The 144,179-nt window shown below is 32.8% G+C and overlaps 12 protein-coding genes, 2 long non-coding RNA genes and 2 pseudogenes across 24 annotated transcripts; 8 read left to right on the top strand and 8 right to left on the bottom strand.

Annotated features, from left to right (window-relative positions):
* Positions 1-10,993: 10,993 nt before the first annotated feature.
* On the bottom strand, positions 10,994-19,259 carry LOC129289458 (uncharacterized). 4 transcript variants are annotated; one of them, XR_008588121.1, is made up of 6 exons: positions 18,467-18,849; positions 18,003-18,191; positions 14,078-17,191; positions 13,815-13,978; positions 11,651-13,578; positions 10,994-11,313 (listed from the first exon to the last, which is right to left on the bottom strand). It is a non-coding gene; the product is annotated as an uncharacterized LOC129289458 (long non-coding RNA). The 4 variants fall into 4 exon arrangements; XR_008588122.1 differs by lacking the exon at positions 10,994-11,313 and adding an exon at positions 19,236-19,259 and having other exon boundaries at positions 11,827-13,578; positions 18,784-18,889; XR_008588124.1 differs by lacking the exon at positions 10,994-11,313 and having other exon boundaries at positions 11,827-13,578; positions 14,078-15,200; positions 17,119-17,191.
* A 278-nt stretch (positions 19,260-19,537) lies between these two features.
* Positions 19,538-21,310, bottom strand: LOC129289457 (uncharacterized). The gene is made up of 3 exons (XR_008588120.1): positions 20,963-21,310; positions 20,242-20,454; positions 19,538-19,721 (listed from the first exon to the last, which is right to left on the bottom strand). It is a non-coding gene; the product is annotated as an uncharacterized LOC129289457 (long non-coding RNA).
* Positions 21,311-29,038: 7,728 nt separating this feature from the next.
* LOC129288093 (disease resistance protein RPV1-like) lies at positions 29,039-34,789 on the bottom strand (annotated as a pseudogene).
* Positions 34,790-34,971: 182 nt separating this feature from the next.
* Positions 34,972-39,884, top strand: LOC129288094 (protein FAR1-RELATED SEQUENCE 4-like). Its single transcript, XM_054924460.1, is given in 7 exon segments — positions 34,972-35,102; positions 35,318-35,566; positions 35,791-35,949; positions 36,971-37,517; positions 37,520-39,138; positions 39,226-39,273; positions 39,629-39,884. Coding segments are annotated over 4 exon segments (2,229 nt in total). The 5' UTR covers positions 34,972-35,102; positions 35,318-35,566; positions 35,791-35,949; positions 36,971-37,090; the 3' UTR covers positions 39,764-39,884.
* A 2,073-nt stretch (positions 39,885-41,957) lies between these two features.
* LOC129288344 (glyoxylate/succinic semialdehyde reductase 2, chloroplastic) lies at positions 41,958-47,040 on the top strand. Its single transcript, XM_054924863.1, has 12 exons — positions 41,958-42,248; positions 43,034-43,112; positions 43,431-43,496; positions 43,965-44,040; positions 44,118-44,173; positions 44,534-44,618; positions 44,747-44,807; positions 45,128-45,180; positions 45,267-45,337; positions 45,436-45,508; positions 45,914-46,018; positions 46,684-47,040. The coding sequence occupies exons 1-12, from the start codon at positions 42,110-42,112 to the stop codon at positions 46,852-46,854; spliced, it is 1,035 nt and encodes a 344-aa protein (XP_054780838.1). The 5' UTR covers positions 41,958-42,109; the 3' UTR covers positions 46,855-47,040.
* Positions 47,041-52,621: 5,581 nt separating this feature from the next.
* On the top strand, positions 52,622-56,831 carry LOC129288343 (nucleosome assembly protein 1;4-like). The gene is made up of 11 exons (XM_054924862.1): positions 52,622-52,780; positions 53,073-53,116; positions 53,448-53,543; positions 54,256-54,348; positions 54,481-54,562; positions 54,641-54,702; positions 54,794-54,981; positions 55,060-55,234; positions 55,318-55,361; positions 55,806-56,010; positions 56,348-56,831. The coding sequence occupies exons 1-11, from the start codon at positions 52,705-52,707 to the stop codon at positions 56,414-56,416; spliced, it is 1,134 nt and encodes a 377-aa protein (XP_054780837.1). The 5' UTR covers positions 52,622-52,704; the 3' UTR covers positions 56,417-56,831.
* A 770-nt stretch (positions 56,832-57,601) lies between these two features.
* LOC129288896 (beta-fructofuranosidase, cell wall isozyme-like) lies at positions 57,602-60,881 on the bottom strand (annotated as a pseudogene).
* An 8,675-nt stretch (positions 60,882-69,556) lies between these two features.
* LOC129287666 (uncharacterized) lies at positions 69,557-72,632 on the top strand. The gene is made up of 11 exons (XM_054923887.1): positions 69,557-69,673; positions 69,753-69,962; positions 70,051-70,260; positions 70,334-70,672; positions 70,746-71,051; positions 71,129-71,418; positions 71,509-71,700; positions 71,777-71,887; positions 71,979-72,069; positions 72,153-72,251; positions 72,350-72,632. The coding sequence occupies exons 4-11, from the start codon at positions 70,538-70,540 to the stop codon at positions 72,467-72,469; spliced, it is 1,344 nt and encodes a 447-aa protein (XP_054779862.1). The 5' UTR covers positions 69,557-69,673; positions 69,753-69,962; positions 70,051-70,260; positions 70,334-70,537; the 3' UTR covers positions 72,470-72,632.
* Positions 72,633-76,826: 4,194 nt separating this feature from the next.
* LOC129289338 (uncharacterized) lies at positions 76,827-77,174 on the bottom strand. The gene has a single exon (XM_054926098.1). It carries the CDS (start codon positions 77,172-77,174, stop codon positions 76,827-76,829), a length of 348 nt encoding a protein of 115 aa, XP_054782073.1.
* An 11,078-nt stretch (positions 77,175-88,252) lies between these two features.
* On the top strand, positions 88,253-91,308 carry LOC129287948 (protein indeterminate-domain 7-like). Of its 2 annotated transcripts, XM_054924238.1 has the most exons (4): positions 88,253-88,593; positions 88,698-88,941; positions 89,068-89,470; positions 90,201-91,308. In XM_054924238.1, exons 2-4 carry the CDS (start codon positions 88,749-88,751, stop codon positions 90,817-90,819), a joined length of 1,215 nt encoding a protein of 404 aa, XP_054780213.1. In that variant the 5' UTR covers positions 88,253-88,593; positions 88,698-88,748; the 3' UTR covers positions 90,820-91,308. The 2 variants fall into 2 exon arrangements, with proteins under 2 accessions (XP_054780213.1, XP_054780212.1); XM_054924237.1 differs by having other exon boundaries at positions 88,254-88,941.
* A 10,995-nt stretch (positions 91,309-102,303) lies between these two features.
* LOC129288419 (beta-galactosidase 17) lies at positions 102,304-112,919 on the top strand. Of its 2 annotated transcripts, none has more exons than XM_054924973.1 (19): positions 102,304-102,521; positions 103,044-103,145; positions 103,796-103,991; positions 104,468-104,556; positions 106,045-106,125; positions 106,519-106,613; positions 107,667-107,737; positions 107,960-108,050; positions 109,217-109,334; positions 109,414-109,509; positions 109,596-109,644; positions 110,356-110,543; positions 110,616-110,687; positions 110,889-111,038; positions 111,668-111,718; positions 111,793-111,964; positions 112,063-112,208; positions 112,335-112,400; positions 112,571-112,919. In XM_054924973.1, exons 1-19 carry the CDS (start codon positions 102,378-102,380, stop codon positions 112,658-112,660), a joined length of 2,067 nt encoding a protein of 688 aa, XP_054780948.1. In that variant the 5' UTR covers positions 102,304-102,377; the 3' UTR covers positions 112,661-112,919. The 2 variants fall into 2 exon arrangements, with proteins under 2 accessions (XP_054780948.1, XP_054780947.1); XM_054924972.1 differs by having other exon boundaries at positions 110,871-111,038.
* Positions 112,920-113,273: 354 nt separating this feature from the next.
* On the bottom strand, positions 113,274-115,769 carry LOC129288420 (uncharacterized). 2 transcript variants are annotated; one of them, XM_054924974.1, is made up of 2 exons: positions 115,531-115,769; positions 113,274-113,827 (listed from the first exon to the last, which is right to left on the bottom strand). In XM_054924974.1, the coding sequence occupies exon 2, from the start codon at positions 113,811-113,813 to the stop codon at positions 113,613-113,615; it is 201 nt and encodes a 66-aa protein (XP_054780949.1). In that variant the 5' UTR covers positions 113,814-113,827; positions 115,531-115,769; the 3' UTR covers positions 113,274-113,612. The 2 variants fall into 2 exon arrangements, with proteins under 2 accessions (XP_054780949.1, XP_054780950.1); XM_054924975.1 differs by having other exon boundaries at positions 115,582-115,769.
* A 4,562-nt stretch (positions 115,770-120,331) lies between these two features.
* LOC129288697 (mediator of RNA polymerase II transcription subunit 9) lies at positions 120,332-123,834 on the top strand. Of its 5 annotated transcripts, none has more exons than XR_008588051.1 (7): positions 120,332-120,721; positions 120,958-121,020; positions 121,168-121,248; positions 121,734-121,792; positions 121,878-121,931; positions 122,706-122,839; positions 123,062-123,834. XR_008588051.1 is itself a non-coding variant. In XM_054925418.1 (6 exons), exons 1-6 carry the CDS (start codon positions 120,440-120,442, stop codon positions 122,716-122,718), a joined length of 552 nt encoding a protein of 183 aa, XP_054781393.1. In that variant the 5' UTR covers positions 120,332-120,439; the 3' UTR covers positions 122,719-123,834. The 5 variants fall into 5 exon arrangements, 1 of the variants encoding a protein (XP_054781393.1); XR_008588050.1 differs by having other exon boundaries at positions 122,706-122,943; XR_008588049.1 differs by having other exon boundaries at positions 122,706-122,960.
* Positions 122,367-125,841, bottom strand: LOC129288696 (putative UPF0481 protein At3g02645). Its single transcript, XM_054925417.1, has 2 exons — positions 125,749-125,841; positions 122,367-123,918 (listed from the first exon to the last, which is right to left on the bottom strand). Exon 2 carries the CDS (start codon positions 123,867-123,869, stop codon positions 122,532-122,534), a length of 1,338 nt encoding a protein of 445 aa, XP_054781392.1. The 5' UTR covers positions 123,870-123,918; positions 125,749-125,841; the 3' UTR covers positions 122,367-122,531.
* Positions 125,842-132,239: 6,398 nt separating this feature from the next.
* Positions 132,240-137,685, top strand: LOC129289337 (LOB domain-containing protein 22-like). Its single transcript, XM_054926097.1, has 4 exons — positions 132,240-133,012; positions 136,256-136,344; positions 136,827-136,921; positions 137,572-137,685. The coding sequence occupies exons 1-3, from the start codon at positions 132,240-132,242 to the stop codon at positions 136,898-136,900; spliced, it is 936 nt and encodes a 311-aa protein (XP_054782072.1). The 3' UTR covers positions 136,901-136,921; positions 137,572-137,685.
* LOC129288530 (putative pentatricopeptide repeat-containing protein At1g17630) lies at positions 137,645-141,207 on the bottom strand. Its single transcript, XM_054925155.1, has 2 exons — positions 141,095-141,207; positions 137,645-140,245 (listed from the first exon to the last, which is right to left on the bottom strand). The coding sequence occupies exon 2, from the start codon at positions 140,054-140,056 to the stop codon at positions 137,846-137,848; it is 2,211 nt and encodes a 736-aa protein (XP_054781130.1). The 5' UTR covers positions 140,057-140,245; positions 141,095-141,207; the 3' UTR covers positions 137,645-137,845.
* Positions 141,208-144,179: the final 2,972 nt, after the last annotated feature.

Genomic DNA, 144,179 nt, shown 5'->3' with positions numbered 1-144,179 from the left:
CAACAAAAGCAGAGCAATGTGATTAATATTTTTCCTTTATTTTTTCTTTCTTCCTAATACATGAAAACCTTCTTTGATAATTATGTTGGAATTTCACCGAAATTTGAAGTGACCATATATAATTCATAATTGTTGATCCAGGCCTAGGAGCACAGAATGAGGAATTAAAGACAGAGGAAGTAACCCCATATATCAAGTCTATTTCTTGAATCCCACAGCAGTGAAAAGATTTCATCTTTATACCGTAAGCCTAACTACTGAATTACATTTCAATCAATCCTAACTCAAGTTTTGCTTTGCTTCTAACATCTTTTAGATTCAAACAATGCTATAAGTTTAATAGCTTGCACTACATTTGATGGTCCTCAGCAAAAGACAGGATAGATAATGAAGCAAGCTTTGAAGAAAATAATAACGTCCTTGCACCCGTATATATATATATATATATCTTTTTCATTTTCGTAAATTGAGAATAGAATAGACGATGTCATGAAGCTGAAGAAATGAAATATGAAGTGAAAAAAAGTCACAGTATTTACCTTCAATTTAAATTTAAATATAAAATTCGACCATCGATAGTTGAGTGATTTTCATCTAAGAAACTGCAGGCAAGTACTCCTTCTGCAACAATTTGAATTGATAGCCTCCACGTATATCTTGCACCAATTAAAATATTATCAACTAGGTTTATATTATACTTTGGTATATAAGTTATAAAAATATGGAGTAAAATCATATTTAATCGGTTATAGATTCTTTATATGAATAAGGTCAAATGTTAGAATTAGGAATTAAGATGAGCCTAACTCATATGAGTTCAGGTCCTCAAGCCTTTTTATCTTAAAATATTTGATCTTTTTTTTTAAGCTGGATTTATTGATCGGCCTTATGGTCAAGCTTGGAATCTCTTTTTATTTTTTAAAATAATTTAAAATTAAGTTTGGCATTATAATATTTTTTATATAAAATGATCAATATATAAATAAGAAAATAAAAGTTACGAGGATAAAGTATTAAAAAAGACATCAAATGGACATTATAATAATCACATGTCCATCATGTAAAATATAAATTATAATACTCTAAATTTCAAAATAAATACTATAAATTCTAATTTTAATATACAAATACACATTTCAAATTCTAGTTTTAATATAAAAAAATTGACTCAAATGGGTAGCTTGATGGGCCCAGTCTCGATCTGTGATGAAAGCATGTCAAAGACCAATTTGTGTTAAAAAAAAAAAAGCTTTTCACACGAGTACATGTTCATGGTTGGATTGGCTTATAATCTAAGTCAACATTGTATAATATGCAAGCTATATAAATTATAAACAAGTAAAATATACATATTATATGAACATTGTATAATATGCATGCTATATAAACAAGTGAAATATACATATTATATGACATCTAAATTTCTTTTCCTTGCAAATTTTGTCTCATGCTATGTGTCAATAATTCTAGAATACGCATGAACTACACAATTCAGATTCATTTAAATTCATTAACACTAGCAAGGAGCACAACAAAAGTTCACATGGAGGGCAGAAAATGACTGGCTATAAAGATAATCAAAATACTTATTATAGCTTTGGGAGTGACTTCAAATTTCAAGGTTCAAGAATTTTCAATCATAAAATGTGGTTATAATTTTTAATTATACATATTAGAAAGGTAGGAAGTTGAGTGCATAATCAAAGAAGCAAAGGGGTACCTGAAAAATGTGAAAGAAACTGAAAGATTTCAATGTGGTCTTTTTGGTTCCTCATACGGATAAGTTTTCTATCAAGTCTTCTTTCTTTTTCTACTGATGATCAACTCTAACTCCATCTCAAACCCTGAGTAATGTAGTGGCCGCACTCCACATACTTTTATTCCAACATCATCCAAATCCAAACACCTCCAATCAGCAATATTAATCCCATATCCAACATGGAATTCACATGTGATCTTACCATGATAACATTCGAAAGACGCAAGATCATAAGACTATAATTTGAATTCAATTCCTTCAAACTAACAAAACCAAAATAAAAGCTGCGGTATACATCATTACCGTCGTCATCAAATAAGTAACAGTGAAGGAGTAATGATTCCTTTGAGGTTGTTGAAACAAAAAGTGAACAACCTTCTAAGCCTAATAGATATTGGGCTCACTCTAGTATTACGAAGCCTAACAGATAGTTGCACATTACAACTGGTCCAGAGTGATATTATTTAGGTTATAGCTCATTATAATATTATATGAATAGCGTGCACAGCCTTTGTAATTTACTGTCTACTTTATTCTTAGGGTTCTGTACATACCCGATATATACATCAATAAAGTATTACAAAAGGCACCAAGCCACCATTATAAAATGTTCTACTCTTTATCTTGGTATCGGAGCGTGAAGGTTTACTGTCATGGCTGAAGCATCACCACACACTCCAAATGCCTTATCTGGATCTACAGGCATTGGGTCTCTATCTCTTGCTTTCGAACAATTTACCTAAGGGATTAGGAGGTTCTAATGGCATGAATCAGCCTTGTGCTATCAAGCTAGATGGCACAAACTTCCTCACTTGGTAGATGTATGTGTTGCCCATTATCAAAGGGCACAAACTTGAAGGGTTCCTCAATAGAACAACCAAGTGTCCACATCAATTTATTGTGGATAAAGATGCTGCAACAATCAACCCAGATTTTGAAGACTGGGTAGCTGCCGACCAACTTCTATTTAGTTGGCTATTAAATATCATGACCTTAGAGATTTCTTCACAAATGACTAGTGTATCAACCTTTGTTAGACTGTGGGAAGCTACATGACAACAAGCTAGAGCACAAACTAAAGCCAGAGTGCTCATGTTGAAAGCTGAATTGTAACGCATAAGAAAAGGAACAATGAAAATGGTTGAATATTTAGCTAAAATGAAAAATCTATTTGAGCAACTATCTATAGTTGGTACTCCTTTATCTCTTCCAGATCTCATTATTCAAATTTTAGCTAGTCTTGATGCTGATTATAACCCTATAGTAGTTCAATTAAGTTGTGAAGCTGAAGAAATTAATTGGATAGAGTTTCAAGCTGAATTACTTACTTATGCAAGTAGACAAGAACAATTACAACAATTCTCTCAACTGTCTGTTTCTACTAATCTGGTTAACTATACTAGTTCAGAAGCCTTTCCTTCAAGAAATTGGCGAGGAGGGTATAGTTCTCGTGGTTTTAGAGGCTGTGGCAGATATGGAAGAGGTTTTAATAGTAGAAATTCTAAGAGTATTGATCGACCACAGTGTCAGCTCTGTGAAAAATTTGGGCATCAAGTAGACACTTGTTTCTATCGTTATGATAGGACTTTCACTAAACTAAGTCAAAGGAAACAGCAAGGTTCAAATCCTTTAGGGTCAAAATCTAGCTCTAGCAATAACTTTAATTCAGCCTTTTAGGCTTCACCTGAAACAGTAAATGATGATGCTCGGTATTTAGATAGTAGAGCAACCAGCCACGTCGCCAATGACATCAACCATCTTGACAATCCTATAGATCCTAATGGTAAGATGAATATTATTGTGGGTAATGGTGAAAGGGTAGGTGTTAAAAAGATTGGTTTAGCTAGTATTCAATCAAAGTTTGAGACACATATCAAACTGAGCAGTATTCTAATTCCCCAAAAATCAAAAAGAATTTATTGAGTGTCTATAAAATTACTAATGACAATGATGTTGATGTTATATTTAATAAATATGGTGTTTCTGTGAAGGATCAAGAAACAAGAGTGACAATGTTACAAGGGAAACCTAGTAATAGTGGCATGTTTTAAATTTTTGAAGAAGGCAAGAGGAAGAATGATGCAGATATGAAGCTTGTATTTACTACGGTTAAAGAAGTTGATTATTCAACACTTAATCATTTACTTTTTAGTAAAGTTTGATGGTATTTTAGGCTTAGGCATCCTAATACTAGGGTGCTAAACAGAATCATTAGTGATTGTAATCTTAAAGTTTCAAACAATGAAGATGTGTTTTATCAGTCATGCAAATATGAAAAATCTCATGCCTTACCCTTTAAAATCTTTATTTTGCATGCCACCACACCACTAGAATTAATTCACACAAATCTATGGGGACTATTTCCTATTGTTTCTATAAATGGATTTCATTTTTATATCTTGTTTGTTGATGACTATAGTCATTATTCTTGGGCCTTTCCCTTAAAATCAAGGATGAGGCCTTGAGTACATTTATTCACTTTAAAAAATTGGTTGAAAACCAGTTTGATTGCAAAATCAAAATGATTCAAAGTGATTGGGGAGGAGAATACATAAGTTTTATTAAGGAGTTGCAGGATTCAGGTATTTAATTTTGACATTCATGTCCACATACATCTTCTCAAAATGGAAGAGCTGAAAGAAAGCATAGACGTGTTATTGAAATAGGTTTAACACTACTTGCTCAAGCAAAAATACCTTTATTCTATTGGTGAAAAGCTTTCAGCACTGTTAAAGATCTAATTAATATTCTGCCATCTACTGCTTTAGGAGGAATCTCTCCTCACTTTTGTCTCTTTGGCTCACATCCTAACTATGACAGGCTCAAGGTGTTTGGTTCAGCTTGTTATCCCTATTTACGACCTTATAATCAACATAAATTGTAGTTTCGATCAACCAAATGTGTGTTTATTGGGTATAGTAGTGCTCACAAAGGCTATAAGTGCCTTAGTCCTACTAGAAGAATTTATATTTCTAGACATGTGGTATTTAATGAAGCTGAATTCCCTTTTGCAATAGGTTTTATTAATAAGAAGAACATACCTGAAGAGCAAATCATTCATTTAGGAGCCTTTTTCAAACAAAGTCTAGCTTCTGTTCAAAGGAAGTGCGTTAATGACATTCTTTGTCTTCTTATTCTAATGACACAAATCCAAGTTTAACTACTACTGCAATTCCTCTTGATTCACAACTATCAACTACATCCTCTTCCAAGTCAATGCAAGGTGTTCTCATACTTGCTTCATCTGAAATAAGTCAAGATGCACAAGATATTAGTCCTGAACAAAGATTAGAATTCTCAACTATCCTACCATAATCACAAATTGACCAAGACAATAATTCAACTAGCTCACAAGATCTACAAATCACCCCAGCCAATAGACATTCTATGATGACTCATAGTAAAGTAGGCATTCATAAGCCTAAAGCACCTTATGTTGGTGTTATCACCATTACTACTTATTTTAATCATTGGGAACCCAGATCAGTTACAAAAGCATTTCAATTATAAAAACTTGATGCACATAAAATGTTTCACCACAAGTGTACAGGTCAAAGTGCAATATAGTAGTGCGTCAAGGTCAATCCCATAAGGAATCAAGCAAAATAGCAATTAGACAATAAAGTTTCCATTTTTGTTCACGTTAAGCGAAACCAATTAGAATCGATTGATTAAGCAAAAATTAGAAAGTGAAATGAATAAAATGAAATTAGATTCCCAATCCAACAACCGCAAATGTCCAATGCAACCTAGAGTCACTAATTCCTTGCTAGCATCATAAATCTTGCTTTTTACCCAATTAAGTAATTTTAATGCTAATTATGTTAATCTAGAGCATTAATGGCTATAAGAGTCTTTCGAACCTCAAATAACCCTCTCTCAAATTAATTATGTTATTTCTAACAAAATTATTTAAGAGGCAACTTTAATTCTAACTTACTCTAATTTGATTATATGAGGCAATTAAGTATATTTCTATCCTAATTACAAATTAGATTAAAGTCTAATCTCATATTACTCAATCTAAAGGTCCAAATGAGATTTTCCTTTGTCAAGGAAAAACCCCAACACCCAAATTCATATTTAATGATGGCTAAACATTAAATAGACAAATTAATGCAAGATTGAGCAACCAAAATTAACATTAAGCATAACCAATGGGTAAAAACAAGCTCTAATCCACTAACAAGTTCATAGTTACTTTAGGTTAAACGTGTTTAGCCACTAACAGCCATTGAAACAGCATGAAACGATAATATTTAGCAAAAGATACATCAAAATGTAGAGAAAAGGGAGAAGAAAGCTTATGAAGGATGATTTCTGTTACAAATAACAAGACCCAAGCGTTCCCCAAGCTTCTCCAACTGTTTTTCCACCTTAAAATGCTCCCTGGACATGCAGCTACTGGTTGAAGATGAACTGGAACTGCTATGAGGTCCCTCAAGCTTTAAAAATTCACTGAGAGTCAAAACTATGCGTTTCATTAAAATCGTGCTTTGCTGTAGCAAAACACGTTTTTGTTGCAGCGAACATGACCTGTTCAGATTTTCTTTTCAGCTTTAATTTCTTTGACTTGGGCTCCAAAATTCTCTTCTTTGGGTCCCTAAATTGGGCCTCCCTACATGCATAAAATTCAGAATAAATGATAGAATTGGTCCACTAACTTCCAACATATTTTCAAGCACATTTTCACCCACATTCATCTATTTAATCATATTTTTGCTAACAAAATTTTAATAAATGACTTCCAATTATATTAAAAATACTAATAAATTTAATAAAATATTGGAAGTCATTATTGGAGAAAAGTAATGCAAGATAAGTATAATGCTTTGCTCCTCAACAAGACATGGGAGTTAGTACCTTACACTGGTCAAGGGAATTTAGTGGATTGTAAATGGGTTTTTAAAACCAAGTTTAATGCAGATGGTTCTTTTTAGAAGAACAAGGTTAGATTAGTGACTAAAGGTTTTCAACAAAGTCCTGGTGTTGACTTTGATGAGACCTTTAGTCCAGTTCTAAAGGCCTCTACGCTTATATTCATTCTCACTGTTGCTGTAACTTTCAACTGGTAGATTAAACAACTGGACATCAATAATGCCTTTTTGAATAGAGATTTTCAAGAATAAGTTCTAATGAGAAAACCTAAAGGTTTCATTAATTCTAAATTTTCATATCATGTGTGTCTACTCAGAAAGGCACTTTATGGTTTAAAACAGGCACCAAGAGCCTAGTTTGATAAGCTTAAGAAGACTCTAATTAACTAGGGCTTCATTCACTTGAGAAGTGATTCATCTCTATTCTTCTTGAGGTATGACAAAGTAATCATGTTTGTCTTAATTTATGTAAATGACATCATTGTTACTGGAAATGTCTCTATAATGCTAAATCTTTTCATAAAGAAACTAAATACCTATTTTGCCCTAAAAGATTTGGGACAACTTCATCATTTTTTGGGCATTGAAGCTTACAGGGATGAAATAGGATTATATCTAAAGCAAGAAGATATATCCTACATATTCTAAAGAAATGCGAAATGTTGAATGCTTCCTCTATTCCAACCCCTATGGTTCTAAATCAGTATTTTTCCAAAGAAAAGGGTACTCTCCTTAAAGATCCGATACTCTACAAATAGATTATTGGTTCATTACAGTACTTGGTTCATACTCAGCTAAATATTATGTTTTCTATGAACAAGTTGAGTCAGTTCCTAAGTGCACTAAGAGATACTCACTGGCAAGGCTTAAAACGGATCTTGAGATACCTTAAAGGAACTACAGATCTCAGTCTATGTATCAAGCCAAGTAATCATCTTACCTTGCAGGGTTTTTCTGATGCTGATTGGGCCGTATGTCTTGATGATCGTAGATTAGTAGGCGGATATTGTGTCTTCTTTAGCGACACCCTCATTTCCTGGTCAGCTAAGAAACAACGTGTAGTCTCTCGATCGAGCGTTGAGTCTGAGTACAAAGAACTTGCAGATCTAGCTTCTAAACTATCGTGGATTCAATTGTTCACTTAAGAACTCCAGCTTCATCTTCGTCAACCACCGATCACGTGGTGTGGTAACCTTAGTGCTGCTACACTTGCTTCTAACCAGGTTTATCATGCACGGTCAAAGCACATAGAATTGGATGTGCATTTTGTTCGAGACAGAGTACTTGAAAGACAGCTTTTTGTGTGCTATGTACCCTCTCCTGAGCAAATCACAGACCTATTCACTAAAGCACTTTCTCATTCTAGACACTGGGCCTTCCTCTCCAAACTCGAGCTGCTGAAAGCTCTGATCCCTCGTTTGCGGGGGCATGTTGAAATAGAAAGTAAACAACCTTCTAAGCCCAATAGATATTAGGCTCACTTTAGTATTATGAAGCCCAACAGATAGCTGCACATTACAACTGTTCCAGAGTGATATTATTTAGGTTATAGCTCATTGTAATATTACGTGAATAGCGTGCACAACCTCTGTAATTTACTGTCTACTTTATTCCTAGGGTTCTGTACATACCCTACACATACATCAATAAAGTATTACAAAAAGCACCAAGCCATAATTACAAAATACTTTACTCTTTGTCTAAGGTGAAAGGAGGTCGAATGCAGTAAAAGAAGAAGCTTTGTAATTCGCAAAGATCACAAGGAAATTCAACAACATTGGAAGCCTCTGTTGTTTGTTTATATCTAATCCACTCTAGAACTCTACTTCCTTGGTAACAATAACTATCATAAGAAGGATCTCTTCCACAAGTTGCTAAATCTATTAAGAAATGAGTTAATTTCTCAATTAAGTGAAGTGAAGTATTATCTTATCCAACTTCACACAATCGCTGAAGTTGAATTTATAACGTTCTACAGAACTCTACTAGAATAGAGTCCAAGGATACAGTCTCTAATGAAGTACATCCCCCGGCATTTAGTTCTTCAAGTAAGGGAGGAAGTCCAGGTATAGACCTAAGCCTCTTGCACTCTCTTAAGGAAAGTAGTTTCAGGTTTGCAAGATGATTTATGGAAGCTGGCAAGCTCTCTACATTAGTTTTATCCATTGACAAATATTCTAACCTTGTTAAGGCATTAATGTTGCCAGGGATTTCTGTTAATTTACCATCCAGTGAAGACTGACATGTATGATTGAGAATCCTTACCAGACAAATTGGTAGTCTTAAAATAAGAGCTTTTCTCCAGTCATTCACCTTTTGGAGGTTGTGGGTGAAATCTTGCTCATGCTTTTGAAATGCCCGCTTGAAAGTCCTATTCTGCTTGTGAACATCCAAGGGGTCAACTTTACAGAAGATAGCGATCACGACCTGTCCCTCATGATTTTTGCATCCAAGTATGTGGACCAATTCATCTAAACACCACTTGGAGGAAGCGTAGTTTTCAAATAAAACCACCACAGAGATCCTTGAGTCTTGGATTGCTTGGAGAAGTGATGGTGCAATCTCGTTGCCTCTGTTGAGCTCAAATCGATGAAGGTTGTATCAGAGAGAGCTTTGTACAGATGGCTGGTGAAGTTAGAGCGAGTGTCCTCACCTCTAAAACTGATGAAGACGTCATATTTTTTAGGAACATGAATGAGTAGCAGACTTATAAAATCTAAAATATAGAGTAAAGTTAGCATTGAAATTGTTTCTATTTTTTCATCATTATATAATATTCCTTTAATCATGTTCTTAAGTTATTTCCGACATATTTTAATGAACCATTGAAAATATTAAAACTTACTAACTATTTAAAAATTTAATAATCTTTTAATTTTTCCCCTATTTAATATATATATATATATATATATATAATTTAATAATATACTTTTTCTTATCAACATTTTTTTTAGTTGCTCACAGGTATCCTCTGATTGGAAGTAATTCTATTCAAGTCACATGCGAGTACTAAATGTAGGCACTTCTCCCAATAAGAATTCAAACTTTAATTTATTATATTGTAAAGGATTAACTACTTTCGCTAAACTCAACCTCTGTTGGTTAGTTAGATTTTATCAATGGCATATAATGGAAAGACTAATACTTTTTTTTTGAATGAACAAAGGGCTATATAATTACAATAAAAATAATACAGTACACCAGAGATTTACATCAAGAAAATAAAAAGAAACAAGAAACCTTTTGACATCCACCCCTTCCTATTCAGCAAATAGGTTGATGTTGAAAGATTGCCAAAAACTTAAAAAGAGTGCCACTGTTTTTGACAAAATTTCTAAAATAGTCACTCATACTATCAAGAGAACAGACTAATACCTTTGGTTGGTATCAACTACGAGGATTTACTGAAAAGAAAAAAAAAAAAAACAGAGGGGCTTGATTCCAAAGTTGGTAAAACAAGTATCTAAATTATTGATAAATCACTTACCTTTTAATTTTAAATAAATGAGTCCTAAAACATATCAATAGAATTGGAAATAATTAGAGTTAGCATTTGAGTTGTTTCTGCAATGCTTTGAGATGTCTTTATCATTATATAATATATAATTATAATAATAATCTATTTATTCAAAAATAAATTGTTGTAAAATGTAATTATTTCATTTATATTTTGTATATATCCATTAATTCAAATTCAAATTTAAATTATTCAAAGATAATAAACTGATGGCTCAAATTTTAGTGTGCGCGCATTAACTGTCATACTTACTCATGTTGATACTTATTTTGTTTGGATTTTAATTTACATTCCATTTAATTGATAATTCAAATTCAAAATTCTTTCCAATATAAGCTTGAATATTGCTTATAAATAGAGGTATGTGGTTACAAGTTCATTTGTCAATTTTAGGTTTCTTTTTTCATTTTTTTGTGAATGCAATTATGGACTTTTATCTTATATTACATATGTGAGTCTATTGTATATTTAAATGTCTTACTATTATTGCTCTTATTATTTGGTTCCCCATATTTTTGTATGACTATTAATTTTTTTTTTCATTTTATTAGTTTAATTAGTTTCTTTCATATTTTTTTATTCTAATTTTATTCGAATTTTGATACAATAAAATCTAAGTTTTAGAGAGAATTATAAAATCTAATTGTTTTTCATGTTAAATTTTAAATTTATCTATATTTTGGCAGCTACTTTCTCATGGTTCTCAATCTTGAGCAAACTCAAAGCCAACGAACGATGCCCATCAGGCTAATAGAAATTCAAAATTCCTAACGCAAACAATGATGCCACTCGACTAAATCACAGGCAAACAATAATCCGACTAAATCTTGAAACAAGGAATAAGAAACTTCAAATCAAAGTGAGGCAGACAGCAAATCTTGAAGTCCCAAGAAACCATGAACAAAAACAATCAAGTGGAAAACCAAGAAATTGAGTGAAGAAACCGCATGGGGAAAACACCCCTAAGGGTGATTTCAGGGAAGAATTAAGCAAGACTATCTTGACTCAGTGAAATCCTTTGCCACTGCACTACTTCTTGGGTTTCAAAGGTGCTGATGTAGCTGGGAGAATATTGGCTTGTTGGGAAACCACTGAAATGAGAACGTCGAATCAAGTGTACTAGGCCCCCAAAGAAACAATTAGACTGAAAGCATTATGACCTGAAATCGACACGCTCGTGATACCATGTGAATTGATCTAAAATGAAGAAAAATATGAATTCTTCACAAGATGATATCAAGTTATCCATGACGGCATTACAACAAGACGACAACAAATCAATAATCTTTAAGGGTGAAACCAATAATCCCAAAAGTTTTGGAGATTCGAGAAGAAGACCAATGTTAACCTCTGTTTATGCACAAACATGATGATTGACTCTATATAGACTAGAATCTCACGTTACATTGAGCCAGTGAAATAACTAACCACTAACTCTGCTCGCTAACTAATATTCCAACGGAAACTATAAGGTGAAACTAATTTTAAAATAGGTACCTGTACAGCTACATGATTGGAGTTTGCTAGGGGAGAAATAACATTGAAGTCCTCTGAATAGAAACCTGCTCATATCAACAGAATTGAAAAGGAATCTGTCTCTAATTTTGAGTAACAGAAATATAAAAGGTGTATCAATAGGATTAGATATAGTAAGCATTCACTCTATTCAAAAGTAGTACAGAATGAATATTATTTATAGGAGAATGACAATATTTATTCATTCTTCCCATCAAATCAAAGCACCAATTCATTATGCTGACAACATTTTGTCATACTTGAAAAAGGGAAAGAAGGATACCCGTAACTAACAGATTTTATCAGGGGAGCTTTTCTTTTATCCTGTGTACTGTATGTATAATAAAAAGATATATACACAGTACTTATAAGCAGAGCTTTTCTTTCGTCCTGTGTGCAAAATTCCAGCTGCTCTATCTTCTCATAAGCAGGGCACCAATTCAAGTTCTAATATTGTTTAGTCAATCATTGCAATTATAAGGCTTTTCCTTTTTGTACCCTCCTTCCACTACAATTCCATTTTCTGAACTATGTTGTGACGTTCTGAGGCATATGTGGGGCAAATTCCACACCGATCTGTGATGTTACTTCTATCAGTCTCAGTCGTCACTCTAGAATCAAAATCGTAGTATTTTAAAACAATATAGAATTTAAACTCAAACTTAGAAGTGGTGCCCTCATCATCTTCTCATCTCTGAGTACCCTTTGATGTGCTTACCAAAGGTTCGTACCACAGAAAAACATGATCTTGCATCAATTCATAGCTTAGATCAGACACTAATTTTGTCCTATCTTTGATCTCTTGATGTTTATAGTCGAACATCCTGTACAATGAGAAGCTGTCCTCAATGTCCAAGGTATACCGAGGAAGAATGCAGCAACATAGAAAACCCAATAAATGGTTTGGAGAAGTAGGAACAAGTTCAATTTTAATTGAAGATTCTGTCATCTGAGTGTATCTGAACCACGCTGGAATTGTCCTTCCTGGGTAACAAACTTTAGCACAACAGAAATTGTTATGTATTGCTCGCATTAGTGAGAAATGAACAAATGCTGTGATATCACGATTATCCAATCCCAGGACACAACAATTTTCAAAAGAAAACAATAATCTCGCTTCATAACAGGGTTCTAACATCCAACTTGTTGGGCTGAACTCGATAGTCTCTAAATATATGCACTTGCTGACATCCAACTCAGTAATGAAAGACGGAAGTGCTGGTAAGGACCTGACCCTCCTGCAATTTCTCAAAGCAATTTTTTTTTCAGCTTCGAAAGATGCTTGATGCTAGTAGGCAAACTCTCCACACTGCTTCCTTTTAGTGATAGAGACTTCAACATTGACATGGCACTGATATTGTCTGGGATCTCAGAAACCTGCAGAGACATCAAATCCAATTCTTCTAAAGAACATAAGCCATCAAACAGCATGCATAGTTTCCTTTCATTATTTCCTCTTTCATACCATGAAAAGAAAGTATTTTAAGTGATGTCAAGCAACACTCATTTATTTGAAAGCTCCTGAGCAAGGTACTACCAAGATACAGCTCTTCAAGTTTATTGAACCCTCCATTGGGCAATATCAACATTTTGATACTCGTAGTTCTTAAATTTAAAACTCTCATTTCTGCTGATGACAACCAAAGTTCCTTGAGACCATTGCAGCCTAGCAGCTCGAGATGCTTGAGAGATTGTGAGCGGTGATTCTCACTTTGAAGACTCCTTAGTCGGCAGCACCAACTTAGGTCCAAAGAAACAAGTTTCGGGAGAGATAATATAGATGAATGAACACTACGCAAATTACGACAACCATTTAGGCTCACTATTTCGAGATTAGATGCCATCGATAAATCAGGTAACTCCTCCAACTCAGTGGATCTGACATTTAAGATCCTCAAATTCATAAGATCCTGAAATGATTAAAAGAGAAAAATTACTGGAGAATCCCCTCATGAATCAATTGGATTGAAAGACTGAAACATAACGACGACGTTGACAAGACTGAAACATAAATTACGATATAATTACTTGTACACCATCTCATAGTATTTTAACTCTGCCATACTGCATATGGATTTCAATGAGTTCCTTCGGACAAAATCCCAAAGGCAAGGACTCCAAAGGATAGTACTCCCAATTAAAGTACCTTAGTTTCTTAGAAGGTAGCTTCAAATCCATAGGAAGGTAAATTTCACAATTGATATGCAGTAATCTTAGATTTGCCATCCTTTTCAAAGCATCTGCATCCAAGGACAATGGGTTTTTAATTTTGCCTCCAGCCCATTTAATGCCTTCAACTCTATAAGTTCCCTAAACAAAAAAAAAAAAAATCACATAATATTGAAACAATGGAGTTTAAAAAATTCAATAAAATAATGAATACAAAAAAAGTGAATTCACCTTTCTTACCATGCTATTTTCTAGTACATCATGAATTTCCCCAGCATCATTTAATCAGCTTCGATTTCTAGGATGTTTTCTAGACTCTTCACGAACTATTTCTTCAGCCATTTCTTGTAGCAAATCATGAATTTCTATTTTGTTATCTCTTGAAATTGTTATGAGAGATTTATTTACAAGGTTATCTATCCCACAATCCGTGTAGGAACCACAAGCATCTAACACCCTTGTAATATCATCTCTTTTCTGTCCTCCAAAAAAGAATGCAATGTCTAAAAATATGTTCTTATCATCATCATCTAGGTCATCATAACTCACTCTCAATACAGTTTGAATTTCTTTACAGGGGTACTTTTGGATTTTTTTCAGAACATCTCCCCATATATTTATATCTTTAGAATTTAAATATGAACCCAAATCTTTCAATGCTAAGCGAAGGCCCCTAGCATATTCAACTGCCTATGCTGATAACTTTTCATATCCCATTTTGGGATGACCTTCCTTAAAAGCATGAAAGCAGAAAAATTTAAGTGATTCGCCATTGTTCAATTCTTTGACCTCATGCAATTCATGAACTCCTCCACTTATAAGAACATGTCTATCTCCACTTGTTACAATGACTTTGCTGCCTGGTCCCATATAATGAAGTTTTGATATTGTAATTGGTTGGAGGTGTCTACATTGTCACACCCCAAACTTTTGAAGTGTGATTAGATGGAATATAAGAAAACTCATATTCCATAAGCCTAATTCCTTAATACATCTATCAAATTAATTATAATTTTTCGTACAATTCTCATTTGTCTTAAATAATTATTAATAAATATAAAATATTTGGACTAGCTGTAGAAATTTCGACAGAGTCTCTACTGTAAGTGGAACTTCCTGAAATTTCTACAACTTGCCAAAAACACATCCAAGCAACATTCGGAGTTCTACTCCGATACTATATGTACAACCCAAAATAATTTAACTGAAGATCCTACCTATATGATTCGTGGAGCGATTCTAGAACAAAAAGATAGAATATTTAGATATTTACACTCGTCCACTATGTAATTGAAGCAACAAAATATCCCTCGTCTCAAGAAGTCCCACAAGATCTACTAAAGAACAGGTCCACTCCCACTATCTGAATACCAAAATTTTTTCAGTGAATAACGTTTCCAGATAATAAACAAGTAAATAAGTAATGATAATTAAGTAATAAAAGAGAAAGGAGGAAAGATAATCATGATCAATAAATTAAAATTTTATCTTTTATATAAAACAAATCATAGCGATACAGTTCTTAAAGGTAAACAACAACAACAACAACAAGCCTTTATCCCACTAGGTGGGGTCGACTACATGGATTGCAAGACGCTATTGTGCTCTATCATTTATCAAGCTTTTAGGAATATTATTAATTAAGAGATCGTGTTTAACAACTTCTAAGAGTGTTCTCTTAGGCTTTCCTCTACCCCTCTTAATCAGACTCAAAGTTATATGTTCCACTCTTCTCACTGGTGCCTCCCTTGGTCTTCTTTGTACATGCTCAAACCATCTCAACCGATTTTCTACCATTTTTTCCTCAATAGGTGCTACCCTCACTTTTTCGCGTATGTGCTCATTTCGAATTTTATCTTTACGTGTATGTCCACACATCCATCGTAACATTCTCATCTCTGCTACTCCAACTTTATACTCTTATTGTCCTGTTAGAGCCCAACATTCACTACTATATAACATTGCCGGTCTGATAGCAGTGCGATAAAACTTTCCTTTAAGTTTATTAGGCACCTTACGGTCACAAATAACTCCTTTAGCTTTTCTCCAATTAAACCACCCAGCTTGAATCCTATGTGAAATATCTCCACTGATTTCACCATCATTTTGAATAATGGCTCCCAAATATCTAAACTTTTCCACTTGAGGTATAATTTGATCTCCCAATTTTACTTCCAAATTATTGTCAAATAGTCTCTTACCAAATTTATAATATAAATATTCCGTCTTACTCCTACTCAGACGGAAACCTTTCGACTTTAATGTCCTCCTCCATAACTCAAGTTTGCAATTAACCTCTTCTCTTGTCTCTGCTATAAGAACTATATCATCCTCAAAGAACATACATTTGAAAATTTCTCCTTGAATATGTTCCATCAAAACATGTAGGATCAAGTTGAACAGATAAGGACTCAGAGATGATCCTTGATGAAGTCCAATCTTTATAGGAAAATCCTTTGTTTGACCACTAGGCGTTCTTATACTAGTTTTTACCCCTTCATACATATCTTGTATGGCTTTAATATAAGCAATCCGTACTCCCTTTTTTTCCAACGCTTTCCAAAGCACTTCTCTTGGTATACGATCATAAGTTTTTTCCAAATCAATAAAAACCATGTGTAAATCTTTATTTTTACAACGATACTAGTTCTTAAAGGTAAACAATTTGGAAAATTGGTTTTCTGTTAGGACTTAAATAGAACGAATAACAGGTGTGGACACACAGTCCACAAGGGCAAGTAACATCCGGCGTAGTTAGAAACTACAAAAAACAGGCGCAAGCATAAAGCTCATGAATAACAGGCGTGGATTATATCTATGAAATTATATCCTCCATTCCACGTGTGTTGGCCGACACACGGGGCTAGCATCTCCCATATACCCTGCTAGCTAGGTGTGCCATAGCGCGCCAAGGGCTAATGAAACTGTCGTTAGCAACCAGCATTCTGTATTCAGTCCTATAAAACATTTCTGGCATACATGGAAGGAAAATATATTTGTAGCTCAATTTGTTCACAAATTATTAATGCCTACTAGATCTTCCCATTGGTAGATTGTTCAATCCATGCATGAATAATGTGTTTTGGAAAACAAATAACCAAATGAAAATATAAGCTAATAAATTTAAATCCTATGAAACCAGGTACATTCTTCAATGCAAACATTTCAAGGCTCCATAATATATATGTATAAACATAAAATTTCCTCGAGAAAAGTTCTATTTATTTATTCAGACAAAAATCATCCTCATTTTTGACTTACAGGGAACGTTATTTACTTACCTGATATACCACCTAATTCCAAAAATCTCCTTCTTTTTACAGCTACAATCAAGTTTCCCCTTCTTCTAGTGACCTTATTAAACATGATAGAATTTTAATAAATTTGCTACCAGATGAACAAACTCTCTTACTCTAATAGCAAAATCACAATCAACTTAAATAAATCAAAGTTTGTCCTTTATTATTATTTAAATCTCTTTACTTTCTTAAATCATTTTCCCTGATAGTTATCAACACAATTATAATACTTCACAACTCCAATTCCCATTAGATGTCAATTTGAATTTAGGAAATAAATTTCCAAAAATTCAGATATTCACATATTACTTCCAAAATCAGACCTTCTTTGCAACTTTTTCTAATAAACCTTTCAACAATCATCTTATAAGTGCCGATATTCAAGATTTATATTCAAAATATTCTCTTTCAATTTCATTTAAACAAATACTTCTACATTAACCAATCTAACAAGTCTAATTTAACTCAAAATTTATAACCTATGAGTATACCTTTATCAAACTTTAAGTTAAATTCTCAACCATTTTTTTTCACAGCACAGCAATGACAACAGCAGATTTTGAGAGAAAACAAATTGCAAACTTCACCCCTTCACTTCTTCCATTTACATGCACCACAGTTGTCTAAGGAAAGAAGAAGAGATCAAAGCTTATCACCTAGATGAATTAACAACATCCAAACAGGGAGGAGGAAGCAAACATCAGGTCTGTATAGGGGAGATAATGAAAACCAGAATTAAGCATAGAAAAGAGATGAGCAGCTCGGCGGTGACCAAAGAAGCAAAAAGGAAGAAAGAATTCTAGCTTGCTTAAGCAATTATACACACGAAACAACAAGAAAAAAAAAAGAAGAAGAACTGGGCATACTTGGGACGATGATAGAGGTGGAGGAGTGGTGAGATAGGAAGAGAAATCTCACAGCTACAGCGGACGAAATAGCAGCAGGCACCGGTGATAGAGACTTACACAGACGACGGTGACCGACGATCGAGAGGGGAGGAAGCAGAAACGCGACGGGAGACAAGCAAGGACCCAGATATCTAGCTCTCTCGATCTCTGCTTCTCAAATGTTTGAAAAAAAAAAAGAATTAAAAGGAGAAGGGAAAAATCTGATGCAAAGAAGGACATATTGGTAATTTCATGAAATAATAAAATTAAATAAATCTCCTTTAGGCCAAAGTCAGGTTCAAACTTGGGACCTAAAGGGCATATTATTTGCATAGTTTCCACTACACTAACATTCCTTCTTGTCCTAATTGTCTCAAAATTAATATAACTAACATATGTTTAATTAATTTATTATCATTTTAAACATCTAGGTTATTACATACATCATCAAACACAAGAAGAGCTCTTATTCCACGTCGCCTTTTTGCAGGTACCGTGTCATGTCCTCCTCCCATTTCAAGATTTTCTTTATTCAGTTGTACAGAAAGAATTTTATTAAGCAAATTACACAATCCAGTGCTTTTTGATTCTGCTCTCACATTTCCCACAAAGCAATAGCTATCAAATTGGGGAAAAAATTTGCGAAACACAGCACGAGCCAGCGTTGTTTTCCCTGCCCCTCCCATGCCCCAAATTCCAAGAAGCTGAACTTCTTGTGAGTCAACTCTCATAAATGGTTCAACGCTGGCCAAATTCTCACCAAATCCAACCAGGTGCTCTAGTTCTTCATCTGGTTCTCTATCGTCCAATATTTTCCATAAATCTTTTATCACTTCGATAATGAGATCCAATTCATTTCTGGCATGCTGTTAAAGAAAGAAGAAAAGGCATGAAAAACATAGTAATAATAATAATAATAATAGCTATACATGATACAAATAATTATAATATTAAAAACCAGGTCAACTCATCCAATTAAATCAGTAAACCATTGAATCAGTACTTTGAACAATTCAATAAAATGTTTTGCTTATAACCAGTTCGAGCACAATTCGACTACAATTTTGACCATTAACTCTTAAACCATTGCCTTAAATGGTATAATGATCTGTCTGGTTTTCAATACCTTAAAAATAATACAGGAATATATACAAGATAATAATTGATGAGCTATGAAATGAGCTAATTAAATAAAAAAAAAACTAAACTTACTGAAATTTTGATGGATAGTGATAGCCTGACAAGTTAGCTGCTTTAGTCAAAGTAGATCTCCATATTTGTAGCATGTCCATGTAACACTTGAACTTCTCTTCATGATTGGTGAACGCATCTGCATAAGTACCTTTTTGATTCCTGACATCAGATGAATCCATCTTGTGTAAATAACTGGTATCACAATCTGTCCATTGTCTTCCTTACATTCCATGATTTTGACAAGCTCTTCCAGGCACCACTTTGAAGATGCATAGTCTTTGGAAAATATCACCAATGATATCACTGATTCTTCTATTGCTTTCTTAAGTGCTGGTGATATTTCATCTCCTCTCTCCAGCCTCTCATCTACATAGACATTTATACCCTTTTTACTCAACTCCCTTTTCAAATGGCTTAGAAACCCATCTGTGATGTCTGAACCTCTAAAGCTGATAAACACATCATATTTTTTCTAAGCAACTTTGGTGGAAGAAGAAGCCATTGCTGGAAAGAAATAAGATCTAATTATTGAATAGCAATCATAAGATCATGATAATTATTGCAAAACTTTCTATGATTTAGGGGCTTCTATAAATGAAGGCAAAGCTTCTACTTGGGTAACATGAAAATAAATTGTTGGAGGGAAGCTGTATTCAATTCCAACTCTTAACGAGCATTGCTATAAATTTTGCTTAAATTTAAATTGATACATCAACATGAAATTGAAATGATAGATGGTGAAGCAGAATGAGAACACAATAATCAATGTATCAATATACCGTTATCGATGCCTCAATATATAAAATAACTTTTACAACAAACCATATCATTTGTAAGTTATCAACATTGCATCTCATTGATCAACCTTGTCGATACAAGAAAGACATGAATTCAGTAGGAATATGGCATCTCTTGACGAAAGGAATAGTGCAAATATATACATTATAAAATTTATATGCATACGTGTGTGTGTGTGTGTGTGTGCGCGTGTTATTATAAGGAGTAAGGAAGATGATCATCATACCTGGCTTCACTTGTCGATCAAACCTTTTTGGGAAACTAAGAGCCATGATGAAGTCTGTGTATCACCCAATATAGTTTTCAAGCAAAGAAGAAGATTTCTGGGTAACTTTCTTATCATTACCTATGCGAAGAATCTTCGTTGGAAAGAAAGTTGGCTAATTTAAAATGGCAATTTGACTTCTGCGTGATTTCCACGTTCCCTCTCCATTGTCTACTGTTTGAATTTGGTCATGTGCAGAGTACAGACATCAGTCATGTTTCAAATTAAAAAAACTTTGGTTTGTTGAATTGAAAAGTTTTATATTTGTCTTTATTCTCGAGACATCATATTAAGCTTTTATTAGTAACTAGAAAAATAAGGCACTTATACAATTTATATTGGTTATATTTAGTTTCAGGGATGATAATTAAATGTCTAAAAAAGAATACAAATTTTTTTAGTTCAAATAAAATTGATATGGATGAGAAGAATAAGAATTATATACGAGTCACAAATATAAGCTTGAATAAAAAGGATCAAACTCACTCCTAGTCATTTAACAAAAACTTCTTTTGACGATTTGGGTGCATAAAGATGCTTTCATACCAAGATTCAGATCTCCAAGAAGTATTTTAGGATTTTTTTAATTGATCTTGAATAATATAATGACACCCGTGCAGATCCATTTTTGAAAAGAAAAGTAAAGGATCAGCACCTCTTTATTCAAATCCAGAAATCGTACCTGTTTAGGGTTCAAATTTGTCTCAACAATGTAGTCTTGCACGAATTCCTCTGTCAAAGGTCGACAAACTGGGATCCCGTTTAGTTCCCAGTAGCCGTACTGCGTGCATGCCTATACTGGATTGTTGAAACCAGGATTCGCCAGCTTCCTGAATTTTCGATTCACCGTGATCTTCAAATCGGTTGCTTCCGGCGAAATTCCTCCACATATACGCGACATAGAGGTCTTCAGCACAGCACTATCGAGCTGGACATCTTCCACCTACTTGCCTCCTTTGCAACGGTTACTGTGTCCACCTCCAATCTTCCCATTTTATTTTTCCAGACGATTATTGTATAATGCGACTTTTTCTTGTTTTTTTTTTTTTCATTGATCTTTAATCAAAAAGAAAGTAAAGGACTATTAGGCCTGGCATATGAATTATTTTAAAAACTTAAAATTAATTAGCTCATTTTTGTTTGGGACAATCGATGCGAAAAGCAAGGGAGTAAGTAATAATTTCCACTCCAGGCAGGGATAAGATATGGTCTTCAAATATGGATTTAATAGAAACACAATGACAATTTGTTTATTCATGCAATAATTAGGATATGGATAAAATTTAAAATTATAAAAAATTTATTATAAAACATGAATTTAATTTAAATTTAAATTAAATCTAAATTCATAGACTTTTATTTATTCAAATGAAAGATTTGATCTAAATTTAAATTCAAACTGAGTTTATTAAACATTTTAAAAACAAACTTTTGCTACTTTCAAGACAAAACTATTCTTACATTGTTTTGGCCAAAGTCAATGTAGGTTTCTAAACACACTAAATAAGCATTATCAAACAAATAAATTTAGGCACACAAAGTAATTGTAGCAAAAAAAAAAAACTGTATCTTTATTAAATATACACTTACCTATAGAGATAAAAAATCAAGGGAGAATCACATTTAAAAATCTCTCAAAAAAATTATTTACAAGCAAAAACTAACAAGTCACCATTTGAAAAAAAATATATCACTATTATTATTTTAATAATCAATTCTGCATTGGTCTTTGTTTTAAATAATTTTTTTAGGAGGATGTTGGACAGTATTCTCCCAAAAATAAATGTCTGCTCAAGATTGAACCTGATTAAAGGCGTGAACTATGCATCCCCTTACGCGTTGGATAACTTGGATACTGGGGGAGATGGTAATCAAGAGTTTCTCACATATGATAGTGACAGATAACTTGAGTGATTTTGCATGGTAATCCATTCCATTTTCTGGAAGAGGCAATGTAAGGTTCATAGGTTCTACAAAATCAGAGAGATAACTTTATATGAATCTGAGATTGAACTACACAATTGGGGAGGGTCAAAGATACATATTGAATGGTGCAGAATGAGTCCTTCTGTATGTTTTGACCATCCCTGCTAATCTATGACTGACAAAGCAATGCATTTGACCGTCCTGATTGTTAACTACGTCCAACCAGATACTTAATTGAGAGAATTTATAAAATGGTAGAGTGTCTTGAAGAGGAAGGTGTGAAGTCGATGCCAAATTGAGGTGTTTGCTGCAGCTGCATTCCACCTTCTGAAACAAAACCAAGATGATGATGTGATTTTAACAACTAATACAGCAAAATATCAGAAAAAGTTATAATGACATGAACTCATTCTACTGAACTACACTTCTATGATTCTCTCACTAATTTTTGTTCAGAGAAATTGATTCTACCCTCCATTTAACTTTTCCATGTGATACTATATTTATAAAAGCTGACTCCTATTGGTAGCAGAAGAAAATAGAGAATTTTTTTCCCACCAACAAAGAATAAAAAGGAAAATGAAGAATTTGAACAGCATCAGCTCTTAGTTTTTCACCGCTGGAAATAAACTATTAATGCTCAACAACTAGGGCTATTTGAATATATTTTCACAAAATCAAAGTTTTAACTTTCAAAATTAATTTTAAAGGGAAACCAAACAGACACTATATAGTCACTTCAAAATTTGAGGTAGACCATCAACAATAAACAGATGGTCTATAAACAATTGACATGCTTACATGTCTACATATTTTTGGTTCAGTATATTTAAGAATTTTGTTTTATACCTGAAAGGTTTTTACTAAACAAGTTAACACTTTACACATAATAATTTTTTTATGGTTGATCTTTCAAAAGGAAAAAAAAAAAGGGTGAAACCGAGTTTGAAAACACATTTGACATCCACAAAATCAATATATATATATATATTATCTTGAACTATTTATAACCTAGTTAAGTGGTATAGAAACTAGAAGAATAGGAAAAACTCTGCAAGTTTATTCCTCTCAATTGGTTCGTGTCTTCCGTACAGTGTAAAGCATCCTATTTATACTATTTGGATAGGGAGGGGATTACAACTGAAATTAAAAAGGGATTAATGTTTATTACTGAGATGAACGTTTATGGAAAACGGATGGGCTGTGTGGCTGCATTAATGGAGATGAATGGCGTAACAACAGTGCTGCTATGTTGTGTCTAGCTTTATTCTGTTTCATCCTCCTTGGGTTGGACAAAACTCGCCCTCGAGGTAAGTTCAACATCATCAACAAGATAGGGTGACGAGTCAGCAACATTGGAAGTTGTAGAAACTCCATATGTACTAGGTAATTCAACCTTATAAGAATTATTGTTGATTTTTTGTACAATCTTCAGTGGACCACTAGCTCTAGGCACTAACTTGGTATTGGTTTGTTTAGGGAAACATTCTTTCCTTTTATGTATCCAAACCAAGTCTCTCCCATTAAAGATTTGCTACTTGTAATGCTTGTCCTACTATGTCATGAGTTTGAAATTCTGTTTCTAGATTCTTTCATGGACTTGTTTGTACAACTTCTTGATTCCTCAGCCCTTTGATATATCTGCATTAGAACTATATTACTGCTTATCAAGTGAAGGAGTCAAATCTAGAGGACTAAGCAGACGAATGCCATAAGCAACTTTAAATGGACATTTTTCAGATGCCTAGTTGACAGAATTATTGTAGGCAAATTCAACTTGAGCAAGAATGAGATCTCACAGTTTCAATTTCTTCCCCGCATAACTTCAAAGAAGACTGCCAAGAACTTTGTTTATAGCTTCAGTTTAACTGTCCGTTTGGGGATGACTAGCACTATTAAATTGAAGCTTAGTTCCCATCTTCTTCCATAGCATCCACCAAAAGTGGCTGAGAAACTTAACATCATGATTAGAGGTGAAAGTCTTAAAAATACCATGGAGATGAACAATCTCTTTGAAATATAAATCTGCTATAGGAGCCACATTATTGGTTTTTTGGCATGCAATGAAATGGGCTTTCTTTGAAAATCAATCCATGACTACAACGACAGAATCTTTCTGCCTCTGAGTCCATGGTAAACCAAGAATAAAATTCATACTCACATCTTCCTATGGTGCTTCTGGAACTAGCAGTTGCATATACAATCTTGTATTTTGACCCTTAGCCTTAGCTAAATGACATATCCTGCATCTTGGTATGCTCTTATTGACATCTCGTTCAAGTCTTGGCCAATAAAAATTCTCCTTAATTAGATCAACTATTTTGTCTCTACCAAAATGACCAACTAGTCCTCCTTCGTGAGATTCCCAAATTATAGCCTCTCTCAAGGAACTCTGTGGAATACATAAAGTTTTGCCACAGAACAAGAATCCATCATGTTTATAAAATTGGTGGAATGATTGATTTACAGTTGCTTCCCATACTCCTTGAAAATCAAGATCATTCCGATACAGCTCTTTGACAACAACTTTGGTCTACATTGTTGTGAGTAACAAAGGTTAACGGCTAAGAGTATCAGCCATAGAGTTCAAAGTTTTAGCCTTATACTTAATAACAAATAGATAAGATTGTAAGATTTCACTCTAACGGGCATGCTTACAGCTAATCTTCTGCTGAGAATTCAAATACTTGAGGGCCTTATGATCGGAAAAGAGTATGAACTCCTTGTTCAAGAGATAGTGACTCTAATATTGGAGAGTTTAGACAACGGCATAGAATTCTTTATCATAGATAGAATACCTAAGCTTAGCATTATTAAGCTTCTCATTGAAAAAAGCGATGGGATGGCCCTTTTGGCTTAAGACGGCACCAATTTTGGTGTTGGAGGCATCATTATTAACCTCAAACACTTGGTCAAATTTGGGAAAAGCTAGGATAAGAGCTTTAGTTAACCTTTTATTTAGCTCCTCAAAAATGTTTTGAGCTTGTTCTGTCCACTAAAATTTATCTCCCTTGGTACAATATGTAAATGGTATAGCAATAGAGCTAAAATTACGAATGAACCTCCTATAAAAAGAAACTAATCTATGGAAGCTTCAAACTTTTGCAAATCTTAAAGTTGGCCAGTTGTTAATAGCCTTAACTTTGCTTGGATCAATTCGAACACTCTCTGCAGTTACGATGTAACCTAAGAACACAACTGCATTAGTAAGGAAGGTGTACTTCTTTAGAATGGCATAAAGTTTCTATTCTCACAGAGCTTGCAAAACTTGTCATACTTAATCTAAGTGTTCTTCTTAACTCTTGCTATAAATAAGAATGTCATCAAAATAAACAACAAAATTTTTTTTAATGAAGGGTCTCAATACTTGATTCATCAGACACATGAATGTGCTAAGGGAATTTGTTAACCTAAAAGGAATTACATTCCACTCATACAAGCTATCTCTTGTCTTGAAAACAGTCTTCCACTCATCTCCTGGCTGAATTCTAATTTAATAGTATCCATTATGAAGGTCAATTTTGAAAAAGGTAGTGGCACCATACAGTTGATCTAACATATCCTTGAGCTAGGTTATCAAGAACCAATACTTGACAGTGATTTGGTTGACAGCTCAGCAATCAATGCACATTCTCCAACTCCCATCCTTCTTAAGTACTAGAAGAATAGGTACAATGCAAAGGCTAACACTTTCTTGAACCAACCCTTTCTTCAACAGCTTTTCAACTTGTCATTGAACTTCAGCATGTTCCTTGAAACTCATCCTGTAAGCATACTTATTAGGAATGGCTGCTCTTAAAATAAAGTCAATAGCATGTTGTATGTCTTACATGGGAGGCAACCCTAGTGGTATCTCATCATGTATCACATTTGAAAATTCAGACAATAATGGCATGACTCCAAACAGATTGGTCAATTTATTGTTCGCCTTAAGCACTAGAATGAAACTCATCGTTTGGGTTTCAAACTTTGTCACCTTAAACTCTTCCTTGGTCATCAAAGTCACTAATGGCTTAGACTCCCTCACGGCTTGACTAATCTCACTAGGTGGTAGAGGTGCTAATATAAATTTGACACCATCTTTTATGAAAGAACAAGTATTGCACGTCCATCATGCATAGCATGTCGATCATATTGTCATAGTCTCCCTAAAAGAAGGTGGCATGCATTCATGGAAACAACATCACACAAAACTTCATCACAATAGATGTTCCTAATAAAAAAAAGTAACAAGGTATTGTTTAAAAAATTTTACCTCACTTCCCTTATTAAGCTAGTGAAGCTTGTAAGGATACAGATGGTCAGGCATTGATAACTTCAATTTCCCCATCATGTAGTCAGACACTACATTTTCATACCTTTTCATTATCGATGATGACATTACAAACTTTTCCTTAAGCTGTGCAACAAGTATGAAAAATATTACATTGTAGCCAAGGTTCTTTTGTAATTACAGTTGTCACCAATACTTCTCCCTGATCTATAGGCGTAACTTCTTCATCATATACTGGCTCGATCTCATAAGAAGTAATCTCCTCCTCATCTTCTTCAGGAACTTTATAAACTTGCCCTTCCCTGATCATGACAGCCCTTCAGGTAGGATAGTTTGTGACAATATGGCTGAATCCTTGGCATGTAAAGCATTTGGGTGCTTTAAAATTCGATTCCTTGGCAACATTTGGTGGAGGCTTGCGTGTAGCACTAGATTGCGGCTTGCCTGAGACGTTAGGCTATTGAAACTCTACCTTGCGGCTATCTGAATAACCCTAGGAAGAAGAAGACTGGAAAGATGACCTCTTGGGCTTTTGCTTCTCAACACAGAAGGTTAGACGGATTACACCATCCAAGGTCTAATGCTGCTAAGCTAGACTAGATAGCTGATATCAATGTTTAAGCCTACAAAGTATTGAGCTATTTTTTGCTCCTCCTTCTCATATATGTCACACTTCATCATGAGTTTCTCAAACTTTTTGGTATACTCTTCCACAGACAAGGACCTCTGTCGAAGATTTTTGCAGCTGGATAAAGTTGTCCTTGTGGTAATGTCCTGATAGGAACCTCCTGGTAAGCTAGTATCTCATTTTTCCCAAGCTCAATCTTGCACTTTCCTTCACATTCTTGCTTTCGTTTAAGGTTTTCCTGCCATATAGAGGAATGTTTCTTAAGTTTGAGAGAAACAATCTTGACTTTTTTGTGCATCTGAAATCTCCTTATATTTAAATACACCTTCAACAGTTTAAAGGCAATCTACAAACTCTTCTGGCTGGAGTCTTCCCTTAAATTCAGGAATGTCTACCTTGATACCACTAGGACAAAATAGTTATTGTTGAGGACAATGATGGTTGTCAATGGATGACGAATTGCTGCTTCCTGAATCTCCTTTTGGGTTTTCTCTGTGAGTATCTAATAAAGCTTGTTGCTTTTCTATGGTAGCCTCTAGCTCTCGTATTCGACGTCTCATCTTGTCCATCTCAATCTCATGCACATTCCTGTATCTTGGAGGCATTTTAGGACTTTTTTGCAAGGTTAAGACTTAGGCAAAAAAAAAATATAGAGGTGTAACTATAATTTTCTAGGAGTGTAGGGGCAAAAAGGGAAATTTCAGGGATTTTAGGGCAGAAATGTAATTTTGAAAAAAATATAGGGTCAACATGGAATTTCTATAAATATTAGGGGTCAAAGTGTAATTTTGGAAAAATATGGGCCAAAAAGAAATTTCAAAAAGATTAGGGGTCAAAACAAAAATTCTAAAAAGTTTAGGGTTAAAATGAATTTTCAAAAAAAATGGCTCACGAGGCAGGATGACGTGGCAAATGTGACATTTGGCAGATTCTGGGTAGCTGACCTGTCTCTAACTAGGCAAATCAGGTGATGTGGTTGATGATGTCAGCGTCTTCAACCTTCAGTAAGCGCGTGTGCGGAACAATGACAACAGTGTGTAGTGGCTACCAGCGATGGGACGACTCCTATTTCACGTTTTTGAACCTCTTAAACACGATGGTGAGGTCAAATGTTGGAAAAAATGATGGGAAATGGGACCTCTGAGAGTGACAGTGACCTCTTTCACCGGTGTCATTTCAAACTCTATTCCACAAGGGTTTTCCTACAGTTTCCTAGCTTTAGAACCTTGCTTTAACACCAAAAATGGTATAGAAACCAGAAGAATAGGAAAAACTTTACAAGTTTATTTCTCTCAATTGGTTCGTGTCTTCCATACAGTGTGAAGCATCCTATTTATACTATTGGGATAGGGAGAGGATTACAACTGAAACTAAAAGGGGATTAATGCTTTTTATTGAGATGAACGTTTATGGAAAACGGATTGGCTGCGTGGCTGTGTTAATGGAGTTGAATGGCGTAACGGCAGTGCTGCTGTGTTCTGTATGGCTTTATTCTGTTTCATTAAGTGATCAACTTCTATATTTTTCATATTTGAAGCATAATGAAACAGAGTTCATTTTCATTGTTGATTGTGTTTTTATTTCTCTGTTTTTATTCCTGACTACATGTGATATCCGTGTAGTCTATCTGCTTTTCTTAGTTAATTATTTTCTGCTTGTATCAAGGAATTTGGCATGTTATAATTATTAGCCTCTCTCCCTATTTAAGTTGGTTTATCAGCCTCGCTTTCAAAATGAGGCAAATTACCAGATTCAGAATTGTAATAGAATTCTGAAATTCCCAGAATTCTGCCACAAGAATTCACGATCTTCAGAGGTAGCTTTCAAAAGCGAAGCCAGGTCCACTCTAACAAGTTTGGAATTTGCATGAAGTAGTAGAAGATGCAGAAGATGAAAGCTAGTTTCCACAATTTACCTACATACAAGACAGATTCATCGAAGAGAATGGATATGATAATTATGATTAAGGGCATGACATGATGCATAACAAAATCAGAAATATAACAAAAATCAGCATAAAATATTAAAATTCTAACTAAGATCTCAACACTTGCTGCAATCGTTGAAGATAGAATATGTCCTGAAGCACTTTAATGAAGGGAGTTGTTTTGGGCTATCAATATGCCCAACGCCTCTTTGTTTTCACCTTGAATTCAATCTGTTGGAGAACTTGTTTATATTCTGTGGCATATATTGGGCAGACTCCACATGCCTTGAGCAAGCTGGCACTGATTTCCTTTCCCCTTTCACATGAAATAGGAATTTCATAAAGCAGAGAGAATTGAAATGAAACCTTTGGATTACAAGCGGCGCCATGAATGTTGCCCCTACTCTTAACTGCCTCTGATATGTATTCACCACGTTGAAACCACAGAAAAACATGATCTGAATTCAGTTCCATAGGATCTATTTGCATAGTCCAGCCAGTTGCATATTCACAATTTTCCAAGTCAACATGGCATTCTAAGTAGCCTGGGACATCCATTACCCTTTGAATCAAGTGAGAAAGAACAACACAGCAAAAAAAAACCCTTCAAATCATCGAAACATGGAGTCAATTCAATAGGGTTGGAAGTCTCTGTTGTCTGTGCTTTGACAAACCACTCGGGAACTGTGCTTCCAGGGTAACATATAAATGGATCATAATTGTTATATGCTCCTCGCTTCAAGGAGACGTGAGAAAACTCCATCATGAATGAATGATCATACAATTTCAGGCAATTTTGGAAGGTAAAGGAATAATCTTCTTCCTCATTGTCATCTTCTTTTCTCTTAAAAGTTGTTAAAGTTGGGACAGTCTCCAATGATACACAGTCATCGACGTTTAAACATGTGATGGATGAGGGAAGTTCTGGTATAGACAAAAGCCTCCTACAATTTCTCAAGTAAACTTTTTTCAGATTTGAAAGATGCTTGATGCTAGCAGGCAAGTTCTCAATATTGCTTCCTTCTAGTACTAATTTATTCAACGATGTTAAAGCACTGATATTGGCTGGCAACACAGACAAGTAAGTACATCCTTTCAAATATAGTTTTTCTAGAGAATGTAAACCACCAAATATGATGCGTAGCTTGTCTCCGTGAACAACGTTTTTGTAATCAAAAAGACGAAAATCCTTCAAAGATCTTAAGCAACTTAACTCATTTGCTGCAAGATTCCTCAGTTTTGAACCATTCAAATGAAGTACAGTAAGCTTACAAAGACGCCCAATTGCTGAGTGAAATCTTTCTATTCCCGTTTTTGCCAAGTATAAGAATGTTATTTCCTCTGAAGATAATGAAAACTCCTTGAGTCTAAAACACTCATCAACATGAAGCAATTTAAGAGATTTTAAATGAACCTCACTTTGTAGACTTCTCAAACTTTTGCATCCATCTAGAGACAAATAAACAAGTGAGTGGAGAGACAAGATAGATGGATGAAGATTGTGCAAACTTTCACGATTCACAAGATCCACTTCTTCAAGATTCTGAGCCATGGAGAAATCAGGTAGTTCCTCCAATAGTCGTGATCCCTGAAGGTTTAATCTCTTCAAGTTCACAAAATCCTATAAGAATCAAAAAAAATCATTATTCGGAAAAGCCCAAATACATTATAATTAAATACAAAACATAAGATACACCTGTATATAAATACCTGCACACCCTCCCACAGTTTTCTAACATGGCTATTTTCCATTGTAAGTTCTACAAGCTTCTCAGCACAAGAAATTGATGGTAATGATTTCCATGGATATCCATCCCAACGGAAGTACCTTAATTTATCAGGAATGCATGAAGGCTAGCAGGAAGGTTCACATAATTACATGATCTACCATACACGCTGCAGTATAATTTGAGATATCTTAGATTGGTCATTTTTGTGAAGGTGTCTGCATTCAAGTGTAAATCTCTACTACTCCAAGACATATCCAACACAATGCCTTCAATTGCGTCAGTTCCCTGACACAAAAGATCATCACATTATTAAACAATTAGTGTTTTCAAATTCTTCAGATAAGGAAAAAAAATATGTAAACTAATTAGTTACAGCATCTTTCCCTTACCTTGTTATTTTTCAATACATCATAAATTTCTTCATCATCCCTCAACCGGCTACGTCTCTCTGGATGCTTGGCAGATTCTTCACGAACAATTTGTTCACACATTTCTTCAATTAAGTCGTGCATTTGTATATTATCATATGAAACAGTTATAAGAGCTTTGTTCAAAAGGTTGTCGATTCCAACCATAGTATAAAGACCAAAAGCATCAAGTACCCTTATAACATCATCTTTACTTTCTCCTTTGAAAAAGAATGCAATGTCTAGCAATATTTCTTTTTCAGCATCATCCAACCCCTCATAACTCACTTTCAGTGCGTTTTGAATCTGCACATTAGGATACTTCTGGAGCTTCTTGAGTGCACTTTCCCATGTTTCCATATTTCTAGAATGAAAATCAGAACCCAGAACTTTCAAAGCTAGTGGGATACCCCTGGCATAATCAACTGCCCTTCTTGATAGCTCTTCATATCCTGTTTTGGGACGGCATTGATTGAAGGCATTCAAGCTTAAAAGTTTCATGGATTCTTCAAAATTCAACACCTTCATCTCATGTATTATCAGAATTCCTCTACTAATAAGAACATGCTTATCTCTTGTTGTTACAATGATTCTACTACCTGGTCCCAAGCAAAGTTGTTCTCCAAGTAGATATTCTAATTGCTCAGATGTGTCAACATCATCCAGAACAATAAGAACCTTTCTCCAACGCAGCCTTCTGTTACTTGCTATTCTGGATTTTGCTTTCGCTCCACCATTCACATGGTGATTTTCTTGGTCTAATAATTCAGAAAGAAGTTTCTGAAGTAAACAGCTTAATCCATTAATCTGCTTTGATTCTTCTCGCACGTTTTCTAGGAAGCAGCAGCTTTGAAATTTGGAAGAGAATTTGTCATATATAGCACGAGCAAGGGTTGTTTTGCCGATACCCCCCATCCCCAAATTCCAAGACTTTGAATCTCGTCTGAGTCAACATTCAATAATGATTCAATACAAGCCAAGTTTTGATTAGCTCCAACTCGGCACTTTGGTTCGACAGGGTAAATATCATCCAATTTTGTCAAGACATCTTTCAAGATTTCATCAATGAGTTCAGATTCATTCCTGGCAGACAACAAGAGAAAGGAAATACAAATGAAAAAAATTTGATTAAGTTACAAATGCAAAACAGCAAAGCAAAATTGACAAACAACATAGAAATATTAAATTCATAGGTAAAAATAAAAAAAATAAATACATATAATCCATGAGAATATCATTTCCATGTTAGTTTGATTGAGAAACAAGAAGTTAAACTTTTGGGATCTAGTTTGAAATTTCTAGGTATCTTGTGAGGAAATAACAAATATTTTGATGCAAGACAATCTAAAATTAAGGTTAAATTCTTTGTAACCTAATCAACCAGCTAGATAGGCATTATTATATTTATATATTGTTAAAATATGTAAATATATTATTTAGCCTTATAGTAGATATTGGTTGGTAGTTAGGAGTTATAATAGCATTAATTATTCTGTTTTAATTTGTGGTACTCTTATAAATACTACAGCAACTTCTTATAAATACTTGAGAAGTAACAAAGAAATATTTTTTTCTCCCATTATTCTACATGAGGAATGAAAAATTCGGGTGGAACGTAACGATGCTTAGTTGGTAGCGAAATTGGAGAAAGTGGTCAAATGAGTGACGAAGAATATCTGCACATGAGGGTGGGATATTCTTTGGCATCAACTATCATACACAGTCGAAACTTGAAATTAACTAGGATCGACCATAGACTGGACGTAGGTCTCCTTGGATGAGCCAAAAGAATCATAAAATTAAAATGTCGGTTTTGGTCAAAAAAGACATCCGGCCCCCTGCCCCATGATTGATTGTAATTTGTTAATTTGGCTTCTACACCTATCATTGACCCGTAATTAAACTAAACTCTATCGATCAGCTATCATAAACATCTCCAGTACTTGAAAATAGTGACCGTATACGCATACATGTCATATTGTCTAATGCCATAGGACAAAAAGCCTGGCCACCGTAAAGAATTATCAATACAGATGATCGATACAACATTAAATTGTACGAGCTGTGGTATTACGTTGTTTTCATACTCAAGCAGCCTCAGCAGAGCTTTTCTAGAAATGTAAGAATGGTGCCGCGAGAACAAACTTTAATACGAAGGAAGAAAGTTAAACTTGTGTCTGCAAATTTAGAAATTGTAGAATTATTGAAGGACGCCAGCACGTATGGCTCAGAATATATTATTTGTTAATAGAATATAACAAGCGGGTTTGGAGTTAGTTTGATTGACAAACAGGTTAGAAATATTAAATTCATAGACATTAATACAGTAAAAAAAAAAAAAAAGACTTATAATCTATAAAATAATATCACTTCCATGTTAGTTTGATTGAGAAACACCAAGTTAAACTTTTGGAATCTAGCCTGAAATTCCTAGGTATTTTATGAGGAAATAAATATTGCGATGCAAGACAATCTATAAATAAAGGTAAATTCTTTGTAATCTAAACAACCAGCCAGATGGCATTATTATATTTATATATTTTAAAAAAGAAAAAAAACATCAGAAAAAGAAACTTACTGAGAATTCAATGAATAGTGATAACCAGACAAGTTAGCCGCTTTGGTCAAGGCAGATCTCCAAACTTGTAGCACGCAGCCTATATTATCCTTGAATCTTTGTTCATGTTGGGCAAAAGCATCTGCAAAAGTGCCTTTTTGATGCCTAACATCTGATGGATCTACATGGTAGAAAACTGGAATTACAATCTGTTGATTGGCTTCCTTGCATTCCATGATTTTGACAAGCTCTTCCAAGCACCACTTTGAAGAAGCATAGTCTTTCGAGAATATCACCAGTGACATCAGTGAACCTTCAATTATTTTCTCAAGTGTTGATGATACTTCGTTTCCTCTCTCAAGTCTCTCATCTACATAGAAATCTATCTGCTCCTGACGTAACTCCTTTGTCAAATGGCTAAGAAAACCATGTCTGATGTCTGAACCTCTAAAGCAGATGAACACATCATACTTTTTCTGAGGAACTTGTGAGGAGGAGGAGGAAGAAGCCATTTTATTGGACAGATACAAGAGTATTTCAAACTACGGGGAGCCTAAAAAATGAGAAAGATGAGGAGGAAGATGATAGCATTTATGCATTTTGAAGTGTAGTCCAGATATTTTTCAAAAAACAAAGTTTTATTTTTTGTATCAAATAATTGTATCTCGTGGATTTATACTGTGGTAAGTAACTCGTTATATACTGAGTGGATTCCAAGTGTGTAATAATTTTATAACAAAAACAAACAAACAGCCTTGGAGTATATAACTTTGACGAAGAGATAACTTCTAAAAATCTGAGATCTATTGCAAGCAACGATTTTTCCAAGAATAATTGAAGGAAAAAATGAAATATTTTAGGAATATGCAACTGTAAGAACATCCTACCAGACAAATACTCGATAAGATATACATTTCACTCGAATCTTTGTATCTAGACTGTTCCGTGATGGTCAAAATGGTGATTGCAAAGCAAAGTTGATGTTAGAGACTCCAAGAGCTTCCAGAAATGAAAACTTTGTTGCTTGCCATCTTTTTGAAAGACATGCATGTCCTTGAAACAAAATGTTCCCGCTGGTTTAGTTCTAACGGAAGGGGCTAAACCTTTGACAAACCAATATTTGAATTTTCGCTGGAGAAGTGTACACGTTTGGTGTCCAACTATGGCTCCAAAAGGATTCTCTCTAATAGGAATATAATACATTCGCGCACAACAGAAAAACCTTTTCATTTAGTAGATCATTTCCCCAATTCGACCTTATCGATCTCTCATATCTCACCGGCAGGAGAAGGAACCTCGATCTCCGGTATCTCAATCATTGTTAGAAAAGGGCCTGGCTCTGGCGAGATGCTAAGGGGGATCACTCCGTCCCTGGTAAGAAGGATACATGGTGTTTATTTCAAGCAATCAATTCCTCAAATCAACTAATACAAAATCATATTTTGTGATTTAAAGAGGAGGTTGGATGCACTTGCATCTCCAACTCTTGCTTCTTCCATGTAAAACTCATTTCCTGCCATCACTTGAGTGTGCTGTTTTCTTCTTCAGATCGGTCTCAAAATGACGTGTGTGATCTGTTTGCTTATCAGGTCATATTGCTTCGCCTCGTTCTGTTTTCCCGCGCAGGAAGAAGCAGATCGTGTCGTACAAACGTCGCTCCAGATCCAGTGACAGTGAGGGAGTACATGCGATTTTAATTTACGAAACCGATCTTGACCATCTGCTGACCGACGGTTGAGATCTGCGTTCAAATTTAATACGACATCGTTCCTTGACTTGTATCGGACAAGACATTCATGACGCCAGTTTCTCCCAATTCTGCCCAGTCAAACCCAATTGTAATTCCTTCTAACCCTCTCCTGCACGCTTTATCGTTTCAATCTCTTTCTTTTCTTCTGCTAGACGCACCGATTTTCTGTTTCATCCTCTTTCTGATGCCAAACTCTCTAGTCTCCTCGAATATTTGGTTGTTCTTCTTTCTGAAATGCTAGGGTTCTAATAATTTGATTCCGTCTTTCTTTGCTGCTGCTGCTGCTTATTGTCTCGGTCCGACGGTTTCAAGATTGATTGGTGATCCAATGCACTATTCTCGAAGCTCTGTTTAAAAGCGTTGTGTGGAGAAGGCATTTGGGGTCGGTCCTTTTCCTGCCAGCTGTGAGATCGTGGAGCTGACTATTGACGCATCTGCTTAAAAGTGGCACCGCTTTGACTGCGAAATTCGGTAATGACTCGTTTATATTGGAGACTTCGTTAACTTCATATTCGAAATTGGCTTTGAATTATACAGTTCAGAGTGCTAGTTTGGTACTTGGGAACTGTTTGAATTTCGGGTGCTTTAGATTGGTGCGTATTATTTGAAATCGAATTCAGTATTCTCTGTTATGGTATAGAGTATTGGAACAGGGAAGCCTGGCCAAGATAGCTTTTGAGAAAAGCATAGGTTCTGTTCGGAGCATTATTTTGATTAGGGATGAGTCTTGAGTTATCGAGATGCATATGAATAGTTTCTTGGATGCTATTAGATATTTTAGAGCAATCATGGAATCTTCACGGAATTATATTTGTAATGTCACAGTTGAAACAGCCTCAAACTTAAAATGATGCAATAAAAGAAAAATTGAGCTTAAGTTAGCTAACAGCAGACGCTGAAATCTTGCCTGTATTGCGATGATGTTGCGATAAGGAGAGGAGCTAGAGATTTGACTGAGTTACGAATATAAACTAGATTTTTTTTTTCCCTGTGCGATTTGCAAGATAGATAATAATTTTAGGGAATATGACTTATTTGAAAGAAAAAATTGAAAAATGTTAGAAAGAAAAAAAAAATAAAAAATGTGATTGTTGCACTGTGTAAAAAATAAGAGATAACTGTTAAAAAGAAGTAAAAGATAAGGAGGCGGAAAAAAAAAATTCATTGGCTTTCTGGTTTAGGGTACTTTTATTCGTCTTAAGTAAGGTTCAATTATAGTAGATTGATGATGACAATCGCAGATATAGTTTAATGGTGTTATGAATAAGCTTCTTCTTTTTCTTTTTATTCTGTTTGTTTTTTGTTTAATGTAATGTTTTTAGTCTCTATTGATGTTTTCTTGACTCTTTGGCCGGTGGTTTTATATACCGAACTATATACATACATACATACATACATATATATATATATATATATCAGAGAGATTGAAAATTTCACTTCTATTGCCATTTGTATTTTGTATATCTTAGTGAAGTTTTCTATATCCATTCAGGTACTGTGGTAGTTAGATTATTGAAAACAAGCTATATGCCTTTCATCTGGGGCAGTATATGCGGACATGTGACACAATAGTTTTGTGAGCGAAGAGGATCTGACTTTTGTCACCATAATTATGGATTCTTCTTTTCTCATGGGTAGCATAATTTCAGAGCCTCGTGATGATATGGAATTTGAATCGCATGAAGCTGCCTATGCATTTTATAAGGAATATGCTAGGTCTGTGGGGTTTGGCACTGCCAAATTGAGTAGTCGTCGGTCTAGAGCATCAAAAGAATTTATTGATGCCAAGTTTTCATGTATAAGATATGGTAATAAACAGCAATCTGATGATGCAATCAATCCACGCCCGTCTCCAAAAATTGGTTGTAAAGCAAGCATGCATGTGAAAAGAAGGCAAGATGGCAAGTGGTATGTCTATAGCTTTGTGAAAGAGCACAATCATGAGCTTTTACCTGCTCAGGCTCATTTTTTCAGGAGTCATAGGAGTAATGATCCACTTGGTAATGATGTCCGCATGCGAAGGCGGAAGAATTTGACTGCAGTTTCCAATTGTTTAGTGCATATCAAAATGTTGATTGTCTAGAGAACTTTTTGAGAAATCTACATGATAAGGGACGGAGTTTGGTTCTAGAAACTGGGCATGCCCAATTGCTTCTTGAACTCTTTATGCACATGCAGGAAGAAAATCCAAAATTCTTCTATGCTGTTGATTTGAATGAAGAGCATCGACTGAGAAATGTGTTCTGGGTTGATGCCAAAGGTGTGGAAGATTATACTTACTTTGGTGATGTTGTTTCTTTTGACACAACATATTTCACCAGCAAGTATAAAATACCATTGGTACTTTTTATTGGAGTAAACCATCATATTCAACCCACATTGCTTGGTTGTGCGTTGATTGCTGATGAGACCAATTACACTTTTGCTTGGTTACTGCAAACATGGTTAATTGCAATGGGGGGCCGAGCTCCACAAGTGATTCTTACTGATCAAAATGAGGCCATGAAAATAGCTGTTGCTGCTGTTCTTCCAGGTACACGACATTGTTTTTGTTTGTGGCATATTTTGGAAAAGATACCAAGACAGCTTGAATTTTTAAGTGCATGGCATGATAATTTCATGGAAAAATTCAACAAATGTATATATAAATCATGGACAGAGGAACAGTTTGAAAAGAGATGGTGGAAGTTGGTTGATAAGTTTAATTTGAGAGATGTTGGATGGATCCAATCTTTATACAATGATCGGACACGTTGGGTGCCAACTTTTATGAGGGAGATCTCTTTTGTTGGATTGTCCACTAGCTCTCGTGCAGAAAGTTTAAGTGCTTTGTTTGACAACTATGTTCAGTGTGATACTTCGTTGAGAGAATTTTTAGAGCGTTACAGAATGATTCTTGAAGAAAGGTACGAAGAAGAAGCCAAAGCAAATTTTGATGCCTGGCATGAAACACCTGAATTAAAATCTCCTTCCCCTTTTGAGAAACAAATGTTATTCGTTTACACGCATGAAATTTTTAAGAAGTTCCAAGTTGAAGTTATGGGTGCGGCTGCATGCCATCTTAAAATGGAAAATGATGGTGTGGCTGCAACATATACTGTGAAAGACTTCGAAGATGATCAAAGTTATGTGGTAGAGTGGAACAAATCTAACTCAGATATATGCTGCTCCTGTCGCTCATTTGAATATAAGGGTTATATTTGTAGGCATGCTATTGTTGTTCTACAAATGTCTGGGTTTTTCAGCTTACCACCCAAGTATGTGTTGCAACGATTGACAAATGCTGCTATGAGCAAGCATCCTATCAGTGAAAGATTAGATGAGGTGCAATCCAAGGTCCGACGGCTCAATGATTTATGTAGACGAGCCATAATATTGGGTGAAGAGGGTTCTTTGTCTCAAGAAAGTTATTATATTGCTTTAGGTGCCATAAGAGAAGCCTTAAAGCAATGCACAAGCATGAACTCTGTTGAGAACGATGCAAGACTTGATGCTTTAGTTACTCAAGTATGCAATGTGGAAGAAGAGCATCAATCTGGTAATGCTTTTAACAAGAAAGTTCCTGATCCAAGGATGACTAGTGGGAACAAGGCTGCGAGGAATGGTGTGGCTGCTAGGGAAGTAGGAATTGCAGAAAATACTGAAGGAAATAAGGGGAAGGTCAGTGAGTTTATGGATATGTGATTGATCTTTGTTCTTATTTTATTTTAAATTATTTACGAGTTTTCCTTCTTTATTATGTAATAGGCATCTCAACTAGAAGCAGTGAGCGGCCAAGATGGTTTTCACCAAATGGTATGCCATGTCCTTACGTCCTTCTATTTTTAAAAATAGAAACGTGCCCTTTGCTTTACTTTTGGCTTCAATGGCTTATAGATTTTTGGATGCAAAAATACTATTGCATCAAATTTCAAGAGGTGTGTGTGTGTGTGTGTGTCACGTGCTTGCTTATGGTGATGGTTGTAAAGCTTTTGGATTGACTGTGATATGTTATTAGGTAACCGCGCAATCATGCAATGTCCATTCATCTTCCGACTGCATTCAACATATCTCTATTCTTGATGATGTTTAGTTTATTATCTCGACGCTTTGTTGAATACCATGAAGCACGAATTTGGAATGACTTTAATGTCTGTATATGTTGTTACAGGAACTGACAGATATGAGGCAACATAATGTCCTGCCTATGCAGTTTCATAGTATGGTGCCTTCTCTGTTCCATACGTCAACACAGTATCATAACGCATCTGCAACTCACTTGCATGAGAATTGCCTTCCTCGTTAGCCGAATGATGATGATAGTTTACTTTGTAAAGAATCCAAGATTTTGTATAGAAGTTTACGGAACAGAATGTTCGAAATGTATTCTGTAGAGGATCGGTGTGATAAATAGAGGCATCTTTCAATCTTGGTTCTCATTTAAGTAAGTTTTTATGTCGAGTATGTATGTAAATGGACATACATATGATTATAATCAGTGGTGCTAGGTAGGAAAGAAATTCTGAATATAGAAAACAAAGGAATGAACATGAAAATGGAATAAGTCAATATTATCGTGTTTATTATTACTTATCTTTTTCTTTTTGGGTAAAAGAGATGGCAAAACCCGGGAGAGTCAGAGAGATTGAAAAATAACCCAAGACCTATGCGACAAGGCATTCAGATGGGACGTGATAACCTTTATTTACGCTGGTAATTTTCTTGTAGATACACCAGTGAGTTGATGTGCATGCCAATTTTTTAAACAAGATTTATTTTTTAAGCTGTTTTAATACAAAGTTGAGTTCCAAATCTTTTTTATATTTAAAATTAAAATGCGGAAAAATGAATATATACATTGAAGTAAAAAGTAATGTTTACACTATGGAATCTTAAAATCGGTAACTACGGAATTACTATAGCTGTATTCTCAATTCTGTGTGAGATGCAAGGATACTACAATCTTTCGGAATGAGATTAAAGATGAAAAGATTAAATTAAACTTAAATAAGGACACTTTTTTTTTTAAGTCTAAAGTAAGGATAAAAAGCTTTTGAGTAAATTGGTTTAAAAGTTTAATGCTTTCATTCTATGATTTGCACCCTTGAAAGTAAGAATTTGCAAGTGAGATTTACTAATTTATGAAGAAAAAACTTATTAAATATATCATTACTTGAGAATAAGTCACTAAAAATTTGACTAATTGTTAAAGCATTAGTTTAAAAGTTAATGATTAAAATCGTAATAGATCGATGGTTAGATTAGTCATTAATAAAGCATTTTATTAAACTGATAAAGCATGAGTTTAATGGTTTATCAATTCAATTAATTAGGTTGGCTTGCTTTTTAATACCATGCTTGATAAGTTTTTTTTTAATAATAAATTAACAAATCTTATTTGCAAGTTTTTTTTGTCATAAATTAATAAATCTAACTTGTAAATTCTGGTTTGTGTTTAAACTAAACATGTCTTGAAGTGGCAATAACCACCTCTACTAGGATGAGCTCTGGTTAAGAAAAATACTTTTATTCTTCTAGAGATCCTAAAATTATTTTTAGCCTTCACTAGTACTGGAGTTTGGTATAATATAGCATTTTTTCGGGGGGAAGGGGGGGGTTGTCTGGTATAAGTGTTGCATCTTGCATGGAAAATGAATTATATAAAGATGGATTGTGAACGGTATGAATATTAAAATAGAAAAAATATAATAAAATCTTTAAATTATATAAATGATAATTTAATATTTTAAAATGTCATAATTTTATTAAAGCTCCTACGGACTTTTGTATCAATAAATTTTAAAGTGAAAAGATCATTTTACCCTTATTGAAAATAACAAACCTCAATAATAAATTTTACTTAAAAAATAAAAACTTTTTTTTGTAAATTACAAGAATTAAACAAAAAATTATAATTTGCTAAGTATAATTTCTGTTATTAAAAAAAGTTATTAAGATAACAAGTCTCAATTATAACTTTTACTTAAAGAATAACAACCTTTATTTTATAAATCATAAGAGTTGAAAAAGTTATCAATTTATCAAGTGTAATTTATGTTATTAAAAAAAGTTATCGAAATAACAAGCTTCAATTACAATTTTTATTTAAAGAATAACAAATTTTATTTCAAAAATCGTAAGAGTTGAATAAAAATCTACAACTTGTCAATAAAAATAAAATAAAATTTTTAATTTAAAATTTATTAACATTGAATCAATATAATTATAATATTTCAATGGATTAAATTATCATTTGTACAATTTAAAAAGATTTTATTATCCTTTTTTCATTAAAATATTTATATTATAGTTTATCAAAAAAATATTTATATTATATATAGAAGACATAAATATATAAAGCCGTGCAATAACGATTTGTGCGTGTCTGATTTATAAATATTTTTAATTTTAATTTTAATTTTAATTTTATTATATAGATTGATATTGATAATTTGATATACTAAAAGTCTGAGATAAATAATGGTGATATTGATTTTTTCTTTTGTCCCTGACGTTTTATCCGAACTGAGTCTCAGACGCATGTTGCCTAGACATGCGATCCTGCTGATTTTCGTTGAACTCAAGGCTAACAAGCCCAACAGGGAATAATTCGTTGGTCGAGTCAAATTGGTTTCCCAGCGTCTCAAACGCCATGGCATTGTGCTCGAGCTTGTGTCCTCAGATTTCACATTACTTCAGAGGAAGAATCATCTACCCTTTCTCCATCACATCACCCAATTCTGTATCTTTTAGAACCTTTTCTTCTCAGATATCCAATGCCTCAGCTCAAGGTATTCAATTCAGACTACCCCCTTGTTGCGAATTTGAGCTGCAATTTCGTGATAGGGCATGCCTTCTGGTTTCTTTATCAAGTTTAAAATGATAAAATTAATTAACGTTTATATTTTGCCGTGCTTGTAAACGTTATGCTCAGTTGTGCGTAGAACAGGTTTTTAATAACAGTTATGACAAATTAAAAATTGCAGTTACTTTGTGCGTAGAACAGGTTTTTAATAACAGATATGACAAAATTAAAAATTGCAGTCAGCAAGGCACTTATGGTGTGGTCAATGTAATTGTCTGAACTCTGAGGCTGTGGAACCCAATGTGCTTTGAGCCTTTGACTGCTAGCTTAATTTTACTTTATTGAGTGCCACTTGTAAGTTAATTTTGACTCTTATTCGATGTCATCATGTAATTTTTGAACTTCAATGCTGAAATTTTCAGTACGATCTCTCCCTTTCACGGAAGAGTAACTCGCATTTTTTGGTATATACATAAATGAAATTTTTGTATTTGATAAATGTATAATTCCAGGAGATGAGTGAATCACAAGGCATTGAGGTTGAGCGTAGCATTTGCTGTAGCATGATATAAATTCAGATAAACTTCTAAAGATTTGTTTAAAATGAGATGTCTAATTCGCTAATTGTGACACAAGAAACTGAAAAGGGTGTATAAGATCCACATCCTATTCTAGCAACGCTGAAGCAGATACAAGGCTAAAATACCAGTATGTACTCTGCCAATATGTTTTTCTATCCCACTGAACCAAACTATTATTTTGTGCTTTCAGTAAATGAGGCACCACGTGTTGGCTTTTTAGGCATCGGAATTATGGGCTCTCCAATGGCACAAAATCTGTTAAAAGCTGGGTATGGATCAACATAACTTCTTCATTGTATTTTTAGGAATAGCTACAATGTAACAAAGGATAAAATTTAATTACTACCCAAAGAGTAAAATTAGTCTGCATATGCATTTTTTTTTAATTTTCCTGTTACTGTAGAAGTGCGTGTTTACATGGTTGAATTAATAGTGGGTTACTTATCAAAATTCTTGTTTGGCTTATTTCATTGTTCTGGCCAATTGTTTGAGTTGACAATAATTTCTAGTTAAAACTATATAGATTGAATAGAGTTGACAATGACAAGTCTATCACAAACTTAAGCAATTCTATGTTTGATCTGCAGATGTGACCTGACTGTTTGGAATAGGACCAAGAGCAAATGTGATCCATTAATTAGCTTGGGAGCAAAGTAAGTTTTTGAAATACATATTTCCATATAAATGCATCTTTTCTATGTAACATAATGATAAAATTTCCACGCCATTACTATTAGCAAATGTGCATTATGGATTGGATGAGGTACTGAGGTTCTTTTTTTAAGTCTCTGGTATTAACCTTTAATGCAGACATGGTTTATATATTAGGGTGTGCAGACACACATTTTTTGTATGCTGGACAATAAATGTACGTCTGCTGTTAATATAGAGCACAGAAAGTTAGTATTCATTCCATCTTCACTTTCTAGTCACCAGAAGTTCTGGAAGTATCCTCATTTAATTGACATTCTAGTAGTACTAGTAGTAGATAAACTTGTTCAGCTTTTTGAACTTATCTAGCGGCAAGGGTGTGTCTTTACTGCTCATAGAACCTATATATGAAAGTTAATATGATTCCACTGGAGATCTTAAATATGTTTCACATGAATTTGTTTCTGCAGATATAACTCATCTCCTGAGGAAGTAGCTGCTTCTTGCGATTTCACATTTGCCATGCTTGCTGACCCTCGGAGTGCTGTACGTATACTTCAGCTTTGTTTACTTGATGTCCAATTGTATGTCAGCACTCAATTGTTATCTTTTCCCCATTCCAGGTGGATGTTGCCTGTGGAAAGCATGGGGCTGCAAATGGATTGGGTCCAGGAAAAGGGTGCAATGTGCAAACTCAAACTCTTTTCAGTATTTTTCTACAATTTGACACATAATGTCATTTGAAATGGTTGTTGACTCTTTTGCACATCAAACACAGCATTATTTCTTCCCCATCTCCTCATGCCTTATAGTCTCACTTCCTAGAAACTTTACCTCCAGCCTGATTTAGCATATCCATGGCTGTCAAGAGTTAAAACATTGTTATTTTTGTGGATTGCATACTAATATATGCAATCCATAACACTTAATTGCTTGTTTATTTTTCAAAAGAAGTGTTGAAGATGTATCATGTAACAACTAATGGTGTTTTTTGCAATTTCCTCCATAGTCTGACAAGCGGCGTGATACCTATATTCAGATATGTAGATGTTTCAACAGTCGATGGGATCACATCTAAATTGATTAGCGGGCATGTCAAATCTACTGGAGCATTATTTTTGGAGGTGCAGTGCATTATAGCTTCATTTTAGATTCTCCTTGATTCTTCATTGGTGCAATTAGGATATGCATCATTTAACCCTTCTGTGCGGCAAATGTCGTAATTCCTACCAAGTCATTTTGGTGCCCACAGGCTCCAGTTTCAGGTTCCAAGAAGCCTGCAGAAGATGGACAGCTGATATTTCTAACAGCAGGTAAAGTTCTGTATTGTTGTCTATCAGTTCCATAATTTTGCAGGGAAGGAAATTTTTAAGAAACTTTTTCAACTTTATTTACCAGAATGAAAGTCAACTGGGATGCACAATATAAAATTGAACCAGTGCCGGCAACTGCAGATGCTTGAAATTTCCTTTAAACGAGTTATAATGTCATCCGCTAGCTGAATTTTCTTTTCATGTCATCATCCTTATTTGTAAGGAAAACAATATCATCCTGATGGCGATGGCAATCAGACTGTGCATTTCTACCCAGCAAATGGGACCTTACCAGCTCCAAAATATTTGCGATGTTTCAGGTGATAAAGATCTTTATGACACAATTTCTCCTTTTCTGGACATAATGGGGAAGGTATGTAGTCCTTTTTTCATTATTCTTGGTCCTTCATGCCAAGTAAAATAGTTAATTGATTCACAGCTAATTATGTTTCTATGCAGTCAAGATTTTACCTAGGAAATGTTGGAAATGGAGCTGCAATGAAACTTGTTGTCAATATGATTATGGGCAGGTTTTGTACAGTTGGTTGCTCACTATTTGATGTGATTTATCCTTACATTAATGACTGAGGTAACAATATTTATATCCATATTTTTCCATCGATCACAGTATGATGGCATCCTTTTCTGAAGGATTACTTCTCACAGAGAAAGTGGGGCTGGATCCTAAAGTACTAGTGGAGGTATTTCCTACTCCGCAAAATCTTGCTACCATAATTATAAAAAACTTATCCTCAAAAAAATTGTTTTGGTTATTATGACTGAAATTTGCTATCGTTGCCCATGCTTTCAAAGGGCCAAGTAGAAGTTATGTCCCTTAAAATCATGTTGATAGGGATAGTAAAGAGACTGAGTTTTTTTTTTCTTCTGGAATGCTTGAAATAAGTGTTTCTTCCTGTATATGTGTTGAGTCTGTCTATTCATGTTCTAGGGTTGCTTGCTCATAGCTTGATCTGTCTTTCTTCCTTGTATTATATTTATTTTTATCTTGTGATTCCTCTTTGTTGGTCATTGATAAAGAAGTATTTATTTTGTAAGCACTAGAAAATAAATATTCTTTAGGAGCTTTACGAATCGTGATATTGCAGGTTGTTTCACAGGGTGCCATTAGTGCGCCAATGTACTCAACCAAGGGCCCATCCATGATTCAGTCACTCTATCCAACTGCATTTCCCCTTAAGCATCAGCAGAAGGTATCTACATGCTATAATTTTGAAAATTAAACCAGACCAGCCAATTCAAGTGATAAACCAATAAGCTTATAGACTCGGTCTCCAGGCTTAACTGACTTGCTTAAGGGTTACTTAAAGGCCATTGATCCTCTACATCGTGGATGGAATAATGCGTGCACTGCTTCAATTGATGTTCTTGATAATAGCTGCGCATTGTATGTGTGTGTACTTACAGACAAAGGACAAAATAAATTAACAAAATTGATTATCAAATACCTCCTCCTGTCCTCTTTATAAAATGTATGGGACATCTTTCGCGTGCTGTAAGTTATCATGTTTTTCGTCATCTGTGCAATGTCTCTAGTAGGGGTAAAATGAGAAGATTATTCCAACTTTATGTTCACCACCTTGTAGTAAGGAATACCTTTTGTGTTTGCAAAACACTTTATAAATAGGATTGGAGGAAATACTAAAATAAATAAATCTGGTCTGTACTATGTGGATATGATCTGAATGGTCCAAATCTTTTAGAAAGTAATAGTATCACAACTTTGAAGAATCCCTATTCTTCATTTTCCTGGTTTAATTATGAGTTTGAATTTTAAACATCAATAGAAACTCCTGTTCTGCCAACTTGCTGAGAACTCTTTGTTATTTTCTGACACTAAGATCAATGGTGGTGGCAGGACATGAGGCTTGCCCTAGGGTTAGCAGAATCTGTTTCGCAATCTACTCCAATTGCTGCGGCTGCTAATGAGTTATATAAAGTTGCGAAATCCCATGGCCTTGGGGATCAGGACTTCTCTGCAGTCATTGAAGCATTGAAGGCCAAAATGGAACATTCATCCAATGAGTGACCACAGCTTCTTTTGATGACAGACACTAGGCTTGCTAGCAATGCAGCTCCATTTTACTGCTTTCTTTTTTCAGAAAAGTGACTGAATTGATGTGTGAGCATCGTAAGTTCCCTGACCTTTGTTATGATCAAATTATAAAAATCCAATCCCAACTCAATATACTGATAAACAAAGTCGATTACAGCATTGATATAGCATCAAACATAAGCAACAGAATAAAAATGCAGCAGAAAAGAAATAGAGAGCGAGCTGTGTCCACAGAGGAGAGAATCACACCAGAGAGAGATCACAAAATCATTCCACGCCCTACTCATTCTACCCTCTCCTCATATATAGCACTGGGTTCACATTTAGCATTCTCTCTCAATTCTATTATTTTTAACCACATCATACAGAGCAGCATAGGCACAACCGACACCACCACTCTTCTTGAATGATCCCAATCCACAGGTCCTTCTGGGGTCCCACCAATATTTGGAAGATTCATGACATTACCCTTCTCATAGAAATTGACCTTGTCCTCAAGGTCAGGAGATGAAAAAATAGCATAAAGAAATAGCCAAAGAAACTCGTTCGTGAATACAGGAAGGAATTCCGTCTTGAACCAATCCAGAAATGATAGTAACAGGCACGAGGAATACTTGGGAGAATCCATTTGAAAAGTCAACTTGAAAGTAGCAACCCATTTAGATGAAAATAACCCAAAGCCTTGGAATAGACAAACATGATCGAGGAATGCATGTCATGGTTACTACCCAAAGGGAGAAGCATCACTTCACTCAATGTCATCGCAAGAAGAGTATTGGGAATGGAATGACAATGAAAGAAAAATAAAAAACCAAATTGCCTTCCTGTGGTGCCACCAGTAGAAACAAGACAATGATCATTTATGTGGGCAATAATTTGAGAAAGAGATCCTTCACCACTAAATTGCAATTGAGAGGGTGTGATACAAATCCCAAAGACCTTTAATGAAAATAGCAATCTGTCACACCGTTAACAAATATTTCATTAGCCTAAGTACTTAACACATCTAACATATTAATTATAATTTTATCATATAATCGTCATTCATATTAAGTTATTGATAATAAAAGCAAAATATTTAAACTTATTGTAGAATTTTAGCAAAATCTTTGCTATAAGTTGGACTTTCAAAAATCTTTACAACTTGCTAAAAAGAACATCCACATAGCATTCAGAGTTCTACTCCGATACAATATAAACATATACAAACCAAAATTATTTAAATAAGGATTTCGCCTATATGATTCGCAGAGAGACTCTATGCTTCTTATTTCAAGGAATCCCTTAAGGTCTATTGCAAAGTAGGTCCACTTCTATTATTTGAAGACTAAAAATTCTTTCAGTGAATAACGTTCCAAAATAATAATAATAAATAAAAATAATAATCATAAATATATACAATAAAAAACAAGAGGCTAATCTATTTGCTGATGGTATTAGAAGATAACAACACAATTTTATCTTGATAATTGAGTAACAAAAATAGAAGAAAGAAAATAGAGAATTATAATTAACAAATTAGGAATATATCTTTTATACAAAACAAATCATAGAAATACAATTTTTAAAAGCAAAAATATAACTTGAAAAAATTTGTTTTCTGTTAAAACCTAAACAGAATGAATAATAGGTGTGAACACATAGTTCATGAGGATATGTAACATCTGGCGTGGCTAAAAGTCACGAAAAATAGACACAAGCATAAAGCTCACGAATAACAAGCGTAAATCATATTCACGAAATTATACCCTCCCTTTCATGTGTGTTGGTCGACACACAAAGCTAGCACTTTCAAAGTATCCTGCTAACTGAGTATGCCATAGCATACTAAGGATTAATAAAACTGTCGTTAGCAACCGACGTTTTGTATTCAATCCTATAAAACATTTATGTCACACAAAGAGTCCAAAATTCCTTAATTATGAAGCATAAATAACTTTTTTACCTATAATTTATCCAATCTATGCATGTACAATACTTTTTAAGAGAAATAAAATACCATAAGAGTGTCTACATAATTAAAGTTGAATAATAAATAAACTAATTACATATAAATTAGCTTAACCATAAGATACAATTAAAAAAGTTTAGAACATTAAAATAAATAATTAAACAAAATAAGAGAAAGATCATTACTTTTATTTATTGAGGAATGTTATTTACTTACTTGATATATCACTAAATTCTTAAAATTCTTTTCTTACAACTTCAATCAAACTTTTCTTTTTCTGAAGTTCCTATTAGACATAATAAAATTTTAATAAATCTTTTAAAAAATTAAATCTATTTTACATACATCCTCATTTATACCTCTAAATTCTCCATTTTATTTTTAGCCAAACTAATTGCATTGTTATAACACAATCCTAATTATACTTCTTAAATCATCCTTTGCCAAGAATCAATGTAAATGATATACAATATATATATATATATATATATTTTCTCCGTTCAAAAATATAAAATATTTTTTAAAAAGTTGGATGTTCAAAATATAAGGCATTTTTAATTTTTTGAGATATAATTATTATTTTTTTTAAAGCACTCCTATTGATAATGACTTTATATTTATTGTAGGGTATTTAATAATGATAAATATGAAAAGATATGATTAATTTAAAAGTAAGCAATTATTTTATTTGAGGGTAAGATTCGGCTAAAAATATCTTATATTTTTTTACGAAGGGAGTATATCATTATTTTCCTGTACAATAACAAAACTGAAGCCTTCAATTTAACATTAGTTAAATAAACAATCCTTCCCCTACACGTACAGCTCTAGTTAAAAAGGCAAGGAAAGAGTTTAAAATTGAACATATAAAGCAAGAGAAACATCAATGTCTAACACTCACACAGCACACACATCAACAGCACAGAGAAGAACATGAAAAATTCAACTCACTAAATCAGCATCAGCGGAACAGGGGAAGAGAAGAATTCGACCATGTGCACAGGGGAGGGAAGGAACTTAGATTCAGACTTCTTATAGCAACAGCCCAACTACTCAGCTGCGTGGACGAGGAAGGAATGGAGGCAGAGGAGAATCCGGCGAGGGGGAGCGGCTGAGAAGAATGGCAGACGTTTGGAAGTTGGATGAAGAATCTCGAAGCACTTCTCTCTCTTTTTCTCTCGGCGGATCAAAACTGGAAATGAAGAGGGAATAAGAAAAATATACACATGCTGATAAGCGTGGGTGTGTTTTTATCACCCTTTTAAAGGGCAAAGAGGTAATTTCACAAAGCAAAAATAAAATAGGCCTGCATTATATATACGAGATATTACACAATATTAAGGAGTAGGGCAAGAAGATGCGTGGCACATTCTTGACTTCATTGAGCAACCTACAAATTTGAAGAAAATTAACCAAATAAGGAATAAATGATTTGGGTTTTATGTCCACGAAGAAATCACATAATGTCATTGTTTTTAAAACCGAACCGGATCGATCAGTCCGATCGGTGAACCGGTGACTCAACCATGTGTCCGGTCCGGTTTTCTTTTTATTGTGTTTTAAGTTAACCCGGGTGACCCGGGATTAACCCGCCCAACCCCTCGGTTCAGGCGGGTTGGGCGGGTTGAAATTTAAAAAAAAAATTGATAATGATTAACCAAGATATATATTTATTTTTGACATGATAATGATTAATGATAGGTCAATAGAAGTCATGGGGTAAAAAAAATATACTTATGTCAGATGAGGGGATGAAAGAAGCAAAAAGAAATCAAAAAGTATAAATATATATTATATTATATTATTTTTTTAATTTGAATTATTTAATTAAATAATTTTTAGAATATATCACTTTCATTTATTATCTTTTATTTTAAAATAAATTTTTATTTCTATTATTTTAACTCATTGAAATTTTTTTATCATTTAATTAACCTTATTTTAAAAAAATATAGAAATGTTGTTATACTTTATTATTGTTAGAATTATTATTATATGTTATATGAGATATTAAGACTTGAATATGTATGAATGTATTGAGAATTAATATATTTTTAATTTAAATTATATTATTTTATTATGACCGGTCTAATTTCGATTTGACTCCTGGTTGAACCCATGACTCTTGATCTCTGCATTTAACCGATTCAATGATCGATCCGGTTTTCAATACCTTGCATGATGTATATCCACTAAAGCACCGCTTAAAGAGGAATCAAAAGTCAAACAGCAAGCATTTCCTACCGGCTATCCTAGCTTTCAACTGGCGTAAGTCAGAACCAAAAGTCAAACACCAAGCCTTCCAATCATCCCCTGGGTCAAACTAGAATATATAGAATGGGAACAAAGCTGGGAAGCTAGTACAGGGCAGAGGTGTCATCTTCGCAACATAAATGAGAAAGTGAATTTGCCCAACATTAAAAGTTTTCCCATAACATATCTTAAAAACCCAAAAATCATGTGAAGAAAACCATCCAAAAGTTTCCAAGTCCCCCTTTGCGGCCTTCATTCAAAAATGTAGAATATAAACCATAATCATAATCCACGCTAATAGTAATCTTGTCTTGAACTTAATGAATTCTTGAGGTGGAAATTTTGATGTTTATTGGAGGAAACTACCTACCTAGGTTCAACTCTTTATTGAGATAGGTGTCATACCTCATTCAGTACATGAGGAAAGTTTTTGATGAAAATAAAAATGAGATAAAAAATATACTCTTTTAATTCTATTTATAAGACAAAAAAAAATTATTTTGATCTTATTTATGAGGTACCTCAATAATTATTATATTTATTTTTACTCTTTTGCCCCTATTCAATATTAGGAAGATTATTAAATGTTAGAGTATTTTATTTTTAAAGTATACATATTTAATAGGGGTAAAATTAAAAAGTTATTAAATTTTTAAATAAAATTAATGAAATTTAATGTTTTCCTTAATTTTAATAAAAATATTATAAGTGACTTATAAATAGAACTGAAGATGATATTTAGTAAGGTAGTGAAAGTGAGATCAAAATTTGATTGTAGTAAGAAGGATGGAATTGAGTTCTCAATGGAATATGATGGAAGTGAATTTCATAATTTTTAATAAGAATGAGTTTTTAACATAATTGAAAACCCACACACCAAACAAGCAAATTTTATAGTTTTACTCTCACTCTCACTTTTTCAATCCCAATTCCACAATATCAAACAAGAGATAATGCCCAACCGTGCAATTAACTGATTACCTTCAAAACATCATCAAATATTAAATATTAATACACCACCAACAGGAACAGGAACAGGCGATATCATCCCCTCAAAATTTCTCAATATTATATATATATATATATAAAATAAATCATGTTATTTATATTTGTAAGCAATAAATGTATAATATGATTTATTCTTATTTGTATTATATAATCCATGTGACATGTGACTGGTTTAGTTACACGCAAAATACAATAATGGCATATATTTAATTTTAATTTCGGCCAGAATTAGGCTAATTAAACGTGTTTTTCCGAAACAAGAAAAATAGTTGAATCAATCAAACTCTACAACTTCTGGCAAAAAAAAAAAAATCTAACTCTACGACTACAAGGTGGCCACAACACCGTGGCTTGGTGGTTAGTACAACTGACGCAACCACTTCCTCGGCACTCTATTGGTCTGTGTCTCCACGCGCTTCATCTCACGCGCGGTTCATATCCGCGAAAACAGTCACAACACTGCCGCACAAGTTACATCCTCCGGGTCCCATCTCCTTCTCCCGAATATATTCTCTCTTGAATCCGTTACCCTCCTCCCTTTCCCTTTTCTCTCTCGCTTTTTTCTTATTCCTTTTCTATCTCATTTTCTCGCCTTCCAAACACTCTCAACAATGAGCAACGACGCTTCCAAAAACGATACAACACGCGTCCCCGCTGCTGACGCCGATCTCCCCGCTGCCGCAGCTGGTAACTTCTATCGGAACCCCTAATTTTTGCGCCGTGATCTTTATTGCTGCTCGTATCTCTCGTGTTCGTGATTTGGTGCTATATGAATCTAACTTATAATATTAGCATGAATTCTGCATCTTCCGGCTACTACAAGCTAGCCTTTAAAAGAAAAAAAAAAACGGTGCTCGTTTACTTATAACCTTCGAAAATTGTTTTTCTATTAAAAACTGAGAATTTATCGTTATTATTACTGCTACGACTGATTGAAGAATATGATATAAATTCAGAAGTGTTTGTTTTTTATCTGTAGCTCTTAGTCCCGAGGATCGTGCTGATCTCGTTAATGCGCTCAAGGTAAGTTTATATCGATATCCTAGTCCTTTTCTATTGAAAAAAGGGTGGAATTTGACTAAGGGTCGCTTTCTTGGCTGGCAAAAAACTTATATACAGTAACTTTTGCTTTCTGGATGTGGGGTGGTGATACTGTTAGCAAATTTTATATGGAATGCTTTTCATTATTGGGAAGAAAGAAAGGTGGAGTCTATTGATGTATTGAATGAAAATAAATATCTACACAGGCTACCTTTTCATAATGATATTTTCAAAACCAAAGTCTTGCTATCAAGATGTACTTATCTGAGTTTTTATAGCGCATTTTTCACTGATATATCTACTGTTTTTGCAGGATAAACTTCAGCTCTTGGCTGGGCAGCATGTGGACATCCTTGACACGCTGTCACCCAAAGTCAGGGAACGCATGGAGGTTCTCAGAGGTCTGCAGGTATGATGTTTTTGAAAAAAAATTTCTTGCCCTTCTTGCCAACTCTTAATTTGGATTCCCTGGGTGAATTAGAAAAATGAGAAGGTAGTGGGTCCCACTTGAGTGGAGTCCATATGTGGAGGTGGGACCCACTATTCTTACTATCTCTATTCACCAAGATGAAATACCTCAGAGGATTTCAAATCTCAATTCTGCCGGCTCTGTCTGTTCCTTATAGTGTTCGTTGTATTTAATAGCTTTTACATATTTTTTGTTGCAACTAATTTTTAATTGTGTTTCAGTCATAATTTCTGTGGTATTTGTAGCTGCTAGTGTGTGTAATGTATATATGTGTATTGCATCCTTTCATGAAGGAAGTGCTTTCTGTTTTGAGTGTCTGATGAAAATGGTCATAACAGAATGTAAAACAGGTTGACATAGTGTGATTGATCACGATGTCATGTTGCAATACTTTATAGCCCAGATGCTTTAAGCCTCAGTAATGTTTGACATGCCATGATTCTTTCTATCTCTTGTCTTGTCTCTATCCTTGTGAATTTATTGTCTCAGTAGCAGTTGCAGTCAATTAGCATGTAGTGTCTGGTTTTGTTGTAATAGGGGCCATGTTGTTATGCTCCTTAATAGAGTCTACTTCCTCTGGCTTCTTTCAAAGAAGTGTCATTTTTTCATTAGTTTGGTACTCAAATGAAGGTTTCCATTTTTCCCCCTGCAGAGCCAACATGATGAGTTGGAGTCAAAGTTTTTGGAGGAGAGAGCATCATTGGAAGCTAGATACCAGAAGCTTTATGAACCACTTTTCACAAAGGTGTGTATGTTAGTGAGTTGCTGGTCCTTTTTTATCAGATGGCTTTCTTTGGCTTTGGAGATTTTTTGCTCAAATAGATTTTGTAATTTCATGGGCTATGTTCTCTTTGAATTTTTTTGATGGTTGCTATAGAGGTATGAGATTGTCAATGGCATAGTCGAGGTTGAGGGAATTACAGATGAAGCAGGGACAGACAAAGAGAAAGTTACGGAAGGTAACCCTTATGCTCTTGTTTGCTCATACAGTCACAGGCATTGATGTTTAATACTATTTTGGTTGTTCGTGTAATCAGAGAAAGGAGTTCCAGGCTTCTGGCTAACTGCAATGAAGACTAATGAGACATTGACTGATGAGGTGGCGGAATTTAATGTTTTTTTTTTTTCCTATATGTTTTTCACCAACTGAAGCGTCATAGAATTGTAATTGATTTCTTTTTCTGGAGCAGATCACTGAACGTGATGAAGGAGCTCTCAAATATCTTAAAGACATCAAGTGGAGTAAACTCGACAATCCCAAGGGTTTTAAGCTGGAGTTCTTTTTTTCTACAAATCCATATTTTAAGAATTCTGTTCTGATAAAAACGTATCACATGATTGATGATGATGATGATCCTATATTAGAGAAAGCAATAGGGTAACTAATGTCTCTTAATACTGTCATGTTTTGTTATGTTGACATTCGATGCATATCTTATATTGTTTTACTTTGTAGAATGGAGATTGAATGGTATCCAGGAAAGAACTTGACGCAAAAGATTTTGAAGAAGAAGCCAAAGAAAGGGTCAAAGAATGCTAAACCTATCACAAAAACAGAACAATGTGATAGTTTTTTCAACTTTTTCAACCCACCCCAGATCCCTGAGGAGGATGATATCGATGAAGATGCTGTAAGTTGCTATTTTATATTTATTATATTGGATGCAGCAGAATTACTTTTAATCATAATTGTCTTTTATGTGTGCATGGATAGGTTGAAGAGCTGCAGAGCTTGATGGAACATGATTATGACATTGGGTAAGTGACTGGTGCCTGCAATGCATGAGAAATATGTCGTATTCCTCTGATCTGAGTATGTGGCCTCTTGACTTATCTATTGGTCTCGTTGGCATTAGAATTTAGTGATGTAATGATCATAGTTATCTCTTACATGCATTTGCATCATTTGTAAATTGTTTCATTCCGATCTTATTTGCTGGGTGACAGTTGTCATGAGAGAAAAATGTATTTACTACATTTCTTTTCAAGTTCACGACACTGAAAAATAGAAAAAAGCCTGTGCATCATTTTGGTGATCTGATAATGAAGTGAAAAGGATTAGGATGTATAAAGCATAAATTGACCAGAGGAAGGCATTGTTGGCTTTTGCAGAATCTTGTGATGATAGATTTATCCAAAAGAATGTTTATGGTGTTGTATTGTTTTCTTGTTGAATCGTAATTACCTTGGTGTAATATGCAGTTCTACAATTCGGGATAAAATTATTCCCCATGCTGTGTCATGGTTTACTGGGGAGGCAGTACAGAATGAATTCGAGGATATAGAAGCTGATGAAGATGATTATGAAGATGAAGAGGAAGACGATGACGATGACGACGACGACGATGACAATGAGGAGGAAGAGGAGGAAGATGAGGACAAGGGACAGGAAGGCAAAAACCAGAAGGTATTGCTTGTTGCTTATTTGTCTATGGAGGTGTTTGGTGTATTGTTCTCCCTCATTATTTGACATCTTGAATCCATGGCGTTGGATATCCAAGTATAAGATACCTTGATATTTAAGCTTATGTTTGATATGACTGAAAATAGTTCCCTCACATGACAATTTAGTATCTAGGATGACATAGATCATCCTAAACCTCATTTACTGAACATAAACATCTTGGACATAGCCTAGAATTTAAGATATCGAGATCAAGATAATGGGGCACTGGATGCTTTTGACATTTCAATCATATCTGTTATGTATGTTATGATCAATGCTTTCATGGTTTTTACTGCAGAAAAGTGGCAGGGCCAGGGCTGGGAAAGGTCAGCGAGGTGAAGAGCCTCCTGAATGCAAGCAACAGTAGTGTCTGGTTGCACGTTGCAGGCAGAGATAGGTTTAGTGTCAGTGGAGTAAATACTGCGGATAGCTCTAGTTTACTTCTATTAAAACTTACAATCGAAATTTTTACTGTGTGGTCCTTTTTAAGTTGATTTTTTTGGGGCTGTTTAATGGGGTTCTTTGGGCTGCTCTCCGGTATTGTGAATTTTATTTCCATCTTTGAAGTTAGAAGTATTAATGTGTGCTTTGTCCATATTTGTCGTGTATTATACGACATTGTACATATATTCTTACATTACTCTGCTTTTTCTACAAAAGTTCAAATTCTGTCAACTTGTCTGTGTAAGAAAGAACAATAAAAGCACAACCTGAGATCAGGGTGCTTGAAGGAAGAATCATGCAAAGAATGAAAATAGCGGCCACGAGTTACCTATTATTTATTTGTTGCCTTTGTGAACAAATTTAGCTGTAACGACGCCCTCTTTTATCAAATTTTTGGGTGGTAAGTTGCGTCTTATTTATGAAGTAAATTACGGTAGCCATTTTACCGCCCAAAAATTTATTTAACCTCGTAAAATGTATATTAAATATTTTTTGGGTCATTATTAATTTAATCATAACTAATCTTTTTTTTTTATTGGTTGTGATGCAATCATGACATAAAAGACAATACTTATAAATAAAATCATTTTTAATTTAAACCCCTCGTTTTATTGTGATTAACGGAGCTTCAACTAAAGATACGACATTTAGATGGCATGATGAAGGGAAGAATGAAAATTTAAATTTTCTATATTTTTTTTCATTGTAGTATAACCTTTTCTTACACGTCTGTTTGACCGAATCACAACTTTCCTCTTAGTTGATCTTTTATCAGCAAGCATGAATCAAAAGATTACCAAGTCATGTCTTTGAAGAAGGCAAAGTAACTGATATTCTTTGAAGTATGAACATGACTTTCCAGGATAGATGAGAAAATTTTCAATAGAAAGCAGAGAAGTAATATATTATTCTGTGAAGTAAGTCACTACACTCTGATTTTGCTAATCTCCTAGTTCTAGCATATTCATGCAAGGAAAAATTAATAGAAGACTCTTCTTATGGATCTCATTTCAGGATACACATTTCATTATGCCATCTTAGATAAAACTTGAATAATCTACATTTTTATTATTTTTTACTTCAATAATTTTTATTTTGGAAAAAAAAATCACAACAAATTAAATCTTAATTGTTATTTAGGAAATTAAGATTTGAAGACTCTGACGAAAATAATTCAAGATTTCTTTTCAAGATTCGCCAACTCCTATATAGTAATTATCCTCTGCTAGAGTTTAAAAGAGTCTTATCTATACATCAGACAAAAAATTACATCAAATCATTGGCTAGTGAAAATATGCTTTCATAGTTTGTATTGGTGAGCTTTTCTCTCTTTTGCTTCGCACACAATCCATTTCCCCACATTATTCTTCTTAGTTTCCATTGATATATGCTCTCTTCATGCTCCAGGCACTCAACTTTGTGATATTCACATCCACAGAACCATTATTGAAAGCATAGAGGTTTGCTTTATCATCAATTGCCAAAGTAGGATAAACTCTGGCTGTGATGCAAGCTCTTCCTTCTCCCCCAAAACTCTCCACTACAGAGTGATCAATCTGTCAAAAGGATATCCCCATGCATTAGTATGAAGCTATATATACTCATAATGATACCATTATCAATATGAATACATGACAAAATATACAAGAAGCCGCATTATTCATAAATCATGAACAGTACAACTCGCCTTAAACTCTGCAAAACATTGATTCATAATCTAATTTTATAGAAAGGTACAAGCAGGGAAGTACTATGTTATGCTTGGTTGTTATATTTTAGAATCAAGAACAGAAATACATATTTCCATGTTTGCATTATGGAGGTGTTGGCATGCTATGACTTTCACATTTGAAACATTACCAAGCTTCTCAGTGACAGCTTCTCCTGAAGAGGGTCCACATCCACAAATGTGCCATAAGAGGTCAGATCATTATTTTTATTTAAGGAAGACCTACAAAAATTTTGCATTTTTATCTCAAACTTCCAAAGTTTGGTGATGAGAAAACGTTGAACAGAAAGGGTATAATGGCCCAAAAAAAAAAAAAAAACCTGCTTTGGTCACTGCACATGAGAACCACAATTTGGTTTTGATATTTGAATATTCTAAAGAACACGGCAGTGTACTCCTTCAAGTCATTTGAAGCAAAGACAAGCAGACCAAAGGGCCCAAGGCCACCTGTTACAGTTGCACCCTTTTCACTGCAGAGAATTCGGGGGTCCTTCCATTCATTCAATACTTCAACCTTCCCAAACTCTCGCACTCCAAATGAAATCTCAACATCAGCCTGCAATGAAAAGGGAAAAACATGTGATTAGTCATATGAAAATATAAAATGTGACATTTGTGGCTAGATTGTTAGTGGGCTACTAATCTGGATCCTTCAGAGTTACAAAAATGATCATACACAGTGCACTCGCAAAAAGATAGAAGAAAGGAGATGAGTATATATAAAAACAACAGTAACAATAAGCCCTGTTCCACCAAGTGAAGTAAGTTATATAGATTGCATGACACCCATTTGTTCCATCAACAATCAAGTTTTTGGATGTATTGTTAACCAAAAGCTTCCATTCAACAATTTCATTGAGTGTTGAAAAAAAAGGACAGGCATAAAAAGAAAAATTGGTCTTGACATTATTTTTGTCACTTCTTCACTGTGCATGAATACATTACTATCACCCAAGTTTCAGTTGCTATAGTGAAACCTTACTTCTGAGTCTACAGTTGTTTTATTTGAGCAATACTATTAACATGTAGAACTTAATTACCTGTGATGCCGTGACATTATTAACTTGAAGCTTTTCCCCTCCCTTAAGTACTTTTGGGAGACAAATTGACTAAGTTTCCACGTAGCTTTTCTATCTCCACCACTGGCCATTGCACCATTTGTTTCCCAGATTTTTGAAGCCATATACGCCTTGGAATTGCCTGCAAAAACATGTACATATATGAACCAAGACCCAGTTAATCAAGTCTCGTGTACATCTTCAGAATATACACAAACAAGTTACCAGAAGAATCAGCCATTAAAACTAAATTATTCTGCTCATTTCCTATGGTTTCATCAAATTTAACTACCACACCAAATTACCTGAATTCCAGACCAATCTTTCTTGAGATCTTCCTGCAAGCTAGAGGATTCCTTAATCCAAGCGAACAAGACCCTTCTGTTATTCCCATCATCAAAAAAGGACTTAGATGCATAGAATTTTCCATAGTCATATCTTGAAGCGTTTTTAATTTTACTATCAGGGACAAAGACATCATCACCATCATAACTTCCAATCATATAGTAATCATTCTGCTTGTCACTCAAGCTAGCCTTAAGCACATGCCTAACATGAGGACCATTCACAGACACATCAACGCCAGATGAATTCTCAATCAACACAGGGAAGAAATCAGGACACTCCCACATTCCAGATCCTTCTGCAAAAAATAGTGTCCCATTGGCTTTAATCCAATCCAAGAAGTCTTTGCTTCTGTACAAAATAGGTTGATTCTGGCTTCCAATGAGAACTCTCCAATACCCATCTTTGCCAAACCAAGCAGTGGTGGGGTCTCTGAAAGAACCAGCATCGAGGTTGTCGGAAATTCTGGGTTCTATGATTGCATTTTTGGGTGATTTGATCCATTCTCTGAGAAATGGGTCGGATAAGTTGGTGGGGTAGGCCAAGTTTTGAACTTGACGAGAGGATGAATCAATTCCGGTGTAGAGAATAACTGGTTTGCCCCCAGAAAGCTTTGTGCTTGATCCTGACCAGCAGCCATTAGTATCGAATGGCTCAGACGGGACGATCGCAGAATCCAGTGGGGTCCAGTTCACAAGATCATCAGATACTGAGTGGCCCCACACAACATGCCCCCACAGATTTGACTGGTAGAATAGATGATATACTCCCATGTATCTCATTGGTCCTGCAATATTATAGGACATATTTCAGTTCAGCAATATTAAGTGAATCATTATTTCATTCGAAGCATCAATCAATTTTAACGTTATAGTAGTGTGTGTGAGAGAGAGAGAGAGAGAGAGAGAGAGAGAGAGAGTGAGTGGGTGTGTAACTAACCATGGGGATCTGCAACCCCAAACACGGCCGAGAGGAATCCAATTCAGCGTATGACATGTCAGATAACAAAACAAGAAAAGAAGAAAGTTTGAGATCATGAATTAATTATTCAAATATCAGCAGAGAGGGAAAGTGAGATCATTTGACATGAGTTGTACGTACCGTTCATCCAACCACTGGGAGGTTGAAAATGATAAGCAGTTCTGTAAGGTTGATTTGAGGAAGCTTCAACATGAAGAAGAAGCAGAATAACATACAAGATAATAACCAAAACCCAAACTGGAGATAGTATCGCCATGCTGCCTTTTAATCTGATATTTGTGAGATCAATAATGGAAGCTTGTAATATCTATATATATATATATATATATATGAAATCAATTTATGTAAAGGAGTGTGTGCTCATATGCTGGCCTTGAATTTGCATATATAAAAGAAAGAAAATTCAATGAGAAAGAGAAAGAGAAAATTTCCAATGGAATTAAAACTTCCAATGAGAAAATTCAAAGACGTGCGATGCAGACCAGTAGAGAAAGAGAAAGGTGGTGTTTATTTCCAAGCATTATTAATATTATAACTAACTTTTGGGCAACAAGCATTACTGTGACTATGAGTATCGTTTCTTTCACGTCTATTATTGATAATTACCATAGTCATACCTTATTTGGTTCCACGAATGTCATGATTTTAAAAGTTACCCACTCCATTAAAAAATATAAAATATTTTTAATTAAATTTTATCTCTCAATAAAGTGATTAATTTTAAACTAACTCTATCTTTTTATATTTATCCTTATTAAATACCTTATAATAAATACAAAGTTATTATTAATAGAAGCACTTTTTAAAAAAAAATACAATGATTATACCTTAAAAACCTAAAAATACCTTACATTTTTTAATACAAGGAGTATTCTCATTCATTATTTGAAAATAATTGTTGTGATTTTGGACGTAGTTAATAATAAACTTTTTGTATGGAATATTGGCGTTAAAAGACTGATCATTAAAAAACCAAATTTTTGTGGGTCTACTCGCCAAAACTTTGGAAGTTTGAACTCTTAAACTAGGGGGATGAAGCAGCACGATCTTTTTTTATTACGAACTGAGACAACAAAAGGAAAAACTACGCGAAAGCAAATAACAAACTGAGACCGTTTTCAAACTACTCCAAATTTATCAGTGATTTTGAGTTCTTTGAAATATTTTGCAAGTAGACCCATTTTTATTATCGTATAATTTGAGGAGAAATGTGCATGTTCATCATAATATCATTTGACTGGCTTATTACTATAAACTTCTCCCCCCCCCCCTTCTCTCTCTATATCTATATGGATACATAATTACAATTCTTTTAAGTCTTTCCAATATGATTTACTATTCATTAGAAATAAACATGAAAGAATGACATTTAAGGCTCTTTCAAGGAATTTATTATAATAAAAACCCATCATTTTTGTATTGGATATTGTCTTGTAAAAATACATATATGTTATTATTAAAAGCTAAATCTTAACTTGTATTTTTTGTTAGGATTTTCTTAAAAATTTAACAAGTCAAGGTTTAGCGTTTAATAACAATATATACATATTTTTATAAGACAATATCTAATGCAAAATTGATGAATTCTTATTATGATAAATTTGTTTGCGAGAGCCTAAATGTCGTTATCCCTAACATTCATGTTTACTAAACTTCAAATCATTTAAGGGCATGTTTTGATATATAATAGAAATGAATAAATAAAATCTAAAAAATTATGTGTGACGAAATATAAAAATTTCATTCTTATTCCAAAATAATAAACATTACTACAAAAAAGTCTTAGGAATGCCCATTCCAAAGCATTTATTAAAAAAAACGCTCATAAAAATGCATGTGAAACATTCCGGAGCATTGTTTTTGTATAAGCACTCTGAAAAAGTGAGCCTTCATGAGTGCTTATTAGACAAAGCGCTCTAAACTGTAGCTATTAAACATAACTAAAAAAATAAGCATATATTGAAGCGCTTTTTTTCAAAGCAATATCCTATAGGTTGAAGAGAAAATCAATTAAAATAAAAAAAATAACCTATTGGAGTGCTTTTTGTATCAAAGCACTTTCTTTGAAGCACTCCAAGAGGCCTAGGGCAAATTTAAATTAAAAAAAAAAAAAAATAACATAGTGGAGCGCTTTCTACATAAATGCTCCCTTACAACTGCTAAAAAATATAAAGAAAAAACTGTAGCGATAATAAAGCAATTTTAAATAAGCACTCCTCTATGGTTGGTTTAAGGGACCACTTCTTCTTAAAAGCACTCTGAAAGGTCTTTAATTTTTTTTTTAAAAAAATAAAAATATGTACATATCAATTTCAAATGTCGTGAAAATCCCTACTCAAGATTTTTTTTTTTGTAGCTTCTAGAATTTAGTTAATATCCTTCCTATATATCAGAAAGATATTCGCTATGAGTCTATTTTTTTATTTGCATATATATACACAGAGGTTCCAACATGCCTTTTTGTGAAGTAAAAAAACAAACTACCCTTAATCCACACTTGAAAAGGGATGGTAATTTTTTCTTTATTTATAGTGGTTTTTCATTAATTCCAATCCATATATCTAAATATCCATAGCCAAATAGCTAAATATCTATAAAATAAATTGTTGCTAAAATTTTGATATGTCTAGATATAGAATGAAATTGAAATTCTTGATCATTACTTAGAATTGAATTAAGATATTGCATGAGAGTTTGATTTCTTTTATTTCTTTTTATTTTAGAATGGAGAGATTTTAAATTAGATAAGTTCAAATCACAGAAGAATTTTCTTTTTTTATTTTTCTATTTGAAAAATAAGAATATGTGATTCAGGGATTGTGTATTCAATTTAATGATGAATTGCATTTCTATTTTTACTATTTTTACATTAAATTAATTAGATAATTAGATTAAAGGATTAGAATGAATTAAAGAATTCTATTTCCTTTTTTGAATTCTAGTCTCTTTTTTTTAGTTAAAAACTCTAGAATTTAAAACAATATAAAAAAATATATTATTTTTCATGTTCCTTTGAGGGGTGACACACAAGTGATCCATTTTCTCTGTTTCTTTATCTCCCCGTGAATCGAGATAAGATAGAATATTTGAAGAGAGCTGGTGAAATAGCAAATTATGAGATTCATTCAAGAAAAGCCCGAATTGGGATGCCTTGAATCTAACATGTATCTTGGGGTGAGTAACATGAAGCTCAAAATTATAAATGTATTTAAGACTCCCAAATAAAAAAGAAATAAGTCTATGATCCATTTAGCAACAAATAAATATGAATTTATAGCTGTACCTTGTGAAAAACCCATTATTAGACTCACTTTTTTGACAGCTCTAAAACCAAGACTCCTCACCCTTGCCCCCGATCACCTCATCAAATCACATCGCAATTGTTAGTCGATCATCAACCTATTGTGCTGTCCTTAGTCGTCTGTGCAACTCGCCATGTCATCATTAAAGGTCCGATCAACAGTATCTCTTCGTGTCTTAATAGAACTGCATCTCATCTTTTCAAATATATAGCTCCGTTCGATGTTTTACTCCACTAATCATTATTCTTCTTTATCCATTAAAGAAGCTAAGTAAGGGTGAGCAGACAACCTATATACCACCAAACTTGTTTATACTCGGTCAAAACAATCAGGCCAAAAAAAATGGGCTAGCTAACTTTATGGGCCAGCTCGTGCTTTATTTAAACAAGCAGGATGAGCTATAGGGGTTACCCCTTAAGCTACCTGTCTCAGCTTGTATAAAGGTTCACCCATGCATATTTAAAAAAGGAAAAAAAAAAAAAAAAAAAACCTTCCCAAGCGCTACTTAATGCCAATACCTTTGCCCCCAGAAAAAAAAAGTCAATCAATCCCTTCCCTCCCTTATTCATCTCTTTAGCAAATCGCATTCAGCCTCTCATTTGCTCAATAGCTCAAGTTTGCCGCTCAACCACTAATACAGAAAGATGTATAATTGACGCCCTATAATTAACATTTATTTAAAAAAAATGACAAATAAAAAAGGCGGAGAATACTTGACGGTTTCTACGAAACAAGCGTCAAATATTTAAGTAAATACTTGACGGTTATTTAAAGATAACCGTCAAGTATATATATTTGACGTTTTTTATAAATAACCGTCATATAAAGCAAAAATTTACACGTCGGTCTTCAATAAACAAACATCAAATTAATAGTAGAAAAAAAATTAAATTTTTTCACATACTTGACGCTTGTTTTGAAATAACCGTCAAGTTTGTCTGCCATATACTTGACGGTTGTTTTAAAACAAGCGTCAAATATGTAATACTTGACGGTTATTATGAAATAACCGTCAAGTATTGTCATTTAAATTCCCTTCAGATTTCTTTTTCGCTTTCCATTTCTGCAAATCCTTCGTCTTCAGAAACAAACCCAGAGCCATTGAAACCCATTTTTCGTCACTCTAACTACCAAAAAACACGTTTTCAGTCTCGATTCTTGAGGGGTTTTTGATTCTCGGCCTCCATAAGTCTCATGAGCACTCGTTCGTTAGGATTCTCGGTCTCTATCACTCTGCATCAGACTCTCGTCTCTGTTTTTCTACACAGTCGGTGTTCTCTCTTCTTGTTGAGGTAGGTTCTTGCTTTCCCAAACATTAATCTTCATTTTGAATGTATGGGTTGTTGATTTTGATTTTCATACATAATAAATAATTTTTGTGTTATTTATTTTGATCTGCATTATTGTTCTTCTCAGTGAGTGTTTGAAGTTTTGAGTTTTTGGGTACTTAATTATTGAATTAAGGGATCATCCAATTTTTTTGTTGATATGAGGAGATTCATTAAGGATATGAAAATAGTATACCACCTAATTACCTTGTTTTTAATATTTTTGATATTTTAAATTGATATTTATATAGTGTTTGATGTGGTTTAATATGATTTTAATTAAAATTGAGTTTCTTATTAATGTTGTTATTATTGTTGTTGGATCATATATAGTCTCATTATGGATAACTTGATTTTTTTAAAGGCATAAAGACCTGGTAATACTCATTTTAAGCCGTTATATATACTATCAATTTTTTTTAAATTATTCTTGAATATAACTTTATGTGTTTGTTATTGTGGATGTTGTTGCTGTTGTCATTTAGATTAATAGGAAGAGGGGATAAGGCCCGGGAAACTCTCTTTTTTAAGTTATTATGCTGTTGAAATTATTTCAATGGCTAGCATTAAAATATAATTATTAGTTTTAAACAAGATTAAAGAGGAAATGTGCAAACATGTGGTTAGTGACTTATTGACTAATTGATCTTTGTATCTAATTCTCCCACTATCTAGAGTAGTCAAAGTCACTAATCATATTTCCCTCTTAATCTTTCTAGGAATTATGGATAAGGAATGGATGTCTGTCAATCGTCTATCCAAGGAATATTGGGATGGGGTGGCAAATTTTGTTAAGCTTGTAGTTAAGCATGCGGAGGATCCTACTAGGATTGTTTGCCCATGTTTAAAGTGTGGTCTTGTGAAGCGGGTTAGTCCAGATACTTGTGAAGAACACCTCGTGATTAATGGGATGGATCAAAGTTACAAGTGTTGGATAATGCATGGAGAGACAAGAGATGATATTGGTTGTAGCCAGAAGCATAGTGAAAGCTGTGCATCATCTCCTGATGATTTTGACACATGCACACTTGAGGAAGATTGTCTTGAATAGATGGCCAAAGCAGTTGAAGAGGACCTCGAGGATTATCCAGAAATGTTTGAGAAGTTGAAAAGTGATGCGGAGACACCGTTGTATGCTGGTTGTAGTGCATTAAAGTTGTCAGCAGTGTTAAAATTGTACAACATGAAGGCAAAACATGGATGGAGTGATGCAAGCTTTACTGAGTTGCTTGGGTATTTGAAAGTAGAATTACTTCCTAAGAAAAATGAGCTTCCTTGTCGAACATATGACGCAAAACAAGTATTGCGATCAATTAGCATGAGTTATGAAAAGATACACTCGTGCCCTAATGATTGCCTTTTATTTCGGAATGAATATGCGTCGTTAACCGAGTGTCCGAAGTGTAATGCCTCACGCTACAAGCAGAACGGATCAAGTCCCGTGAAGGCACTATGGTATTTTCTAATCGTGCCTAGATTAAGACACATGTATAGCAGAGCAGAAATTGCGAAAAACTTAACATGGCATGCGGATGAAAGGATAAAAGATGGCATGCTTCGTCATCCTACTGATTCTCCACAATAGAGAAAGATTGATTATGAGTACCCTGAATTTGGGGAAGAGAGTAGGAATCTACGCCTTGCATTGTCTACCGATGGGATGAATCCTCATGGGATTCAAAGTAGTAGCCACAGCACTTGGCCAGTCATTTTAGTGATTTATAACCTTCCTCCATGGCTTTGTATGAAGCGCAAGTATATGATGTTGTCCATGCTAATTGCGGGACCCAAGCAACCTGGGAATGACATAGACATATATTTGGCTCCTCTAATTGATGACTTGAAGATCATGTGGGAGTCAGGTATAGAGGTATATGATGGGTATAGAGAAGAAAGATTTAATTTAAGAGCTATGCTCTTCGGTACAATCAATGACTTTCCTGCTTATGGCAATCTGTCAGGGTATAGCATTAAAGGGCAACTTAGATGCCCTATTTGTGAAGAGGGAACACATTCTATAAGGCTTCAATATGGGATGAAGAATGTTTACCTCAGCCACCGTAGGTTTTTACACCAAGAACATCATTATCGGCGGTTGAGAAAAGCGTTCAATGGAAATCCAGAAGAAGGTAACGCACCTTTGCCGTTAACTGGTGATGAGTTGTTTGAGAAGATTAAGGATTTGGATATTGAATTTGGCAAACCATTTGCAAGGCACCTTGGGACAACTGGATGGAAGAAGAGATCTATTTTCTTTGAACTCCCTTATTGGACCACCTTGGATGTTCGGCATTTTCTTGATGTCATGCATATTGAAAAAAATGTCTGTGAGAGTCTTATTGGGACTTTACTCCAAGTGTCAGGAAAAACAAAAGATGGCATAAAAGCAAGGTTGGACATGGTCTCTTTAGGAATAAGAGAAGAATTAGCACCCCAAGATAAGGAGAACCGTACCTTTCTCCCTCCGGCAGCTTATACGCTATCTAAGAAAGAGAAAACTGCATTTTGTGAGTTCCTTAATGTAGTTAAAGTTCCTGAGGGTTACTCTTCAAATATAAAAAATATTGTATCAATGAAAGATTTGAAGTTGAAGGGCTTAAAGTCTCACATTTCCATGTTTTAATGGAGGATTTCATTCCAGTTGCTATACGTGCAATTTTACCCCTTAAAGTACGAGGGACGATCACTAAGTTATGTTTGTTTTTTAAGTCCATTTGCAGTAAAGTGATTAACCCACATAAGTTGCCAAGGTTGCAAGCTCGAATTGTATTAACACTGTGTGAGCTTGAGATGTATTTTCCACCGGCATTCTTTGATATTATGATCCACCTAACTGTTCACTTGGTTAGGGAGGTTCAAATGTGCGGGCCTGCTTATTTAAGATGGATGTATCCTATTGAGCGCTATATGAAGATTTTGAAAGGCTATGTGAAAAATTGAAGTCGACCGGAGGGTTGTATTGTTGAACGGTATATTTGTGAAGAGGCTGTTGACTTTTGTACTGAGTACCTGAGTCATATTAGCTATGTTGGGCTTCCAAAGTCTCGACATATGGGTAGAATAAGTGGAGAAGGGATCATGGGAAACAAAGTCATTACTATGTCAAGTGTACAGTGGGAGCAAGCCCACTTATATGTGTTGCACAACACTGAAGAGGTTGAAGAGTATGTAGACAAGCATATGGCTGAACTTAGGAGGGACAATCTCAATAAATCAGAAATTTGGTATGCTAGGGAACACAACAAAACTTTTACAAGATGGTTTAAGGAGCACATTCTTCAAAAGTTAAATGTTGATTCCAATTCAGTTTCTAACAAATTGAGATGGTTAGCTAACGGTCCAAGCAGACAGGCCATTTCTTACACTGCTTACCTTGTCAACGGATACACATTTTATACAAGGGAGCAAGATGATAGGAGCACAATGCAAAATAGTGGTGTAACTCTTGTAGCTCATTCCATGCATATTTCCAGCACTAAGGATAAAAATCCTATCTATGCAAACATGTCATACTTTGGTGTAATTGAGCATATATGGGATTTAGATTACATATCCTTTCGAGTTCCAGTCTTTGGGTGCAAGTGGATTGATCGAAAAAATGGCTTGAAATTTGATTACCAATTTGGCTTTGTACAAGTCAATTTAAACAAGGAAGGGTATAAGGATGAGCCTTTTATTTTAGCGCAACAAGCCAAACAAGTGTTTTATGTCCCTGACCCTGCTAATAAGGGGTGGTCTATTCTTATGTTACATGAAAAAATAAATGAAAATGTAGCAATTGAAGATGACCCATTCGAAGGGACATCAAATCAAAGTAACGACACTGTTGATGAAGCTCTATACATGAGAAATGATCACAATGAAGGCATTTGGATTTCAAAGAGGGGTAAATTATTTCAGCATAAGAAGAAAATATTTCAAGGAGGGGGAAGTAAAAAACCCAAGTCAAGGAAACGAAAAAGAGCAACTTGAACATGTAACCTTTGAATTAATTATGCCATTTTTGTTTCATGTTTGAATTAATATAGTCGATTATATTTGAATTAATCATGGTTGATTAATTTTTTGAATTAATCATGGTTGATTAATTTTGGAATTTTATTGTGTTACAGGTAAATGGCTTCAGATTCTGAGTCCACTGAAATCCCTCCATCAGATCCCGCTACAACTTGTACTGATGCTCCGTTGTCACAAAAAAAATTGGAACAGGAATATTACAATATCCAGCGAGGCCTAACAATAATGGAAGAAGTCACAAAAACAAGAGCAGCAGGGAAAAAAATATCAGTGCAGTGGAACAAGAAAGGCCAAGCCATCAAATCTGCAAAGTTTATAAGTTATATTGGGGTTGTGGCAAAGACAACTGTACCTATCACGCAGAAATCTTGGCGCAAAGTTGATCAAGCCACGAAGGACATTGTTTGGGAGACTGTATCTGTAAGTTGCATTTGACTAAGTTATATTCTATTATAATATTATAAATTGATGCACCTAACATATTTATTTTATTTTACAGTCAGGATTTGAAATAGACGAGAGCAAGAAGGATTTTGTCCTTCAAAAGGCTGGGAGGGCATTACGGTCTTTCAGACATTTTATTACACAAAAATATTTGAAAGACCCTGATGCTGAATTTGTAGCCCAAGTTCCTCCCCTATTACAGCCTTTAGTAAAGCAAGAAGATTGGGATGCTTTTGTTGTCTCTCGGCGCGAGAAGGAATTTAAGGTATTTATGTTTCTAAAATTTAAATTTTAGTGCCTTTTATTGAATATATCTATGTGTACTAACAGGATATTTTTGTTATTGATTAAAGGAACTGAGCGCCCAAAATAAGAAGAGAGTGGCCAAGAATGAATACCCTTACAGAGCAGGGAGGTTAGGGTATGCAGGCGTGGAGCAGAAAGAAGTTGAGGCCGAGGGATCGGATGTTACTATATCCCGCCAAAGACTCTGGGCATTGGCACGAACAAATAAAGATGGAGTGATTGACAACCCTCGTGTGAAAGAGGTTGCTGAAAAAATTGTAAGTGTTATTCTTATCTATCAATTAATAAATGATTATTAAAAGGCATACTAATTAGCTCTACTTTTCACAGGATTCCCTCTCTCAAGAAGTATCACAGGGCAAGCTTCCTGAGCATGAGGATATCTTAGCTAGAGCGTTGGGGACCCCTGACCACCCTGGTCGTGTTAGGGGTGTTGGCTTCGGTGTCACAAAGAAGCAATACTTTGGCAAGATTAAGAAGCGAACATCGGCTTCTTCATCCGAGGTCCAAGAGTTGAGAGAAGAGCAAGCTGTTATGAAGCAACAGCTAGAAGCCCAAGCAAAGTTAATTGACATGCTATTGAAGGGCCAGATCCCTGGGAGGCTTTTGGGTGACGTTAGCCCCAGCGGAAAAGATAGCTGCACAGTCCCTTCAGACAAAATACCCGAGGTAATGCATTTTCTCTTTTAAATTTGCTCAACTAATTTTTTATCTAAACAACTAACATTCTTCATTTATTTAGGGCGAGAATGACTGCAACTGTTTAGCAGACAATCCGTCACGCAAAGTAGTTGCAACGGGACGCGTGTATAACATTGCCGGGGACACAATCCATAACCTTCCCCTCCCGCCCGATTGCATTAGGGTTTCCTTGCTTGTTGCAATCGACCCCAAGTATCCATTACCTTATCCTACCGATGAGATGCAGACGGTAGGAGATGCGTTGGGGAGCTTCGTTGCATGGCCCAGCCACCTTGTTATGGTTGGTACACCAAAGCCGACAAAGGACCCAAAGCCGCCAAAGGACCCCTTGCCACCAAAGAAAAAGGTATATATGATTTATATAATTATTTAAAATCTTTAATATATATATATATATATATGTCTAACTTTTTCATTGTATAGCCAAGGGGGAAAAGCAAATTGAAGGATAAGGTGTCGGGCCATACTAAAGAGTCAGTCACGGTTTCGCAACATGCAGTGCCTATGCCTGTTGTAGAAAACAAATTCCGTGACTCTCTTGAGACCTATGCTTCGGCTACGAGGATGATTCGTCAAGAGCCGATAGGGGATATCATTAATTTTGACGATGGGCTATTTGGTAGAGCATCATTTGAAGTCGTTCGGGATGAAATTTTGAATGAAATCCTCAAGCACGATATGGCGAGCACTAGTTTGATGACTTTCTACATGAGGTAATTCTTCAACATTTATTAGTTAATTTCTTGAATTATTTATGTGTGTGAGTATGCAAGCATATTAACTTGTATATTTTTTCACCCAAGTCACCTTTATACCTCATTCGTGGTTCCTGGTGGCCTCGAGTCAAAGATCAAGCTGGTTAATCCTCATGATGTCTCTCCCCACAATAATATTACAAAGGAAGCCCTTGAAAATCAAGCAAGAATGCTTTCGGATCAATTTCGAGAAAGGGGAGCAGCGAAGGATACTTTATTTCTCGCTCCTTACTGCCAAGGGTGAGTTGTTAATATTTGTTACGAGTAAATATTTTTTTATATTTATTTGTTTGGTAACATGTGCTGTTTTTGTTAGGGGACACTGGATGCTTATTGTGGTTAATCCCGTTGCTCCAAAAATATGGTATCTCGATCCCCTTAATGGAGAGCCAAGCAACAGGGAAGATATGGTGGTACTTTTTAATGAGTAAGTTAGATTTTTTTTACTTGTTATTTCTTTTTAATTTTAGTTTTCATTCATATATATTTCTCACATTCATTCCATAATTCCTTCTTAGAGCTGTGGTGTTGTATCGCACTGCGACCGACATGACTGTGTCCCCTAAGATGAGGGCATTCGAATCTTCAGAGAAATGGGTCACTGTTAAGGTATTCATTTAATTGGTCAAGTTTTTAATCAAGAAATTGTCTCATTATATTTTGCAATTTCATTGATATGTGTTTTTTTATAGTGTCCATTCCAGCCAGATCAGAGCAATGACTGTGGTTATTGCTTGATGAAGTTCATGAAGGACATTATCACTCATGCCCCTACCACATTATCTAACAAGGTATATATATAAAATTTAATTACACTTCAATTATAAATTTTAAACAATTTTAATTAGCTACCTATTAACTTGAAATTGTTGTAACTATTTGCTTACAGTACTTCGAGGACGTCTATTGCGTTCGTTATACGACTGCACATGTAGAAGAGGTCCTTGAAGAGGTGGCCCAATGTGTTTTCAATATGTGGGTAGCAACAGTAGTTAGGCCGGTACAATAGTTAGTTACATTTATATACACATTTTTGGGCCAATTTTTATGGGATAGGCCACTTAATTTTGAAACATTAGTTTGCAAATAAGTTTAGATTTTAAGGTTAAATGTATAGGAATTTTTATGTTAATTAGATAGGAGATACTATTACAAACATTCATTATATTGCATTATTTTCGTTGCTGGCTGGCTGTTTTTTATCTTTATCTGTATCTTTATGCAGGGGGCTGCTTTAAAAGCAGCTACCATATAAAAAAAATTATGTCATTAATACTTGACGGTTATTTCAAAATAACCGTCAAGTATCAAAATACTTGACGCTTGTTTCAAAACAAGCGTCAAGTATTTGTAAATACTTGACGGTTATAAGGAAACAAGCGTCAAGTATTTATGGCCAAAAGAACATTGGCCATAAATACTTGACGCTTGTTTCAAAACAAGCGTCAAGTATTTATGCCAAAACAAGCGTCAAGTATTTATGCTGGGAAGTGCATATTTACTTCATATACTTGATGGTTGTTTTCAAATAATCGTCAAGTATAAGATTAATACTTGACGGTTTTTAACCGTCAAGTATTGTTTCTTTAATATATGTCGCACCCTTACTTGACGGTTAAAAACCGTCAAGTATTGGAAAAAATAAGCGTCAAGTATGGGTATTTTCTATGGTAGTGAACTCGCTCAATCTTTGTTGTAGGCATCATGATTTATTTGGAGTTGAAGATTAAAGCTCAGCCTTGCTCATGACTCATCTGCCTCCCCCATTGCATCTTGATCTCCTTCTCCTTTCACTCTAGATCCAAAGTTAAGACCTATAAAGTAAACTTGCAGATATGAATCGTGCTCAAGCTTTCTACACCCATTTCTTTATCTTATATGTAGCAGATTTGAACCTTGAGTTGCTTCCCTGCACCCATTTCTTTTTTTCTTTTTTAAATAACCCATTTCTTTGTCTTTTATGTAAACTGTAAATTTGTTCTCTCTTTTCTACACCCTTAAGGCTCGTCCCACCCATTGCTCAACCCTAGAGCTAATTCATATATTTGATGTCTTGTCTTCTACACTCTTTAGATCTATATTTCTTCTATAAGTAAGAGCACATTTGGATTTTAGTTGAATATAATTGATTAATATGATTAATTTTGATTATAATTGATTATGTCTTCTACACCCTTAGGGCTCATCCTGCCCGTTGCTCAACCTTAGAGCTAAGTCGAGTATTTGGTGTCTTGTCTTCCTCCATATCTATATTTTTTCTACAAATAAGAGCCTGTTTGGATTTCAGTTGAATATAATTAATTATAAAAATAATTTATTAACATGATTAATTTTAATTATAATTAATTATATTATAATACAATCTGTTTGGATACTATTTTTTTTAAAATTATTTTTAATAGAATTAAAAATATTTGAATAATTTAATTAGAATCAATTTTATTTATGAAAATTACCATAAGGGACATTTCTTTTTAAAATTAAATTATTGATAAATTTGTATCTAATATTATTAAATTTGTTAAACTTTATTTAAGAACTAAAATATATTATTTAACTTATATATCTGATTAATTATAGAAATTTAAATTATACTAATATTAACATTTTAATTTACGTAAATAAATGAGTCAATAAATCTAAGTTCAAATAAATTTAATAAAAAAAAAAGATATAATTTTTAAATATTAAACGTCAATTTTATAATAACTAATGAAGATGACAATACACCATTTAATCTCTATATATAAGTCATATCTAATGAAGATGTTATTGATGATGGTAAGGATGAACATTTATCAACATGATGATCTTCCTCATCATCATGCTCTATTTGATCTTCCCTTTCATAACACATAAAATCAAAATCAAAATTAGATGTGAACTTATATTTCATAGTCGAAGCTAGGCATATTGTGTAAAATTACAAACTTATTCTTCCAAACTCTAAATGTTCTTTCTATTGTGCACCGTAAACTTAAATAAAAATAATTAAAGACCTCATTACGATTTGCAAATCTAGTTGATATTCTAAAATTAGAAAAATGGTAGCATTTCTATCTATAAGAACCAAGATATCCATTTAGTATTGGATTGTCGGCATTCACAAATAATATCCACTTTGTAAAAAAGATATTATTATCAATGTTTGTAAGTTGAAAAGTCCAACATAAATAAATTAAACTAATAAATATACCTGAAGGCAAATATGGAAAGTTCATTGACTGAGTTATCAAAGCACGTTCAAAAATGCGAGCATCATGTACAGTACCCTCCTATCTAGCCAAGACAAAAGTAAAGTACACGTCCCAATCACACACAACCATTATATTTTGTATTAGAATTCCTTTTCTTCTAATATATTTTGATTTTTCACTAGTTGGGACCTGTCATGTGATTTAATATATTCTATTGCAAGTTCAGAGCAAACCATTAAAACTTCATAAAAATGTCTATGAATAGTCTCTCCTAGGTGTTGAAATATTTCTTGTGCCACCCTATTTCCCAACCCATGTCCAATTATATTTAAAAAATACTGTAACCATTTCTTGAACTCTCATTCGTCTAGTATCCTTCAATCTATGCCATACCAATTAACTGCATAATTGATGAAACATATGTGGTTTCGTTCTAAAAATTTCATAGCAACAAATTGGGTGTCCTTCTCTGATTTCATTCACCTACAAATGATCTATATATTTACTATTTCTACATATTTACTACATACAACCTAATCAAGGCACTAATTTTTTAAGCTCTTTTTAACCTTTTTTTTATATGACTCTTCTATACTCCTTCCTACCTATAGCCAAACACATAAATAACATGTGCAATTAATTTTAATTATAAATATATCTAAATAATTTAACTATGCAAATATCAATAACTTTTCTACAACATTAAAATAATTCAACAGCATAGATAAAAAGCATACGTAAATAGTTTAAAGAGATACATAAGTCAAATTCAACAATGTAATACAAATATGTCAAACTAATTTTTAAGTAAGATAATATGTTCATAATTAGTTCTAAAACCCCTCAAAATCAATCATTTTTATAACACTCACATCTCAACCACTCCAACACAATCACTCTTGTTAAAAATTGTGCCTTAGGGCCAATCATTGTAATATATATATTTTGTTATGTAATGAATTTTTTTTATTATCATATCAATTGTATATTTATTATGATAATTGTATCCTTGGATAAACTATAGTGATTGTTCTAAATGTCCTTAGTCGGTCATCTATGAAGGATCATAGATGAAACAAGACTAGTATGACTTTGATTAATTATAGAGATATAAATCAAAATCGTAGGCATTTAAAAGACTATAAGATGCTAGCACGCTAAAAAGAAAACTAATGTTTAAAAATGAACAGACATTGAGAGTGCTAGTACGCTGTTTGAGTTAGAGAGTTGTTCATGTGGATGCCAAAAGAGGGAGCAGATCTACATTGCCAGCTCTTAAGATCTAGACTCTTGAAGAGAACGCATGTGAAGCATGATAAAATGGTAATTCTTCTTTACACCTTGACTTAAATGAGTTCATTCGGTCTACATGGGGATAGGAATTTTAAAATTTTAATTTTTGCTGCTTGAGAACAATTCTCAAGTTCCTAAACCAGTCAAGAAAGTTTATCCCATTGAGTTTGTCCTTTTCAAGGACTGATCACAGTGATAATATAGCAGTGTTACTAGTTGACATAATTCTACAATAAAATATACAAAGTTAATTTTATATCCCCCACTAAAGTTAACAATTCTCAAATTTTATTAGTGGATTAAGACCCATATTTTACTTAAATTTAAATCCACTTTGGTAGAACATTTAAAAATTAAGTTATTTGGGTAAGTAACTTTTTTACCAATTACATCATATGTAACTGTTATATCTTTATGGAATTTAATCATCATATAATCCAACATGTTCAATCTCACCTAATGCCTTATGATCCAAAACCATTTGATAATCTAATTAAGTTAAATAATAATGAATCTCTATGAGTAGCGCCATTATTCATGCTTGTCTCACCAAAATAACCTAGATGTATCCACTTTAGTGGAACCTACATTTGAGTTATCTATGTTTTGATAAGTATTCATTAATTGATGGCATTATGATTTAAGATTTTGATTATAGGATTTAATTTATCAATTTAATAATTGTGTAAAGTGAAAGTTTAAAATAAACAGGTCATATTTATCAACAATGGTATCCTTCATAGTCAAAAACATCACCCTTGCCTCTCAGGACATGAAGAGTGACATGTATTATGAAAGCCAATTTTTGTCAGCTCCAACTTCCTTCATTTGTTTGACTAGAGACATGACTTAAGAAATTGATGTTTTCTTAGCCTTTTAAGATTCTTCCTTGTTGTTTGAGCTATCATACTCATTACATCTACTATTTGACTTGTATGTGGTTCCTTTTTCTTTTCTTACTACTACTGCTTTCACCCCTCTTCCTCTTACAACTACCTCACTTAAGGTTCCTTGAGAAGTATTTAGAACTACTTCATTGAATTCACCGCTTACTCTAATAGTAGTTCCTAAAATATCATTGCTATCTCCTAAACCTTCTTCTAAATCAATACCCTCATTTGCCATACCTGGGCAATATACATCTTCATCTTCATCTTCATTCTTATTATAAATATTAGGCAAGACTCCACTTGAAGGTGCCCATGCTCTAAGTTCATTAGTCATGGTATCTTTGAACAATTTAATTAATTCGTTGGCAAAAGGCAATCCTTTATTTCTAAATTTTTCATACAATGGATTTTCCTGTATATACATTACCAATAATATTATAGAATACATAAATAAATAAAATAAATGCATAGCCTCACATAACAACATCATACCAATATCTTGTTCTCCCATCAATCATCTGGAGTATCCACAATATCCTTTACATAATCCCATCTTAAGCTTGTCTCATTTGAAACTAAGTTATCTTAAAGCAGTCACTCTTTTATCATAGTATCCCCTTTGTTCTTAAATCGCTGCTTGCCATATTTTTTTTTTCTAGTCTTGTCATTGAACTTAGCCTCAATAAAACTAAGTTTTACACTAATAATTAAAAAAAAAGTCTATACCTAGCCTTGCAAGATAGCTTGTCATCCCAATTCCTACTTCCTCTCTTCCTTCTTGTGTGCATGACTCATATACATTGGTGTGTTATATATAATATGTGGCGGTGTGGTTTTTTTTCTTCATTTAATATATAAGTGGGTGTTTGTTATATATAATATAAATAATATATTAAATTTATAATTATATATATACAAAAAATATGAAATACCTTAAAGAAGATATAACATTTAAGATGAAAATATTTTTATATAATAATAACACACAAATATATGGGTTTGTCTTTGGTGTGTAGGAACTGGCTGATTCAAAAACCAAAAAAAAAAAAAAAAAATTGGATCTTATATATTTAATTTGAGTAATTCAATTGAATTTTAATTTTTTTATAATATTTATAAATTGACTATTTAAATTGAACAATAAAAATTTAATATTTATAAATTGACTATTTAAATTTAACAATAAAAATTTAATTTGGATAATTCAATTTAAAATTAAAATTTTTAATAATTTTTATAAATTAATTATTCACATTACACCTAAACAATCCAAATTTATAAATTGAAATTAATTATCCAAATTAACCCTAAACAATCCACATTAAGAAGTACTCATTAAATTGAAATTTTTTAAAATTATTAAAAAATTAATATTAAATCTAGACTTTTTAGATAATCAATTTATAAATATTATAAAAATTTTAAAATTAAATTGAATTACTTAAATTAAATATGTACAATCTAGTTTTTTTTTTGAATCAATCATTTTCTACACACTGAAGACGAAGCCATATATTTGTGTGTTATTATTATATACAAAGATTTTCATCTTAAATGTTATATCCTCTTTAAGGTATTTCATATTTTTAAAATATATATATATATATATATAATTGTAATTATAAATTTAATATATTATTCTATATAAAAAACCACACCTCCACATATTTTATAACATACATCAATATATATGACTCACGCACACAAGGAGGGAGAGAGGAAGTAGGGATTGGGGGAGCAGTACTTGAGAATTGGGGTGGCGAGCTTGTAGGGTTAAGCATAAACCTTTTTTTTTTATTATGAATATAGAACTCAATTTGATTGAGGTCAAGTTCTGTACTTTTATATTTAAAAAAATTTGGATGTCAGTCTAATATAAACCAAGTCTCAAATTTGTAACATCTATAAAAATACTTGAGAGAACAATAATTAAGGACCTTCTAAGAATATTAATCTTAATTATAGAACATGAAATTTTAAAATTTCAGTTAAGAATCATGGTCCTTAATTGTGATAAAAAAATATAATTTGTGAGGTGAGATTCACTAACGCGACTTGAAAATTTATTAACCCAACTTAAAAAAATTACTAATGTATATTGTGAAAATATGAAACTCCACTTAAAAATTAATTGTTTAACAAAAAGCGCCACTTGAGAATTCACTAACTCGACTTGAAAAAATTTTTAATGTATATTGTGAAAACATGAAACTCCACTTGGGAATCGATTGTTTAATAAAAAATATCAATTTAAACAAGTCACTTTTTATTAAACAATTGATTCTCAAGTGAGATTTCATTTTTTTACAATATACGTTAAAAAAATTTTCAAGTTTAGTTAGTGAAATTTCAATTGGTATTTTTTGTTAAACATTCTATTTCCAAGTGGGGTTTCATATTTTTACAATATATGTTAGTAATTTTTTTAAATTGGATTAATGAATTCTCAAGTTGTGTTAATAAATCCCACCTCACAAATTATACTTTTTTATCACAATTAAGGATCATGATCCTTAACTGAGATTTTAAAATTTCATGATCCATAATTGAGATTAATATTCTTAGAAGATTCTTAATTGTTATTCTCCCAAAATACTTTTGAAAGTATAGTATATGGGTAAATAAATAAAAAATTGTAGTATTTAGGTCAAATTGCCTACATCTGCTCACATGTTTTTATATCTATATACAGAGAGAAAGAATGAAAATATTTTTTTTATTTACAATATCTGACCCCAAAAAAAAGTTCAAATAATAATGTCCTTAAATGGTTATTGTTACGTTGGGCAACCTCCCTTGCAATATGGTTAATTGCCTCAATACAATCAGTGCAAATTTTGATTTTTTGAAATCCCTTCTCCCAACAAATATCTAAACCTTTAAATAAATTATAAATTTTTGCAATAACAGTTGGGCAGCAAGGGGGTTTATTTCAACGTTTGAATTTATGCATAGAGATTAGAATGTACCTATTATTTTAGTCTGTAAGGATATTAATTTTTTTACTCACGTTGCTAAGAAAGGTCATAATAATCATAGCTCTGTTTTTAAAATCTTTGATTATCCTGCAAATTTTGTTACTATTTGAGATGGAGGACGACGAAAGGTGACTTTATACGTTTGTTTTGTAAGCTTGTTATCTCTCTGTTTTTGTTTTTCTTAATTGATATTCAGTTTTTTATTAAAAAAAAAAAGAAGAAGAAAAAGGAATGACCGTAGAAGACCGAGTGGTCCTGACTCGGTAGTGCGTCCTAAACTGGTTCCAGGAGCAATCATTCGGTAGCCGTACACGTGTGATCATCGTACGGTGCTGACGTCCTCGAGAGAAGACGGGGAACAACATTCATATTATGTTTGAGCGGGGCCCACCTCAATTATTTATAATGATTTCCGTGTGGGGTCCTCTACCTTTCCTCTTTCCTCGTTGGCTCCCCCGTGAACCCTGCATTGCAAGATTTTGGATGACTAAAACTAAAGACAAAGAAATAAAAAATATTTTATAAAATTAATATATTAAATTAAACTTTTATGTAAAGTTAAAAAATTAAAAATATATTTTAATTATTAATTTATTTTTGTTAGAAAGGAATAGTATCCGTTCAAAAACAAAGGGAGAGGACAAATAAATAAAAAATAGGAAAGGAGATTACATTTTAATTCAAAAGCTTATACTTAAGCTTATAGGTTTTTATACTTTATAATGTAATTAATATCAAATTTATTTAATATGTGACTTTTTACATTACCTTAAATTTACTTACACTTAAACAACCTAATAATTTTTTAATAAAAAAATATTTAGATAAAAATCATATTGAGTTTTAAGATTTCACTAGAATCAATTAAGACATGTCTCCAAATTCAAAGCACTTATAAAAATATTTACAATTTATCACAAGCAAGATCCTTACACTAATAGCTTGGGATTTAATCCGAATACCTCATAAGTTATAGATTAAACTATTATTAACCAAATCAATCAATAGTGGCTTAAAATTCATTCTTATTTAAAAGAAGGGAAGAATCACATCTAGCTCTTCCTAAGGAAATTAATTACAAGTAAGGACCAATAACAAGTCTCATTTAAAAAGAAAAAACAAGTCATGTTTTCATTTCAATAACAATTTATTTTGTATTGATTTTTATTTGTAATTAATTCTTTTAAAGGGGGTTGAACGTATCTATGTTTACCATAAAGGGGGCAATTGCCCCCACTAGTCCAAGAAGATATTACTTAAAATAATCCTAAATAATTTTAATTTCTCCCTTTAAAAAATTTCAAGTGCTCCCCTCACTTCAAAAAAATTCACTTGTGCCCTTATAAAAGTTTACTTATTCCATTATCTAAAATTATATACATGTGTGTGTGTGTGTGTTTTTTTATAAACTTAAATAGCAATAGTTTTAAAATGGAAAAATAAAAATTTTAAAAAAATTGCTCATGAAAAATCTTATAAAAAAAATTCTTTACCATATAAAGAGGTATATCAGTTTTATTAAATGAAAACTAAAATCATGATTCTAATAGATAAAAAAATATTTATATAAAGAGAGTATTTTATGTTATTATAATTTTATCTCTTATGCATTTTTTAATATTTAATTTTATTAACATTAATAAAATTTAAGAGATATTTAAAATTATTTATTTTATAAAAATGGTAATATTTATTTTAAGTATAACTTATGCCCCCATTGATTAATTTTTTTTGGATCCGTCATTGGGGTTGGATGTAATTTTTCCTAAAAGAATCCACTGCTACACCACTGTTATTTAAGAGAGCTATGTGAAAGAAAAAGTAGCACCAATAAACTCTTCTCTATAGAATCCCACTCTAAAACTTGAAGTCTCCATTAATTAGTTCTATATGTGTGTGCGAGCGTGTGGAAGAAGAAATTCCAGAAGTTGCAGTTCCAATAGTGAAGTAACCTAATGTAATCCAAATCACACATCATATATTACAATAAATCGTGCAACTTCCTTTATATATCTTTAGGTGTGTGATTCGGATTCAGGCCTCCACAAGCAACTTTTAGATACCCTCTATATGAATCTCCATTTGGACATTAATTTATGCACTCTCCATTTTTAGCCTCTCAAGTTGATAAAAATACCATTCATGTTCATTTTTATTTTTTTAAATAAAATATATATTTCATTATATTATTCTTTGATAAGCATAAAATCAAATGCGTTGTAATATCTTCTACGAACCCTGTCTGCAAATAACATCTTACAGATGTACTGTCAAACATGTTCCTATCTTCTACATGCTTATTCCTAAACAAGTTATTGGTCAACATTACGTGCTGCAATACAATCTATCTGCGTGTATATATATGTTTTACATAGATATGTAAATATTTGAACTTTTATTTCTTTAGTATAACTAAGCAAAGTAAAATCTAAATTAAACAATTATTTGGAATAATAAAGAAGTGGACCATGATGAAATTAATACATGCTGGGGATAACGGGATTGTGTGGTTGTGATTGTGATGACAAAGGGGAAATCTTAATAGAGAGATCAGTTGTGGAGCTTTGAAAATAATTAATAAAGATATGTTATATTGCATGATTGAAGGGGTTGGAATAATGTCTGGACCACTAACTGATTAGTGTAGAAATTATTTATTTGATGATTTAATCACTTAGCTTAATTAGTGTCCAATCATAGTCTCTTACTTTTCTTTGTTTCTTTTTATGCATGCTTATTATTATAGTTATTTTTTTCTAGTTAAAAGTATATTTTTAGTTCTTTGATTTATCTAAGATTTTATTTTGATTGTTTACTTTTATAAAATGTCTTTTGAGATTCCTAATAATACCACCCTTAGTTTCATTAACAAAAAAATTTTGACATTGAATTTTCTAAATATTGATAAACATTATCATATGTTGACTTATTAAATTTAATTATTTAAATAAAAATAAGGTGAAAAAATCATATATCATTCAAGTTTAAGACTGATAGTGTTAATTAGGGTTAGAAGATTTAAAATGATACTTTATAAAATTAAATAAATAACTAAAATGAAAGTTAGATAACCAAGGATACATTTTTGCCTTTTTTATACAACTAATTTTACAAAGTACAAGCTTCTAATCATCACTTTCTTAATTCTTTTGAATTTAATTCGAAACACATGATCATATCAATATATATCATCAGAAAAGTAATTAGGGAGTGATGGGATCGCCCCATCATTAATATTGATGCATCTCTCGTATACTTTTATTTTCTAAGTTGTGTGCCAATTATATTGCTATCATTATGAGTATGTATGTATCTTAATTAGAAGGTGAAATGTGAAAGATTCAGTTTAATGGTAACATTTTAATTTGATTTATGAATGATCTGTAGAGAATTCAGGCTAAATTATTCTGTGCACAACTAAAACTTCGGCAAAAAATTGGCTATTTGTAATAAAAAAGAAGTATATGAGCAAATTACTCCGACCTTAAGAATCAGTAGCACCATAAACTCTTAACTCTTTTATTATGAAAAATTATAAATTATTTCTTGACTTTTAAAAACAATATAATATGGCTCTCACTAATAATAAGAGTTAATTTTAACCATTAGTTGATCAGAAAATAATAAAAAATGATATCAACAATTATAGAAAAAGATAAATTGTACCATTTTGAAAAGTTAAGGATTATATAATAAATAAGTTTAGGGTTTATGATGCTACTTAACTTAAAATTTATGAGGTAATTTGCTTATTTACTGATATAAAAACAATAAAAATTAAATCACAATATAATTAAGCATGATACCCAATTAATTTGCTAAGTATAAAATACTTAGAAGACGACCCCCCCTTCTCTCTCTATATATACAATTATACATACTTGTGTGTATGTAATTTTCAATTCATGAATTTGATTAAGATGTCTCCGTGTTGAATAATTGACTGCCAACCCGCCGTTGCTTAAAGTTTATAAGCTAAGAAAATTCAAACGCAGCATTATATTAATTATATTGAGTGTTACTATTAATTGTAATTGTAGGTATCAAGAATCTAAAATAAATTAATTATGATATTTTATCAGGACCAAATCAGCTACAAATATTCAAGAGTCACATCTCGCATCAATGATAAGAATATAATAACTAATTAATTTCAGAGAAAGAAAAAGGGAAGCGTGGTTTGGATTGGAAGAGCATTTTTGGCTCGACAATCACTTTAAAAGTCATGAAATTATTTAATCGATATAATATAATTTGTAATTAGACTTTAGTCATTAACGACCTCACACAATAAATATATGACTGTCATTTTCCATGATTTGTGAATTTGTGATTTGTGACTATACATTTTTTGTTTTTATTTAGAATAATGCTGATCCCGCACTCTTGAAAACTTTCTCCCAACTAAAAAAATCTTTCTTCAATAGAAAGTGTACCTTTTATGACGACTTTATAGTTATTTTCTCAGATTTGAAGTGTGATCATCTGATTTTATTTTAATATTTTACAATTTAGAAATTGAATGTCAAAGAATATCAAGATTTAATTGGCCATGACACATTTTAATAGCATTTTGGGGCATGCCAGCAAATATTTAAGCGAGAGGATCACTACAAAACACTAGATTATGAGCCTATGTTTTTTTTTTTAGTGAAAAAATTTAAGTGGCTTAAGCCCCAAAGATTCACTAGGATCAGGACAAGCCTCTAAGTTCAAAGGACATTTTTAAAGATATTTATAAATCATCCATCAATAAAATTCTCACATTACAAACTTGTAAATCAACAAGAACAATCTTTATTTGTTATGAGCTAGTGTCTTTACACATATGAACTTTGAGATTAACCATATTAATTATTTATGACTTATGTATTGAGCCACATATTTTATATTATATTAGATTAAAGGATTTAAATCATTTGAAATTGGGATTGGTGAATTTAGTTGAAATTTTCCAGTTTTAGTATTTTTGCTCATTTTATTATTTTTTTATAAAATATAAATTTTTTCTCTTTTTTAAAAAGAAAAACTTCATAAAAATTCATCAATAATGACTTCAGAAAATTTAATTTAAATCCTAGATTAAACTAGATACTAAACTAGACTAGCAGACGAAATTACAATTTGCAAGCTGTCATTTATTCAACTAGCCTATATGTACAACCAAAACATCTATGTGAAAAGAGACTGATGGCATTATTCTATCTACTAAAGATTCTCAGTCCAAGTTTCATTTAAAAATATGTTAGCTTCTTTTTTTCAAAAAAAAAAATCCTTAAAAATATAGCTAGGTAAAATGCTTCTAATATCATGAATTTTCTCAATAGAATACCTACAATACATTAAAACGAAGTGTTTTAGTGAATCAAATAATATGATAGTAGATCAACGTACTTCTTTTCATTTGATCTAATCACCGTTGATACAAATATATATATATATATATATATACACACATATATATTCACAACCGGTTTAATAAAGATGGATTAATGGATTAACTGAGTAGAATAAATAGTATTTTTTTTAAAAAAATAAAGGCAGAGAGATAGACGATGGGGAGCATTTTCAAAAGCTAAATGATTGAGAATGACAGCCAAATTAAATCACTGTTTGTTTCCCTTTTTCTATTTCCCATTGCATATGGGCAACAATAGTACTTCATCGAAATTTGAACACGTCCAAACACTAACTAATGCGTTTATATGTACGTTGTTAAATAATTCTTACCTCATTCTAACTACAACAAGATATCATATTAGTGTATAGCATATTATATCAAGTCGTGATAATACATTTGTTTACAAACAAATTATCTATTGAAGCAGACAAATTGATGCAGACTATGGATAACAATATTAAATTTGTTAGCAGGAGCAAAGTAAAATTCCATGTTTGATTTCAACTACTGAACTAACTCCCTAATCCACAATCCCATCAAAAGTTAAAATATTTTGAACTCTAAAATTTAAAGTCAGCTTCAGCGTATAATCAATATACTCCCTCCAGTTTTTAACATATAAAAAATTGTGTCCTTAATATATGATAAAGTTATCATAATTTATTATTTTTCAATTTTTCCCATATTTATTTATCATATGTAGTTTGAATTCCCAGACAACAATTTAATATAGTTATTAGTTGCAAAAAAAAAAAAGAACATAATTGGAAAATTGAATATTAATAAGTGTGAAATTGGTTAATTTTATCTTATATTAAGGATAAGAGATAGTATATTAATATATAAATAATAAATGAAATCTATATATTTGTGTGTGTGCGCGCGCGCGTTATTGCATGCAATCAATGATTTAAACTATCCTTATAATCATTATGTGAAACGAAGACAAGGACGACAAAGTTTGTGCTTATTTATAATATTCACGCACTGGCATCCTTGGTTCAGTGGAGAATTTTAAAGAATATGTAAACTAATTTCTTAAAAATTAAAATCAAAGAAACATGCAAAATTGTCAGAAATTTCAGCTTTTTAAATAACAAGTATAGGCTCAATGATAATAAATTTGACCAATACGTAAAGCAAACAATATATATAATGCAGAGAATATATAGGAAGTAAAAAAGATCTGAAAGGAAAGCTTTTAGCCGTGCCTGTAATAAGAGCCTTAATCAATTGAACAATCATGTCGCAGTAAAATTTTAAAAGGCAGGGAAGGGGGCTGCCAAATCATGATATGTTAAATAATGGACAAAATTCTGTTATAATATTTTTAACTATTTTATAATCCAATTTTGATAAATTAAATAATACAGTCAAATATTTTTTATAGATTAATATAATATATTTGATTATTTTTATACTCTTTAGATTTATAAAAATTAATTTATAATAAATATCTAATGTATATATTTAGTTTTTAATGTTAAATTTTCGAGCTTCCCATCTTTACTTAATTAGATGTCGATCCTCAGGGTTATTAGTTGTTAGTAATTTCCAAAACATCTTTAAATTATACAGATGGATGGCTCTAATTGAGAAGACAATCGAGTGAAATAAAGCCAAATAAAGTTTTACAAAGCATAATCATTTCAAGGAGACCAATTCATGAAAATTAAGATAACATATACAATTTTCTTAATATCACAGAGTATAGTTTACTGAATAAGCCATATATAATACGCAGGTCAATTTTTCTAACTCCATTAGCTAATTTTTGGAGGAAACTTTTTATTTCTTTTTTTTGGGGTCAATTTTTATCTCATTTAGGAATCCATTATTAATCGATATTTCGGAAAGACATTACTATTAAAAAAGAAAATCCATACATATCTGTCCGTACGTGTATCTTCATATACAAATGAAAATGCTCACTTTCTAGTTTTTACACTGCTAATGCTTTCTTGCTCCCTCATTTAATTTCTCTGCTCAAGTTACCAGAGAAATTGGAAGGTTAAGGACAAAAGCTTTTTAATGGACGAGACAAGAAAAATGCCGGTAAAAAGATTAGAAGTGAGAAGGAGGACGAAGAGTAAAGAATTAAGCAACAAATTTTTATATTGATATCCACACCTTCAAATATTTAGTAATTAAGCGCACTTTCTATTTTTCAACAATAAAAAGATTCATTTTTTTTTCAAGTACCATCCTTTAACAATTTTAACCAAGACATGACATAATGAGAATTCTTGTAGTGTAAAATAAAATTAATATTCTTCAATCCACGTCCTACCTACTGTACAAAATATAAAGATGTGTGGGTGAAATTAGTAAAATGTTCTTAACTTAATGCCTTCTTTTTTCTTTCCTTGTAAGATCAGATTTTTTGGAATGCAAATACTGAACATATAAAAAAAATATCTTGACAGAAACTTTTTACTCACTTATATTAGAATATCTGAAAGAAAAGTTGCAAAGCAATTTATTTTAAAGGAGTTTCCTATCAAAAACAACACCTTCTCTTGCATACATGACATAATCAATGACATGAATCTTCAATCAAGACTTGATTGCTTATAATTTCAAGAATATGATAGATCAAAAATAGTACCCACCAAATCCTTAATGAGTTAGACTAGATATAGATGACTCAATTGGCAACAACGGTGCTACTGTTTTTAAATGGCTCGTTCACGATGATTAAAAAAATTGGATTCGACCTGTTCTAACATGATCCGAATGAAGACGGGCCTGCTGGAACCAGGTTCTTTATATACAACCCTGCCAAGGACATCTATAGGGGTTATTCAAGCAAAATGTTACGGGAAAAAATTTAACTTTTCTGAAAAGCAAAGTATATTCTATAAACAATATATAATATGTAATATATTAGTATTAAAGTGAGAAAAGTTTTTCCTGGTAATGAGAAAGGGAACGAAGGAAAAGACAGAAAGTTCACGTCAGAGTTAGCTGTAGTAGGAGTACCCCTTGGGCTGTGGTTTTGTGCAGAGGGAATCCCACCCATTCTCTCTCTCTCTCTGAGTTTAACTTTAGACAACTGGGTCTGTACTTTTGTTTCTATTATTTAGCAGTGTGGATTTTCTTCTTATTACATCCACCATGGTTCAGTTCAGACTTCAGAACCATGAAGGAGAAGAAAAGCGACTAGCTTAATTAGCTAGCTAGCTAGCTATATATCCATCAGCTGGGTTCACTTCTGATTTACTTCTCTTTATACATATATGTATCAGTCTGTCTTGTTTCTTCTGCTCTTTCACACAAAACAACAGAAGTTTCATTGTCTGTTTATTGGTTGGTGCCAAGGCGGAAACTATCTGGATAATTGTTTTTTTCTTTTTGCCTGCGGATTTCAAAGGGTATTATTCCTCCCCTTTCCTCTTTCTTTGATTCCAAAACCTTTTTTAATATATGCGAAGAACAAGATCTACTATGGACCATAATACTGCAGCAAAAATCTTAGGTTTCGGAGAATTTCCATGTTTGAGAAAAAGATAGATGTCGTGTTCGATCCATGTTCCACCTCCATCAACAGAATCATCATCATCAGGCAGTGCATCAGGAGAACATGTCTAATTTGACTGCCTCTGTATCTGCTGAACCAAGTGTTTCAAATATTGGTACTACTTACAATTATCCTCCTCCACCATCAACTTCGTCTCAATCTCAGCCACTGAAGAAAAAGAGAAACCTCCCTGGCAACCCAGGTTGTTCCATTTTTTTAATTCCTCTCCAAAAATAATCCTTAAAGCCACACTTGTTTCTCCAAACGTTGTTGTCGTTGCCTAGACTACAGTACACATCTACTGACTTTGTCTTCTATTCTCGTTCAGACCCAGAAGCTGAAGTGATCGCCTTGTCTCCAAAGACTCTGCTAGCTACGAACAGGTTCATATGCGAGATCTGCAACAAGGGGTTTCAGAGGGACCAGAATCTGCAGCTTCATAGAAGAGGGCACAATCTGCCATGGAAGCTGAAGCAGAGGACGACTAGCAAAGAGATGATGAGGAAGAAGGTGTACGTGTGTCCAGAACCAAGCTGCGTCCACCATGATCCTTCGAGAGCACTCGGAGACCTCACAGGGATCAAGAAACACTTTTGCAGAAAGCACGGAGAGAAGAAATGGAAATGCGAGAAGTGCTCAAAGAGATACGCGGTTCAATCCGATTGGAAGGCTCACTCCAAAACCTGTGGCACGAGAGAGTACAGATGTGACTGTGGAACTCTCTTCTCTAGGTAACTCATTTTCACATATTCATATCTATATCTTTTTTAACAATCTTCTTTTCCACATTTGTTGAAGGTTAGATATACTCACCAAAGCAATTTTTTAACCGCCTGACATGAATATTTGGTCGATTTAAATTGTATGAACGACATGAGTGTTACTGGTCCAGTTTAGGATACACACACACACACTCAGAGCAGTCAGACTCAGACATATCGTTCAAGTATGGTGGACATGTAAGGTTAACGGTTTTGCCATCAGAATAAATAATACAAAATTCAGATTTGTCAATCCCGTGACAGTTTGGGCAAGTGATGATAGTTCATGATTTACATATAGCATACTCCTATATATAAATTATTTCATGTTTATAGAGAGAGTGGTTGGGGGATCTCAGTATTAGAATAATATGAGTTTTTTAATTTCTTCAAATAATCTCACCCAATCAAGTGTTTTTTACAAACGTAAATGGAGATGTAGATCATTTGATGAGTAGAATAAAGGAGAAAACTTCAGGAGATAACTCAAATAATTTGAGGATAAGCTGGAGTCTGGACGCATTACAAGGGATAACACCCAAAAAAAAAAAAGAATACAAAAAGAGAGAACGGTGGAGAGCAGATGAAAAGACTAAAAGAGATCAAGGTCAATGGTTGTGTAGTGTCAATGTGTCACATACATGGAACAATGAGTGACATCTTGTTATTTAATATTATTTTGTAATATTATATTTTTCAGGAGGGACAGTTTCATAACTCACAGAGCATTCTGTGATGCATTAGCAGAAGAGAGTGCGCGATCTGAAGCAAACCCACGAGTTCCTCTTCCCTCATCACAGCAACACTTCAAAAACCAGATCAGTCTCACTCCTCCTCCTCCTCTCAGGCATGGAATGATTCAGGTCCCCTCTTGGCTTGGTGGCCCACCCACCACCTGTGCGATAGATCAGCACCGTCAACTTCATCATCTAGGCCATGAAAGTCCAAACCCTAACCCTACTAGCCTCGGCCCCACTACCACCACCTCTAGTCTTCTTCCTTCTTACCAACTTCCAGCGCCTTCCTCGCACATGTCAGCCACAGCCTTGCTTCAGAAAGCGGCTCAGATGGGTTCGACCATCAGCAAAACCGGCTCGCCCGTGCTCATCAGGACCCACCACCACAACATTACTAATCACATGTCTGCTACTTCCAGCACTGATCACCACCCTGCTGGTTTAAACTTGTCGTCCTCATCCTCCTCACCTGAAGGTCACGTGACCACCACAACACCGGCCATGGCTTCTTGCCTTCATCTCCTTTTTCTTTCTCTACTTCTGCTCAGTTTGGAGGTGCAAGTTCTTTCGAGGAGGGTTTGATTAATGGTGGGATTTTGAATCCCATGAAAGATGCGAAGAACTTGCATGGCAATGCTCTTTTCAGATCAACCGGTGGCGTGACGGAGGCAGCTGCCGCCGCTGGTGGTAGTGCTGGTGGGAACGAGGGTTTGACGAGGGACTTCTTGGGTCTTAAACCTCTTTCCCATGATGATATTCTCAACTTTGCTGGGATTGGAAACTGCATGATGAGCTCATCTTCGGCTTCCCATGATCAACGAATTCATCAATTCCAATGGCATTCCTAATTATCATTAGCATATGATTATAAATATGTTTATCAATATCTTCCTTTCTCTTTTCATGTCAATTAGAATTTCGCCTTTTTTATAATCCCCAAAAGGGAAGGATTATATTACATATTGTAATTCCCTTTGCAGTCATTTTTTATCAACCCTTAGTTATGTAGTTATTTGACGAAAAATTTTAATTGACTCTTCAATACAAAACCTGTGGAGAAGTTTTGATATATTTTCATTTATTCTTTTATTATCCTTTATGGGATAGATATTATTTGGTCGAGTTTGAAGGCGGTTTTTTTTTTTTTTTTGCCTTTTTATTACCCGCGCCAAAATGCGCTTAATCTGAAGGATAAGTAGAAGAAAGACCCGAATTAATAAGTGACTTTCTAGAAGTTTTTCACATCTCTATTATTGTGAGTTATATATTTTGCAATACCTATGAAAAAGTTTGTGTATAAAATTATTTTCGGGCCTTTGATATAGATGCTACTGTATGTTGAGTAATTTATTATAACAGAAAAGGATTGAGAAAGATTGTAAGTAAGACTGAGACATAATTTATCGCATTTAATTAAAGTTGTTTTAGAAAGGTAAGATAATTTTAAGACATTTGACTAATGACTTTTTTCCATCCATATTTTTTTCTAATTAAAAGGGCATGCACTAATGGTCTAAGTACTTTCCCCATCCATATAAATGGGCTAAAAATAACTTATAAATAAAAATGAAGAGGTGTGCTTGTGTGTGTGTGTAATTTGTAAATTTAATAACTTATTTCGGCTTAAAAAAAAGGGGACCCAGCTGGCAAGCCTAGCTAAAATCATATTGTCACTGCTTTAACTCCAAGATTAGAAAACCTTGCATATATAATTGTTCCTTATATTTATAAATATAATGTAGAAGTAATTAGCTATCTTATTAGCATACATAGCATTTGCTGTTTTTTCACATACACCTTGGTTTTTTTTATTGTTTGTTTCTTTTCAAACCAACATCATCAACTATAATATCCTAATTAACCAATGATATCCACTTGCAGATTCTAGTCCATCCATTACAATACCATTGTTTAATTTAGTTTCCATTTGATTACTAAAAAGGACTGAAATGGAATGGATTAACAAAAATAAAGATAAACATAAGATAGTTAAAAGGGATAAGTGAATGCCATTCATAAATGAGAGGGGTAATTAATTTATGGAGTCAAAAATTATAATTCATAAAATTTTTAGACTGTGTAATAATATCCACATTTGTATTATCTATATTAATAAGTTTTATTATGGTTATCATAAAGAGAAATGGTGTATTATATATATTAATGAGTTTTATTTTTTAATCTATTATATTTCATTCCTTTCTAATAACTAAGCGAGACCTTAATTTCTACTAAAAAAATCCAACAAACATAATATTTATATTAGTTGCGATCAATCCGTGCGTGTCGAATATTGATGCTTAATTATAACGACATTCCGGTTCTAAATATAGAGTCCTCTCAATATATTTAATATATTTGTAGACTAAAATAAAGTAGGTAAGCTATATATTTGTACTTAACATGTAAAGAATTTGCGACATTTTTTCAAAATTTACTTGTCATTTAATGATTTAATTTAATAAAAAATAAAAATAGCCCCAATAAATTATAGGGGTATCATGGGAAAGGAAACAATAATATATAGGAGATAGGAGAATAGGATACCTTATATTTAAGACCAAACTAAAATCTTCAAATAAATTATACTCCTTGTGTTCAATGTTATATATAAGGGTACACCTCCTAACTAATAAATTAATTAATTATCTTTAAAATTACATACTTTTTTATATTTATTTTTATTTATTTAATGGTGTCTCAATTAAAAAATATTATTAATTATACCTTAAAAAATTTAAAATTTTTTATATTTTTGAACATCTTATATTTTTTTAACAAAAGAAGTATATATTTAATTTGGGATGAAGTATCAATATTGAAATTAGACCTTTTTAGATTAGACTCTCCTATTGGCATTAAAATATTCAACTCAATCAATTATTCGATCAAGTTGAGTTGAGAGGAGACTACCAAAAAAACAAAACTCACTCATATCTTAATTTTTTTTTTCTTATTCATCTGAAAAAACACGCATTTTGGAGACAATAATATCCAAGTTGTGATTCCAAAGAAATACGACTAGTTCATATAAGCCCATCAAATTAGTTTTAATTAATGAACCATAAACTACAACCAATTAGCTGTCGTTTACTATAACCAATTGGCTGCAGTTTTTTGGCAAAACCACAGAAAATTAAAAAGTACCCACAGAAGGTTTATTTGCATATTTTTCAAAATCCCATAAAATATCACTAGCAATGGCCAAAATCAGGATCAGACTAAGTGTGTGTTTGATTTTTAGTTTGTCAAAAATTTATTTGATGAAAATCTATTTCATAAAAATAAGTTTAGTGAAAGTCAGTTGTTATAACAAAATTTGTAATTGGATACATTTTTTCAAAAGTCAGTTTAGTACACTGAAAGTTGTTTGATTTGTAATAGTAAAATGTGCTTTTGAATATATAATTATTAAAAAAGATATTATTTTATAATGATTTGTAATTTTTATTATACAAATGTAATATATTTGAAATATTTAAAAAATATGATAAAGATTTTAAATAATATAAAATTTGATCTATAATGCTAAAAATTTGATCTCTAGTTATTTGTACTCTTTTAATTTGTAATTTTAAAAAAATATAATATTATACATTAATGCTAAAAGTTAACATGATTAATTATTCAATTTATAATGCTAAAAACTTGATACTTAATTATTATTATTGAAATGATAATTATATTTTTAATGAATTAACTATTTTAAATACAAGAATAAAAGATTAAATTAGGATAATATGATCAAATAACATCATACTTTTTAAATTTATTTTTTAAAAGCTTTAAATAGTTACGTTTCAAAAATTTACTTTTAACCATTGTTTGAATGTATTTTCATGATATGCTTTCCTATAAAATATTTTACTCAAACAACTTCCAACATCTTAAAAATAAAATTTTTTTTAAATATAAAATATAAGAAAATCAAACGGGCCTTAAAATAACCATAGCTCAAAATGTTTCCCCTCCTTTTCCCTCCCTTAGTGATTCAAGAGAGTTTCGAACTTAAAATTTTGCTTAAATAAAATCACATTCCAGTCAACATGGTAATATGATTTTTTTCCAAATGAAATTAATATCATTCTGACATGGAGATATATTAATCTATCTATTTTCTTCATCTCTCTTTTTCCCTTTGATGAGATAATTAAAGTAATTTATACATGCGAATGGATATTGTTGTGGTTTTAAACTAGAGGAGGGGAAATATTTGATATATACTAGAAGTGGGTGCAAGTGGAGGGAATCAATCCCGAGAAAATGATGGTGATGAATATAATATACAGTGTCCTTTTGATTTTGGATTTCACAAAAACAGATCAAGCAGAAATCTACTTTTCATTAGATTCCCTTATTTTCCTCTTTCTTTTGTGCCCTTTTGTGTGTGTGTGTTTGGCTGTCCAATGGGGATTTGTCATTTGTCATCTTGTTCTTGGAAAAAGTTTTGATCCAAGCATTATCTTATTGAACACTGTACTCCAACACACAGACACACAATCACCTTCTTGAGACTTGTCTGAGAGCTTGTTCTAAGCTCAACCTAGCTAATTAACTACAATTCAGTACGTTTAGACTTAATTTAATTTGGATAAGCACTTCAAAAATAAGTGAATTAAAATGGTTTAGCCTTATTTTGTGTTTTGATATTATTACTTGAGGTTGAGAAGAGAACCAGCACAACAACAATATGGGTCTCAATCCTTTTGCTGTAAAGTGTTCGTAGCCTTTTTTCTTTTCTTTTCTGTCTTTTCAGATAAACATTTTTAACCAAAACAGAATATCTATGATGTAGTTAGGTAGGGTTTTCTGTATAATATTCTGTTGCTTTGTTGTTGAATTGTGATTAATAGTAATTCGCGATCGAATTTGGACCTCCTATTTTGTTATCTGTCCGATGAGTGACAACTCTTGCTATATGTACGTATAAAACAACATAAGTTAATTACATTCACGTTTTTAGATTTAATGAACTGTTAACATATTATTCGAACTTTAATTTCTCTTTAATTTCAAATTTACACATTTCTCTTCTATTAAAGATAAAATTAATTAAATGGATATGATCTTCTTGTGATCTTATGTAAAGACGAAATAGTTTACTACGCAATATTATGATCTACGCCACGAGGAGATTTAATTTCTTGTACATGACTAATTTGATTAGAGGAAAATCATGGGCATATATTACTCAATCTATCTTATATATTTTTATAAGTTACTTCTAACATATTTTATTAAAATTAAAAAAATATTAAAATTCATTAATTTTATTTAAAATATTAATGAGTTTTGAATTTCACCTCTATTAAATATATATACTTTAATAATATATTTTTTTATCGATATTTAATAAGAATAAAATATACAGCTATATAAAATTTTAGAATGAAAAAAATTATTTTTTATCTTATAAATAAGATTCAATTTTTTTTTAATTGGTTTACAAAGAGTGAAAAAGTAAGAGAAATAATGGAGTTTTGATTATTCTTAGAGGTATATAGTATATACGTGGTGATGGGTTAGCATGTAAAAAAGGAGCTTTGAGAGAGAAGATCTGAAAAAGCGAGAAATGCGAGGAAGGTACATATCCCTATGGAAGTATTGTCTGAGAGATGAGGTATGTTAGGTCAATGTATATGTACAATGTAAGTTATATATATAATATATGCTTATAATAAAAAGAATACTTGAAAGTGCTGTTTTGCCCACCTCTTTTTTCATTGGTTTCTCAAAGCTTAAACATCTCTCTGCAGTCTGCACCCAAAGATTCCTCTGCATCCCAATGCTATCTACCTATACTCTACTCCGTGCTTTGTGTGGGTGTCTATATATACATATACATATACATATATATATATATATATATGTTCATCTCTGAAATCAGCAAATCATCGGTCCGTGTCGGATTATAAAATTGTCTTAGTTCTCAGATTGATACATTCACTATAATGAAGATTATCAGATATGATGATCAGAGGTTTAAAATTACTGGTGCACTACTTTTGCAGTAAGGTGATGTTTTTTTTTTAATGGTTCGTCTCCACTCTCTCCACTTTCCAAATGCAATATTGGTACATATTATATAGAATCATTGCTGCATTTTTTTTTTATTGCATAGCAAAGACTTGTAAAAACAAAAAAAAAAGAAGCAAAAAAGCTTGTGAGATAGAGAGAGATTTGTAATAAAGGCTTGGGCATTGTGAATCCTGCTTTTTGGGGAATAATGTGGTTAAGAAGAAGATTACATCAAGTTGTGAAGCTAAGTGTATTGATTTAAGAGCTGAGATGAGGTAGTGAGGGGAAAGCAATTAACATTAACAGTGTAAGTTATACACAAAAGGAAAGCCTCGTGGGCTGGCTAGCAAGAGATAGCGCACTCTCCCATGCCCTTGTGTGTGTAGAGAGACAGACAGTGAGTAATGGATTGATCAGAAGTGCTTTGTTGGGTGATGTGTTTTTTGTCTTGCAGTTGGAAATATAGAGTATGTATAACAGCCAGGGACAGTAATATTAACGGGTTTTGCATATCTAACTGTGGTTATATGATCAAATCAAGCAAACAACATAAGATTTATTATATTTTGCGGTATGCTCAATTTATTATATTTATTAATGATATACGATTATATATCAATAATAAATTTTTTATAAATTTTGAATAATAAAACCTTTATAATAATCAATAATAAACTTTTTGTACATTAATAGAGACCGACTATGCTTCCAAATTTTTAAAAATTTATTTTATATTTTTTGGGCATAAGATTTTTTTTGACAAGTGAGCTACTTTATTCTTAATATTAGGGAAAATTGCCCAAATTAAATCCTTTCATTGGAGGGAAATTGTTTAGAGGGACTAATATTAATTTAAGGATCAAATGCACATCAAGCCTATCACTTCACACCCCGAGCCTCTAGCCTTGTACCCTGAGCTTGCTATTACCTTACATACAAAACCTATTGTGCTGCATACCAAGCCTAGACTTTTTTTTTTTTTTTCCTGGCTAGCCTAGCCTAGACCTTGTTGTACAACAAAATTATATGTCAGTCTTTGAAAATATTGTATAATTTACATGTTTGTGATATGAAAAATTTGTTATCTATGCTATTTTTTCTTGTAGACCGTCATTTTCAAGATAAGGTAATAGGCATAAAGTGTAAGGTGATATAAATTTGGAATACAAAGTAATGTGAATGGTGTGCATTTGGTCCTCAAATCGTGGTCTTAGTCTCTCAAAACAATTTCTCGCCTGGGGAGGGATTTTATAGCAATTTTTCCTTAATATAATTCCCCTTGATCACTTGAATTCTGTGTGTGTGTGTATATTCTGGGCAAAAAAAAAAGGAATTCTGTAACTATAATAATATACAAAACATAATAAAAATACAATAACATATAGGAAAAATTACATATATGTACCATGAAGCAAACTTATTTACAAATAAGTTTTATAAAATTTAAAAATCACAACCAGACCCCTTGAGACCTGAGTATAACTTGAAATTGTGGTACAAAGATAATAATGCTTCTATTAAAAATATATTATATCAATCAAATAATTTACAACTACTCTATCAACAATTTATAATTATCATTTTAACTTTTTACAATTGTAACTTTATATATTTAATAGTTAAATTGATCATGCATTACAAGTTTGATACTAATTATATGCAATTACCCCATTAGTAATTTATAATTATTACTTTAACATTTTACAATAATAATTTTACATGTCTAATAGTTAAATCGATTATGCGTTGCTAGCAAAATTTAACACTAATTATTTACAACTGTCACATTAGTAATTTATAACTCACACTTTAATATTTTATAATTGTAACTTCAATATTTTTAATAGGGATAGAATTGTCTTTGTACTTTAAATTCAAATTATACTCAGGTGTCAAGAGATTTGGTTATAGTTTTTAAATTTTACGGAATTTATTTATAAACAAGTATGCTTCACGAGATTTATATGTAATTTTTCCTAATATATATAAGGAAAAAAAAAACCAACGATCTAACCATCGGATGCTTGATTCAACCTGCCGCTCAAGTTCTAGGAATAAATGTTGGTGGTAGATTGAACTTTATACTTGAAAGGTATTAGAATACATTGAACTTTTAATTAAAGAATGATTGAAGGCATATAAGTTTAATGTAAGTTCTATCAAATTATATATTTTAAACTATTTTGATAAAAAGTCAAATATAATATATACCAAAATCACCAAAGTTTTAATAAAAGGATCTCACCCTGGCGATGTATGACCTTTCTGAGCTCTAATATGATTTAGCTTAAAATGTTGTTTTTCGACAAAACTTGCTTCATGGTCTTGTATTTTTTTTTTTTTAAATCCTTGTCTCCACGCAGACGAGCGTGAATCCGTTAAAATCTTCAGAATATTGATATAATTCAGCTTGAAGTTGAATAATCTATATATAAAATATACAAAACAGAATAACAATGGAAAGCACAAATAAGAAAAGGAACAGGTAGCGTGCATGTGATGGGTGGTTTAGGGTTTAAAAGCTAAATGAAAGACATTGACATGAAAAAAAATGATTCAATCATAGTTTAGCTCATGAGCTGGCGTCATGAAACCCAGAGTTGACTTCTCTTTTGAACCACACACACACACGCACCCCACGTCCCCATGTCTTAAAATAATGATGGTGCCTTTTCTTTCGGATTCAACGCACACTTTCACGCATACCAACTCATTCACTCTTTCAAATAATGTTTACCTTCACGGCTTTTACACATAATTTATTTCATGGATTCAAATTAACCTTTAAGAAGAATAAATTATTTCAATTTATATATTCTCGTAATTAAATCTCTAGTTTCATAATACAAAAGCTCAACTTTAAATTACATGTGAGAAAATAAAGAAAATAACACATCTTAACTTAAAACATTAAAATTTGAGTTTATATATAATATTTTTTATTTTATATTAGTTATTAAGTTTTTGATATGAGACTCCTTATATTGATTTTTGTTTACCTGCACTTAAATAACCTAATAAACATGTTTGTATTACTAAATGTTTCTGACTTTGATTTATTATTCTCTAGATTTGATATCAAAGATGAGCAAGTTCTTTGAATGTATAATTACACGCACGCTGCCATCTTGAATTGCTTAGCCAGTAAACAGTTAATTGGTTTACAATTGTTAACGATCTTGAAGACGAAGGAAAAATGATGAGAAATAACAACGTTGCTTAATAGATATAATGGATGTCTAAAGCATCCTTTATATCAACATTATATGTGATCATCCTATATATTCTTCTCAAGAAAGCTTCATTTATATGCCCCCTAACAAATTTCATTTGTCCCTATTTTAACTTATTTGTGATTGGAGGAATTTGAAATTGTGCACTTAATAAATGAAGGAAGGTTTTTCTTGGGTTAAAAAAAAATGCGTGAGTTGAGTTCTGAGGACTCATTAGTATCAGGATATACTTTCAAGTTTAAAAAATGTTTGTAGAAGTACTTGTAGGTCACCCATCACCTAGTAAAACCTTCATATTGGTAGCGGAATAGGTTCTGGACTGAATCTTTACTAACCAAGTCAAATCCTTGTTGGTTAAGTGAAGGAAATTACTGGATATTAGCATTGAGAATGAAAATGGGCTTGGGTGTTGTGACGGGCCCATATTGACATGGACATGACTAATTTTATACATAAACTCGAAGGGATTGATGATTTAGTTTATAGTCTATTTTGTTTTGGACTTAGGTTGATCCTTCGAAGCCCATTGTGGATGAATTACTTATGCATGATTGGAATTTCTCGGGCCAACACGCGTGAGAGGATTGAGTCCTTGTTTTTTCCTTTTCTCCGAAAAAGAACAAATACACTCGCACATGCCTTACCTATGCCTTCCTGTACAGGAAAAGGTGCCATTATTTGGAGTCTACTCTAGTACTTGAAGGATTATCTTATTTAGACATTATCGTTGTTTTTTTAAAAATACTAGCAAAGGTGACCAAACATATATTGATCTTGGTAGAAGATGCTATGACCGCTTAAGCAAAAAGCCTTGAGTTTGGGTTTATGTAAATGTGGGAAACATTTTTGGAAGAGCTACCTTCACTGGGTCCAAAAATACTTGGATCTGACATAGTAGTCATGTAAAAAACATAACACAAATAAGCATGATGTTGTTCTTTATATCAAAATCAGTGCCTATAATTATATGTGTTCTTATGAAAATTACTCCCAAACCAAAAACAATTGAAACTTGAGTGCAATCAAAGTGTAGGTTGTGGAGGTCGTGAAACACACAAGCAAAGAATTGTACGTAATGTAATAATAATTCCAAGTCAAGGTCGCGTGTGATAATTCCAAGTCAAGGTCTCGTGTCACACGCACTTGTCTATTGTTCCTTCTAATAAGTTGCAGCAACACAAACTTACCACACATTCACACACTCATCATCAATCCCTCTTCCTACCACTACTGCTATGACTATTACTATCACTGCCACCATGGCTCTTCCATTTGCGTTTTCTTTGTTTCCCATTTAATTAAGCAAAATGAGCTTAATTAATTTGGTTGCAATCAGTTAATCATTGTACTATATATTTACAAAAAAAAAAACTTTCTTGCCGATAAAATGTGTATCATGACCATATTTTTTATTGTTTTAACTATAAAGTTCTTGCCGGATCTATTTTAAAAACTAAGATTTTCTTAAAAATGGAAGGTGGCTGTTGGAAAATGGGAAAAGAGAACAAATGGGCAAAGAGTGAATGCAATGACGGACACGGGATTAGCAGTAGCATACAATATAAAATAATAAAAATTAAATTAAGATATCATAAAAGATTGCATAAATTTAAGATATCATAAAAGATGATATAAATTTAAGTTACCTAAAAAGATCATACAAATTTAAATTTAATAAGTTAAGAACTTAAAATCTAGTAGACTTAATAGAAATATCAAAGATTTACATTTTTTCAGAACACAAATATGTTTTATTTTGAGTCTAAATGGATAAAAATTATTGAGGCAGTGCGTGAAAATTTTTAAATCAAAATTTTAAAGTTTAATTTTATGGGCCATCTTTTTTTATATATTATATTAATTATTAAACTTAACTTTATTTAATATGAAATTTTTCACATGAGCTCAAGCCCAATTAGGACAATTTAAAAATTTTTAATCCAATTTGTTAACACAGTTAGAAGCATTATCTTAAAAAGTTTTAAAAATGATATTATTAATCGAAATTTATATTAACATATGTCTTAATTAACTAATCCTTTATACCTAATAAATATATTATTTTTATAATATCTTAAAAAGTATATATGTTTGATCCATTGTTTTAGCTCATGTTTTAGTTTAAAAGATTATTAAATAAATTATTCCTATAAAAATAATCAAAAAATTATTTCTTCTTTTTTTGGTATTATCCTCATTTTTTTAGTCAGACTATTATCAACTACAATTTATAATTCGATAGGTCCTTATCCTGAACATAATTAATTGTCCTTTTAAATCCAATACATTTATTTTTTTTTTCTTTCTCAGTTAGTATCTCTTTTTTATTATAGGGGAGATATTATTCTAATTATTTCATGAATTTGCATACGATTAATGGTAGAAATATTGAACCTTTATAATCATTCTTTTCTATGTTATGTAAGAATGATCCCAAATAACATGCGGATAATTAATTGTTAACAAGCATAAAAATGAAGTTTAAACGACAAATTAAATGGTCATTAGAAAACCATATAAAAAATAAAACTTTTCAGGCAATCCTATGGCCATTAAACGTATTTAAAAAAATTCAGTGGGCATTCACTAGCTACCTAATGTGTGCAAGATATTTATGAATTTTTTTTATAATGTGAAAATGCAAATTCACTTCACTTGTCCATGAATATCAGTAGAGAATAACTAGAGATAGGCAAGTGACAGTTGATAATTTTTTTTTTTTTTGGGAAATAAGCTTTTTTGAGTCACAAATTAAATTTTTTTTGGGGTATAAATAAAGATAGTGGGCTCTTTCCTACTAACGGCAATGAGTGCTAATTGTATTCAATGAGAATTGAATTGGGTTGAAGAAGAATCACGGTACCAGCATCAACTTCCAAGCTTTTTGCAATGGCGAGCAAGAGAAGCGCCAAAACAACCACTTCCTTGATCCTTGTCTTTGTCTTAGCGATTTGTACCTTCGTTCCTGTTTTCGCTTCTCTCCCTTCTTCCTTCCCTCACCACCATGGTAATCGCTCTGAGGCCAAGAATAATGTAAGTCACGTTACTCTTTTACCTATTCTAGGCGTATTCTGTCATGAGCAAGCATGCTTGATCTTTAGTATTTCGGAAATTTAGTTTCTGGGTAGTGGGAAAGTAGGAAATGAACTTGCTATTATTGTTGGAATCTAAAATGAATACGCTTTTTATTGAGGAAACCAGACTTGTTTGGCTGCCGCGGTTTGAGGTTTTCTTCTTCATGATTCTTGTTTATTGAGGTTCAGAACCTTAAAACTTCGTCAGTAAAATAAAATTGTAAATGAAGTTTGAAGCTTCTGCTATTACTCAATCATATCTAATCTACCTCCTGCATCTTTTCTCTGGTCAGTTTTTCCTTCATTAGGAAACGATGAGCTATTTCCTCTTTTCGGCTGTGCTGGATCCGTTTCATGGGAATTGTTATCACATTTCACAAACGGCCGTCATGTTGAGATAACTAGAGTTGTAGCTTTTCTTTGTTTTGAGTTGAATTTGATAACTTCTTGACCAATTACACTCTCCTGCAATTGTTATCAGGTCAGCAGGAAGTTTGGGATTAGCAATGATATGTTTTGGAAAGATGGTCATCCCTTCCAGATCATTGGCGGTGACTTGCATTATTTTCGGGTGCTTCCAGAGGTATATATCTCATAGACATCTCTCAGTTTAATAGGAGAATGAGGATCTTTAGCACTGAGCACATCACAAAGAACGGCTATTTGTTTACTTCTGAATCCGATGGAAGCCAATATCCTTTGAAGTCTTTTCTCACCTCAAACTACATTAGAGATAGGTAGTAATTTTGGAAATTAAGGGTATCCATCCCTTTGGCTTCAAGCTCCTTTTAGAGAACTTGAAAAGAGATCCTCATCTCTTTCTTGTTGAAAATGAAGACAGAACAAGGGATTCAGTTACAAAAAGCATTGGCAATGGATACCTTCATGTTGCATAAAACATGTTACCCGCATTCAACATTTTTCTCTCTCACTGCAATTAGGGATAAAACCATGTCAAAATAAGTGATGGCTTGACTGGAAATTTTGTTCTTTTACATTTTATGACTGAGGAATAGCCTTTTTGTAGTTTCTCATCGGACATGATCAATATGATATAAGATTGAGTGAGATATGAGCTATCACCATCTGTTGCAGTCATCCTCATTATGTGAGGATAGTGTAGATTTGACAGATGATTTTTGCCCGATTATTCTAATTAATTTTGTAGTTGGCGAATTCTGTTATTCTCATATGCTATTATATGGTGATATCATATATCTTCTATTTTTGCAGTACTGGGAAAATAGACTGTTAAAAGCCAAGGCATTAGGATTAAATACCATTCAGACATATGTTCCTTGGAATCTGCATGAGCCAAAACCTGGAAAGGTTGATTTTGAGGGAATTGCCAACATTGAATCATTCCTCAAACTTAGTCACAAACTTGGTCTGCTTGTGATGCTTCGAGCGGGACCTTACATATGTGCAGGTAGCTGTAACTTTTAGGGCTATGAATGTACTTTTCCTGTGATCTTGGAGCTTCTCCAGTTTGCCAAAATGAAATTTGCTAATTTGCATGTTTATATTTATGGCTGATACTATTTTCACATTTGATTTATATCTCCCTTAATATGCTAAATGAGGAAAGAGGGCATATGTTTCCTGTTAAGTTTTCATCCTATTGTCTATTCCCTATAGCATGTGAGGTTTTCCTATTATCATCTTTTGGCACAAGTATTTCAATTTCTTATTCCTTATAAATGATTAAGAGAAGAAGAAAAGCATTTTCATTGCAAGTGCTTCTATAATGTGCCTAGAAAATGATGTTATCTTTTGATTTATTATTTCTCCTTGGATTGATTAAAATGAGGATCTTTGCAAGTGGCTTAGCAATGAAATGCACTCATAAGTCATGACCCAGTTGCTTGCTAGTTTTGCCGACACTTGACTATTGATTTATTGCAGAATGGGATTTAGGCGGTTTCCCTGCTTGGTTACTTGCTACGGACCCATCTCCAAAGCTAAGATCGTCTGATCCTACTTTTCTTAAACAGGTATGTTTTTCTTATGGAGTTAAGCCATGAATTCATGTTAGTTATTATTTTCTAGATTTAATATTTTATATGTTTTCAACAGGCATGTTTTTCTTATTCATTTCTTCATTCATTTCATTGGTAAATTTGGAAAGTGCAAACACAACTTTCTGATCCATCTTTCAAAATTTTTTTACTGCATGTCCTTCCTCATTTTCCCCTGTTCTTTTGGTTGACACCTTTTACAACATTTGACGTTGCTTTTCTATCTATACACTTACAGTATAAAATAATCTCTGACATATGAGAAATGCTGAGCCTCTTTTTCCTATCAACGCGTGCACTATGCTATTGCTATTTGTTTACCACATGAAGACTGTGCTGCAATTAAGGTAGCTTGAGGTTAAGGCAGCATGTCAACATGTAATCTTAAGATAAGTGAGCTGGGGTGAGAAAGTTGTGGCAATTGATAAAAGAATTCAATTTTCATTTGGGATGTTGAATGGCATACAATTGGAGATGCTATTTGTGAATTGACACTTCCCATGTCAAGACAGTGCTTGCCTGTTTTGGAGGTGTTGTTAATCTGCATGTGTTTGGTTGGTGTTTGTGAGTGCTGGATGAATATTTATGTCTCTGATTTTATCAACCCAAAGTTTGTATGCTTTGCTTGGGTGATATGCATCTTACCTTAGTCTGTCTGGGTTGGTTGAATTAATAGTGTGACTAAATGCAACCTACCTGGTGAAAACTTGAAATTCCTACTCAAAATAGCATTTAGTTGGTTTGTCTAGTCTTGCTCTATATGAATGTATATATAATGATAGAGAAGAAAATGATGGTGAATGGGAAGAGAATTGTAGGATATTATTAATTATTTGTAAATTAGGGAGTAAACTTAGGAAATATAAAAATTAAGAATTAATTTTATTTTGAATTTAATTACCCTTTTCTTAATTATTTTATTTACTTTTTGTTATTTTATCTTATTTGGATTTATCCCTTGGGCTATTTATAAAGGCTTGAGTTAGTAGGTTCAGGGGAGTCCTTATTGATCATTAAATAAATGTTTCTGATTCCTTGTGTCCACCCACTCTATTTTTTCTTTACCTTTCCCTTCTGCTTTTCTTTCTCCCTCCCCTTCTCTGTATTCATTACTACTGGTCCTTCATCAGTGACAGTAAATGATTTGATCCTTATATTGCACACCACCTTTTATCTTTTAGTTTCAAAATATGGCAAGTGGTTAAACTACACAACTCCCAGCAGTAAGCATTCACCTTTTCTGCAAAAACATGCATTTGGAAGGACCCTGACTTTTGAGGGCTCTGCATACAGCCTTTGCTGTCAGAAGTTTTGTTCACTTAGGTCATATATTAATAGACATTATAAAATTAAAAGGAGAATGTTATTTATGGTTCTGTTGTGATGGTATCTATTTACAGTCTTCTTGTGTCCTTATGCTTGATTATTTCAGCTTGTTCTTATCTTATAGTTCAATTTTTGAAGGTTGACAGATGGTGGGGCAACCTACTTCCAAAATTAGTTCCTCTCCTTTATGACAATGGAGGCCCTATTATAATGGTTCAAGTACGTTGTTTTCTACTTGACCTTCTTTGTTGCATTCATCAGATTGCCACTAGGCACCAAGATGTTTAAAAGCATAAAGCATTTAAGAATATACTGGTCACTGAAACAGAAAGCCTGTGTATTTTAGTCAGAAGTTGGAAGAATTTCCTTTTTTCATGTCATTTTCTCTTAAACTGTACTTATGAATACTCTAATATGCCAGCAATACATGTGAATAGTTGTTTGTTTGCATGCAATATTTTTCTTGTTATTGTGAATTCCTGAACATTAGCATCTTGTTCTTCCTGTTGGACTTCAAAGTTACAATAATTGTGTAAAAGTTTTAAGGAATTCTTTTATTTTTGAGATTTTGACGTCTTCTCTAGGAATCAACTAAAACGTTGTTCATCACAGATTGAAAATGAGTATGGTTCATATGGAAATGACAAAGCGTATCTCCATCACCTGGTCAATTTGGCTAGAGGTCATCTTGGGCATGATGTTATTTTGTAAGAGATTTATGCTTTTGAACTCTATTTTTCATAGTTATTGAACTATAGCGTCTGGGTGGAATATGATGGGAATGTTATAGAAGGAGATGTTAATACTGATTTTATAAACTGTTCTCTTCATATCCAAATGCAAACGGATCACTCTTTTAGCCAATTAATCAGTTGTTTTAATGCTCTAGTGCTGCGTCCTTATCTTAGGAAGAATCCTCAGGATTTATTTTTATTTTTATTTTTTACTATAGGGGCACAGGAAAACCATGCAAAAGAAATGGGTTTTATGCTGTTCTTTGTATGTCTCTTTGTCTATCTCAGCTTAATTTCCCTGTTAAACTGAAAATATGAAGGCAGAGAAAGAGTAAAAGTCAGTCAGTCGTCTTAGGTAAAAATAGAATGAAGAGATGAGAGAATTTCTTGCAATTATGAAGCTGGAGAGACAGAATAGCGAGTGAAAGATGTTAGAAAAATCTTCAAATTCCCGTCCAAAGCACATAATAATTTTGTTATTATTATTCAATAACAAAAATGAAATAATAATTACTAAATTAAAAAATTGTATTATAAATTTCCTTGTTTCACTTTCCTTCAGTTTTCACAATTATACCCTTCAGACATTATCAGCTGCTTCTTTTTGCTAGAGCCTTCAGTTCTGAATAGTTGTTTTATGGGCATCTTCATTTTTCATGTTTGTTATAGAAATACGTGTCAATGCATATTTTTTAGGTGATAATAAGAGGAGTCTCTTGCCTCTCTTAACTGTGGCATAATGGTTCATGCATGGCTGTCTATGGCTTGCAACTCTAGACAGGCTTTCAACAATTGCTTTAAGATGGTTTTGAGATGGTGTTCACTGTTCAATGAGTGACATAGCGTTCGGAATAATGTATCATTAACAATCCCGCACCAGATTGAAACTTTAAAAATGATCTAAAATCTTGTTTCTGTGAATCTTAATTGCACGTATTCATTGGTAGCACTCAGGATTAACACATTTTTCTTCTGAATGTTTATTTTCCTCCTTCTCTATAAAAATTTGTGTTCCACTGATTTCAGATACACTACAGATGGAGGATCTAGGGAAAATCTTGAGAAAGGAACTATTCGTGGGGATGCTGTCTTTTCAGGTATAAGCTCATATATTATAAAAGATGTTACTTTCAAGATTTTGTGGACATTTTTTCATTCATCTCTCTTCCCCCTCCCTCTTGTGTATATTCACATCTTGGCTCCTGTCATTCCCTGTCCACTCTTCCAACTTTTACCTGTTAGCAGGCATATCAACTGATACCCACAGAATCTGCATTAGATATGTTGCAAACAATCTAATATATATGCTCTTTTTGTAGCTGTTGACTTTAGTACTGGAGATGACCCTTGGCCTATATTCAAGCTACAAAAGGAGTTCAATGCCCCTGGAAAATCACCGCCACTCTCAGCGTATGTGCGTCTCATGCCTTTTATAGACACATGACAATAGTTACTAACACCTAAGAAACAACTGCCATTGACTATAACTAACTTCCATAACCCTATAACCACATTGACTACCGTTTCTTGTTCATTTGACTATTATCGTATCAATACTCCATCCCCCATGACCCTTGCCCTCAAGGTTCAAGGACAAGAAATTGTAATACATTCATTAAAATCATACTGGACACAAGTAGCATCTTCATCATCTTCCCTCTATACCACGTCAAAAGAAGAATTTGAGTAGGATTGCATTGCTCACACTTTAGCCATTGCATTCCAAATGCCTTGTCACACAAATGTAAGAGAATAAAAAGGCCTGTATTGATTTTCCTTCCTGGCAACTCTCCTGCGGACACTTTGCAGACTTCTTGAGTGGTCTTCTTATTCCCATCAGCTGCTATTGCCTTTTCCTCCATTGGGCAGTCTAATTTCTTGACCAATTGAGAGTCAGGCAATTCATGGGAACGTTGTTCTTTTTCAAGCCTATGTTTGTCCCTAACTTTTTTCTGATCATTACTCACTGCACAGCTGGTGAATGTCTTGTTAATTTCTGGATTTTCATGTTGGGGCGCCTTTTCCTCCCAAGAACCCATTCTTGGTACATTCTCCCCTTCTTCCCCCCACCCAAAAAAAAAAAAAAATATCTTGTTGATGAGTGCAAGGTAAATTCTTGGATTTTCATGCTGGTTGCACGCCTCATCAGTGGGATCATTTGTCTTGACATTCCCACTGCTGATTCTTTCATATCTTACAGCTTCTGTTCTAATCTTTACAATCTTTGCTCTCTAAGATTTGTAGTTTCAGGATGGTGGATCATAGCTTTGATACATTTGTTATGGAAGGAGATAAGAGGAGAAGATAGGAGAGAGAGGGAGAAGGAAAAGGAGAGGGCGTAGAGTAACAGAAACAAAACTTCAGTACTGTTTTACGCCAAAAGCCTGTATCAGAAAAGGACCCCCCATGCCTTTTATAGACACAAGGCAATGGTCACTAAGACCTAATGACCAACTGCCATAGACTAACTAACAGCCACAACCCCTATACCTTGGCTACCATTTCTTATTTATTTTATTATTATAATGTCATGTTATTTATTGGATGCTAAATACTGATAGTGCTTATCATGTCAGTGAATTCTATACAGGATGGCTTACACACTGGGGAGAGAACATAGCTAAGACTGATGCTGATTTTACAGCTGCTGCTCTCAAAAAAATTTTGCAAAGGAATGGTTCTGCAGTTCTCTATGTATGTCTCAACTTCCACCTTTTAGCTGTTACGGATATAACATTTAAATAATACTTTTGGCATGGCTGTTTTAATTTAGATGGTACATGGCGGGACAAACTTTGGATTCTACAATGGAGCAAATACTGGTCAAGATGAGGCTGACTACAAGGCTGACATCACTTCTTATGATTATGTCAGAAATCTTTGGACTGATCAATTCACATTGTATTGATTTTTGGTCTGCATATTATAATTTATTTGCCATGCCATCTTGTCCAGGATGCACCAATCAGGGAATCTGGAGATGTGGACAATGCGAAGTTCAATGGTGAGGATGTTAGTTTTCTACTTATTTTCAGGCTATCATTTATGCACTTTTTTAGTAAGCTAATTCTTTTTGTGACTACATGTCAAATGCAAACCTGAAGAATATGCGAAGAGAACAATATTTATTGAATCAAATATAGGCTAGATGTCCAGGCAACCCTACTTGGATTTCTGGATTAGTCCTGTAATTTATACCCAGTTCAGGGCATTTCAATGTGGTACATGCTTATGCAAGAGAAAGGACTCCTTGTCTTTCCCCCATGTAGTCTAAGACTTATAGATGTCATGCAACATTTTATTGTTACTTAGTATTAGTACAAGGATCTAATTGAGTCAACTGGTATTTTAAATAGATTGCATTGCAATGTAGTAGATCACGTCAATGAATGGTGATCCTTTTAGTTTTGCTATCTATTCGTTAGTGACAATATCATGCAGTGAACATGAGATCAGTATGAGCAAATGCATATCAGCCACATGGCACCTAATGAATGAAACTGGATTATTATGAATTATATTTATGAGAAACTTTGCGATACAACAATTTTTTGTTTTTTTCATTTTGTACTGGCTCAATTATGATGTATTTGCTGACATTTAATTATTTTCATGGTTTTTCTAATGATATTTTTACCCTAACTTTTCATAACTCTGTTATCCAAGCCATCATCCAAAGAAGATAATAAATTCGAGCTTGCTGTATATATTTCAGCTCTTCGGAAAGTTATAGCACAATATAGTTCAGCCCCTCTTCCATCAGTTCCTTCAGATAATGGAAAGGCAGGATATGGACCAATTCACTTACAAAAAAAAGCTTTCTTGTTTGACATGCTTGATTTAGCCAATCCCACCAACGTGACTGAATCTGAAAACCCATTGTCAATGGAGTCTCTTGGCCAGGTATGTGAGAGCTGTTCAAAATGATGCAATTGCTAAAAATATATTATTGAAACTGAATTACCTTGAATCCAGATGTTCGGGTTTTTGTTATATATGTCGGAATACACTGCTAAAGGAGGCAGAAGCAATTTATTCATACCTAAGGTGTTGGTTGTCTTCTTTCAGTAATTCTTAGTCTTGTTTTCTAATTATGCCTTTATTTTCATTAGTAATAGAGACAATGAAATCAATATTGGATCTCAGGTAAAGGTTATATGATTATATCCTTTCATTTTCTCTTTAAAAGCAAGATAGTTTACAGAATGTCTCATCTATACTTGTGTAAAGCTTATTAGGAATGTACAGGTGCATGACAGAGCTCAAGTATTTATCTCATGTCCTTCCAAAGAAAGTGGTCCATGGCCAACTTATGTCGGTGCCTTGGAGAGACAGATGAATAACAATCTCAGCCTTCCTGAAACTAAATGTCTTTCTAACATCAACTTATATATATTGGTATCTGCATCCTCCTCCTGGTTAATTTACTTTATTTATGCACAGAGTAACAGGGGAAACATTTTGGACTTTTGAGCTGCGTATACCAAGTTTAATTTACAATTTTTCTGTTTGTTAAATCAAATTCACCTGCTAGGTTATGAATCCATTGTTTCCGGGTCAGCTCCACCCTTTTGTGGATTAAGGAAGTGGCAGTGGATCATGAAGGTTCTTCGCACTTTTAACATGAGCTTGAATAGTCCTTCAATTAATATATAATTACTGGAATTGGAAGATCTGCCATCGATTTATATTTTCTCTTATGAGTTAATGTATAAAACATAAAAGCATAAACACTTAGTGACATGTATTAGAATTAAATCCCATGCAAACTTTGTGAAGTCGCTGGAGTAAAATATTTTACTTTATAGCCTAGTCAATTTCGGGAATTAGTTGTTGACCTGGCTTATTTTCAAGGGTTCATATAAGCTTGAATACATATTTGATTAATTCCTCAACATATGATTATGGAAGGCAAAGCAATAGTAAATATCAACATTGCAAGGACACACCTATAAACAGTGTTTACTTACTGTCGTTAACATTGTTTGGAAAATTGAATTAAATGTTTTTCTTCCCCTCTTTTATAGGTTGAAAACATGGGTCATGTAAATTATGGTCCTTTCATCTTTGACAGAAAGGTAAAGGTTATTTGAAGATACAACAATTAAAACTTTGATTGTTCTCGGCTGATTTTTTTTGAACTTCTACACAGGGCATTCTGTCTTCTGTTTATCTTGATGGGGAAATTTTACATGGTTGGAGAATGCTCCCGATTCCTCTTCACAACCTGAATGAAGTTCCAACTTTCAATCCAATAATGCAGGCTGCTTTTTCAACATTCAATAGAATGTTGATGCATCGCAAAGAGTTAATATACAAGTCTGGTAAGTACTAAGATGTTCATTTTTCTGAATATTGAACTCAAGTATCACTTCTTAGGGTTGTAATATCAAATCTGTAACCAAGGCTATTCTTTTGGCAGAGAATACTTCGCATGCACCTGCTATCTATTCTGGTCATTTCTCAATTGATAAATCGAAACTCATCAAGGATACATTCATATCATTTAACAACTGGGGCAAAGGCATTGCATTTGTCAATGAATTTAATTTAGGGAGATATTGGCCGGTAAAATAGCTTCTCTTGTCTCTTGGACGTGTTTTGTTTGTGATTAGATCACATGGCTGTATAGTTTGTTCTCTATATTTATGGTTGTTTTTTCTCTTAAAGTATTAACACATAGTTTTTTAATAGTTGAGAGGACCTCAGTGCAACCTCTATGTTCCAGCACCGCTCCTCAAGCAAGGGGATAATATCCTGGTATGACCAAGCAGGAACTATTAATTGTCTTTAATATCGAGATGTTCACCCTGGGTTAATTCATTTGAGACCAGAATTATTTTACAAATTAATAATTGAGTATTTTATGGAAATTCACTTGTCTTTCTTGAATTTAGCTTGAAGTCTTACTTTTGTAAATTGATGCACAGGTTATACTTGAGTTGGAATCTCCAAACCCTGAACTTGTGGTACACTCGGTCAATGAGCCAGACTTCACTTGTGCCTCGACCCTCAAGTGAGAGGAAAGTACCAATATGGGTCCAAAGTTAATGTGAGGGAGCTATTTAGTTCAGATAAACAAATATCACATTGGATAAGTTGAAATTATGTGTGTAATAAATGGAGGGTAATATCTTTGAAAAGGATCTCAATTCTTCCATTGTTATATTGTTGCACAAAACAGCATTTATGAACTCCTGAAACAATAGTGTGGTACAATCTTTGTATAATAACGACACATTCCTGATTGTTCTGATCTACGGACATCACTTTGGAAAAGCCTTGGTTTGTAAAATTTTGCGTATTTCGTGAAGCCTGTATCTTTGAAAAAGATCTCCATTCTTCCATTTCGTTGTTGCATACAGAAGTAATATTTATATACTCATGAAGCTATCCTGTAATACAATCTTACAAGAACAGATATTGCTAATTATCATTAACCTGGAATCCTTCATGTACAGTTTGAATGAGGAAAAAAGTGACTTGTTTCTCCATGTTGGTAACGAAACATACTTCACAACAATGTATTGATAATTTGCTGAGGCAAGCCAATAGCATGTGTCAAGAAAATGATCCCATGTAATTGCTAGTGAAAACATAAAAGCAGCTTACATTCTGCCTGCACAGAGGATGTGTCAAACAATACCCTTTTTTTTTTTTAACCATAAGTCAAACAATACCTTTTAAATACAACACGACGGAGCAGAGATTTAAAAATAAGATCTCCTGGTGCCCTTACTACTTTCAGCTGTTTATAAACTAGAAAACAATCAAAACCCCTAAATTTCTTAGAGGAAGAAAACAATGTTCCCCCTGAGTGCTTATTGCATCACTACCCATTCAGACTACAACAGCAAATACAATACAACATCTCTGTTCCCATAAAACTCCAGGAACAGGCAACTAAGCTACATAATTTTTCCAGCAGACAAAACATCAGCTTCCACCAAAAGAGAGACAAAATTGTAGATATCATTTCGGAGTGCTTTGAGAAACATCTTTCTGGTCCTGTTTTGACCCTGCTATAGCTGCAGTTGCTGCTGCAGTCATGGCGGCAGCGGCTACACCCATCTTAGCACCACCTGCAGCCTTCATTACCCCTGCTATTTTAGCAAAAGCTGCTACACCTCCCACAAGTATAGCCCTCAATGCAACCGTTGGTTTTACTGCCATACCTCCAAGACTACCTGCAATTTCAAGACTCATCAAATGAAGTCCAGCATCCAAACCATCTGAATGCAACAGATCCATTGCCATTTCTTATAACCAGCAACATCTACAATCTAATAGCATTGTATAGCCCTCGAATACTTAAATTGTTGAAAGACTCTTAAATAAGCTCAGTTTTTTGGGGGAAATTGGCAGTAAAGTCCTATGTTTATAGGTATAGAAATCAACCAAAAAATTTCTCTAAAATTCTTGATTTGCTATACAAACCTCAAAAGAAAGCGTGAGATTTATCCCCTGCACTCTCCCCCCTCCCCAAAAAAAAGGAAAAAAAAAACACTGTAACCAGAGATGATGTAGCTCACTAGAAAATATCCTTTTAGTTGATTTGGAATTCGAAGCAAAGATTACATACTTTTATTGGGCAAAAAGGGTGTTCAAGAATTTTATCAAAAGAAAGAAAGAGGGACGCATGATGTAATAGACCAATTAGAGTATTATGGAGCTTTCTATGGTATATATTCTAACCAAACAATTTACATCATCCACTCCAATTGAGCTTGTGCACAATGATCGAAATAAAAGCAGACCTAAACCAAAAAGAAACTCACAGAAGAACTATCCTCTTGACAAGGTGGTGGTCATAATATTTTCTAAATACAGAGGTTTGAAATATTTGTCTTCAATATCTGTAAATTTTGAAGAACAAAATTTTCAACAAAGATTTCAGTTTTCTACTGACTATGCCAATAGAATGGGTGCTTTAAAATTCCAGGGTTTACCAGCATGTAAATAAACCGGTAACCTTTGGGTTGAAAGAATGAACTATGAAAGGTTGCAGTGAAAATATGAACTTTTTCAAATTAATATTTCCAAATATCAGGACCTTGTGTAATCTGGGATATAGGCCCTTATCTTCCTTAAAATCTTGAGACTACATTCAATGAGCTATGACATCCACCCCTACGGTTAAAGTTACCCTGAATTTGATCTCTTTGAAGTTACCCAATAATGTCTTATCATCATAACTTCGCAGTCCAATGTTTAAGGTTCAAACGCCTCAGGAACCAAGCTATTTGGTGGGGCCTATAGGTCAGAGACCGCTTCAGATAAAATTTATGTCATTTCCATACTTCTGGGATATAGAAACTTTTGCAAATGTCTCACTTCTTCTGAGAGCTTTTGCAAATAAAGGGATCTGATTCTCCTTAAACTCATTCATTGGTCAATGGTGATTGACCGTGGATAATCGTTAGCCCAATGTTTGAGAACATGCCAATCTTATGGATGAAATGAAGGAACAACCCCTCATAAATCTGCTAGTAGCATGTCTGCAGTCTCGAAAATTCTAGGGAGGAAGATTTTACATATCATTTGGCACGAAGTGGAAGATCGAGCAGCTTAAACTGCTCCTGACTGTATTATAGATTGATGGCACTCAAATGTACATAAGCAGTTGTCAGATTTTACCTCTCAAGAGAAAAGAACCACTAACAAACTTCATAAAATAGCTCAAAACATAGAATCAAAAACAAAAATTTCCCCCACTGCATATGTCTCTCCTGATTAAATTCTCAAACAAATATTTTATTCTCTTAACTTGTTTTCATTCTTAGCCAAAGAATGGGACCATTCTCAAAGAAAAATTACAAGGAAAGAAAACTAGGGTGGGTATATTACACAGCAATGTCCAGTTTCAGAATTCAGAAGCAAAAAAGCATACCAATTCAATACGGAAAGTGCAGCAGAATAGCGCAGAAAATGGGAATTAAACCTGAGACGCAGCGAAAAAAGAAGATTTTTCAAGGATTGAAGGTTTGTGATAAGAGAACTAAATTGGAAGGGCCAATGAGACAGGAAGCCGCGAATTTAAGGCACGCCGATCCTTCCTTCTTCCTCGGAGCGAGAAATAAGGTTAGAAGTTGTCCAGGGATCGGACTCCATGCGGCATTGCGGCTTCATCTCACGACGTCGTTCTACCACCTTCTTCAACCATGCCTGATTTGGTTTGATTTTTAAAAAATTATTTTTTTATGTAAAAATATAAAATATTTTTAATTAAATCTTATTTTTTAATAAGATAGTTATTTACTTGTAAATTAATCTTATTTTTTTATATTTATTTTTATTAAACACCTTATAAAATATATAAAATTTCTATTAATAAGAGCACTTTAAAAAAATAATGATTACATCTTAAAAGATTAAAAATATTTTATATTTTTTAACATTTAACTTTTTAAAAAATATCTTATATTTTTGAACGGAGGAAGTATACCAAACCAAATCAATTAATTTATTATAATTTGGGATCTATTTAATTTTTTTAATCAATTTGGTTTGATTTGATTTAGTTTTAGATTAAGTTTAAATTTTTTTAATGAAATATTTCTCTTAATCATTAATATATATTGATGCTCATTGACAATTTTTAAATATTAATTGTTATTTATAATAAAAAAACTCTTGAATACAAAAAATATTTCTTAATAATTAATTAACATATTTAACTATAAAAATTAATGCATTATCTTTAAAATACTTAATTATAGAATTTAACAATTATCTTAAACAATTATCAATAATATTTAGTTAAGTTTAACTTATTTTTATTAATGATTTATAAATTATTAAACTTAAAAAAGGTAATTTTTTTGACAAATTTATAAAAATATACATAATAAAAATAATGAGACTTGATTTGGTTTGATTCAAGTTTTTAGAAACAAAGACTTGAACCAAACCTCATTTATAATCAATTTTAGTTAGTTTATATCAATTTAGTTTCATTTCATTTGGCATAATCGATTTGAGTTAATTTTAAATATCCTTGTATGGAGTCAACCCAGGGAATTCGCCTACCGCAAGATCGGGTTAAGAGAATGATTTCATTCCTACCTTCGAAAGCGGTTACTTCCTCAACCGACTAAAGGTATAAGGGCGATGAAAGCATTTTCTAGACATCATGTGGAGAATCATTAGACGCTTTCGTTCTTCTCGTGATCGGAGTGCCGAGGGGAAATTCCTCAACTTCACAGAAAGAGAATCCTCATTCTTTGAAGATGTATTAATGTGAAGAGAGTCCCCAGAAGAAGCCAATGAAGAGGGTGATGCTGAGGTTGACGACAGAGGCAGCCTGGTTTTCAAATCTGCCCTAGTATTGAGTTCAGTTTCTTGCTTCCCTTCTGTGCTTGCCTTAACCTAGTGCTACGTCCTATTCTAACTCTTTGCCATACCATTGCTCATGGAATTGTTGAATTGATTTCCTTCTTATTAGTTCCAGGGAGAGAAGAGAGAGAGGTGTAACTCAGCCCTGAAGCCTTTCATTAGGTTGACTTTGCTTTCTTCTTAGTCTTCTGTCTAGTGGTGGAAGGCATGTCTGGGAATCAATCCTCGTATAATAGGGAAGCCGGCCTTTCTTCTTTCCTTCAAGTGGTGAAATGCCTATCATAATTGCTGTTGCAGGAGCGATGTCAAAGTCAAGCCCATGATACAACATTTTGAAGTAAGAAAGCAGTTGATAACAAAAAGTTAACCCCCGGCCGGACTTGGTAGGGTAGGAGCCGAATAGAAGGCATAAAGTCAGAGAAATGAGCAGGTAAAGAATAAAGAGATTGAAAAGATGAGATTCATGTATTGACGTAATCTAGTAGACCCTTAAAGAACATCCAAACCTAGAAACAAGAGCATGCCCATCAAACTAAAAGAATTGATGAATAGGAGGTGGGCTAAGCCCGAATAGCTTCCTCAAAAGCATGATGTAGCGACTTACTATGAATAATGCGAGCTAGCATTTGGGGCTAATGTCTATAGATGTGATACCTCCTGGTTAGAGATTAAGAATTGTTGTTATTGGATCTGATAATAAATGTATGCTTAGTAAGGGGCTGCACTTGCTTGCTTTTAGTATTAAATTCCTCTTCCACCCGAGCATTTATTGCTTTCTTTCTTGACGAAGGAATTGATAGAGGCGAAGAAAAAGAAGTGAAATCTTGACCAGTTCGTATAGAAGTCAAGGGAAGAGTTTCAAGGAACCAGCTCCTGGGGACTTCTATTAAGAACGGCTTTAGGTCTTAGTATGTGGTACAGCATATAGAGTCATGAGACGCTCTACTTCCTCTTGTTCGGTTATCAATTCGCTGGCTGTTTCGGGGGAAAGGGCTTGCCCAGATGCTTTACGAGACTGAAAGCTTCATTTTGTGTTCAGTTGCGTTATCTACCGCAAAGAAGGACTCCCCTTTTCTATTAGAACAGTGTTAGTTTGCTATTACTGCCAGTCAAGCCGATGAGAATTCTATTTTAATATTGCTATATGCGCCACTAGAGCTTTGATCATATTCTTTGAGCCGAGTCGATGAGTTTGAATATTCATTCGTGTACATATGCCATGTAGATTGAAAAGGGAGAAGCCCTCACTGACGGAGTATAAATAGCACACTAGATGGATCATTCAATAGAAAGCTAAAGGCGAAGAGTTAACACCTCTAAAAGGTTAGGTGAGAGAAAGCATCCTTTGTTGATACCTAGTGTACACTGCCACATACTGAAATGGATTAATAAACATTGCTTTGTTCACTACGAATAATTCGATCTTGAGAAAGAAGGCCTTGTGGGGAATCTCCAGCAGCGCCAAAGAAGGAAGATGGAAAGTCATCTTTGTAGACTCACACCACTCACTTATAGGTTTATACACAAGGGGGTTGTATTGAAGGGCCATAAGCTTTGAATCAGTATGCGTTAGTTCCAATCCGAATCTCGTTGTTTAGGTATCGAGATGATATTCAGGAGACAAAAGAGAAAAGCTGATAGAAATGCTGATTATAATGGAGATACTAATTCTTTAATAAAGACTTGTGCCCATTGTCCAAGATTCCTTTATAGGACTTTCTTTTTCTTCTTCTTGACTTGACTCAACAACCCTCCCATTTAGGACAAAACTCTAAAGGTCTCTCTGAAGATTCAAAATATAGAAGAGCGACTGCCAATCAAGACAATATTGAAGCACATGCCTTAGGACCGATCCTAGTGAAATAGGAAAATAAATCCGCACACTACTAAGTTTCCTTCATCGATCGGAACAAAACTAGCAAAAGAAACTTTAAGGGAGCTGCACTATACATAATACAAAGGGACCCAAGTTCTACCCGAATGATGCGATCACCAACTTCTAGTACCCAAGCTATGTGATCAATAACTATTCCCCTAAAGGCGAATCCCTCAGGGCGCCCTAAGCAACCAAAGGGTAGAGAAAATGAAGAATAAGGGTAATCTACACATATGGCTATACCACCAAAAGGAAAAAGAGGACTAATTGATACCAATAGCAAGATACACATCTTTTAAGACTCTGAGGGGTGAGAATAGTTGAAGATCAGAAGATTGGCTTTAATAGATTAAGTGCAAACTTTTATTTATATATTTTATATGAGTAAGCCCCTTCCCTTAGAAACAGATTTAATATTATATTTTTTTATTAGAGACGCTGAATTACATGCCACTATATACAACTTCATAAGTTATAACAAATTTTCCTAAGACTAAATTTTAGTCTTTTAACTTCATATAAAATTTTAATATAATTATTTAATTTTTAATTTTTTTAAATTTTTTAATTTTAACATTATTAATTTTAAATAATTATTTTTTGTATTAATTATTTTTATTTCTTAAAAAATTAAACTTAATATGTTAACATTTAAAGATATTTTATTAATATTTAAAAGTTAAATGAATAATTTTTTTATGATGAAAATGGCAATATTAGAATTAAATAATTGAAAGAACATTTTATAAAATTAATGGATCAAAATAAAATTTTATATAAAATTAAAAAAGTAAAAGTATATTTAGCCTCTTTCTAAACATGTTTCATGCTGGTAAATAATAGTAAAGAGGTAGTATAATCAAGTCTTTTATTTTTAAAAAATTAATCATTTAATCTTTATAATTTTAATTTAATAATAACTACTAAATTTTAACTAACTGTAATTTAGTCATTGTAATTTTAGTTTAATTATAACTCAATAATTGAATTATGACTCACCATAACTCAATTTATATAATTTTAGTCATTTGAAATATTAATCTTTATAGCTTGAAAATAAAACTTTAAAAATTAAAATTATGCTCACGTTTAGGTACTCATTTTAAATTCTTTTATTTTATTTTAAAATTAATAGAATTGATAAATTGGTAATATATATATATATATATATATCACAATTAAGTAAAAGAATCCATGTGTTCCTATGAAATTTAAGATTATATATTTTTTAATTTTACAAAATTAAAATATTAACCTTTAATGGTTACTGTTCCTTCATTCTGCTAAACAAATTATTACGTTTTAGACTACATTTTAAAATAAAATAATTATTATATTATATGGTATTATAAATTTATATTTTTTTTTCCAACAACATAAATTTATAATTTAGAAACAAGAAAATGTTGATTTTTAAACCATATAATAATAAACAGTCTAAAATAGATGGTTATCCACATCTCATTAAATATCGTTCCATTTTCGTATCCTGGTTCTTCCTCACCAAAGGGTGAAGGAAGAAGCGTTTTTTGTGTTTTGAGTCCCCCACACGGAGCGTTGCCTGCTTGGACTTAGAGCTTGAGGGGAAATGGAGTACAGTGGAGGAGGAAACTGGACTATGATCCCGACTCACAACTCCAACCTTACGCAATCCAACCAGGACCCTCTCTTTCTCCATCAACAGCAGCAATTTCTACAGCAGCAGCACCAAACCTTTCAACCTCAACCTCCGCAATCTCAATTTCCACCACCACAGCAGCAGCAGCAGCGTCTTCTCCAACATCAGCCGCAGCCGCAGCTCCAGCAACAGCCGCCGCAACAGCAACAGAATCCTCACCAGTCCCTAGCTTCTCATTTTCATCTCTTGCATGTAAGCCTTCTAAACCCTAATTTTCCTTCGGAGCGATTTTAATTTGGTCGTTTGTACTTGTTTTATTTCAATTTGATCCCTCGTTCATTTAAATGTTTTCTATGATACTTGGTCTACAGCGATTAGGAACCTAATTTCGTGAAATTCACAATATTTTGGAAGTCATGTGATTTTTCAAGAATGGCAATATCATTATTCTTTTGACTTCTTGAGGGATTTCTTTGTTATGGGCATAGTTGGTGGAGAATTTGGCAGAGATTGCCGAACATGGGACTAGGGATCAGCAATCAGATGCATTGGTTAGTTCGTTCCCCTCTTACATACACAATTTTGTAAATTTCCTGATACTTATTGTCGAATTTGACTATGGATTATCGAATATCAGCCTTTACATTGCGTTTTTTAACGACTTTTAATGACTTGTTTTTTTTTTTAATTAATGAAAGATTAATGAATTAAGCAACCATTTCGAGAGGTGCCAGCAGTTGTTAAACTCAATTTCAGGCTCCATTAGCACCAAGGCCATGGTAATTAGCATCTCTATATCTATAATTTGCTTCTATCTTTATTTTTAGTATGGTATATTTTTTCCCATTTTGCTTTTTTTTTTTTTTTGGAAAAATGACCGTTAGTTGAGCCCTTGAGCTAAAAATTAACCATTTCAACACTGTGCAGAGACTGGGTGGTTATGCTTTAGATCTATAATTTTCCCTCTAATTAAATGTATTCATCTTTCTGTGGAATAATATGTGGTAGTTTTATCCAGCATAGATTATCGGGGCTGAGTTTCCCTTTCCATTTTCATTATATGGCCCTGCTAATAAGGCCATGATGAGCTAATTCCATATTGAATTTGAAGAAAGAAAGGAAAAAAGAGAAAATAAAAGATTCATCTACTGTTTAAATAAGACTGTTCAAAAAAATAAAAGGTTAAATCTTCAACTGTTATTTTCTAGTAGTTAGTGGAAGTGTTCTCGATCTGAAATTAGGACTTTATGGATGCCTAATGCAGACAGTTGAGGGGCAGAAGAAGAAGCTAGAGGAAAGTGAGCAATTGCTAAATCAGCGAAGGTTAGTGGTGGTAATTGTTTCATGCATCTTTCTCTCCGATATCTTTTCGCTAAATTCATGCCTCCCCCTTTTGTTTGACATACAGAGACTTGGTTGCCAAATACCGAAAGTCTGTGGAAGATCTTGTTAAATCGGAGCCGTAAGTTCCTGTCAATCAAATGTGTAAGGAACGTTACGTAGATTAATAGTTTTTTTTTTTTTTTTTTCCTGAAGTTGAGATTGACTAGAAACGTCTGCAGTTATCTTTATTTAAATTGGATAAATTCAAAATGAAATGTCAGTGAAGATGACCAAGTGCAGGCTCAGGGGACTTGATAGCATTTTCCTTGCCAAAATTGGAAAACTCAATTATAAATGCAGCCTTTTTTTTTTTTTTTTGGGTAGCAATTATGAATGCAGCTTTATTGGTCCATATGTCATTCAAGCATGTTACTTAACCATATTTGCAACTATCCGTGGTTTTGGAGCTAATCACATAAGCATATTCAAGAGGCATGATAACAAGCAATGCCCCCTGTTTTAGAAACCAAGAGCCCGAGTTTCAATAGGCTAATTGCCTTAAATTAGTTCATAATTTTTTTTTTTGATCGAATAATTTAATTGATATATTGTTTTTGCTTTTAAACCTTCTAGTAAATTGAACAATATCCTTTCCCCCATTAGCTTGCTGGTTTCATTCACTAAAATTTATTTTAAACAACCAACTAGTACAATGCACACGAACTCACATGTACGCAAGCTAATAATGGTAGGACATGACTGCGTATGTTGTCTGCACAAAGGTGAGCATGAGAAGCATAATTGCAGCAATTAAAGAGATGATGGCCCATGGATTACTAAAATATTCCTCTTTCAAAGTTGCCCTCCATTTATGCCAAGTCACTGTATAATACTGATTCAGCTTCTCACATAGGTCTGCGAAGTAAAATGTTCTTCTTGCCATGATTACTCCTGGGGAAAGATTGTTGATTGCAGAAGCTACTTCTTGACTTCCTGATAACTTGGATTCAATAATCCCATTCTCAGTGAGCAAATCCACATCACCAGGTGTGTCCACAAGACTGTCGAGGACAAAGACATAGTCATTCACATAATTATCATGCGAGTGGCAATATTCATATGCAATGAGATTTCTCAGAAGAATATCCAGGGTATCTTTCATTGTGAAGTATGGAATCTCCAAGACTCCATCTTTGAATGTTATATCAAAAATGCTCCCATTTTTCTTCGCCTTGAACTTGACTCCAGCTTGGTGTAACTGTGTTGCAGTGGGCATAGTGAAGGACTTTGATTTATTTTTGGATGGCATCTCTTGGGGCAAATAACAAATTCTGGCAAAATGAACAAAATGATGTATTTCCGTTCGATCCAGTTTTCCCTCAACATTGAAGTTATCCATATGCAACAAATAATCTAATTTCTTTCTGAAGAACTCACAGGTCAGCTTGACTGCTAAACGTCGAACATCATCTTTTGTGGGAATGTCTGATTCAGCTAATGAAAGAAGATCCTCAATGATGAAGAAAGGAACTTGATTTTCAAGTAAAATCATATCATTTTTGATGAAGTATAGCTTCCTGGGGCTTCCAAAGAAATGATCATGCTGATTCCGCAACTGGTGATTGCCAAAGCTATTCCTAAAGAATAGTTCGAGAATGAAAGTTGCATCTACCAGGATGATCTCAATAAACTTGTCACTATCAAATTCAATGAGATCTGCATAATAACTTCGTAACATCTCTTCTTTGCCCTTCAATAGTTGTACACAGTCCTCTAGGCTTGCCTGAGTACGTGATAGGAAGTCTTTTAGGTATCTCATTTTGTGTTCTTCCATGGGCTTAAGCTTTGGACTGTTGTGATGGAGTGGACCAATTGAAATAACTTGAGGAGTGAAGGCCTTTTCCTTTCGTTCACGTAGTTGTGGAGGAACTCTAAAAATGCTACATTTATTATGGGACAATGGAGAAAGCTTCTCCAATTTGTCCTTCAATTTGGCCAGTGAATCTGACAGCACATTTTCCTCGATGGTGATGTGTTTGCAATTGCATCCTTTGTTTCTGTCATGTTTTTCCTCCATTCTTTATCTCCAAATTTTGAATAAAGAGAGCAAGTTGAATCTTTGATAGCTGCTTAAGGGGAAAAAAAAAGAAGGAAAAGAAAAGCTATCTTATTAGTATAATTCGTTGGTTATGTTTTCAAATAGAAAATTTTTAGATAGGCCTGATATATCACGTCAACCCTGATACATCCTATAAAATTTCACTAATTCAATTAAATAAAATTTTATGTGTTATTATTTTTAATAAATTTTTTATAATAAAATACCCATTTAATTTTTTATTTTTCTTCCTCTATTATTATTAATATTATAATTAATTTATAATTAATATTATTTAAATATCATGTTTTTATTGGATAAATAATGGATGTCATGTTGTACAAGGTCTATCTAAATGTTTTTTTCCAATATGCAATTAATGGATATAGATTGAAAAATATGCATAAAGGGAATATAAATATATATATATATATATATATATATAAAATTACGGGAATCGGCTCTGGAAAGCATCACCGGACTAATTGGATGCCACATATTGACAATGCAAACAAATAAAAATCAGTTGTGGAAATAAAAGGACCTAAAATAAATTTAACCTTTATACTTCTTCCGTGATTTGATGTTGCTCTCGAATAAAGGTATGTCAGAATTGGCCAATATTAAAAATTCGTTGTCCAAAATAGTTTTTTTTTTTTTTAAAATCTATATATGCCTCTTGAGCTATTCTCTCTGCGCTCTCCAGGCTCCGGTGTAGAATTGAAAATTCTAGTCAATTTATTAGTAAACTAATAAACCATTAAATGAAATACCCCAACCGTCTCTGTATATAGAAAATTTTTAATCAAATCTCATATATTAATAAAAATTTATTATTTAATTAAAATTACATAAAATTACAATAATTTTTTAATTTTATCTCTAATAATATCATAATTGATATTATGGTAATAGTAGAAAAAATACATAATTATTGATCTATTTTATTTTTTAAAACAGGGTAAAATTCTGTAAGCTCTCAAAAAGATTATTGACACCCCTCATATTTAAGAACAAAATAAGTTTTTAGAAAAATTCTTATGTATAGGGATGGAGGGAGTATTTATTTACATGATTCAATTATGATTTTGATTATTAATTTTTGAATCAGTCTCTTAATCAGTTGATTAATGGGAGAATGACAAAGAGATTTTAAAAGGACCAATTAATTTAAGTTAGGTCCCAAATGCCAAAATTCAAAAATTTGTAAATTCATCTTTTAATTTTACAACTGCATTGTGATGAATTTAGAACTTGTTTTTTAAATTTTAACATGGCTGAAAAATAAAAAAAAATTCATTTTACCTATCAAAATTTGAAATACAAGTTACAAATTCATCACAACATAATTACAAAATTGAGAAATTGAGTTGTAAATTCTTAAAATTTGATAGTTGAAACCTAACTTAACTTAATTAGTTATTTTGGAACCTCTATGTCATTTTTCCTTGATTAATTTGTCTGCCTTGATTCCTGGCCATTCCAAGGGTCAAGGGAACTCTGGTTCCAAGCAAATCCTCTCCAGTACTAATCAGACAAGTTAAAATTTCGACTCTACCCTCACTTCCACTTTCACAGGGAGAGTTTCATCATGCCAAACAAACGCAGCATAAATTCTAAGTTCCATGACAGTCACTCTTCTCCAATAGAACTTATTAAAACAAATGAAGTTAAGAAAATAAAACTTTAGGTGGAATTAAAAAATGTTCACCCATTTTAAAGTAGGCAAAAAGGATAATTCGTAGAACTTGAACTCATCATAATCATAAATATGAGAATCACAAACAATGTGTGTGAGGACAGAGGAGCGAAATAGGACGGAATTACAGAAAAAATAATAAAAGTGCAAAAAGCTTACAATTTGTGAATTTGAGAGGATGAGACTGAAAAACCAGAAATGACGAAATGGCCTTGTTCTTTCAAACTTAGGTTTTACAACCTAGGTTCATCCCCTCCCTGTTATTTGTAATGTCCCGATAACTTATTTTGTAAAGTGAATTGGTGGAATTTATACTTGTTTTTTCATTTTTACGCAATGAATTTATGCCTTTTTTTTTTAATATTTATCCAAGGAATTTATGCTTCTCTGCCCTTCATTGATTCTGATTTCAAAACTTTTGTGCCCTAAGGAGAATTTTATTCTTTTCTCAACAGTAGATATGATTATTCCCACAAATATATAGGATCATAGTAATAAATTACCTAAAGTATTTCAAGTGTTGAACCTATAGAGAAATTGTACTTTTACTAATTTAAATAATTAATAGTTTAAAAAAATAGATAAAATGAATTATTTGATAAGAATGTAAAGAATGAAAATAAAGCAAAAAGATAATGATGAGGAAAATGCAATCACTTGAAGTGTTGGGATTCATTATTCACCTTGTATGTTGCTAGTTTTTACTATTTGAGTTAACTCTTTGAAAAATTATAATGACAATTATTCCTAAAATGTCATAATATTCTCCTAAATTATTAGTCTATTTTTAATTAGGGTTGAATTCATTCTCACGATATTCAAATAATTAAATAAATTGTGAAGCTATAGTTTAAGTCACCACAAATTTTTAAAATTATCCCTAATCTAGTTATTTATGTTTATTTCTCTAGATTTAGATTTTCTTTTCACCTCCCAGTCCAATAAGATCATCCATAGATTTAATTAAATGTTGGCTAGTCATAAAATCAACATGAAAAATAAAAAAATTAATATAATTGAAAATAAATAAAATATATAAATATAAAAAAAGCAAAGAGTCAAAACAAAATAAATAGAAAACTAGCTCCTTAATTGGGCTACATCTCTAACCCAACTAAGTTATTTAAAAATATATAGTAAAATTAAATAACTGCATTATAGAATTCCAAAGACAATTAAGGAATAGAAAAAAATAATTATGATATATAGAACTACTCAACAATCCCACTCTTAACTTTCAAAATCTTTTTTCGAGCTCTAAATATCTTAGAAAGAATTTTTAAGGTATTCATATAAGTGATTGAATGTCTTTGAATAAAGTTATGAGCTCTTATTTATAATATTTTGCGATACTATTTCCTAATCCTTCTAAAATTTCATGAAACATTTTAGATTTGATATTACTTAAAATATTATGGCTGAAGTATACTTTTAGTCATTTAACTTTATATAATATTTTAATTTGATCCTTTAATTTAATTTTATAAAGTATTTTTTAGTTCTTTAACTATAATATTGTTAGTTTTAAACAATTATTTTTTTTTGTGTCAATCATTGTTATTTTAAAAAAATAAATTTAATATGTTAATATTTGAAAATGTTTTGTCAATATTTAAAAGTTTAATGTAAAAATTTATTGTAATAAAACTAAGAATATTAGGATTAAGGACTAAACAGACACTTTATAAAATTAAGAAATTAAATTAAAATATTATGTAAAGTTAAAAGACTAAAAGTATACTTTAATCAAATATTATCTTCTTTTTAAACTAATTCTTGTGCTCCCTCCTATGTGTGCCTCTTCAATGCATTTTTCCTTTTATATGATTTTCCTCTTTTCTTCAATATCTTTTATAATATTTTCTATTTAATTTTAAAATATACACTTATTAAATTTCTCCACACTTAGCTTGTTGCTTATTCTTAAGCAACAATTTTTACTTTCAGCTTTATTTTTTAAATAAGTATATCAAATACGAGACCTTTGCTCAAAGCACAGGTAAAACTTAACCATGCAACCATTGAGTTTTAATGTGAGAGAGAAAACTAATAATTCTATTTCTGCACCACATGGAGTGAATTGATGCTTTTTTTTATATTTATCCAAGGAAGGAATTTATGCTTGTCTGCCCTTGATTGATTTTGATTTCAAAACTTTTGTGCCCTACAGAGAATTTTATTCTTTTTTAGTGTGAGAGAGAAAGTTAATAATTTTGTCTGTGCACCACATGAAGTGAATTTAGTTTTGATCGAGTGAATTTATACTTTTTTTTATATTTATCCAAGGAATGAATTTATGCTTGTCTACCCTTGATTGATTCTGATTTCAAAACTTTTGTGTCCTAGGGAGAATTTTATTCTTTTCCAAATAGTAAATACTTTGAAAATTTGGTTTGATTTTACCGTTTAGGTATAAAATCTAAATAAGACAAACTGAATATATATATATATATATATATATTAATGCTTTATGCATGGTAAAAAAGAATTTGAGTTGTGTACAAAATCCTCTTCAATTATTTTTTAACATGAATTAACTTATTTATACTTGAGAAATGGTTAAAAAAAAATAGACCTAATACATACATACATATTTATATATCATGAAATATTAATCTTTTATGTCTTGAAAAATTAATTTTAATGGAACAAAACACAACGAAAAGAAATGGTAACTAGTTTAATATTATGGGGCTTTTCTAATTTCTTCTCGTAATTCAAAATATTTGAGAGTTGAAATGCTTTTAATATGATATTTTTAAAATAATTATAAAAAAACTCCTCGTGAAAACAGAGAAGAAGAAGAAGAGCCAAATTAACTTAACCAAATTGAAATATTTCACTTGAGCTCGGTTAAAACTTAAAACAACAATAATTTCAGTTTGAAGCTCTGAAATTGGGGAGAGAAGAGATTGTAATTGAACAATATTGATCTCCAAGCATGCTTGAAGGAGGTTACAGGATTAAATTCAGAACATTAATTGCTATAGTAGCTAGTTTCATTAACTCTTAACATGCGCATTATGGTTAACTCTTCGATATCAAGATACCTAAGAGATGCATGACATTCATGAGTATCATACTCAGCTTAATACTCCTTCCGTCCTAAATTATATGGCATTTTTAAATAAATTTTTTTATCCAAAAATATAAGACATTTTGGGTAAATTAAGGTTTCATTAAATATATCAATTATAATATTAACCTTTCTCTCTTTTATAATAATTTTCATCCTTTCTCTTTTCAATATATTAAATGATGGGTATTTTTAAAAATTTATATTTTTGTTTTGAAAAAGATAAGGTTATTAGGTGTATTTAATGAGATTTATTGTTATGTAAAATTTTAGCTAAAAGTATCTTATAATTTAGGATAGAGGGAGTATTAATTTGTGGCGCATGGGTATTGCACTCACGCTTCATTTAAGATTTGAATTTGGCAACTGTATTTAATGTAGGCACTGAGTGCTTGTAGTATTAGAATATTTAAAATCTAGATCAATCGTTTAGATAAATTTACTCATTCATTAATTTCAAATAGAGTATGAAATCAAAACTATTGATTTGAATTTTAACGATTCAAATGCTACAAGTACTCAATGCCTATATTAAATACAGTCACTCAATCCAAATCTCTTCATCAATAGTTTTGAGCCATGTTTCATTAATATTTAGTTAACCTTATGGATTGTGTCATGCTTATTAACTTTGTTATATATGATGAAGTTCTACTGTAAAACAAGTTTTGAAATAGATTTATTTTGATTTTCCCTTATTTAATTCCTAGTTATATTATGATGATGAAATTTATAAATTTGATCGATATTAACTGTTATGTTGTCACTATATATTTTAAATGTTGACATTAAATTGTGTGATCTCGCTATGAAATGAAGTCAGTGCACAGGATTGCCATACATCGTTTCAGAAGTTTTCAAGGGATTTGGAATCCGTGAGTGGACTAAGTCTTTTCATTTAATTAGTGTCTCAATTTCAATCACTAAATTTTATGATTATTTAAAAATTATCAAGATATATGTCTTTCTAAAAACAATAATCCTCTTGATTAGAAGACTCTTCAAGTATGTTGTTTCCTTAAAAAATTTGAGATTAGATATATTCTAAGTGTTGTGGCATTAGTGTGTATCAGAAGTCTTATATTGCCTAAATGAAAAGTGCTCTTAATATATAAATACTAAGGAATGACATGAGTTAATAAAATGAGTTTAAAGAAAAAGCGAGTTTACATGCACAAAACATGCCAAAAAACATTGGGTTCTTTTTACCGAATTGTTTTTGTAAAAAATAAATAAATATTTATTTACATGAACTTACCAAAAAATCTCATTTTTTGGTTGTCTAAAGTTTGAATTCAAACCGAAAGCATTTTCGGCCTTCAAACAGATTCTCGAAATGGATGTATAAATTCCTGAGCCTATAGATAGGCATGCATGGGGACCGAATTGCACATCAATGTATTGAGCTTTCAGGGCATTTTTCTCCTCCCCCCTCCAACTTCTCTTGTGTTTGTGTTATTCATTTGAATTCCTTTCTTACTAGTGTCTGCTGTTCTATGCCCTTGCATTTTGCAAGACATTCTTGTTTAATCCTAGAAAACTGCCAGTTCGCTATCTCAGTGTGTCAGAATAGTTTTTAAATACAGTATTCTTCCGGGCATAACTCAAACAGTTTACCTTCATACTGCCATCACTAAGTATTATATGACAAAATTGACCGTTTGATTAAATCAGATAATTGTTATTGAATTATATAAGACACTTATTGAATAAATGGATCTAAACCTATTTTTAAACCTAAGAAGACAATGAAGTAAGTAGGGATAGAGAGCGATGAGAGTCATGACGAAAAGGGCTACATAGTTGTACATGAAGACAAGATAATAACATGGGATTTTTTTGTCCAGATATATAAATCAGAGTTTGAATTTTTTTTTGGGTAAAATAGAGACGTTTATATTTTAAATAACAAAAGAGGTTTAATTTATAACAAATGTACGTAAAAGAGAAAACTATTTTTTTAATACCAAATTACCTTATTTGGTCATATTTTTCGGTCACACTGGTAAGTTCGTTTTGATTTTGTTAGTCATGCCTAATTATAACTCATCACTCTTATAGTTAATTTATTTTAAAAAGTATTAGTTAGTATAAATACTTTTTAATAAAAAAATTACAGATCAAAAGAAATATAATAGTGTGAATTTGAAGCTATGAGGGCATGACTATACGCTATTTATTTCACGACTGATTTAATAGGTGGTCGAACCGTTTCAGGACCTGACCAGTTGAATGATTCAGACTATGAAATAATTTTACTTGAAACCGTACACATATTGTAGCTTTTGAGTTTTACCTACTTTAATTTGCTATACAATCATCTTATGATCATATATTTTGTCCAGAAATGCAAATGCAAATTAGATTCAATATACAACACTCATTTGCTGGGTCAACACACACACACACACACACACACACACACACACACACACACACACAAAACAAACATTAAGTATTAACTTGAATTCGGTAAACTCTATTTTAATTTGTCTTTAATCCCTTCCCCCAGACTTCGGTGATTAGAAGGAAGACTGGAATACAAAGAATTTTAGTAATTTAAGAAATGTATATAGTAATATTACTTGTACTTCTCTTTCTCTTTAGTTAAGATTTTTGCTGATCCAAAGTCCCTATCTTCTCAAGAATTTTTAGAAACAAAACATTTCTAAAGATCTATAATAATAATAATAATTTACTGTTAGTGTTTTTGTAAAAAACTCATTTATTTTACCCGTTAAAATTACAATTTCATATTCTGTTTTCTTTTGTTTATCAAGCTATCTCCACAGCAATTAACTATGAGACTAATCCTTCAAAAAAATTTAAGCATCATTCAAGGGGTTAATCTCTCTCAAGTAATGTAGTCCATGAAATCAAACTTTGAAATAATACTTAAAAAGATAACTTTCAAAATATTATCAGTTTTTTTTTTTTAATACTCGTTGAATGTTAAGCTTTTGTATATATAAGATTATACAATCGTGTCGAAAGTTCACTGACAATAAAAGTGCTCGTAGTTGGGCCCAAACAGATGATGAGTTTATCCTTGTGCGTGGTCACCTAGACCAGATCAAGCTATATAACTTATATAGACCATGGCTAATAACTTGTAATTTATAATATGAAAAGATCAAGTTTACAACTTGAAGTTCAAGTGAAGATTTATAGTTTCTAACTAATTAGTTATTACCCTAAAGAATTGTGACTAAATTTAACCCCAATTATACAAGGGACAAAGAAAGAAAATACTATTTATAACTATAATCACAAACAAATGATGAATCAGTATCAGAATTTGATATATATATATATATATATAATATTTTAAAAAAAAAGGAATAAAAGATCAATCTCTCAACCTCTCTCTCCCCTCATAATATTTATCTACCTGTAGTAGCCTCACGTCCTGGCATTTCTCTGAATCTCTCATTTATACGAACCCTAGTTTTTGTTGAAGAAAGGCCAGAAATTTCAGGAGATCTGTTTCCCTCCCAACCTCCCACCTCTTTCCTCGTCCCCAGCCTTTCCCGCCGGAGACGCTTTCTCTTTCTCTTCCTTTAATTCGTTTGCCATGAACATCGTCTCTCGTACCACCACCACCAGCAATAACCACAACAACAACAACCAGGCTTGTGCTGCTTGTAAGTACCAACGTAAGAAATGCGCTTCTGACTGTATTCTCGCACCTTATTTCCCTCACGATCGCCAACGTCAATTCCAAAACGCCCATAAATTGTTTGGTGTCAAGAAGATCACCAAGATCATCAAACACCTCGACCCCCTCGATAAGGACCAAGCCATGCGAACCATCATTTATCAATCCGACATGCGAGCCAACGACCCCGTCGGAGGTTGTTACAGATACATTCTAGAACTTCAAGCTCAGATCAAATACCACCAGGCTGAGCTCGAGCTCGTTCTTCAACAGCTCGCTGTTTTTCGATCTCAAGCTCACCTTCATCATCATCATCATCATCATCATCATTTGAATCCGTATAATAATAACCCTATTGCACCATTACTACCTCCGACTCATCATTATCAATATCTTCAACAGTTGCCACGGCAAGATCAGACGTACATGATAGTCGAGCAGGAACATGAGAATAATAATGATGTTACTTTGCAGGACGAAGTTAGTGGTTGGCCTGTGCAGGATTCGGTGTCGTTGTCGTCTTTATCGATACAGAACAAGAATAATGGAGACGACGTAAGTGGTGGTTATGTGGGTGATGAATTATATAATGATCATAAGTCTTCGTCTTCGTCTTTGCTTGACATTCATTGTGATGATGAAAGGAATGAAATCGGTTTTGATGAACCTCAAGAATTTGTGGATCGCAGGTGTGTCTTTATCACTGTCGTGTTCAATTTATTTATTGGTCACCATCCCAAGTTTGCAATCTCTGAAATTGCCCTGCATAAGTAATATATATGGTGTTTTTTAAATCTCATTTTCAACTTTCAAATGAGTTTTGCAAGTGATAGTGAACCTGATATTGGGGGATTAGTGTGGGTTTTCCAATTAATGGACGTGACAAAATGTCTAGGCTATTTTTTTAGAAGAGATGTTTAAAATGGAGAGCAATGTCAAGAGATCATCCTTCATGGGGCTTTGATTTTTGGCTGGAAAGACAATAAAGAAAACCCGGAAGCCTAATTGAAGTTTTAGTAATGTCTACTTCTTAAAACAGCATTGGTCAAATTCATGAAGATTTGACCTATAACTCACAAAATTATTGGTTCAAATTATGTTGTCAATGTGAGGATTTTATTAATTAAAGAGAATTATGTAAATATATACTTCTATATTGGTGAGCCCTCCAGACCCTCACCTAAACTTTATTGTCACCCAAAAAATAGGAAAGATAATCAATACATAGAGTAGAGTAAGTGGAACCAACTCACTTAAGGTTGATTTAGTTAATAAGGGTTTAATTCATAACTCACAAAATCATAAGTTCAAATCTTGCTATCAATATAAATCTTATTGGTATATAATTTATAAATACCCTATAAGTGTTCATGCCTAGAAATATGTCTTAATTTTGGTGAGCTTCCAAGACCTAGCTCACATAATTTTTTTTTTGTAAAAAAAAAAATCAGCACACGGAGTAGGTTGGGTCTCACTTTAACCATGTATATAGTTCTATCTTTACAACACCATACTGTTACAATAGAGAATCATATTTCCTTAACGACCCATTCTTTCTTGTTCCCTAAACATTTGCCTTTTATTGGTTTGATCAAAATTGTTTATCTAATAAGCCTAGCAGTTGAATTTATCATTATTTTTTATTTTGGTAGGAGTTTTGCACTTTTGCTAGAGATTAAAACTGAAATAGTTGAGCTTCTTTCAAAGATACTGAAATAGTTGAATTTATCATGGATTGTTATAATAATTCGCTATATTTTCTAGAATTATTGATGAAGCAAGTTGTTAATTTTGAGTTGTTTGAGCATTTCAAAATAATAAGCATCATGCAATATAATTTATTAAAGAAAAGGACAAAGATAAAAAGATGATGCAGTTTGGATGTACATTGAACCACCGCCTTTTCATTTGGATGGGGATAAAAGTAGAAAGGAAAGAAAACTAGAGAGAAAACTTTAAAAAATAATGAAAAAAATTTACTAGTTTTAAACATTTTTATTCCTAATTGACTTTCCTTTCTATTTTTTGTTTTCCCTTTTTTCTCTATCTAAATCAAGTTTATAAGGTTGTAATTTTGCTTCTTTAAGATCCATGAAAGTGGATCTCATTTACTTTACATTCATCAAAAAAGAAAGTAACTAAAGTCAAGGAGTTTGAACCTGAACACCCTTCTTAGAGCAAGGACGAATTTAAAGGGGCCTTGCAAGGGTAGTGGACTCCCATATTTCAAAATTTTCTTTAAAAATAAGTTAGTTTTTGTTGACGATAAATGTTGAAATCACTTGTAACCCTTTCACTTTTAAATAAAACTTTAGTTATGGTCATCCATATAAGGATTTCGGGGTTCGTTCCCGTCTTGGAGGATCTTATGTTGTGTTATTCAATGATCGAAACGGTTCATTCAACCGAAAACTGAATTGATGCGAGAAATAATTCATAAAATTATTACAAAACCATTGATCTTGAAATATAAAAAAAAAACCATGGCCACTGATTTGGCCAATCATTGATCTTGAAATTAAAAAAAAAACCATGGCCACTGATTTGGCCAATTCAAACTTAAAAAAAAATATATATTTGCTGGTGGCATAAAATGGTTTTATTTTTTGGATAAATTTTTCCTCCCTATAATATTATATAAGTATTTTCCTTGTACATAATATAAATAGGGAGAATTTTAAATAAAGATCAGGGATATGATATAATTACTAGTGGATTCCAAAAAATTTTAAAATTTCAATTTAATTTAAAAGGATAAAAGTAAAAATAATTTCAACTATAGAAAGACTAAAATATCCTTTACTTGTTATGCAAAATTACTAATTGTTAAATTTTCTTGCTTGCTAATTTACTAATGAGTTGCAAAATACATTAGTTAATATGTCAATAATTATATAAGACTTGACATAAGCAACATCAATTGTTAAATTACTAACTTTACTAGTTAATTTATTAATATCAATTATAAATTATTGACAAATTATGTAATTTACTAATATTAGTTATAAATTACTAATAGGTCTTGTAATTTATAACTAATGATAGTAAATTAAGAAATAAAATTAGTAAATTAACAACTAATGTTGCTGCTTATCTGACAAACAAATATAATTTACAAGTAATATTAATAAATTAACAAGTAAAATAAAAAAAATTAACAACTAATGATTCTATATAACAAATGAACAATACTTTACTCTTTTTACAATTAAAATTTTTTCACTTTTATCCATTAGACTAAACTAAAAGTTCAAAATTTTGAGACCTATTAATAATTATATCACATCTTTTATCCTTATTTAAAATTTTTCCATACAAATAAGTAGGGAACGAATGCTATGATCACATGAACTAGTAAATATTTTATTTGGATTTGAATATTAAATTATGAAATTTATTTTTAATAATTTTTATTTTATATATATATATATATATATTAAGCTATAAACTTAAAATTATATTAATTTAATTACTATACAGTTAAACCAAGGAATCCTAAATTAGTACTTTGACAAGTTTAAACTCGTCTAGATTTAAAAACATTAGCACTACAAAATGCATTCAATTTTTTAAAAAAATAATCAACTAAATTTTTATAAAGTAAGATTTACACTATTTTCTAGGGCAACTAATGGATTTAACATGATTTGTAAGAGAGAGAATTTATGATTAAAAAAATACATAAAGCAGAATAGTGTAGTAGGTTCAAAAACATATAATAGAAAAGACTAGTGTCAAATTTATTACTAATGAAAACTGATAAATGTTCAAAGTCAGCTAAAAGCTAATTATTCTTGCAATCCAAGAACAAATTTGCTCGTTTTTATGTTTGTTTTTAGTTTTTCCCCCCTGCCAAATTGTTTCCTTGTGTATTATTGTTGCATAAAATGTGGTTGGATTCAAACCTGATGGTTTTTGACTGAAATATGCAGTGATGAAGGGGTTTTGTTTAAGATAGAGAATGCAGTATTAAAAGCAGAGGCGGATTGCATTCAACAAAATCAAGATCATGATCTCAAAGGTGCTGAAACTTTGTTTACTCTCACAAATTGTACCACCTAACAGCTCATATACAATCAAGTCTACTGCATACACTAGACTCCCTCACACACCCTCAAGTCTCAATTTTGCAGCAATCCTTCTTTTTTCCTTCTTCTAAGATAGGAAGCACCAGTGCCTCTTAAGGGGTTATAGTAACCACATCCTTTATATAGAGAAACTCTTATTCCTTTTCTACAGATTAAATAACAGTATACCCTCATGCATTTCTGATTCTTGAAAAACTACAGAAATTTTTTTTTGTTTGTAAAATTATAAATTTCTCAGTTTGCATATAGACTTATTAATGAGTAAATGGCACATTTTTTATCAAAAAAAAAAAAATTATCTCTTTCGAGAAAAAAAAATTTGACTTGGCTTTTGTGAGGTGGGTAAATTTGACTTGTCTTTTATATTTCTTTTAATTCTTCTTCTCAGAAAGCTTCTTTCTATTTTTTTCCCCAGAAAAATTGGATATGGTTCTGGACCGGGAAATAATCGGCCAACAGGAAACAAATACTTTTATCGAATCAGAATAGTTCTCTCCAGAAAACTACAAGGTGATCTAAAATGAAAGCAACTGTATAAATAAAACAATTATAAATAAAAACCCAGCCAACCATGGCTGCAAGTGTCAGAAACCCAGATAAAAACCCAGACAGTTGCACTAGTGTCCGAAAAGGGGACATTTACCTTTTGAGAAAGCTCCAGGTATCAGAAGACAATATATGGCCTTTAAAGGAAAGATGTAAGCGTTGGTAAACTAAAAACCATCTCCCTGACTGGTTTTCCTTGCACCAGGGGCACACAACATAATGTTAAAGAGATATTTTCTTTCAAACATCTTGACCAAACCTCTGGCCCTAAGAACTCCCTTCCTTTTGACATTCAATGAAGCAACTCAGACTTAACCGTAAACTACTAAGTATTGATCTCATCTGCCTATGAAAAGTTCCCCATATGTTGCTCCAAAATTCCTTTTCCTACTTATTGTGCAAATGCAATGAACCTCCTTAATTTCGAACAAGAATATCACCCGTTTGTGAATATTGTTAACCAAACACAATCCCTTCTTTATAGAGAATGGAATATTTTGGTTAACTGTATGTTTAGAAAAATCAATTATTGTGTTCATTTTCTGACTAAATTCACTTTAGATAGAATAAGTGTGTTTCAATCTTTTGACCAACCCCTACCTTTTTGTTTGAAGATGGTGGATGATGACAAAGAGATTTCTTCATGAGTCTCTTTCTTATAAGCTTTTTAGCTCTTGACTTCAAATGTAATCCGAAAAAAAAAAAAGGGTTCCTTTTCCTATTTTCTCAGGATGACGTTTCAATTTGCATGAAAATAATAATAACAGCCACTTTCTTCTTTGGATACAACTGGCAAGGATAGTATTTTCCTAAAACATCGGATTCTGAACTATGAAGTGAACTGTTTGTGTCGCAAGAGAAAGCCATAACAAAGTAAAACCCAGTCACTCAGTTTGCAACAATCAAGAGCTTTGACTCCTCATCATCAATGCATTGTTGACTAAATGTACAACTGGATTCGCAAATTTCAATCTCCATTTGAAGTGCCAATTCCTCAAGCATCCTATAAACTTCTTCCAGTCCTGATTGGACAACATTCCCTGCTGAGAATGTATGAACTTTCTTTTTCACCTCAATCCAACTGTGACCAGGAAATTTCTTCAATCCCCTTGACTTCACTGAGATCCTGACCCTTGCAGAATCTTCCCATCTTCCACTTGCGGCATAAATATTTGATAGTAGCATGTAACTTCCAGTTACTTCTGACTTCAGACTTAGAATATGTGATTCTGCATCTTCCGCAATGTCTATATCCCTGTGCATTCTGCATGCATTTAGAAGAGCTCCCCAAATACACTCATTAGGCTCTACTGGCATGCTTCTAATGATATCACTTGCCTCTTGCAAAAGTCCAGCACGGCCAAGAAGATCAACCATGCATGCATAGTGCTCTACCAAAGGTTCAATTTTAAGTTCTTTAACCATCTTGTCAAAAATCTTACGACCCTCAGTGACAAGTCCTGCATGGCTGCATGCAGAGAGAACAACAACAAAAGTGATGTTGTCTGGCTTGAGTCCAGACTTAATCATCTCATCAAAAGTTCTTAATGCATTTTCACCAAGCCCGTGCATGCCAAAACCGCCAATTAATGAATTCCAAGAGATTAAGTCTCTACCATTCATATTATCAAACACCAAATGCCCTTCCTTGAAACCCCCACACTTCATATACATATTAATCAAGCCATTTACCACCAAAATATTGCCATCCATCAGTGCCCTAACTGCATAACCATGGATTTCCCTACCAAGGTTCAGAGCTGCTAACTCTGCACAAACTGATAAAATGCTAGAGATTGTCACACAATTAGCCATTACTTTGGCCTGCTGCATCCCCCTAAAAAGCTCAAGGGATTCCTCAACATGCCCTTTTGAAGCAAAACCATCAATAACAGCACTCCAACTTATGACATTAGGTCTAACTGGAGGATGACCATCTGCCTTCTCCAACTGCAAAAATACTGACAATGCCTCATCACATAATCCACATTCAGCATATGACGATATCAAAGCATTCCAACTTACGATATTCTTTCTCATAATTTCAGAAAATAACTTATGTGCATCCTCCAATAGCTCATGCTTCCCATAAGTGCCTATTAATGCATTTTTCACAAACAAATAATTTTCATATCCACCCTTTACAATATAGCTATGTAGTTCTTTGCCCCTGTCAGTTGAAGCCATATCAGCGCACACAGATAAGACTACAGCTAGGGCTTCAGCACTGATTTCAGTTCCCCTCATATTCAATGACTTAAACAACTTCAGGGTTTCATCATAAAGGCCACATCTAGCATGGCTTGACAGCAGTGATGTCCACGTCACCGAATTAGGTTGGAATCCCTCCAACTCCATCTGCTTAAAGGTCTTACAAGCACTAAGATGATCATGGTTGAAAGCATAACCAGAAACCATACTATTCCATGAAACTAGGCTTTTGACAACCATTCTATCAAATAGTTCGCAGGCATCATCCATCTGCCCAAGCTTCCCATACATATTCAGAAGTTCATTCATGACATGAAGATGATTCCGGAAACCCATTTGCAAAGCATGACAATGAACAATCTTGCACAGAGTGGGGGTGACCACATTTGAACATGCCCTTATTATCAGAGGAACAGTGAACCCATCAGGCCAAAATCCAAGCTTTCGCATCTTAGCATAAAGTTTAAGTGCATAATCATAGTACCCATGAGAGACATTGGCTCTAAGAATTGAATTCCACAAAAGCAGATTTTCAAGGTCCTCAACTCGGATTGCATCAAATACGTTCTGAGCATCTCTAACAAACCCAAAAGATGCATAGACAGCTATGAGTTTGGCGGCCAAGAAGGCTGACTGATGAGCACCAGTAACAAGAAGTTGGGTGTGAACTTGTTGAGATTGCTGGACTGTAAGGCATCGCTGAACAATGACATCAAAGAAATCAAGGAGTTCATTGCTGGTAATGCAGATCTGATGTGATGGCCGTGGTCTGAGAAAATGATTGTGGTCTACGTAGATAGAGCAGCTGAGCCTATGCACCAAGCTGAAAGACTTCACTCGGTATCGTGAAGATATAGATATGAGGCGGTCAGAGGCAGCATAGAGCATGAAGTCTCATAGTTCTGACAAGATTAAGGATTTATTAATCTTTGGCACTGGACGGAGAAATTTGAACTAATCTTGTTCTTCTTCTTTGATTGAAGATGGTAGCCAAAGGAAAATGCTATCTTGTTGCAATCAAAGAGCTAAAAACAGAGGCTGACTATTATACAATTCCACAAGTAGGCCCTTTCGTGCCTGCGAATTTAAAACAGGAATAGAATTTATACTTGAACGAAAATTTAAGAATCTGATTATGTAATCAACCATATGCAATGGGCTTTCTCTGAAAATATCGAATGGAAGCAAAAATACAAAGCATTCACGTCATTGAACCAACTCCATAGTTGGAACCAAAACAAATTTATAGTTAAATCGCCTGCCTATATGCCTCTATATAAACAACTTTGTGACTGAAAGTTATAAACAATCCGACAGAAGTTTGTCTTGATAAACTCCTCTACCTTATTTTCTACTTCTACTAGTCAGCATCGGCGGACCTATACTACACTCTGTTGGGGGCATCGGCCCCCACTGAAATCTTTGAAATATGCATAGTTGATATAATCCCCTCTTAATTTTTGTTCCAGATACTTTGGCGCAACTCGAGCTAAGTCATTTACAAGATCATACATCACAAATACCTCGAGAATTTTCCAAAATTGATGGTAATATAAAAAGATTAATAAACAGAATGCCAATACACAACAAATCCAACATTGCAAAACAACATCCATATCATACAAGTCGCTAGTAATCAAAATGAAGAGGGAAGAAGTATAATAGCCAACTAAACACCATTCAAGCAAAAACTAGTACAAAAGGAGGGGGACTCAATATGTAAATATTCCCAAATTCAAGAGCATAATATTCCATGATTACACGACCAGATTCAAAGCGAAATTAAAATGAAAACTTTAAAAGAAAGCAAGAACAGCCAAGCAGCGAACAGATGACGCGGGAAACAAATTCAAATCTAGATTTAAAGCCAGATTGAACAAATCAACGCCGGATTTTGGGATTAGAAAAAACTCTAGGGGTTCGAACCTCCTTCACTGCTTGCCTGAGAACTACAGTGTGGAATGGTTGTTCGTCAGTCGAAGGGAGCTGCATCTGCCACTCGCGAGACAGGGTTTTATCGGGTTATAATGGGAAGAATCTGCATACGTCGAAAATTAATTACTCATTTAATGAATATAATAAAAAAAAATTTCACCCATTTTTTTAATACCAAATATATTTTTAAATTTAACTTTTTTTTAATTCTTATTCTATTTCGAATTTCATTTCTTTCAAAATAACTACAAAAATCAAACGAGACCTTATACCATGATATTGAATAATATTTTTAATGCTATATAATATAAAAGAGTTGAGTGTGTTGTGTATATATAAGTATAAACTAACAAAATAATTATGGCAAAAATCTGTATTTTTATGGCAGAAAATAAAATAAAATTAAAATAATAATAATAATTTTTTTAAAATATAAAAATGATAATTTAATATCTCAAAATGTCATAATTTCCTTAAAATTTTTAAAAGCTTTTCTATTATTAATAAATTTATATAAATTATTAAATTATTCTTATTAAAAATAAACAATTTATAAATTTTATTTAAATATTCACAATTTTTTTTTCTTATATTCATAACAATATAACAATAAATAAAAAATTTAACACATAAAATTGTAATTTATTATTGTATATTGTGAAGATAAAAAAAAAAGTTATAAATATTTAAATAAAATTTATAAATTATTTATTTTTAATAAAAATAATGTAGTAATTTATATAAATTTATTAATAATAAAAATTTTTGAAGATTTAAAGAGAACTATAACATGTTGAAAAATTAAATTATCAGTTATATATTTTAAAAAAATTTTATTATTATTTTTTTAAATAATAATTTTAAAACATAAAAAGATAATACTATCCCCATCCACCCTCACACTATTTTACCCTCTTCTTCCTTGCAGCGACTTGATACAAAATTAACAATGAAGATTAAAAAATTATGTAATCCTTTTGATTTTTTTATAAATTACATTTTAAAAAATATATTTAATTTTATTTATAAATCATGTAATTTTTTATATAATATTTAAAATATATTTTTAAAATTATCTTTTATAAAAAAAATATAATATTATTTTTTAAATTAATTATATAAAAATATATTTAAAATTTTATACACCTTTATTTTTTATATTTTATTAAATTGATATAAATGAGGTTGGTAAAAATAATTTATAAAAAAATTAAAGAAATAAATTTTTAAAATAATTTTTAATTATGCAACCAAATCAAGAAATAATGTATTAATGTTTACGTGGAGAAGTTTAATGTATTCTTCTTCTTCTTCAAATCAATCTCCAAACCCCATGCCTTCGAACTTGAACCCAGATCCCACAGCTTAAATGTTCATAGATTTTATTCTTTGAATCCCAGACCCATCAAACCCAAACCCACAGCTTTGTCCGCAATCTTCTTCTTCTTCGAACCCCAAACGCAGCCAATGACGAGGGTGACGATGAGGAGTGGCGATGGACGACGCGGAAAAAGTCGAAGAGGGGTAGTGGAAAATTGAACAACGACAAGTGGGTATTTGGGTCAAGAGAAAAAATTTTCTAGGAAAATAAAATTTTCCTCAGTCATAGGCTTGGAATCCAATTTTCATTCTCCCTCCTGAAATTTGATTTGCAATAAGCTAAATTCCTCCCAACGAAACAAGAAAAGTTTCTCTTTCCTCCTCCTTTCTCTTTTTTGGAGCCCAAATTCCTATGAAGCAAATAGGGGTGTTCACGGGACGGGACGGGACCGGGACACCCCCGTCCCGTGTCCCGTCCCGAAAAAAATATTGGGACTGAATTTTGGTCCCGTGTCCCGTCCCGTCCCGAAAGTCGTCCCGTCCCGTTAAGAGTCGGGACGGGATCGGGACAAGATCGGGACGTCCCGCCGTCCCGATAAATGGAATAATGTGAAAAAAAAATCTGAATAATAATGTTTTTTAAAATTTTAAATTATATAATTTATTAAGTTTAAAATCAAAATAACGCAAGTACATAAATAACAATAATTTAAAATCAATTATTGAATTATATTAATCATAACTACATATTATAATAAAAAATGTAAGTGATCTTTATGCTATAAGATTAGCAACAACAGGCAAATCAAACACAACATTAAATAATTGTTCTTCTTCTTTAGTGAAGATGTATTAAGCCAATTACTCTTCTAAAAATAAGTAAGAAATATGTTATAAAGAAAATTTATTAAATAGATAGATATAAGAATAAATTATATTAATATAATTAATATATTATAAAGAAAGATATCACCATGTTTACTCCATGCCATTAAAATTATCAATATAAAACAACTTTAGTTTTAAATAAGAATTACAAGTATTAAAATTATAATTGATATAATTAATATAAGTATAGATTATGTTGATATAATTAATATATTTAAAATAAAAAATAATATATATAATATTCGGGACGGGACGGGACGTCCCGATGGTAATCCCGTGTCCCGTCCCGTCCCGCACTCCTTTCCTGTCCCGTCCCGTAAAGTCCCGTCCCGATTATTTTCGGGCCGGGACAAGACCCGTCCCGATATGATCGGGACGATACCGGGCCAATCGGGATGGGTCCGGAATGAACACCCCTAGAAGCAAACGAGGCTTGAGATTTTTACCGGGATTTTTTTTTTTCAATTCTCATTTTTTTCTAAGTTTCCCATATCCATTTCTTCAAATAATAAAAATGAACCGTAATTTTTTACTATGTTAATTTAAATGACAGAAGTGAATTTGACCAAAAAAAAAATTAAAGCAGATAAAAACATATTTTAATATATACCTATCAACGCAAAATGTACATGGATGGGGAAAATAATAATTCAAAATTTATAGGAGTATGAAACGAAAAGGCAATTATTATTTTACAAATTCAATAAAACCAATAAAAAATAGTTAAATCATTAATATTATTTTAAGAAAATTAATTTATTTTTATTAAATTCATTATTTATAAAAATACTTTCTCTTTTGCATACAACCTCTTACTCTACTTATAGAAATTTGTGAGAGGACAAACTTAGATAAAAATAAATAATAA

Source organism: Prosopis cineraria, unplaced genomic scaffold (genome assembly GCF_029017545.1).
Source record: "Prosopis cineraria cultivar Desert tree isolate PC_DT_omini unplaced genomic scaffold, ASM2901754v1 PC12, whole genome shotgun sequence".
Classification (NCBI taxonomy): domain Eukaryota; kingdom Viridiplantae; phylum Streptophyta; class Magnoliopsida; order Fabales; family Fabaceae; genus Prosopis; species Prosopis cineraria.
The sequence above is the reverse complement of the archived record's forward strand: the minus strand, read 5'-3'. Positions and strand labels throughout refer to the sequence as shown.

What these genes read in the sequence shown, in the direction of transcription:
- LOC129288530 (XM_054925155.1), bottom strand. Translation starts at nt 140,056, where the DNA reads ATGCTCTATGCTGCCTCTGACCGCCTCATATCTATATCTTCACGATAC.
- LOC129289338 (XM_054926098.1), bottom strand. Translation starts at nt 77,174, where the DNA reads ATGACTAATGAACTTAGAGCATGGGCACCTTCAAGTGGAGTCTTGCCT.
- LOC129288419 (XM_054924972.1), top strand. Translation starts at nt 102,378, where the DNA reads ATGGCGAGCAAGAGAAGCGCCAAAACAACCACTTCCTTGATCCTTGTC. An exon ending in AGAGTTAATATACAAGTCTG is followed by an intron (nt 111,965 to 112,062) that starts GTAAGTACTAAG and finishes TTCTTTTGGCAG; the next exon opens with AGAATACTTCGCATGCACCT. An exon ending in ATTTAGGGAGATATTGGCCG is followed by an intron (nt 112,209 to 112,334) that starts GTAAAATAGCTT and finishes GTTTTTTAATAG; the next exon opens with TTGAGAGGACCTCAGTGCAA.
- LOC129287666 (XM_054923887.1), top strand. Translation starts at nt 70,538, where the DNA reads ATGAAGCAACAGCTAGAAGCCCAAGCAAAGTTAATTGACATGCTATTG. An exon ending in CCTTGCCACCAAAGAAAAAG is followed by an intron (nt 71,052 to 71,128) that starts GTATATATGATT and finishes TTCATTGTATAG; the next exon opens with CCAAGGGGGAAAAGCAAATT. An exon ending in AGAAATGGGTCACTGTTAAG is followed by an intron (nt 72,070 to 72,152) that starts GTATTCATTTAA and finishes GTTTTTTTATAG; the next exon opens with TGTCCATTCCAGCCAGATCA.
- LOC129289337 (XM_054926097.1), top strand. Translation starts at nt 132,240, where the DNA reads ATGAACATCGTCTCTCGTACCACCACCACCAGCAATAACCACAACAAC. An exon ending in CAAGAATTTGTGGATCGCAG is followed by an intron (nt 133,013 to 136,255) that starts GTGTGTCTTTAT and finishes TGAAATATGCAG; the next exon opens with TGATGAAGGGGTTTTGTTTA. An exon ending in TCAAGATCATGATCTCAAAG is followed by an intron (nt 136,345 to 136,826) that starts GTGCTGAAACTT and finishes TTTTTTCCCCAG; the next exon opens with AAAAATTGGATATGGTTCTG.
- LOC129288343 (XM_054924862.1), top strand. Translation starts at nt 52,705, where the DNA reads ATGAGCAACGACGCTTCCAAAAACGATACAACACGCGTCCCCGCTGCT. An exon ending in ATATTAGAGAAAGCAATAGG is followed by an intron (nt 54,982 to 55,059) that starts GTAACTAATGTC and finishes TTTACTTTGTAG; the next exon opens with AATGGAGATTGAATGGTATC. An exon ending in AGGAAGGCAAAAACCAGAAG is followed by an intron (nt 56,011 to 56,347) that starts GTATTGCTTGTT and finishes TTTTTACTGCAG; the next exon opens with AAAAGTGGCAGGGCCAGGGC.
- LOC129288344 (XM_054924863.1), top strand. Translation starts at nt 42,110, where the DNA reads ATGGCATTGTGCTCGAGCTTGTGTCCTCAGATTTCACATTACTTCAGA. An exon ending in GCTGATATTTCTAACAGCAG is followed by an intron (nt 44,808 to 45,127) that starts GTAAAGTTCTGT and finishes GCGATGTTTCAG; the next exon opens with GTGATAAAGATCTTTATGAC. An exon ending in ATCCTAAAGTACTAGTGGAG is followed by an intron (nt 45,509 to 45,913) that starts GTATTTCCTACT and finishes GTGATATTGCAG; the next exon opens with GTTGTTTCACAGGGTGCCAT.
- LOC129288696 (XM_054925417.1), bottom strand. Translation starts at nt 123,869, where the DNA reads ATGGAGGAAAAACATGACAGAAACAAAGGATGCAATTGCAAACACATC.
- LOC129287948 (XM_054924238.1), top strand. Translation starts at nt 88,749, where the DNA reads ATGTTCCACCTCCATCAACAGAATCATCATCATCAGGCAGTGCATCAG. An exon ending in AAACCTCCCTGGCAACCCAG is followed by an intron (nt 88,942 to 89,067) that starts GTTGTTCCATTT and finishes ATTCTCGTTCAG; the next exon opens with ACCCAGAAGCTGAAGTGATC. An exon ending in TGTGGAACTCTCTTCTCTAG is followed by an intron (nt 89,471 to 90,200) that starts GTAACTCATTTT and finishes TATATTTTTCAG; the next exon opens with GAGGGACAGTTTCATAACTC.
- LOC129288697 (XM_054925418.1), top strand. Translation starts at nt 120,440, where the DNA reads ATGGAGTACAGTGGAGGAGGAAACTGGACTATGATCCCGACTCACAAC. An exon ending in ATCAGCAATCAGATGCATTG is followed by an intron (nt 121,021 to 121,167) that starts GTTAGTTCGTTC and finishes AATTAATGAAAG; the next exon opens with ATTAATGAATTAAGCAACCA. An exon ending in CCATTAGCACCAAGGCCATG is followed by an intron (nt 121,249 to 121,733) that starts GTAATTAGCATC and finishes TGCCTAATGCAG; the next exon opens with ACAGTTGAGGGGCAGAAGAA.
- LOC129288420 (XM_054924974.1), bottom strand. Translation starts at nt 113,813, where the DNA reads ATGGCAGTAAAACCAACGGTTGCATTGAGGGCTATACTTGTGGGAGGT.